Below are 144,179 nucleotides of genomic sequence, written 5' to 3' on the forward strand. Positions count from 1 at the left end.
AGGAACATGGTCTCCTCTTCTCCTCCTCAATAGCCTCTTAAAATACCCCTGAGAGTATTAACATACTAATGTACGTGTGAATTAGCTGCAGTGTGAATTTGGTATTTAAATGTGAATCAGGTGGAAAGAAAAACATCAAACAGAATTAGAGTTTTAATGGGAGTGGGGAGGTTACTCTTGGAGCACTCGGCCACTGTCACAGAAGAGGACGTTTGAACAAGGAGCTAGGGGGCTGCACGGGCATGGGTGGGCACGTACATTGAAGAAAGAGGGGAGGCCTGAGGGTCAGTGTGCTCTGCTCTAATAGACATCATGATGTGCCAGCAACCAATCAAACTAAATATTTTTTATTCCCTTCTATTCTTTTCTACTTAAACATTAATGAGGCAGAAGTTATTTATACATTTAACACTGTGACTATTTAGAAGTGAAGTAGGATCCGGATGTGTAAAACTGCTAATTTTGAATGAATTGCTAACTAGTACCTGAAGGAATACTCTTTGTGATTAAAGGGGTCAGCGAATGCACAGTGGCCACTTTGAAGGAGCCCCTGGTTAATAACACTTAATGAAGACAAACTCAGAATTGCATTGCAGAGTGATCTCGGATGTATTCAGAATCTTTAAAAACTAACGGCACCCAATAAACAACCAAAAACCCTTGAGGTTTCAAGGGTGTCTTTCCTTTCCATGTTTTTGTTTTTAAGAAAACTTTGTCTCTATGGAATGAAATTCAAGTAAGTATTTCTGAGAGTATATATATATTTTTTTTTTGGTAATTCGGATAATTTGTGGTTGCTATTCTTAATACAGTCTGTTGAGCTATAACCTGAGTTAAAATTATTTGGAATAATTTTCAATTCTATCTAATTGAGGGTAAATAATAAAAAAAATAGACCCAACTCTAATTAGGGAAGACGATATAACAATACACTAACCTTTGTGTCCCATTTGCCAAGCTCAAGAAATAACCTCAAAATTGAAATGTAGGACTGAAATAATAAATATAAGCACATCTTATCATTGCTAGTGTGAGGTTGTTACTAGAGTGCCATCTTCAGTGCAATGTACAAAGGAGGTTGTTTTTTCCTTTGTGAGAAAAAATTAAACATCAGAGAGTATTCTCTTTGGAATGCTGACACAAAATGAAAACACTAAAAATTAGAAGGAAACTTGTGTCTCTTCCAAAATGATGTTTCATATCTAACTGGGACTTGGGGTTATTGATTCGTTATTCTAATATCCAGTAGGTATGATCTATTAGCGATTAAGCTACTATGGATTGAGGATTTGAATGTTTGGGACAAAATACACATTTGATAGTCTTGGCTTGCTTGAAAAATGACTTTGGTGTATAAACCAGGGAATCCTAGGATCTTAGAGCTAGAAAAGTGTCCTCCAAGATCAGCTAGGCTAAGCTTGCATTCAAATACATTTTCTTGAATAACATCCATCCTCCTTGTCAAAACCATTCTCACTTTGGATACTTGTACGGATAAAGAACTCCGTATTTTGAAATCTAGCTCATTCCTCCAGTTATGGGCTGCTATAAAACCTTATGGAAAATGTCCTTATGCTACATTGGAACGTCTCCCTGAAGCCTCACCCACAGATCCTCATTCTCCTCCTTGGAACTTCCAAATAGAACAGTGTAATGGAAATAGCATTATCCTGTGAGTCAGGAGAAACAGGTTGTAGACCAGATTGGTCTTAATATGTTGCTTGGCTTTGGGCAAGTCACCTTTCCCTCTCTAGCCCTCGTTGCTCTTCCCAAAGAAAAGGAATTGGGATGAAATGATCTGATTTGCAAATTCAAGGAGCATGTATACTCCCGCCTTCCTGTGATGGTTCTTAAATGTTGGAGGTATTTACCAACAGGCTCTTGGCCTAACCCTGGTCTGATAACCTTTAAGATGGAATAAAGACCATTTAGTTCTATCATAAGGACACTATGATAGGTCAGCAAAACTGGCCTTCTTCAATATGTTTATAGTCAAATGAGCAGCTGAAATCAGATACACATTTGAGATTAAATAACCAAGTGAGCGCTCACACATTCTACACTGCAGTCGCATCTAAGCAACCAAGATGACTATGCAGAGAATGGAAATGCTGTTCCGGAACTGAGTCCTACTTCCCTCATAACGCACACATCGAAGCCTACAAAAAGCCAACATGTTCAAAGGAAGGTGATCTCCACCTTGATGTAATTTAAAAAAAAAAAAAGTCTGCATTTTGGTTCTCTTAAAAGCCCTCTTTTCCTAAGGACAGGCTGGTTCCCTTCTTAAGCCTGATGGTTTTATCCAGTTTCCAATGCGCATTTCTGTGCGACTGCTTAGTTACATATAGACACAAAATGCTTTGTGAATTTTCACGGTGAGAATTGATACAGCAGCATTTCAGCAGCTGTGCCAAATCTGAGCAAATGACTATTTTCTGAAATAGTGCAAGGAGAAAATAACAGCCATGTTTATGGCAACACATGGCAAACCTGCCCACATGTCAGCAATAATAAACTTCTTTAGTTATTGCAGGGACTCCAGAGGACAAGCTGATTTCTCGGAGTCCAGCTCAGGAGGTAAAGCACTGCACTCCAATTCCACTGCAAGGAGATCTGAAACACAAGAAATATCTTCCTAAAGTTGGCTCCCTCCGCCCCCCATAACTCACTCTTATCTTCCTATAATTATTTTTGTGTCAGCAGGACTTCCTTTTAAATCAATCACTTACTGTACTAAATTTTCTATATTTCTGGAAGTTATAGAAGGAAACGAGCAGATAGAAGTGTGATGATTCTTTCTATAAATAAACTGTGAGTTTCTAGGATGGAATTACTTTCCCCTTTGAAGGAGAGCTAGGCATAAGACAACTAGAAGCTGTCGTGGCCTGCAAGTTAACTGGTAAGTAAACACAAAGACAGCAATGTGGAAAATATATTCAATTGAAATGCCCTCAGGGGACGCCTGGGTGGCTCAGTGGTTGAGCATCTGCCCTTGGCTTGGGTCATGATCCCGGGGTCCTGGGATCCAGTCCCACATCAGGCTCCCTGCAGGGAGCCTGCTTCTCCCTCTGCCTGTGTCTCTGCTTCTCTCTCTCCTCTCTGTGTATTCTCATGAATAAATAAAATCTTAAAAAAGAAAGGAAATGCCCTCTAGACGTGGTAATACTACACTGGCAAATATATGCTTGGACATAGAATCCTAGATTATTTTATGTGTATTGCCACTAATGACCAAACAGCAGTTAAAAAAATATATATATATATATATTTCCCTGAGCTAGCCTGTGCCATAAATGATGTTGGCTGTTTATAGCAGCAGAAGAGAAGAATTTCCAGCAGGGAGGACTTGGCAAATGTGACACATCCTGCTATGGAACAAGGAGACCCATGGCAGAGACATGGCTTCCCGGGGGTTCTCGCAGGAAATGGCTTTTGAAATATGCACTTGGTAATTTGTATTGAAATACAATTGCTGAAAACAAACCAAAAGGCTCAGCAGCTTTTCACCATGGGATTAGGAACCCAAACGTTTGTATCGATTTCTGTTTCTCCTTATCAAAATTCATTATATGTACTACACATGTTTCACTGGCTATTCTTATGAAGCACAAATACTGCTTATTGTTTTTTACAGCAGAGCTCTACCAGGAGGCCCTGACAGTCAGTTCGAGATGTCAGTCATCCTGGGAAACAACTCCATGGAAGCTGAAAAGGTAACCAGTTGTTTTAACTGACCTGTGAGTTCCTTGAAAACATGTGCGTCAAGAGTGTTGTGTTGGTACATCCTGGATTTCATATATATTTGCAAGAAATAAAGCAGAGAGAGAGAATAAGGAGAAAGAAGTCTGTGATTTGACATATGTTGCCATGACTCTTGTTCAGTAATCAGATTCTGAGTTCTATCTGATAAACTTTTTTTTTTTTTCTCTGAAAAACTCTTGACTTAGGTACAGAGCTCTTTGGTCAGTAATTTGCAACCTACTTGTTCTTCTTCCATTTAACCTCCATGTTCTACTACCTTCTAATTAAATCCTTACCCTGGGGTTCTTTAGTTTGGATCTAGATGTCTCTACGTGGTTCTCTGAATGATATTTGTGAAAGGCAGCAGCAGCAGCATTGATTTGTACCTTGGTTGGCTGCCTGGGAGTTCCGTACCGCACTGTATCTTAAATATGCTTACAGATGGAAGGATGATAACGATGATAAAGTTAACAAGGAAAATCAAAACCAAAAATCAAGACAGTGGACATTACTGAAATCCAAGGAAGTCCCGGGAGGAAACTTGGCCAAATTTCCAGTTTTTATGAATACAGTGGTCAGGTTTCCATTCAAAGTGAACAAAAAAGTGAACATTGATCATTTGGGCCCCAATATCCACTTTGATTTGGAAAATCTAGGTAGGTAGTCAAGGCAGAGACATTTTATGTGTCTATATCACCTAAGTAATTCCCTTTGTGAATAATTCACAATTTGTGTGTACTCCTCTGTGTATGTGTATGTGTGTGCATGTGTATGTGTGTGGCGTGGCGGGGGGAGGGGAGGCAGGTAGGTAGACCTAGCCTATTTTTTTGTTGTTGTTGTTGGGTTTGGTTTTTCTTTTAGACCTGCCCTATTGTATAAGCTAACAAAATAATCGCATTGGCCAAGAAACAAATTATTTGCATTTCTTCTTGATGTTGAGCTTTACTGATTTCACACTAAAAAACACACTAGATGGCTACAAATATGACCTATAAGAAAAGACTTTTATTAGTGAAAACAGCATTAAAATTACTGAATATCAACTCCAGAATTTTACCACAATGGTTCAGTTTACATGAAACAATAATGAAAATATACATTGTAATTCGTAGTCAGGAGAAATGAGCTCATTATGATTTTCAAAGGCTTCCATGAGCAGTATCCATTGCACAACATGGCTTCCTCAGGTTGTTTACCAGCAACACAGGACATGATCTAGTATTTGTGAGGCGTCAACTAAGACAAATGTGTTGTTCAGAAACTTTAGAAGACTATTTTCTTCCCATAGCTAATTTGAAAGTGATATTTTGTATTTTTTTCATTACATACTCATATAATTTCTCTGAAGACCTTATTCATGAGCTTTTTAAGTTACACAAGTCACTTCTCATTTCTGATGTATTAACGGCATCACTAGGATTTCTGTTTAGCCAGTGTCTACAAAAGCAAATTAAGGTGGCGGGCCGAGTGATCCTTTCCTGGTTCTGGGTACTATAGTCAATGAGCCTGGTAATTATTGGGATTTAATGAAAAATCTGAATCTTTTTCTTCTCAATAGCAATTATTTGGCTCGAAGTATTTAAGCAGTTGTCTCACAGCCCCACTTCACTTTCCCTCTGCAGACATAGGAACAACAGGCTAAACAAAACCTTTAAAAAAATGTAAGAAGTCCTAGTCTATCATATAAGATAGACAACACAGTTTGCCTTCCCGGATTTCCCCTTCTAAAGTGCAATCTTATCAACCAGTGGAAACTAAGACAAAACAACAATCAAAATTGGATTAAGGGCAATTTTGTCCAAAATAAGTTATTCAAATTCATTTAGCCTCCTGTTTGCTTTTAATTTAACAAAGGACAGATAACCAGCAAATCTGAAATTGAGGGTTAACAATTATCAGGTGAACTTAGTATCTGTTGCCAGTTATTCCCGGTGAGTGAAGCCACAAACAGGATATTTTAGTTCAGCCCATCTGACCATAGTGACTAATTGAATGAGCACTGGAAATGAAGCCAAACTTTCATTTGATACCGCTTGTCTACATAACTGAGTGGCTGGGACCCAAAGTCCTATGCTCAGGACTCACAAAGAACTAAAACAAGTCATACAATCGCGGGATGTATATCCTGTGTCACGTAAAACACTTAGTCCAAAAGCACTTGTAGGTGCGATCTATACTGGTCACTTCTTCAGCATAGCTAGCTAGGTATAGCCTGAAGACCTCAACACTCCTCATTTATCTCCTCTGTTTTCCTCTCTCTTTACATCTCTTCCCATAAGGGAATGTGCAAAAGTATTTAAATAGATAGGTAAGATTGAATATTAATATAAGCTTATATGCAGTTATGTCAGATTCCAACTGATTAGTGGGACTGGGCTGCCAGTGGAAAGGGACACAGATTGCAAAGATGTCTGAAAAAAAAAAAAAGCATCTCGTAATATAGATTTAGCAATTAAGTTTAATACAAATAGTATTCTAAAGCTCTGAATCTTACCCTCAAATCTAGGTGAAAAGATCAATTTGGTTACTGCTTTATTTCTTCTGAAAGATAATGGAAAGATAAATATATTTAACAAACTGTGGCTTCGGAAATACCATTGTAGCAAACAATTTTATTAATACTTTCATAAAAATGGCATTTAATAAATTCTCTCTAATACCTTGATGTTATTAAAAGCAAACAAAAGTCATTAAAACAGTTTCTTTCTGTGATTTACATTAGCTTTTATAGCATTACTTGATTTTTATCTTATAAACTAACCTAAAATACTAATAATCAAATCAGGGTAAAAACAATACAATGAGTTTTCTTTACTTTATTTCAAAATAGTGATTATAAATACATTCTTAATATATTTTCTCCCCAGCTCTTTGGATGCGACAATAACAAAAAAAAACCAAAAAAAACAAAAAAACAAAAACAAAAACAAAAAACTCACTGTGCTCATTTCATACAATGTCAATGTACAAATCATGCAAACGATATTATAGATTAATATTACTGCCATACATTTCTAGATGTGTTCTGTTATTTCTGCAATACCTGCTGACGTTACTCATGAGGCCATGCCCTGTGTATATGCATCCTTATGGCTTAAAGAAACAAAATGCTTTAAAAAAAGCAACAAAAGAAAGCTGGTCTTAAATGATTTTCTAATTAATATATTTATTCAGTTTATTTTTCAGAATGGAAAACTAAATATAGAATATAAATTGCCTTACAGACTTGAATCACTGTATTTTAATAGCTGCTTTCTCATAAAATTACACAAAGATTTACTTTTAAAGAATTGAATCATCTTTATTGATTTCATAAAAAAATAATTTAAAACTTGATTTATAGTACACGGACATAATATATTATCTCAACCCCTCTACTAATTTCATATGATCTAATCTTCTTTCCAACCCTTCTAACAGAGTCCAAGCACATGATACAATGCCAAGAAGCCCATGATGTGTCAGACCACATTAGAAGTGAGCACTTCTTGGCTTTTCTAGATTTGAATCAAATTCTACTAAAGACGCTGTACTGACCTATAGATCATCCCTCAAGGGGTTAAACTAACATCAAGGTTATAGTTGAAGCCAACAAAATGTAGATACAGTGTCTTAACTGCTCTTGTACTCAACTCAAAACTTATGCCTAACTACATTATCATAAAATGTACAAGTAGAACTAATGAGAGACAGGTGCAAAACAGTATACACTGTATAATGTAGGCACAATGACTTCGGTTAAGGAAAATAGATCAGCCTTAACCAAGGATTTGTTACTGTCATTCACTTACAATTAAAACCTCCAAATAACCACACACATTTAAATTACTTTTTAAAAAAAGTTGAACATTTTATACCTTTCGGCAGAAGAGTTATGAGATAGCCAATATGCTACAGCAAGCTTTGAGATGATGGCAGGTACTCTTGCCATTGGCAACTGCAGAAACCATGAAACATCTTCAAAGCATCACCACACTGAATAAAAGGCGTCATCCCAATGACCTATTATCCCCAGATCATGGATAGAGCTTTCCGGTTCCTCCCATAAGCTTCTACTTAAGATTCCTCAATCCATACTTTATTGACAGGATAAACTAAAACACTCTCTTTGAAGCCTTTGCGTCTTTATCCTGTCACTATGCATTAGGAGCCCTTTAATCCATGGATGCATGCAAGCATGGTAATGGCATATTAAAAGTCCTTATGAAATTGTAGATGAAAACACGCTGTTGGGCACACATCTTCATGTCTTTTCTTTCAAGATCAGAAAGCAAGTATTTGTTTGTATTTTTTTTAATATTCATATAAAGTTTTCACAGACATTGTCATGAAAATTAAAATTACACATTAAAGTTTTAAGAGCACCAGCACATACATATGGAGACAATTTTTTTTCCGCTATTTAAAAAAAAATCTCCAAATTATCTATATGTATGCATATACACTCAAATACACACACACGGGCACACACACACATACACACACACACCCTCTAAGAATGCCAAGTTGGTTTTTTTTTTTTTTTTTTTTTTTTTTTATCCTGGAACAAACATATAAAGCCCTGAAATTAGTACGTAATAAAGGGACTACTGTTACAACGTCAACCATAATGTCATTTTGGAAGCTGCGCCAAAACATCTGCCACTTGAAGTTCATGAAGAATGTCTATGTTTACCTTCTTGGTCATCTGATTAATACAGTAATTATAAGAGATGGAGCACAAAGAAATACACATATGCAGGCAGGCCAAGAAGGTAATGTGTTTCAGGATGTCACTTTGCTAATTGGGAGCTCCTACAAATCTTCGAATGTCTCCCATTATCAAGTCCTTCCTCTGACCAATTTTGACTTAGAAGTTAACAGCACAAGCAAACACAGTGGCATATCGTTTGTAGTTGCAGACTGTGAACTCATCTGAGACCAATGAAAGCATTTTACAGTGTGGCTTTGAGAGCCGAGAGATTACCATGATGTTCACTGCTCTACTGGATTATCTGATAGTAGCTGGAATGACGACAGAACAGGATACTGATGCGTACGAGATATAACTATTAACCTTACTCATTAATTTCTTTTTTAAATATTTGTAGTGAAAACTATTGGAATTAAGCTCATAGAATCCTGAAAAGCAAGACAACTGATGGCAAATAACAACTGCCCCAGACACGATACTATAAAACTAAGGAACCTATTTTAAAATGCACAGTTGGTAACAAATCTGAAGATAATATGCTAACTTCTCAAGAATAGCACAGAACTGTTGTTGTTGTTGTTGTTTTTTTTTGTATTTTTGTGTTTTTGTGGTTTTTTTGTTTTGTTTTGTTTTTGAATCATACCTGATCACAATGTCCAGAATATTTCTGTACACAGAAGCTTCAGTTTCGGTTTGGTATATTTTTTTTCTGCCTAGATTTATACTCATTGATAAATTCCCTGTGATCAGGAAAACAAGTCAGGCATATTAAATACATCTTAAGGAGTACATATTTTCCTATTTAGTATACAAAGTACTTCATAAATATGAATTATGTTACAAAAATAGCTTTGGGTGCGCTCACACGGTAAGCACTTTGCTAATTTTGGACAACCTTTAAGGATTGTGGGTATTTCACGTAACTGAGAACAAACTCTAATGTTTAGTTTGAGCCTTGTTTAATTCTGATAAACATCATGTATTTCTTCAGATCACCACAAACGCTATGTAACTCACGTTGACTTTTTTCTTTTAGGTTTTATGTATAGACAGGTAATGCTTAAAGTGTTCAAATTTATTTTATAGTTATGTAATGCATGGTATATTTTAAACAAATATTTGCACAATTTAACATTATAAATCCAGCGGTTTCAAGATGCAGGCCATAAAGTTTACCGATTTACAAATACTATCGAATGTTCTCTCTTTGCATGCTTTTTTTTTTTTTTAGACTTTTCAGATAATCTTTACACAGAGTTGTTACAATGCCACAAATCAAAAGGATTTATTCCAGTTCCACCAGCTTAATCTACGTGCAAGATGAAGGACCCAGCTGAGGTACAAACATCGGTACCAGTTTTCTTGAGTTTGCTTTACAAAGCACAAAGAGACGAAGGTTTTGCATTGGGGTACAAAACAGATTTGCCTCTTGAGGTTAAATTCAGTGTATTCTGTATATAAAGCATCCCTTTGGCAATAGAGTTTGCAGTATCCCCACAGGACTCCACAGTATAGGTTTCATGTAGTAAAATCTATTAAGGAAATTCTCTTCTACTGGACACATCTCTGCAGCTACAGTTAATGAGACAGCCTCGGAAACACCTGCCTCTATGCCTATTGATAATATAGTATTTGGAAGTTAGAAGTCAACAAAAGGCACTTTCATCATTAAATAAATGTCCTCTGTATGAAGCGAGATTGCATGACCTAGATCTTGTTCAAAGCTGTCTGCTCCTCAAGGACCTGTAGGTAGTCAGGGGAACTCTGGAGTTTCGCCTTCAGTTCAAAATACTCGCTGCTCTTCCTCTGCTCCACGACGATTTTACTGTGGTTGCCGCCTATCAGGGACTTCTTGGTTTTTTTGTCTTGTTGTTTCTCTGGGTAGCGGATCTCAAAGCCACTGACGCCGATGCTGTTGTACTCCTTTTTGTTTTCCAGAAAATTCTGAATGAACACATTGGAATCCCTGCTCGGGAATAACTCATCCAGCTCATCAATTGTGCTCAGTCTCTTCCTACTATCCACGTGCAATAAATCTTTCTCCTTGTCGGCAACGTTTCTCATAATGACTTTCTGTCCCGGAGGATCTGAAAACATGAACCCGGTCTCTGACTCTTTGAGGCCACAGGTGTGGCTCTTGCTCATCTGTTCTATGGTTTGGGGGATGAAGGCTTCCGTGCTCAGTCCGTCTTTTTTATTGGTCTTGTGGTCATGCTTCCTCAGCTGCAGCTGCATGGAGCCACACTCAGGATTCCCCAGGCCCTCGTGCTTCACCGTGGGCTTCTTGTTCCGCCGCAGCACAAAAACAAGAAGACAAAAAGCAACGAACACAGTCAAAATGAGGACCACTAGGATACTTAGGATTAGAATAGACAGAGGCACCGGGCCACCGGGAGGACTTCGAATGGGACCCAGCGGGGTGGTGAATGTGATGGCAGGTGCAGGGCTCGTGAATGGCGCAGATGGCTTGTTCAAGAGTTTGGGACATAAGATCTCATTTTTGAGGGACTTCAGTTCGATGTTGGCAAACTGAACAGGTGTCTCGCATCTCAGTTCTTTCACGACAATCCCGTCATTCAACTTCTCCAGCCACAGCTTTAACGCCACCAAGTCACAGGTGCAGTCCCACGGGTTGCCCTCCAAGTCAATCTGTGTAAGCGACTGCAGCTGATCAAGGACCCCGCTGACGGGTAAGTACATGAACTTGTTGTTTCTCAGGTTCAGCCTAGCAAGGGGTGCTCCCACAAAAATGTACACGGGCAGGCTTTTTAGGAGATTGTTGTTTAAATACAGTAACTGCAAATTCGGCATCGAGTCGAAGGTGCCGGCTAAGATCTCCTTAATCAAATTGTATTCCAAATACAGATACTGCAGGTTATGAAGGCCCGAGAATATTTCAGGATAGAGTCTTTCGATCTGATTGCCATTGAGATACAGCCTGCGTAAATTAGTGAGATTGTGGAATACATCTCCCTTGATCGCTGTAATCTGATTGCTGCCTAAATGGAGCAAATCCAGTCCCTCAAACTCAGCGAAGTCTGAGACGTCCACGTCTTTGATGCTATTGCCGTTGACGTGCAACTTCTTGGCATTTAAAGGTTTCGGGACCAGTTCAGACATGGACTGTATGTTTTTCTCTTGGCAGTTGACGCTCAGTCCCAAATCCGAAGGATGTGTTTTGCAGAAGCAAGGTGCCGGGCAAGGTGTCAGAGGCGGCACCCTTGTCTGGTAAGAGACAATCTGACTGAGGTTGCGGTTGGAAAGGGACTTGCCTGCCACGATTCCAGAGATCTTGGAAGGATTGGTTGTTTTCGGTGGTTTGGTCACCAATCTGTGTAAGGATGTTTGGGTGGTGTGACCATTGGGAGTGGTGTAGCCATTCTCCAGCTGAGACGGAGGCAGGACTCGAACATCGAAATCACTGCCCGTGCCCATGGGGCATAATTCTTGCTTGTTGGTTTCTTTCAGAAGCCTCCCGTATAAGTCGCTGGGAGTTTCACAGATCGCCTCCCCTATGTAAATGTTATATGGCATGTTCTCCAGCCAAGCTTTTAAAGGCAACAAATCACAGCTACAGTTCCAAGGGTTATCTTCCAGTTGCAATTCAACTACACGGCCTATGTGTTCCAGAACTCCGATATAGGGGAGCTTCTGGATTCTGTTCCCTCGTATGTCCAGATGGGTCAAAGATGCGAATCGGAAAATATTATCAGGAAGGAATGAAATCAGATTGTCGTTAAGAATGAGAACTTTCAGTTTGTGGAGCTTATTGAAGGCTCCTCGTTCAATATACTTGATTAAATTGTAGTCAGCCTGGAGATACTCCAAGTTCTCTATGCCAAGGAAAGTGTCAGCTCGGAGAATCTTTAATTCATTGTTGTTCAAGTGCAACTGCTTTAATGCACTGAGCCCAAGAAAGGCTCCTCCCTCAATGTTCTGCAGTTTATTATTTCCCAGCTGCAGGGATACTGCGTGTGAAAAATTCAAGAATGTATTCGGATAGAGGATATTTAAAAAATTGTTTTGGAAATTGAGGTGATAAAAATTAGACCAGGGTGGTTTCAGCTGATTTGGTCTGTAGACTGACACCTTCTCACAGTTGACATAGAGCACATTCTCGACTGACACGCAGGAGCACACATTGCAAATCTCCACCGATACGTCAGAATCTGCGTTTGTCGAAGAAATCAGGGCTGACAAAATCAGAAAGAGCCAAAGAAACATCTTCTTGCAATCAGCAAACAACTTTATGCTTCTGAATAAAGAGAAATAATCTACAAAATAAAAAGAAAACATTTTTTCAATGGTCATTACTTGAAAGATGATGTGCGTTTACATCCTACCACAGTGAACACGTGGCTGTAATGATTAGCTTTGTATTATGCTGCAAGTATTCTCACTCAGTTGAAAAGCAATCACCAGATATGCCATAAGTTTTATTTCCGTACCTGGAGTCTATGCACATTTTACCTGGGCAAGAACACACAACAAATGACCGGAGAAAAAGCCCTGACTGTGCTTAAACCTCAACAATCTGAAAATACCTTCTCTACACGGACCATCAGACTCCACCCTTGCACACAGACCTCCTGCGACTCTAACGACTGACCCAGGCCATCACCTCTGCCTCTGTAGTTTGCACCACCAAAGGCACTTCAGTCTGTAGAAGTCTACTCTCTGGGCCTCAGCTTGACAAGAGGCCGAACCAAGGAGATATTAGAGCCCTGGGTTCGACGGAGGATGGCGATGGGAGGATTTGGTTGCTCTAGAAGGGACAGTCCAAAGATCAAGGCGGAGGGAGCCCTGGGAAGAGATGTGCCCCAGCTTCAGCCTGTAGGTAAGCACGCTGCCGTGACTCAGTTCACTCCTGTACGTGGCTGCCTTGCAGAAACACAGATGACCCAGTGAGGTTCTAGAAAAACGACTGAATAGGAAATGGCCAAATTTTAATTTCAAGTAAATAAACGGTATCTAGTTGCCTGACAGTCATCTCCCAAATGGGGGTGGGGGAGCCTTTTGTCTCTGGGTCCCTGAAAGCAGGAGAGAAACCTGCTTGCTCCTGCATTGCCTAGCTGACGTCCAGACAGCTTTCCTGACACCCCCGCCCCCCCCCCCAAAACTGGCTCCTCTGCCTTCCTGGCCCATTTGTATTCCTTTCCATGTCATTTTGAACCCAGGTCCGACAGACCCTTGGCTCGGATGCGCCTCTCCTTCACTTGGACCACAGACTAGCACTGCTGAGGAACAGGAGTTCACACGCTACAGTCCTGGAGGGGCTTTAGCTGCAGCACCAGATGCATTTAGTGCAGCAAACGTCTGTCCTAAAATCATCACTTCCCCAACGTCCCCTCCCAATATCACCACCCCAAGTCTCGGTCTCTAAACAAATCAGGAATCACTTAGTGGAGTTTAATGCTTTGCAAATTAACCCGTTGTAGCCACTTCCTTAAATACCGCATGCATATACCAACATATGCAGTGCTTCACGGAAAAGCCTAAAAGGAAACACAAGCACTGTGCGTTTTACTGATGCAATTTTAGGCATGTGAGCCTTTTTCCATCTTGAATGGGAAGCTGGCTGCAATTTCAATATGGTTACCACCAAATATTAATTAAATAAATAAATTACCCAGGAACACACGATGAGGGAATGATACAAAGAAGTGTCGCACAGAAACTCCTTTGTTTATTTTGCCCACGAGGAATCAGCTAGTGGTAAAAACCAAACATGCCTCAAGGTAGACAATCCATTTGCCACGACCCAGAAAGATTTGCATTTTAAGTAGTTTGGTTCAGAATACAGCCTGGCACTGCCGAGATGCTCCTTGCCTGCCATGCAGACACGCATTTCCCCTATTCACCGTGATAGTTTGATTGGCAGTGCAAAAAAGAAGTCATAAATTCTCAAGTATGACATCATCCAAGCCAACTTTCATTGTAAAATCAAGATTTCACATGATCGTCTTGCCTTCCTATAGATGTGGTTTTCTGCAGCTATTCTGGTTCAGTTGAGTCATTTCGTGTTACGACCCCCCAACCAAAAATCAACCGAACTAGAAACCAAACAAGCCAAAAAAAAAAAAAAAAAAAAAAAAAACCCAAAGAACCTGAATTCCGTACAAAAACAAGAACGAGGAGCATCAGCAGATCTGAAATTGCATAAGGAGCTGCCCTCCTCCTCGGAATTTCTACTTTAAATAGCACGGGGGGAAAAAAGCCACAAGGACGAGCTAGGAAGTTCCCAAATGCATCTCCCGTGCAACAGAGAAAGCCGCAGGCAGCCGGAGTGTGGGGCAGGGGACAGGGCGGGCGGATCGCCGAGGACGGGGGACCGAAAGGGCAGGCGACCGCGGAGGGTGCCGAGCCCAGGGAAGGGAGCGAGGAGGGCGCTCGGAAGAGGGGAAGGGGGCGCGGAATGGAAGCGAAAGAAACCTCCCATTCACAGGCTGCCACTAAAGCAGGCACATTTTCAAATGGGGGGGGGGGATTGGAAAAAGGTCAATAAGCAAAAAAAAAAAAAAAAAAAAACCCGACAAAGTAGGAGTTGGGAACCCCGCGGCGAGAGCGGCCCGTCTCCGCGTCTCGGTGCCTGCGCCCTGCAGGGGCCCGGTCCCCCGGCCGCCCCGAGCGCCCGCGCCCGTGCGGAAGGAGCGGGCCTGCGGGGACCGACGCCGCCGGGCGGGGGCGGGGGCTCGGGCTCGGCCGGGAGCCGCGGGCCTCGCCGCCCCCGGTGCGCTCCCTCGGGCCGGCGGCGCCGCGGCTGGAGGGGCTGCCGGCGGTGGCGCGTACCGCAACGTTTTGCCGCATCCCGGTGCCCGGGGCCGGCGCGCGGCCCCCTCCCGGGTCCCGGGCCCCAGCGGCGGCCTCGTGGGGCGCGCAGCGGAGGCGGGGACCGCTCGGGAGGTCGCGGGGGCCTTCAGCCGCGCTGCGCACGCATTTCTCCGCGCGCTCCCGTCCCACCCGGGGCAGCTACTGGAGTTCCCAGCGGCCTCCCCAGACCCGGGCGTGCGGTGCTGGAGGGTGAGGGACGGCCGGCTCGGGCCACGCGGCCGGGGACCCCGGGGCGTCACTGGCCCGCCTGTCACCGGCGGAGTGAGCCGGGGGCTCCGTGGCCGAGAGCGGCGGTCCCGGCGCCCCCTGCCCCCCACCCTGCCGATCCCCCCCCGCCGCCAGCCACAGGAGGGCTGCTCTCACCAAGCCCGGAATCGGCTCAGCATTGGGGCATCTTGCAAAGTCGCGCGGCCAGCACTTGCCCGGCTTCGCAGGGCTTTTGGAGTTGGCCACCGGCTTCTCCCGATTCCGTGTCGCCGGCTGCCTGGGATCTCCGAGCAGCTCGGGGGCCACTGCCCTGAGCCACGGATCCACGTCCGCCCGGGGTGCTTGCGAGGGGGGCGCAGAAGACAAAGCCAGCGCAGCGGCCCCGACAGCCCGAGCCGCCCTAGACCCGGACACTTGCCCCGGCGCCCCGGCCGCCGCCGGGGGAGGCACGGGATTAAGGACACCGGATCTTTGGGTCCTCGGGGACTTGCGAGCGCGCCGCGGGTCGGCAAGCGGCTGCTGGTGGGGTAGCCACTATGGTCGCTCTGGCCACTCCGCCGGCCCCAAACCAACACGACCCAAACTAAAAATAATAAGCTACCTGCCCCCCTCCGCGCGCACGCGCGCGCGCGCACACACACACACGCTCGCGCTGCCGAGCCGATCGGGGAAGAGGCAGCGAGTGTCAGCGCGGCTCGCGCGGCCCCGCTGGAAATTCACCCACCTCCGGAGCCCAGCAGCTGTCGCAGGGCCCGCCGCGCCGCGATCCGCTCTGCGGTTTCCGCGCTGGTGTCCCCGCGATCCGCCACCGCGCTGCTCCGCGCCGGCTCGCCCGTCAAACCCGCCGAGCAGCCCTCGCAGGCGAGCGGCGGGCAGCGGCGCGCGCGCACCCGGCCAGACACCGCGCGCGCACCCAGCCCCTCGCACACGGGCTGCACCTTTACATACACGCGCCAATCCCCGCCCCCGCCCCCCGCCCCGCACACACGCAGCCTCCCTCCCGAAACTCAGAACCCCCGACCCCCGCACATGCCGGGGGGCCCCCGTCCCCCATACACACGCCTCCACTGGATCCCTCCTCTACCCACGCGCCGAGAAAGCGCACTTTCCTCCCGGCATCCGCCCCCTCTTTATGCCTCAAAGCCCCCCCCCGGGGAGGAGCGACCCCTTTCCTCCAGCGCAGAGACCCCCGTCCCCACGCGCGAGCGCGCCAACCTCCATCCTCCCACCGCATACACGCACACTCGAGTCCTTTCTCCTCCCTCAGTCCCCAGGAACGGAGGCGCACACACACACGCGCGCACACACACACAGACACACACACACACACACACACACACGCACACACACGCCCGGGGCGTTCCTTTGAGGAGCAACCAAGAACCCCGGCAAAGCCAAAGGAACGTCGGAGGCGGGGGTGGGGGCCGAGGGAGGTAGATGGGGTCGTCGAGTCTACGCGGGATTGAATAATTCCAGGATCGAGGGGGGTGAGTCAACAACAATGACATCCAAAGGCTACACTCGCACTTGGGCTTCGTAGCTCGGGCACGGTACCTTGGGCTAGTTGTCACCCCGCAGATCAGAGGGCTCCGGGGATACTTCTTCGGCAGGCGGCGGGCGATCCTGGATGGAGGCTTCTTGGGACCGGTTGCCCGGGATCCGGCAGCGTCCTCGCTCCCCCTACCTGTCTGCGCGCCAGGGGCCGGGGGCTTTAAGGCAAAAGTGTGGAGCTTTAGCCCAGAGTGAGACTTACTGAGTGGGTTTAGGGGGAGACGGGTTAATTCTCCGCGCCTCGGAACTCCGCGTGCCTCCGGTGTAGAACGGGTTAAGCGGGAGCAGGACGCTTAGGGAGCTGGGGGTGGGGAGAGGGGATAGGGATAGAGGAAAGAGAGGTGTGGGACCCGGAGGGATGCCGCACTTGCGACCGAAAGAAGAAAAAAAAAACAACAACCCAGCTTTGGCTACTGAGCATGCCCAGTTCCCAGCTCGAGCCCTATAAGGGAGGCATTGTGTGCGTTCCACTTCTCCGGGCTTTGGTGGTGACCGGGAGGGGACTTTGGTTGGGGAGGGTGGTGGTGAATGAGAGGCTTTAGGGAAGGGGGACGAGGTCTGGAGCTCTGGGGTTGTGCGGGAAGAGACCCTTGGGATCCCTCGGGGACGCAGGGAAGGAGGCAACCGAGGGGACTACGAAAAGTCACTTCAGCAGCCCCCCCCCCGCCCTGTCGTGTCTATACCGAAGAGGCTTTAGCAATTGAATCTCAAATATCCAGAGGCTGCAAATCCAGCGTGTGGATTGTCTAGGCCCCTTTCTTCTACCCATTCGCTAGGGCTTCCACGAGCGACTAGGAATATCCCGGGGGAGACGCTAATGTTCCAACCAGTCTCCTGCAGACTGGGAATTTAGTTAACAAGCTTGGCACGAAAGCAGATGTACCTGTGGGGTTGGGGGACTTGGGCTATCCTGTACGTGTTGCAAAGAGCTGGCTTTCCTAAGGAGGAAAGGGCTAAAACGGTCGTTTACTCCCTGCCCCCCCCCCCCACCTTACTGTTTTTGTAGGTGCTTGGCTAAGAAAAACAACTCTCTCTCTTTACTTTGTGTCTGTGGGGATAAACTGGCTTTAGGTAAATAGAGCTAAGTTATAAATGGCAAGTCTTTTCCGAGCCCATTCTTTGCCACATTTCAGGTAATACTGCAGGGCCCGTTTCTTCAGGACCTATGTTCTCGCCTAATCCACTTACTCAAATTCCAGTCGCTCTAGCCACACTGGGGTATAGCCAGTACCCAGAAATGCTTTTACTTAAAAATGAAAAACTCTTTAAACTAAAACTAGCGATAGCTTTGAAACCAGAATTTGGCTGGCTGCCTGAACTCCTACAGTTAAACATTTACCATAATTGGTTGATGTTTAAAGGCCTCAAATCTAGGCAAAAAAAAAAAAAAAAATCTGATGAGCAAAGGATTTATCACATTATTTGTGGGTACTGTCCTGTCCTCTCTGTTATCTGTGATATCTGTTCATATATAAGTTCGAATTTTTTCATTTTTGTCATTGCATGGGGCTGCCTTCAGGTTATATTCATGCAAATGTTTGCTGGGCACAGCATGTATATAGAGATGCATGTACAATATGTAAATGAATATTTAAATAGATATGTGTGTAGAGGCATATTTTCTTATGACCTTGGTAAATATTGCATCTTTCATAAAGAATCCTTTCTCTACCCCCACTCCCCACTGCCCTTAGAAATTACGTCCTCCTCTTTTTTAAAAACCTAGAGGAAGACATTGAGTGGGCAGCAATGGTAAATTTTGCTCTATTCCATGTGAAATCCGTTACGAAATAGCGTCACTTAAGGAAACACTAAAGGATCCGTCCATAACAACATAGGCAACTTGTGCAGCTCCTCTTAGTAAGGTGAAATTTGTTTCCTCCATAGGTAACAGCTGCAGTATGTTGAAAAATCCCTCTACTGTTGTACATTTGAACAAAACAGATCCTGCTAATTAAGAACTCACATTTGCATTATATTGTATAATGCAATTTGAAAGTGGTAATGGATACCAAAACAAGTTGGCATTTATTCTAAATGCAAAGGATTCAGGAAGCTACACTATATTTTATCAGGATAGAGGAATTGTTTGTCCTTTACTATAAATGTTAACAAGATTCAATAGAATGAACAAAAAATTTTTTTACCTGAAAATATAATGCACATTCCAAGCACTGTGATAGCTGAAAAGGCCAGATTTGGACAGTAAATATCAGGTGATTTAAATGCCTGCCTTTATTCAACTCTAGAAACTGTTCTGAGAGTTGACTATATTTGACTGTAATAACTGTGAAATGTTCCTTTTCATATGGGTATAGACACAGAAGTCTGAAAACAAGTACAGCGAGGACACCAATAAACTACAATTAATAATAGTGCCGAAAACGTATCGGTGATTAATATCCAAGTCATTAAAATTAATGCTTTCAAATAAAATATTTTGCTGCTTAAAAATGATAAAGTGGCAACTCCTGAAAATAGCATAAAGTAACAGCTTCCGTGCCTTCTGCTTCTTTTGCTTTCAGATTTAAAAACCCAATCCTTTAGTCCTGCAGTGTCTTTTCTAGCTCCTAGAATGACACGTGATATCCATACAGAACAATAGTAAACTAAATTGCTAGCTTAAAAAAAGGGAAGTAAATATATAAATTAATAAAAGTGTTAAGGAAACGCCAGCACTATTTATGGCAATGGGGGAAACACAAAGTTGGTGTTCTTCCTAAAATATATGGATGCAAATATTGTGAGACAGATTTGCAACAGCCTCATTGTCTTTCTACAAATGTTCCATCATACTTAATCGTGCCTTTGCCAGGAGTACAACTGGGACTACAATGGGACTATATGCCGATTTGCTGTGTCTCCCTCTTTCAGGGCAAATAAACAGTAAACTTGTCCCTTGTCAATGGTCTCGCACCCATATTCCCCACTTACCCTACCTTGTCTTGCTGCTGGTTTTTATATTTTATTATTTCCTTAAGTAATCTCCACGCCTCACGTGGGGCTCAAACTCAGGAACCTGAGACCCAGATCAGGAGTCACATGCTCTGTCAACCGAGCGAGCCAGGCACACCCTGTTTTGTTGCTGTTTTAAATCAAATTGGCCTTAATTCTGGTATCCAGGTATCACATCCAGATCTTTCAGTGGATCCTAATTTCGAAACTGTATTTATACCCTGGCATTTCAAGAAGTTACAAATTTGGCATCTCTCGAAGTGGAATACAAGAAAGTTCGGAGGATGTTAACGTATCTTCTGGGAAGACACATTTTTAAGATCAAAGAAGTTTAGAAGACCCTTGCGTCCATAAAGCTAAGCGGTTTCGTAAACTTTGGGATTTCTCAGCAAATTCAATTCTATTAAAAATGAATTCTGACTTACAAGGGTAAAGTGGCACAGCATGTAACATCTCCCAAACTTATTTGACTGTGGAAGCCCTTTTTGTTTGTTTTCATCACATACACTTAGAGAAACCATGTAGTACTTGCTCAGTTTTGCCCATTTGGTGGAAACCGTAGAAGCTACCATCTATTGAGTGCCATATTGCCTCCAAACAGTATTTCCTTTAGTTCTCTGAGCAGTACTGCAAGGGAGAGATTCTTCTTCTTTAAAAACCAGGGTTCAGGGAAGTTAAGTGTTTTTGCTCAAGGTCACATGGCAGTAAGGGCCGGTCAAGATTGGACCCCATTAATCTGAGGCCTTCTCGACACTCCACACTTCCTTGTCCACAGAGGAACCAAGGCACTTTTAATTTGGAAAGCATCATAGATTTTCCCCTCAGAGATAGACATTTGGGACACAGATGTTGGTTTGCAAGTAATAAAGTATTAAGACTCAACACTAGATTCAACCAATAGAGGACATGGAAATCGGGTTCGATCGATTAGGTGTGACTGGGTTTCTTAAATCAGCTGATTTCCCCCTCTGCCAATAGTGGGCTTGTTCCACTCATCTTGCTCTTTCAACTTTCATACCTGAGTTGATTCTGAACCTGTGATGTCTCAACTGTCTTGCCTTTGCTACTGGCTAAATGGAGCCATGTAAAGCAGTAGTGTTCATCTCTAAACTTACTCTGCTATCCAGTAGAGCACTGAGTAAATGGGAAAGGTGAGATTAGTCGATTAATTGATTAGATTATACCAACCAATGTGACCTTCCATTTTCCCGGGGTACTTCTTCATATTATAGCTGGTAACCTGTTCCCCACCCCACCCCACCCCCAGAATCTAAGGTGTGAGCTATTAATGTATTGAAATCTGAGTACTCCAGGCATTGACTGATTTTTCACTAATTACTTCTGAAGGATTAATAAAGAGTATCTTGTTTCAAAGGATCTTTGTGATTTTGGCTCCTAATGAGTACTCGTTCGTATAGCTCACTCATATCGCCTATATTCTCTAGAATAACATTTTTTTTTCCTAAGCCGCAGATGCTGATATAATAGCGTGTGTTCTGTTTACCCATTTTCTTACTGAGTTTTCTTTAACTTGAAAAAATATCATCTTTCTCACTCACTGTCAAAGATTAGAGTCCGGAAACAAGCTCCACTGCTCTCAGACAACTCAAAGATAATAAAGATCGTGAAATAAAAAAATAAGAAGTTAATAGCCAAACAATCTACTGTGAGAATTACTCCCATGGGCTGTACAAGTTCCAAAACACCAACCAAAGCTTTGTCAGGAAGACAGAAAGTTGATGAGAATCCTTCCTTTTTTTTACCATGCCCAATTCTATCTAGGGAACCAGAGTACTATCCCCAGCCAGCAAAACATTTTTTTTTATTTTGCAAAAATATTGAGGGTCTCTTTGTCCAGTGCTTTTATAAGAATATTATTTTGCCTTAGAAATTTAAACTGGAAACTTTCCTTCAAAATTGATCTTGTTTCCAGCCCCTTCTCTTTTGCTTTAGAGATTCCCTTTGGACAATTCAAAACGTAGGTCAAAATCAGGGGCATAAAACAAGGCAGAAAAGGCATAATATGAAGATAGAAGCTATGGTGTGACTGTATCCCAATTACTATATCAAAAATAAAATTTATCTCTTTCTGAAGCTCAAAGGGTGAGTCAGAGGAAAGCAGAACATCTGTGTAAGCCAGTGTCATGTATCTGTGATTGACTACCTTCTTTTTCAGCTCAAAATCGGAGCTTCTATTTCTCTGATCTGACTCAAATTGAGTAATGTGTACCCACATAAGGTCTTCATGAGAAAACTGTCCCCAGTCTCGTGTCCAGGGATCACAGCATAGGAAAAAGGGTCATCACAGAGAATTCCCCCTGTATCGGTTGAATGCGCATAGCATTGTTGTTAATCATAGAATTTCAGGGTTGAAAAGGACCTTAAAATTCTTATGGCCTGGTTAACCATTCCCAAAGCTGAAATCTTCATCAGATGAACACTCAGTGTTTGAATATACTCAGTGATGGGGAGCCTACTGGTAGAAGTTCCAGTGAGTCACCTAGAAAATTAATTATGGAGTTTTTGCAATCTCTACTGATTTGTAAATGTGAAACAAACATAAAATTAGTTGTATGAGGATTTTAAAGAATACCCTAAATTTGGAACCAGATGGATTTGGGGTTAGTAGTTCTATGATATAGGGCAGTTAACTGTTCTCAGCATTCATTGCCTCCTCTGTAAAATGGGTGTGACAAACTCAATCTCCCTGAGTTTTATGAGGATTAGCTAAGATAATGTTTAGAAAATTCCTAGAATGGTGCCTTTCTGGCACAGAGAATTATTATTTCCTTGTATTCATAAGTAGAAGAAACTCCTAGATACACACACAAAAACAAAGAATGGTAATTGTATCACTTGTTAAGACTAGTGCATTTTCTGCTTGAGTCTCTATAAGGATGATGAGTAGAAGAGGATGATGGGATTATTTGCTTGTTTTGATTATTTTTAATTATTTCAAAAGATAGAAACCATTATGTCAAAATAAATACGTGGGTGTTTACGCTTCCTTGTATCTTTTAGTTACTTTTCTATTTTCATCAATTAGTTTTTTTAACCATTAATTCCATCAACAACCTCTGTAGAGCCGAGCATTACCAACACCATCATTATTTTTTTTTAAGAGTCTTGTTCCAGTCTAGCTTACAGTCCAGAATCTCATCTACTGTGCTCCAGAGCCACAAGAAATGGGAAATACCATTATTTCAGTGAAGTTCCTCACAATGGCCCTGGAGAGAATATTAAAAATATGTTTTCCGGAAGCCTGTTACTGAATATGTTTTGGGGAAAACAGAGAGGGAGACAGAAAAGAAGGGGAAAGGAACCACAGTATATATAGCTGTTATTTGTAGCATTGTTTGTACCATATGTGCAAAAAAAAAAAGTTCAAGTGACTTAGGGGCACTGATTTTATCATTTTCTCTATAGAAAACATGTATTTTTAGAAACGTAATGACCTAAAGAACTAGCATTCTTCTGTCCATAAGATTAGTTTGTCATGAGAGTGGCATGTGTTGTTTTTAGAGAAAAGAAAGTCAGATTTGACAAGATGTGATACAATTAATCTAAGATCACCACTGAAGGATAAATTATGTATGAATTAATTCAATCTCAATCATCTGATAACTATTCAGACAGATATGATGACTACAGGCATGAGTCTGAGCTACTGTTAATTGACTCTTAGAATACTCATTGTTGGAAATGTTGGACTCTAACTTATATTATCTGGATTCTGTTTGTCTTTTCCCATAGCAAAAATATTCTTTTTTTTATTTTTTATTTTTTAGCAAAAATATTCTAAGGTAAAAAAAAATTGTTCAAGGTATGACCTCTAACCAAAGTATTTTTCACAGAGTAAAAGTTGTTGGGCATTTTACTTCTTATAGCTGAAGCTATTCAATAAAATTTCATTTTTTATTATCTTTATGGATGAAAGAATATCCAGAAAACCAAAACTATAGGATCCAAGTACTCAGGGCAATGAGAAAAAAAATTACAAATGGACCATATAATGATGACTCCTCTCATTTCTCTGCCTGTGTTTCAAGAGATATGAGTTTCCTGAACCTTGAAGGGAGAAGAATCTCATTGATAGCCACTCTTACTTCTCCTTGAGAATCTGTCCTACGTGACAAGTGGCAGGGAATGCCTGTGTTGGGGCCGTGGTCTTGGGAGCCTGATCTTCCATTTTACCCCTCCATGTACACTTAAAGAGAGTTTCTGGTCAAAAGTGTAGGAAATGCCATTCTCCAGTTTAAAATTTGGTGAATGGTCAGTCTTGTGCTGGTCAGTTGATCAGTTATGTTGTGCAAAACCAAAGACCTGTGACATAGGTTGAATGTCTCTAAGCACTAACACTTCAACTTGAAATTAAATATATTGACAAAAGAAGCTTCTATTTTGTCAATAAGTGTTTGTAAAAAGTTGTAAGATGTTATAGAAGAGAAATTTCTAAAGGGGGGGTATGTCTTGCAATAAAAGAAGTTGAATTTGGTAAACATACTGGCAACTATAAGGACATAATTTCATATATTAATTCCATAGTAAGGAAGGACTAGTAAGAACTGGTGATTAAGTGGACTTTAGCCCAAAAGGTAAATATTTTTGGCTCTCTTTTCTGGCTCATTATTAAATATTATTATGTAAGATATCACCAATTCATTAGAAATTCTGCTTTTATCGTTTATTAAGACTAGTGGCAAGAACACATTGGCCTAGAGGGGAAGAATGGATGAAGGAGAAACTAGCATAGCCATGCATATGATCTATAAATTACACATAATTCAAATCATTACCCGCTTCAAGTAATTATTTTCTTTTTAACCACGCATTTTCCCTTCTTTCCCACTGATTGTAAAACAATTGCACTCAGAGCTTTTCTGGAAAAAGGCAAGCTTAATCCTCAGAGTTCCTAGAGAGCCACATTGCATCTTATGTCTCATAGACATAAATTCTCCAAAATTAAAAGAAACCAATACCACTCCCTCTTCCCATCCCCACCCCCAATTGTTGATTTGGTAGCTGCACATCGAAAGAGTCAAAATGTATACGGAAAATAAATTAGCATATTTCACTCTATCTGTTCTGGGAATAGAAAACTGCCTTTCCTTTCAGATTCCAAGAACTCTATGAATTCAAGAACATATGAAGTTGAGTCAAGATAGCCTGACTGCAAATAATCTGCTCAACCATAACATTCAGCTCATTTTAAATCTTTATTGAATACCTATTACACATCAAGGCCCTGAATCCCAAGGTGAAAGGCACTGCCTCTGTCCTCCAAGATCTCTTAGTTTAGTGATAAAGCAGATGAGACCATGTTGTAATAAATAATATTCTATAACGTATTGGATGGAGATGCCCTTGAACCACCAAATGCTCGTTTTTAAACTTTACCAAATTTCTCACTTTCATTAACACTGTAAAGTCCTAGAGTTGCATGCAGTAGCGATAGGCTTCCATGGCACATATTCAAGGAAATTAAGAAAATCAGAACATTGCCTTCCATCAAATGGCAAGGTCAACAACTTGTATGTCCTTCTGGAGATGACATAGTCCAAAACTTTGATATTCCTCCAGAATACAGACTCAGAATTTACGGTGTGCCAGACATATTTGGAGAGGACATTAACAGGAAATGTTCTATAAAGTAAGAAATTAAATCATTTAGGAGGGCCAGGAATTGAAACGACCAAGATAACCAAGGGAAACAAAATGAAAGGAGGCACCAAAACAGTTAAAAATCTTTTCATATTTGATGTCCAAACCGTGAAAGCTGCAAGAAGGGTGACATACAAAGGAAGAGAAGCTCATGTTGTTTGACTTCTCAAGTGGAACTGAGAGCAAAATATAATAACTATCTCCTCTACTTTGTGTGTGTGTGTGGTGTATATATATATATATATATATACATAAAATTTATACATTTAATTTTTTCTTTATATACATTATATATACTATATATAATATAACATAATAATATAATATAATATAATATAATATAATATAATATAATATAATATATATAATGAAACAACAGTAAACCCCAACCTCTTCTCAGGAAATAATGGCTTCTGGCACTAATATCCTAAATATAAGCATGTCTGGTTTTACATTATTACTTTTCTTTTTACTGATATATACAAATTGCCACTATATTTAAACGGATCATTTGAAAAATATTTCAAGAAAGAGAAGAATCTTACTGAAACTGTTTTCCCAAGACTGAAAAGTGGGTTCCTTTGTATTTTTTTTTTTTTTACTGTTTTAGTAGGTCAAGACAGACTGTAAATTTACTTCTTAGAGCCAGTTAGCCTTGGGACTCCTACTGCAGTCTGACAGTGATGCCTTCTAATTGTTGTTTATGGATATCAAGAGATTTTACACCTTTTTTTTTTTGTCTTTGGTTTTCTCTGATTCTCTTTTTCAATGTGGTATTTAATTTGTGTTTTTTTCTCAGTCCACCACCAATAAACAATTCTTGAGGGAATGTTGCGTTTGAATTCGAGGAGATTCCATCAGAACTTTCTTAGTCAGGAGTTGCCACTATTCTTATATCTGATGCTTTACTGCATAAATAACCCCTCGCCCCACCTCTACTTTCTCCCTCTTCCAAAAAGGAAGAAAGGTAGAAGGAATGCCAGAAAAGCAGCCATTGGCATCTTACACTGAAATCCTGTTTTGCTATTCAATCTACTTGAGGTTTAATTTCTTTCTTTACGAAATTATTTGGGGAGAGAAAAAATTTTCCCTGCTGTTGCCCTGCTATATTATTATTTGACTGATTTTCAGTTTATTAGTCATTCATCTGGATTGGTGCCTGTATATTTTCCCAAAGGTTTAATATGGAAAATTATTTCTTTGGCCATATTGAATCTTAGCTCAAAATTGTATCTTTTTCATATCTAAGAAGCCTCACAGATATTTTTTCTTTTTTTAAAAAAGGTTTTATTTATTTATTTGACAGAGAGAGAGAGAGAGCGCGCACAAGCAGGGGGAGCGGCAGGCAGAGGGAGAGGGAGAAGCAGGCTCCCCACTGAGCAGGGAGCCTTGATGCAGGGCTCCATCCCAGGACCCCGGGATCATGACCTGAGTCCAAGGCAAATGCTTAACCGACTGAGCCACCCGGGTGCCCCACAGATATTTTCTTATTAATGCTCACAATATTCTTATATAACAAAAGACACTACAATAACATGATTTATAATATAAGAAACAGAATAAAGCAAATCTGATTAAGGTGGCATTAGTTGATAAGAGCTAGGAAAGAACAAAAATTAAAAAAAAAATCCTGGGTCTGCTGGTTCTCAGACATGCTATGATGTTCTTCTGTGACTTTATAAGACAGATAGCTGCAATATTGTCATCATGGGTGATCAGAAGAAGGTTCTTGGGATGCTGATAGAAACTGGGACTGGAACCAGCTGCTGCTGCCTGGGGAAAGAGCAGTTGGGCGCTGCTGACAGGAGCGGCAAGCCATCAGGACCTACATCCCTTGTCGCTCCTCCGGACTTGCAGTCTCTCTCTAACAGAATTTACCCCAGTGGCAAAACTGAAGAGTGCACCAGCTAGCAAAGGAGCAAGGGAATGTGTGGAGTCCCAGGGCCAGGATCACAGAGCAGTGTATAGAAGTGTGTATTTGAACCCCCCCGCCCCACTCGTTGGTACTCAGTATTCCATATCCACCCTTGTACACATATTTACCTTCCATACCACACTCTGTGCTTTTTGTCCTTCCTCCAATGAAGATCCTTCGTCCTTTGCTCCAGTGTGAAGTTCCAAAATTCATGTTGTCCATCTCTAGCTGCTATTAAATACTCTTCTAATTCCGCCTAAACATGATGCAATCTAAAGACTAACCTGTAGTTAACTGCCGACAACCATCCTTATATAAAATCAGAAGGGGGCAAAGAGGATGGAGGAAAAACAAATTGTGTGTGCGAATATATATATATAATTATTACTATGCAATATATGTGTGTGTTGTTCTGCAAAGCTGCTACAGTACTTTTTTTTACAGTACTTTTTTTCTTTCATTACAGTACTTTTTTTCATTTCTTTCTTTCATTTTTTCTTTCATTACAGTACTTTTTTTTGCAGTACTTTTTTTCTTTCATTATTTACCTACATAAATAACGTAGGTACTTTTTTCTTTAATAATAAATTTATTTTTTATTGGTGTTCAACTTGCCAACATACAGAACAACACCCAGTGCTCATCCCGTCAAGTGCCCCCCTCAGTGCCCGTCACCCAGTCACCCCCACTCCCCGTCCCCCTCCCCTTCCACCACCCCTAGTTCATTTCCCAGAGTTAGGAGTCTTCATGTTCTGTCTCCCTCTCTGATATTTCCCACTCATTTTTTTCTCCTTTCCCCTTTATTCCCTTTCACTATTTTTTATATTCCCCAAATGAATGAGACCATATAATGTTTGTCCTTCTCCGATTGACTTACTTCACTCAGCATAATACCCTCCAGTTCCATCACGTAGGTACTTTCTATACCATCCCTTCCAGGGTTCCTTTGCCCTAAGTCAAGACTCAACTAGTTATTGTCCTTTCCCTGATGCGGTGTCCCAAACCTTCACTCTTGAAAGCTCTGAATTCTTAGTCTTGTCCTTCAACTCTTATTTAAAGCTTCTGCTTTCCATTAACCTCTTCTATTGGTCATAAAAATCTCAAGAGGCAGCATGGGCGTACAAAGAAGGTGGTTCCAAACACAAAGCCTTCTACTTCTGTTGTATAGCAGCAATCAAACTTATCCTTGGTAATCAGGTTTTATTCTCTGCAAGGGAAAAGGTACGGGTGTCAGGTGACTTTCACTGGCATATTGTTCAATAATATCAGTTAATTAAACTACAACTGTTTCTGATGTCAATCTTCCAGATCTCCTGGCCCATTATGGCCGCAGGAGGCAACAACATGGCCTGTATCCTGCAGAATGGTGCACTGGAAGGATCAGTAGCACACACTGTCAGGGCACCCTAGTGAAAAATGGGGATAATTCAGCAGATTGATTTTGGTTAGACTTTTTTGATAAAGATGTGATGTGACTGTACTGATTTCCAAGACTGCATTCACCTTTCATTTGTGACAGTCAGAAACTAAGACTAGTTGATTACAGGACAGCAGGGAGATTTGACAGTTAAATAATGGATCAGTTTAGGGAAACCACACAGGCTTTCCACAAGTCAAATATCTTTGGCCCAGGCGGGCTCTCCGAATGTTCCTCTTCTTTCCTTTATGGAGGCTTCACACCTTACTTTGTGTTTCTCTCATCCTTTTCATTTCTGCCATACACTGTAGTCCATGAGCGTCCTCTTCACTGTAAGACTAGCTGCAGAATAGGATTTAGCAGTTCCTCTATTTTTTGTCTCCTTGAATATTCTTCTTAATTAAAATGTTCTTCTGTTAATTACTATGAGAAAAAAGACTGAGGCAAACAGAAGTACCATTGTAGGGGGGCGCATGGGTGGCTCAGTCGGTTGTGCATCTGACTCTTGATTTCAGCTCAGGTCAGGATCTCAGGGTCATGAAAGGGAGTCCCCCCCCCCCCCCCCCCCCCCCGCCAACCCTGTTGGGCTTCCTGCTCAGCGAGGAGTCTGCTGGAGATCGTCTCTTTAGCTCCCCCATCACCGCCCCATCCCTCCCCATTCAAATAAATATTTAAAACAAACAAATGGGCACTGAGGGGGGCACTTGATGGGATGAGCACTGGGTGTTATTCTGTATGTTGGTAAATTGAACACCAATAAAAAATAAATTTATTTTAAAAAATAAAATAAAACAAACAAACAAAATGAGAAGCATCACTGCTTCAATTCATTTAGCAAATCATTTTTGAACACTTACTTTTTGCCAGGGTTTTAGCAGTGGAACTGGATGGCCCCTCATGGAGATTACAGCTTTAGGAAATCATATGATGATGGTTATATAGATCTCAGATTTCTTTAAGTTATTAGAGTGATTGTCCCTGCTCTATAATTTCTTACTGTTCTGCTAGATTAGGATACTATCTGTGTTTTCTAAAAAAAAAAAAAAAAAAAGAAAGAAAGAAAGAAAGAAAAAAAAGAAAAATCACTGCCACCTAGTTTGAAATGAAAAGATCATTTGAAATAAGAGTGGTTTCAGAAAACCCGCAACCTGTGGTCATTGGCAGTTAGGCTTAACTGCTTAGGCTCCAGCCCAAAGCAGTGGTTTCAGGCTTGCACCATCGTTCTACTTGGGGAGTTTGGTTATGGTTTGAGTCTGTGGAAATTTCTCTCGCTTCCAGGATCATTTTCATAATCTCTGAGTATGTCCCTCTCTGCCACCTGAAGTTTACTTTTATGATCTCCTTGCCTAAGGCAAGTGGCTTCCTGCCTGACTTCATTTCTTTCATCTCTCTGGGAAGTCTCCAAATCCAAGAAGTCTTACTCTCTTCCCTGTTTCTGACCTCTACACTGAATGAATAATTTTCCTAAAAAACATTAAGTAACCATATTTCAAGACTAGTTCTGTATTCAAGCAAACTGTGATCCCCCCCCCTTATTGTTCTAGGTTAATGGACCTTCTTCCACAAGCCTGATTTCTCTCTCTGCCTCTCATTCATTTTCATGGAACTTACTTTGTGTTAGGCTCTGCTTCAGGTGTTTTTTTTTTTCAGGTGGGTTTTATGTGTAATTTGACCCTATCCTTCTAACAGCCCTATGAAGGTGATTTTATTATCTCTCTTTTATAGAAGAAGGAACTGAGGTCCAGAGAGAGTAAAATCAGTTGCTCCAGGCCAGATGGAGGCGAGCCTGTGTGATTCTAGTGGCTGGTGTATTTTTTTTTTTTCAAGATCTTTCTCCTACCATCTTTTTTTTTTTCCCAAGAGAGGGAGGGAAGGAGGAATATATATCCAATATATCAGTTCTTTGCAAGATTTAACTGGGTTCAAGAGCAATGTGAGTCAATAGTATATGTGGTTACCGGAAATGCAAATAGGCTTCATTTATTAAAATGCAGTGCTTGTAATAAAGAAGGTGATCATTTTGTCGTGTTCTCTGTTGGACTTGCCATATGTGGAGCCATGTATTCCATTCTGAATTCCATCTTTCATGAGGAATATTCAAACTAGAAAGTATCCAGGAGGAAACCTTTAGGTTTGGCTGAGAAGCCACTGAAAGGACTGAGGGATGGTGTCCTACCTGTAAAACTGGAAGCTTAGGTGTTTTGAGTCATTTGGAGAGCATTCTTATAGAAAAGGGATTAACATTTCTGTACATTTCCAGAGGGGAGAACTATGCACAGTAAAGGCACGTGAGAAGAATGTATTTGAACTCACAGTCAGGTAGAGTCAGAATTGTCCACAAATGGAATGAATGGGCTGCTGCAGAAGATTGTTAGCTGCCTGTTTCTTGCAGGATTCAATCAGCTGGGAAATCGCTTTTGGGGAATGTTGGAGAAGAGAGCCCGTATTGAATTAGTCACATCCAATGAAATGCATCGATACATGATAAATACCTAGCATAGAGGCATGCAACAAACGTCCCTGTTTATGCCCACTCTTTCCAAAAGGCAGATTCCATCCTTTCCCAGTTCTCATCTTTAATCACTCACTGCCTGAACCTTTCTTTACTCTTTCGCTAAACCTGACCACTTCCTATTATCTCTTTTTTTTTTCCTGCATCTTTAGGTATTTGCCTCTGTTGCTCCCTTTGCCTAGAAGCCTTACCTAGTCCCATTCATGCCTTTGGAAGTCCTGAGAAAATACTTCAAGCTGGATCCCAAATGTCATCCTCTCAACAAAGCCTTTAATTGAGCTTTCCAACCCATCATGCTTCCTCAAACACAGTGTAAGTACTTCACTACCTTTTAGTACCTTCACTACCTTTTACCTCGTACCTAAATCCTTCTCCATCAAATTGTAGGCTTCTCATGGGACTGTTGTCTTAATCCATTTTGGTATTTGCCTCCTCTTATCCCCATTCAGCAGCATGTAGGTTATATATCCCAGTACCGGGCACAATCTGCTTGCTGAATATATGTCGGTTGAATGGAATGGAATAGAATTATAGGTCGTTGGGTTAAAATGTTGACTAAGACAATACGTGGACTTGACTCAGTGGTAACTGGTCAGAAGTCTTAAGACTGTAAGCGTCAGTTGGGGTGAGTAGCTAATAGATATGTGGGTACTTTTCTCTAGAAAACCTGTCTCTAGATACATCCAGAAAGGTCCAGTAAAAGAACCGGAAAATAAAGAAAAACAAATCGGAGCCAGTTTAGGTTTCCACACCTGAACTGTTCACACATATAAGCAAGGGCTTATTTCTCTTCACTTGGATTTTTTCTTGCCAGTGGCCAATGACCTGCAGGGAGTATTTTTCTCTTATTCCCTTTGCCACTTGGTGAATAATTACAGGTTCAAATTAAGGTATCTCACAAAGCAAGCTAAACCACTGTTTCCTAGATAACTTCTAATACTTAACAGCGGATTATGGTGATGACAGCATCAGAATTTTATTTATTTATTTATTTATTTATTTATTTATTTATTTATTTAAGATTTTATTTATTTATTCATGAGAGACACACAGAGAGAAAGACAGGCAGAGACACAGGCAGAGGGAGAAGCAGGCTCCATGCAGGGAGCCCTATGTGGGACTGGATTCCGGGTCTCCAAGATCACACCCTGGCCGGAAGGTGGCGCTAAACCGCTGAGCCACCTGGGCTGCCCAGCATCAGAATTTTAAATGATTTATGTTGCCCCTCAAAATAAATCCCATTGTAATTCCATGCAAATTATTGTAGAAGGTTTCTGGTGGTAAATTCAAAGTACTTGAATCATCTTTTCTTTAAATAATTTTTAATCAGCCAACATTATACAATCTTGCATGCAATTAAAAATGTCATAGATAGTGGTTGAGGAATCTTTATGTTTCAGCATTTTAAAAATCTATTTTTGGCTTAGAGTTTTCTGTTAAATCCCAGTGCTTTTGTTGCTTCATGTATTTCAAGCTTATGATAGGAATCAGGCAAGATCAGTTGGGAAGATTAGCAAGTGTTATAAGTAGTAGAGTTAAGGCCATGACTTATTACTGTATATTCATTTGTATTTACTTTCATTTAGGCATATAAAATTACAACCTAATTTAGCAAAGGTCCTTTTTTTTTGCAATAATCAATTCTATCACGAAGCACAAAATATTATTTTTTCATCTTTGCAACAGATCTTATTTCATTCTTTACTATCTGTTTCTATTTTCCCTTATCTAAGCTTTTTTTAAAAGATTTTATTTATTTATTTATTTATTTATTTATTTATTTATTCATGAGAGACAGAGAGAGAGAGAGAGAGAGAGAGTCAGAGACACAAGCAGAGGGAGAAGCAGGCTCCATGCAGGGAGACTGATGTGGGACTCGATCCCAGGTCTCCAGGATCAGGCTCTGGGCTGAAGGCCGTGCTACCGCTAAGCCACCCCAGCTGCCCTATCTACGCTTTTTTAACGTTAAATGTTTTTGGTTACCCTAGCCCATTAAATAACCCTAAATGTCCACAATTTCTGCAGAGTTTACCAAGATAGCTTAAAGAGGGCTAACCTTTTTTAAAATATATTTTGTATTGGAGTTCGATTTGCCTACATATAGTGTAACACCTAGTGCTCATCCCATCAAGTGCCCCCCCTCAGTGCCCGTCACCCAATCACCCCATCCCCTTGCCCACCTCCCCTTCCACTATCCCTTGTTTGTTTCCCAGAATTAGGAGTCAAGAGAGCTAACCTTTACTCTTCCAGCCCCAATGCAGTTTCCTAAAAGCTATTGGATGATGTTTTGTGATGATTTCACTCTGTACATCTTGGTTTGGTGGTTTGATTCCATTTTTCTGATTTTAGTTCTTTTTTTTTATTGTCTGATGAAAGTTGCTAAGTTCCAAGAAACCACCCACGTCATTCACTTTGTACAAGACCATACAAAATTAGACTCCCAATAATTTTTTAAAAAGATTTCATTTATTTATTCAAGGCGGGGAGGAGCAGAGGGAGAGGGACAAGCAGACTCCACATTGAGTGCAGAGCTCAACGATGGGCTAAAACTCACAACCCTGAAATCATGACCTGAGCTGAAACCAAGAGTTGGACACTTAAGCAACTGAGCCACCCAGGTGCCCTGGCTCCCAATAATTTTTAATGATGAAAAAGGCAAACAAGAACAATGCTTCTTTCAATTTAATATCTATTGGTGGATAGAAGAGGTTTGCTTCCTTGTGCTATAAGGGATTTGACTGAATTAGTATTTGTCCTTTTATGACTTGTTACTGTGTGTTTTCAGAAAAGAAAAGAGAAGAAAAATGTCTTCACAGATTTCTTGCTTTGTTTGTTCTATGGCTGACTTAACATTAGGAAGCTTGCCCTTTAGTCATATAACCGGATTCTGGACCAAAGACAGGCGGGTTGAAAAGCATGTTATCTTTGAGGAACTATGCTCAGATGTTAGCTAAAGCTATGCTCAAGGTGTATTCCACTATGTACACTAATGTCATGACCACTCATGCTCGTAGTGTCTGGTACAGGTGCACAGGTACATTCAGTGAATGCTACCAGACAGTTGTGCACTTCGAGAAGAGTGCACACCACGTAACTCTTAGACATAGTTAGATGGTTAAAATCAGCCCAGCGCCTCAATTTTGGTGTGTTGTCATAATCCACGCCAAGAAGGTAAACAAAGTTTATAAAAAGTTCCTTTTCACGTGTTCTGTTTGAAATCTGCTGGCACCTTCAATTTTGACTAACTATTTAAATACAGCTTCCTCTATCACAGCTGGTTGCCTGTGAATGAGAAATATTTAAATACACTGCTAAATTTTCTAAATGGAATTTTTAGAAATTCCACATTATGCATCTGCATATGCAATTTCAGCTAAATCATAATACAGCATGGTAGTAATATATTTCTTACTTTGGTAATTACTTTATTAGCTAATTAGTATTAAAACAGATTGCCAGAGCACCTAATATGATTTCCTAACTGCTGCTTAGTGTTAAAGAGTAGAACTGCTACCACTGGTAATTCACTGGGAGAGTTTTAAATGTTCTTGTCGTCGTAATAATAATTATAAATGAGATGAAGTTAGATTTCTATACTATTACAGTATGGTGGCGGTGGTATGGCCCTCACAACCTTCTTCTTCTTTTTATTCTTTTTTTTTGTATATTTTTTTATTGGAGTTCGATTTGCCAACATATAGCATAACACCCAGTGCTCATCCCGCCAAGTGCCCCCCTCAGTGCCCGTCACCCAGGCACCCCAACCCCCTGCCCACCTCTCTTTCTACCACCCCTTGTTCGTTTCCCAGAGTTAGGAGTCTCTCATGTTCTGTCTCCCTCTGTGATATTTCCCACACATTTTCTCTCCTTTCCCCTTTATTCCCTTTCACTAATTTTTATATTCCCCAAATGAATGAGACCATATAATGTTTGTCCTTCCCCAATTGACTTACTTCACTCAGCTTCATACCCTCCAGTTCCATCCACGTTGAAGCAAATGGTGGGTATTTGTCGTTTCTGATGGCTGAGGAATATTCCATTGTATACATAGACCACATCTTCTTTATCCATTCATCTTTCGATGGACACCGAGGCTCCTTCCACAGTTTGGCTATTGTGGACATTGCTGCTAGAAACATCGGGGTGCAGGTGTCCCGGCGTTTCACTGCATCTGTATCTTTGGGGTAAATCCCCAGCAGTGCAATTGCTGGGTCGTAGGGCAGGTCTATTTTTAACTCTTTGAGGAACCTCCACACAGTTTTCCAGAGTGGCTGCACCAGTTCACATTCCCACCAACAGTGCAAGAGGGTTCCCCTTTCTCCACATCCTCTCTAACGTTTGTTGTTTCCTGCTTTGTTAATCTGCACCATCCTCACTGGTGTGAGGTGGTATCTCATTGCCCTCACAACCTTCTTGAGAAAAATGAATGACTGCAATATTTAAGCACCTTTACAAATTACCTGGGATGAATTTGATGAGCCTAAGGCAGCTAGGAAATTCTCAAGTGAGATCAGTATGTCATATAGCATAAATTAAAAAGGCCATGTGTTTTATTTTACTTTTATTTCATTTTATTTAATTTTTTTTTTATCTTTGTATACCTCTTATTGCACCTACTACCAAGTAGTCAAATAAGGTTTGCTGAATGAGTGAATGGGTCTCTAGGAGTCCAAGATCTGTCCAGAGCAGGGGTACATAGATGCTAAGTGTTTACTCACCTTTTTCTGTATCCCCCTGGGGAACATGAACTTTTGCATACATTTCTACATAAGCCAGAGATCAAGTCAGCTGTATATCAAGCATGGACTGCGCCCTTAAAAAGGTGTATTTCTCAAGAGTGACAAAAAATATAACACGTGTTTAAAAAATGTAGAGTCCCTTGAATGACAGACTCATACATGTATATTCATGCTCTAAATTATATGTATGCATATACTTATAATAAAAATATTCATGTTGGAAATCTTCAGCATATAGCTTCAAGAAACAAATTCTGATAACATTCGCCATCAGCTATATACTGAATTTCTCCATCATCTTGCAGCTACGTGGATATCACAGTGTCCTTTTCCCTGAGAGCTATAATGTAACTCTTGGTATAGTGCATACAGATCTGGGTTTTAATTTTGGCCCTTCCTTTTATTTGCTGTGTGGCCTTGGACACATAACTACACATAGCCTCTTTGGGGTTCAATAGCTTTACATATGACGTAGGACAATAACACCATCCATACCACAGGCTTATGGTGATGGTTAAGTGAAGTCATATATGTAAATCACCTACCATATTATCGTTTTCCAGGGCATGCTTGTCTCCTTGTATCTGCTCACCACAAAATGTTTACACATGCAGCTGTGAGAGTCTCTTTTTCAAGCCCATAAATCTTGATCTCAGGAGCATTTTTTTTAATTTTCCAAAATCATCTTAAAATCTATTTATATGCTTAAAAACCTGATGCAATTCTGTTGTTTGGAATCTCTACTGTTTTTTAAAAATTAAATTAAAAATTTGTTAAAAAGTAAAAATTGTGTATATTTAAAGTATACAACGTCATGAATTGATATCCATGTACTCAGTGAAACGATTACTACAGCCAAGCTAATTAACATATCATCTCCTCACACCATTATTTTTTGTGTGATGAGAGCATCTGAAATCTATTTTCTTTATTTTTTTAATTATTTATTTATGATAGTCACAGAGAGAGAGAGAGAGGCAGAGACACAGGCAGAGGGAGAAGCAGGCTCCATGCACCGGGAGGCCGATGTGGGATTCGATTCCGGGTCTCCAGGATCGCGCCCTGGGCCAAAGGCAGGCGCCGAACCGCTGCGCCACCCAGGGATCCCTGAAATCTATTTTCTTTGTATATTTCCAGTATCCAACACAGGGTTGCTCCTATAGTCACCATGGTGCACATAAGATCTCCAGACTTATTCATCCCACATAACTGCAACTTTGTACCCTTTGGTCAGCATCTCCCTATTTTCCCCACCTCTCCACCCTTGGTAACCACCATACTACTCTCTGCTTCTATGTATTTGACTTTTTAAAAATAGAGAATATCTTTATTGTTGATCAGTATGCTATTTGCCAGCTCGTGATCTTATCACCTGACAGTAAGCATTACCTGACAATTTATTTACTTTTGTAAACACATCATCACAGTTACTTTGGGATGTGTATTTTACTATGCTGCTCAAACTTAACAGAAGAGCCAAGGGACAGTCAACTAAGGTAAGTTATCAGATAATAGGGATAAGATGTCATTTCCACTATTCATGGGTTGGTCTCATGAGCCACAACAAATGGAACTTCCAAACTCTCTTGATTACATTTGGAAGTCATTACATTGCTGCATTGGGTAGATGCATCCTCTCAGGTAACCTCGGGTCATTCATCAATGAACACAATAGAAGAATAAGACTTAGTCAGCCTTTGGATCCTGCTGTAGGCAGATGTAAGCAGACTTGACACAGTCTGAGAAAGGGTCCAAGGGTTACTCAGGAAGACCATACATTTAAAGATTGCATTGTATGGTACAGTGATTCTCTCAGATACTATATTTGGTAGAGGCCTATTCTGTGACACTTTCAGGGAGGGAGAGTGTCCAGTGCCTTAGGGCCAAAGCAGGGTGATGAAGCATAATCCTCATGAAGGAAGCTTCAGCAGATTAGTTATTGGTTAGTTAGTGAAAGATTAGGGATTGCCCAGGGACATAGAAGATAACACACAAGGCCAGCCCAAGGAGAAAGAAATGGCTAGCTAACCAGAATAAAAGGCACAGATAGAAAGTAAAATGAGACAGTGCTTCTAGGGTGTAAGCCATGATAGGGAAATCCCATGGCTACAAATGGGATGATTAAGTTGCCGGTATGGATGATCAGTGCTGGAGATCTTTTCAAAATGAGAGGTGAATCTGCTTTGATCAGATAGGAGTGGAAGTGAGAAATGTGAGTAAAGAAGTTTAATCATGGCATAACCCGCATCCTTTGACAAGATGAACCAGGAGGTTAAGAAAACACTGCTACACATCACAGCCTAAATTTTTATGTCATATTTGTTCTGGGTCCTTTGCAGGAATAGAAAAAAACAAATCCAAACATTCATATGTAATCTCAAGGGACCTTGAATTGTCAAACAATCTTGAAAGGGAAGAGCAAAGTTGGAGGTCTCACACTTCCTGATTTTAAAACGTATTACAAAGCTACAATAAGCGAAGTGGAGTGGTACTAACATAAACACACACAAGCAGATCAATGGAACAGAATAAAAAAACCTAAAAATAAACTAATGTGTATAAAGAAATTATCTTCAACAAGGGTACTAAGGCCGCACAAATGGGAAAAGAACAGTCTCTTCAACAAATGGTGTGAGGAACACTGGATATCCACATACCAAAGATTGAAGTTGGATCCTTACCTTATACCATATACAAAAATTAACTTAAAATGAATTAAAGAGCTAAACGTAAGACCTAAAACAGTAGCATTCCTAGAAGACATCAGAGGGGGAAATCTTCATGACATTGGTGTTGGTAATAGTTTCTTGGATATGATACCAAGAGCATAAGCAACAAAAGCAAAAATAGATAGATGGGGGTGGGGACCCCTGGGTGGCTCAGTCAGTTAAGTGGCCAACCCTTGACTTTGGCTCAGGTCATGATCTCAGGGTCCTGGGATCAAGCTCCACATTGGGCTCTGTGCTCAGCAGGGAGTCTGCTTGAGATTCTCTCTCACCCTCTTCCTCTGACCCTCCTCTCCCTCTTAAACAAATGAATCTTTAAAAAAAAAGATAAATAGGACTTCATCAGGCTTAAAAACCTCTGCACATTAAAGGAAATAACAGAGTGAAAAGGTAATGTATGGAATGAGAGAAAATAATGTTTCTGATAAGTGGTTAATATCCAGAATATATCAAGAACTGTCACAATTCAACAACAAAAACCAAGTAACCTGGTTTTAAAAATGGGCAAAGGACCCAAATAGACATTTCTCTAAAGAAAACATACAAATATGAAAATGTGGCCAACATCATAATCACTAGAAAAATGCAAATCAAAACTACAGTGCGATATTACCTCACACCCATTAGGATGGCCACCATGGAAGAAACAGAGACTAATAAGTGTTGGCAAGGATGTGGAGAAAGTGGAAACTTGTGCATTGTTGGTGGGAATGGGAAATGGTGCAGCCACAATGGGAAATATTATGAGGGTTCCTTAAAAAATTGAAAATAGAATTACCATGTGGTTCAGCAATCCAATCCCACATCTGGATACATATATACACAGAGTTGAAATCAAGATCTCAAATACAACCATTTCACTGCAGCATTATTCACAATATCCAAGAGGTAGAAGCCCTCTAAATGTCCATTTTCTGGTGAATGGATCAAGAAAATGGGATATAAACAAACAATGGAATATTATTCATCCTTTAAAAAGGAAGAAGATCCTGTCATATGCTACAACATGGATGAACCTCGAGGACATTTTGATGAGCGAAATAAACCAGTTGCCAAAACTCACATACTGTATAATTCCATTTATATGAGGTATCCAGAGAATTCAAAGCCATGGAAACAAAGTAGAATGGTTGGTTGTTAGGGGTTGGGGAAAGAAAAAATGAGGGATTGTCATTTGTCAGGTTCATTTTTTCCAAGCAATAACTACCATAGCCAACAAAATCGATCCTAAAACCTTAAAAAGAAGGGCTTGCATATGTGACTTATGTGAACCAGGTGGCTTAACACTTAAACGGTCACACAATCTTTGGCTGTGAGCTGGAGGCCAGACCTGATTGTCAATCCAAAGGGTTTTCCTCCAGAGTTTCCTCTCCTTCAACTCACCCTCTGCTTGCATGGCACCTGGCCACACAGAGACTACTCTAGTAAAAATTCTGGAATAAATGAATGCCTCCTCCATTACCTAATCACTTCCCTCCTTTGTTAGTTGCAAGAAAAGTAAACATTTTCCTCAGGCTTCTAGATATGTACCAGACCAAGCAATTCTGCATGTAAATAATGTGACCACTGCCTAATAAAATGCACATGACAAAATGGCACTAAAATATTTCAAAATACAAGACAATTCTGGAAAGAGGTAAAAAAAAAATATCTAAAACGGAGCGTCATCATTAAATGTCTCTTGATATAGCCTCCACTGAATGTGTAGTTTTGAACCCGTAGGATTTCCTACTGTGGTGTGCCTTGCCCCAAAATACATATTTGCTACTGATTTAGAAACACATTCAAAGTGATAATTTTGGAACCTTTAGCTTTCCACAAAGTGTTTTCAAAATCTATTATGTTATATATTTCTTTCAGCCACCAGGTGGCATGTGCTTTGCTGCTGAAATACACAATAAAAATGTATAATAAAAATGTGTCCTGAAGAGAGAAATTATATCAAGTCTTACATATCTAACAAAAAAAATAATGATAGTGGATTTTATCATGAATTCAATCAACAGTAACCTAAGTGCTAATAGATTTGACAGTTATGTGTACCTCACATAAAGACCTTAGGAGCTTTAGGGTCGACATTTATCCTAGCAAAGAGCTCACAAATAAAATTTATAGCTGGTTTAAAATAGTTGAGCATAATTGTTTAAAATTGTCCTTTCTTAAGGAATTAATTTCATTAGTGGCCTGGTCTTGTAAGATGGAGGTAAAACAAATCTTTTTTCTCAATTCTATTATAATTTGCAACCCTGCTTATCTGTGGTGAAACCACACACTAGTATCTAAGTATCAGACCCAATAAAAGTAAAGATATGCTTCACATTAAGAAAACCGCCAAACATTAAGAAAAAAACAGGAGGCAATTCGTTTTATTTTAAAAAGTCACTCTACAAAAGCATTCACAGCAACATTGCTTTACAGAGCGAATTTTTGATTTTAACTTTTCATCTGACATCCTGAAAAAGGGAAAGAGGCCAACCAGGTGCTTATGAAGTTGTACCAGCCCTTTGGGGCTGGAGGAGTCTTTGGGAATGTGGCAAGATAAAAATCAACCATTTTTTCCCCTCTCACTAGTTTACTTTTCTTTCCACCTCCGATCCCAAAGTAGCTAACCCTTTCTGTATTCACCATTCAGGAGAGCCGTCTGACAAGGCACAAAGCAGAGGAAATGGTTTTCTTAGTTTTGCTTTCCAAAAACTTATACTCCTAGGGAATGCATATGACTACTGACATAGGGGGAAAAAAAAGATACATGAGGGAAAAATAGCATTGTAGGAGCAAGGGAGCTGAGGAAACAGGTTTTTCTAAGAGGCTAAAATAGATCTTCATGGGTAGAGAGGACTGAGGCATTTGCAGCTCCCTGCAAAGAGTGTCAATGCTCCACTTCCCAGGTAGAGCCCTGGGGAGGTTCCAAACTCAAGAGGATGAATGGTTGTGTGGTGTGTGTAGACACACGGTGCCTTAGAGACAGCCTCACAGAGATTTGTCGGCCTCAGAGTAGCAGGGAGACAGCAGAAAGGGTCCTCGGTGCTGAGGGCAAATAGTCCTTTTCCATGGCCTGAACTATTTTCTACAAGGGGAAGCAGTTGTGCCAATCAACATGCGGAACTTATTATAATTGAGTCTGAGAAATGCCCAGGTAGAGATCAGCAACAAGATATTGCCAAAGCTTGGGAAGAAATAAGGAGAGCGACGTAACACCCCCAGAGAGAAGTGAGTCTCACCCAGATATGCTTCGATTGTCTGTAGCTGTCAGTACTTGGGAGTGCGTGTGTTCGGGTGTATGTGGGGTAATTTATGTAGTTTTGTGCTCCTGGACGTAACCAGTAGGGTCCCTTCAATCTAGATGTATAACTGTAACAATATTCAAGGGGTCATCGAACTTGAGGCTTCATGAGAATGACAAGAACGCTTGTGGAGACGTACCCACACTCTGGAATTAGAAATCTCATGTCTACCTAATTATTTATAATAAACTCTGCAGGGACTGGAGAGGGCTCTGATCTTGGTTTCCAATATGGTGAAGAGAAGAATTCTTGTCCTTTCTCAATCGATTCTTCTGTCCCATGAATCCTGGTTTATGTTGGAATACCCAGATCTTATTTGGGCTACCTAGTTACTAGTCTTGGAAGGTTCTTAATCTTTGCTTACCGGGATCCCTGGGTGGCTCAGCGGATTGGCGCCTGCCTTTGGCCCAGGGTGCGATCCTGGAGTCCCGGGATCGAATCCCACGTCGGGCTCCCGGCCCATTCTCATGGTAAATGGTAAATAGTTAATGGAGCCTGCTTCTCCCTCCTCCTGTGTCTCTGCACCTCTCTCTCTCTCTCTCTCTCTATGTCTATCATAAATAAATAAATAAATCTTTTAAAAAATTAACATTTGTCGAGTATGAACTACGTGTAAGAATGTCTTCTAGGCATTATACATGTGTAAATTATTTTAATACTCATCCCACACTATGTGTGGGTCTCTTACATGAAGGGCCTCCTTTAATTTCAACTGAAACTGAAAATAGATCCCTGCTTTTGCTGTCATGACATTTCATAGTCAACACCAGTAAAATCTCCCCAAGCAAGCATTAGTTGAGGACTTGACTGTGTACTCACTTCACACTCAATATCATAGGGATAATACTAGGATTAGCCATTCCTGGAGATGTCAGAGAAGGCCTCATAAATAAAGTCATACTTGATCTTTGACTTAAAAAGGTGAGTTGCAATTTGATGTAACGGGTGGAGATGAGAATAGCTCACCAGAGCGAGTGGTATATATAAAGGAATGTTCCTAGAACAAGAGCGTGTGGCTTATTTTAGGAATGGCAAATATCGGGTTCATCACGTATAGCAAAGCGGATGTTTTTGAAGAGGGATGCACTTGACATATGTCCACCCTGAGACTGATGAACCAAAGCAAATCATTTAGCCAGTGAGTGAGCCTAGCTGGCTGCCCAGCCTCTCCACCCCAACCCCCGTGGTTCCCTACTCATCGTAACTTATATAGTAGCTCTCAAAGAGTGGTAAAAATAAGGTTTCTCTATGGAAGAAAAAGGCTATAAAAGAGCCAAATGCTAGAGCTGGTGACGGAACTGTAGAATCTAGTAAAGTCATGTTCCTTAGTCCAAAAATAGAAATTGTGAGCAAAATAGTTAATGGTATGTGGATTTAATAGCGATTTGAACTTGTGACATAAATAGGTCCACTATATGCTCAATATGGGAACAAAAAAAAAGTGATTCAAAGAACCACTCATCATGCACTCCAGTAACAATTCAGTGAAATTTGAAGAAATGGTATTTAACTTACAGTTAGATGTTTTAGTTACTCTTTACTGCATGTTAAGAGGGAAATTATTTACAATAATAGATTGCAAAGTTGGAATACTGTAAGTCTCAGGCTTGATTTCTCAAAAATGTAAAGGGTCTGTTATAATCCAATTTTGTGTCCCACTGTGTCTCACAAAATATTAACTTCAAGTTGTTTTCCAAGGGTTTACATCATCCTCAGATGTATCCTTTATGGTAACTGCTTAATATTATGTTATATTAATTTAATTCTTTTTTTAATTATTAATTTAATTCTTACACCTAAATTCTTAATACTAAAATCTTTGGCTGAGCATTTAAGTTGTTTAGTTTTTTTTTTCCAGGAATAAATAAGGTGACCATAGACATTTTAATAAACTTACATAAGTTTGTTTTTTTTTTTTTGATTAGTCACTTAGAATAAATTTCCAGGTGTGGAATTGCTGGGCAAAAGTGTATATAAGTATTTTATGTCTCTTGATAGGTGTCACACATTCTCCACTGAAAGGGCTGCATTCACATGGTGCTAGCCATAAAAGAGCAGACTTCTCACAGCCTGGCCAGCACTGGGATTTATTATTACAATTATTTTCATTTCTTTATTATATAAAAATTGGGGTCTCATTTTGTTAGATTTTGCATTTCTTTAACTCCTTAACCAAGGTGGACTTATATTTCATGTATATTTACTATTTGTATTTCTTGCGAGAACGCTTCAGGTCAGCTGATAATTTATTGCCTGGGATTTTGGTGTCATTGCCTACCTTTCTTCATTCATATGGCTCTCATCTGGGTAGCTACCACAATTATCCATTACACTTTGCATTCACAGATGCAGTTTTAATGCATATCTATTCTCCACTGGCTACTTTTCCCATTAAGGAAGTCATTCTTGAAATTGAAAAGTATGTAGAAGGGTGGGGACAGGCAGCATGTAGACTTTTTAGAAATGCCATCATTAAGGAAGTTAATAAGTGATGAACAAGAATTGTCGACCTTTTATGATTCAAGAAAACAAAAGAATATTATGACAACAGTGTAAATAATTATGACATTACTATGCAACTGTGATGGGCTACTGTAGAGTTGAATATTCAGATTCCATTTCCATAAATATTCAAATATTCAATCACCTATTTGAAGCTTAGCTCAAATGAAGATTTCTTTGGACAATTTCAAAGCATGTTCTCTGGAAGTGGTTTTAGAGTCATGTAGGTTCAATTGAAAGCATGGATTTTGGCTGTAAATATTTCATGAACGGACTTTTCTAGGCTATTTTGGCAATTGTGGTTGGATGGGATCAGTTAAGATTTCAAAAGATGTTAATATTCCTAGGTTTTGTAGACTGACTTCAGGTTATTTTACAAAATGTGCAAGAATTGGGTTTCTTTTACACAGCGTATAGTATACTGCTACTACTAATAGTAATAATATGTTGGAGGCCTTGGGTCATGATCATGTTAGCTAAAAAAAACAGAATTACATAGAAAATGTGTGTTTTAATAATAAACAAGGTGCTTCAATATAATATTCAGTGTGATGAGCCATATTTGTGCTCTTCTAGACATTGCTCATGTATTAATTCTTTTAATGCTCATCATGACTCTACAAAGTAGTATAAGGGAGGGCAAATAATTTTCCTCTACCCTTCTGAGTTATTGGCTGAGATTCCCTATAATAAAAGATAGATCAACAGGGAAGAACAAACAGAAGTTTATTAGCATGTACACCTCAGGTATACAGAGCAGGTGCCCAGGACAACTAAGTAGCTCAGAGAGATGGCTTAATTAATTAATTAATTAATATCATCTTAATAGGGAAGAGGGAATATAGGCCTCTCGGGGGGGGGGGGGTAAATAATTTTTAGGAACATTGACTAGGCCCTGAGAAGAACAGATGGAAGGTATGATGGTTGGTGACAAAGTTTAACTGGGTATAGTGTTGACTTCTAGTCTCCTCTCCCATAATAACAGCCAATCCTCCCTGGTGGATGAAACTCCCAGGGAGAGGTTCTAGGACAGTTGAGTTCCTTCTGGAGGATCCTGTCCTCAGGCATGTAAGGGAAGGTCAGAGAAAGCATCTCCCTGCATTTGCTGTCCTCAAGTGCCTGTAGCCCAAAATAATCAGTATGTCAAAATGGCATATTTGGGGGTGGCGTATTCTGCTACCCTTCAGTAGGTACTCTTATAACTCTATTTTATAGGTGAAGAAACAGAGGCATAAAAGGTTATAAGAGATGTATTTGGATAGCGGAGACTCCTATTTTCCATTTTTTCTATATTTTCAAATTTTCTCTTATAAACATGCATTCCTTTTATACTGGTAAAAATAGAGTATGCTTTTAAAAGCTTTTGCATCTTTCGTGCTGACTGGGACACACGTTTAGCTTCACACCTGCTCGTATAGAAGACAAGTGTCAGCTTCAGCCATCCAGATGGACATTTGAGTAGTCACTATCTGTGTATGCAGTTTTACCCACAGGGCACAAAGACAGAACAGCCAACACCAGAAAAAGCTGTCTTTTTTCTTTATGAAATAATAAAGAATAAAAAAAAGATGTAAGACATGATTGATCTCACAAGAGGGGTGTGCAAACAAACAGCCTCCTGGTGAAACCAACAAGAAAATTGTGGTTAAATAGAGTATTCCTTGGAGAAGAAGAATACAATAGTTTGCCGCAAACTCCAGCTGAAAATATAGGATGTCACAAGGATTTTTTTAGACCTTATGATGATGTCAACTGCAGTGAAAATACACCCCCTTCCATTCTCAAACATGAAGGCTTTGAATTCAAAGCCTTTCTTACAACACAGTTAAATGTAGCAAAGGAAGGATGGTCACCTAAAAAGGCACCCAAATAACTTGATAAAAAGCAGCTAAATTCCATTCATCCTGACAAGAATTTATTGAGTGCATGACGCGTACTAGGGGCAGGGAGGGCTAGGTGCTAAGAATATAAAGATGAACAGGTACGCCTGGGTGGCTCAGTCGGGCAAGTGACTGATTCTTGGTTTAGGCTCAGGTGATAATCTCAGGGTTGTGGGGTCAAGCTCCCTGTCGGGCTCTGCACTCAGCGCAGAGTCTGCTTGAGATTCTCTCTCTCCCTCTCCTTCTGCCCCTCCCCCTGCTCATGTTCTCTCCCTTTTTCTCACTCTCCCTCTGTGAAATCATTAAACAAAAGTTAAGCAAAGCATGCTTCTTGGCTCATCACAGGTTTTCCCCTATTGGGTATGCAGGCATGAAAACGGTTCATTTTAGTATAATGGGTTAGTATAAGAGATGCTTTCCAAGAGATGCTGTATTTGTGACATGGAGGGAAGGTGGGATAAACATATACCCTCAATGTCCTGGAGTTGCTACAAGGTACAAGGATCTCCTTTATGTCCAGGCTTGTGGCCCGTCTGCAAACTCTGTAAAGGCAAGGGCCATGACTCTTTTGCCCTCCACTGTATAACCAGAACTTGAGTCAACTCCCTGGCTTTAAGTGAGAGCAAGGGCAACTTTGTTGTCCCCCTCCCCCATCCTGCTGCTGCTTCTAGAACAGGGGTCGTAAAATGATGGACCCAATCCTGCCATGTTTTTGTATGGCTCACAAGCTCAGAATGGTTTTGCCATTTTATTTTACTTATTTATTTTTTAAAAAGATTTTATATATTTGAGAGGAAGAGAGAGTGTGAGCAAGAGAGAGAGCACACGAGCAGGGGCAGAGAGAGAGGGAGAAGCTGACTCCCCTCTGAGCTGGGAACGTGATATGGGGCTCAATCCCAGGACCCTGAGATCATGACCTGAGCTGAAGGCAGACACCTGACCGACTGAGCAACCCCGGTGCCCCTGGTTTTGACATTTTAAACATAATTTTTTTTTAAAATTTTTATTTATTTATGATAGTCACACAGAGAGAGAGAGAGAGAGAGAGAGAGAGAGAGGCAGAGACACAGGCAGAGGGAGAAGCAGGCTCCATGCACCGGGAGCCCGACGTGGGATTCGATCCTGGGTCTCCAGGATCGCGCCCTGGGCCAAAGGCAGGCGCCAAACCGCTGCGCCACCCAGGGATCCCTGGTTTTGACATTTTAAATGGTTCTATCACACCCCTGTTTTACTTCTTAGCTTGGAAAACCTAACATACCTCGTACCTGGCCCTTTACAGAAAAAGTTTGCTCCCTGTCCTGGAACTTAGAGAGCTGAGCCAGTAGACAGTGAGTGAACAGCTTCATTCCACATTGCCTGTCTTTGCTACATAAAAGGAGTTGAATCTGTGGTATATTTAGGGGGATCTCTGCCAATTCTTTGAGGAATTAACAAGACCAAGGTTGCCCCAGATAGCCACAAGTCCCTTAGAGGTCACTGGCTCAACGTAAGTCCATGGCTAGGCCCTGAACTTTGTAACTGCAAGAAAGAGCACGAGCCACTTTTCCCCTGTCATCCTCCATACTGAGTACAGGGCCTGGCATATCAGAGACATTCAGTAAATTTTTGATGAATGGATAAATAAATGGATTAATGAATCACACAGGAGAAAATCACTTTATATCTCCATTTAGACTGAAGTTAACCATACAACCTTATTAATTTTCAAAGATAAAAAATATGATAGTTCTGCAGATTCGATCTAACTTGGTATCTCTAGTGGTGGCAAATCATAACCCACCCACCCCCTCTTTTTGGCCACATGTTCATCTCTATTGTTTCCATGGACACTTGACCTTTATTTCCTGCCTTTCTCATGCAACTTTCATAGAGAGTGCTTTAGTCTGCCCAGTTTATTTTATTTATTTTTTTTTAATTTTTTTTTTATTTATTTATGATAGGCACACAGTGAGAGAGAGAGAGAGAGGCAGAGACACAGGCAGAGGGAGAAGCAGGCTCCATGCACCGGGAGCCCGACGTGGGATTCGATCCCGGGTCTCCAGGATCGCGCCCTGGGCCAAAGGCAGGCGCCAAACCGCTGCGCCACCCAGGGATCCCAAGTCTGCCCAGTTTAATTCTGATTTTCCCAACTTGTCTTTGAGACCCAGACTTCCCAATTCAGCACCTATGATTTTCTTTCATTACATATATTACATATATATATTCATATATATATCATTACATATATATATCATTACATATATATATTCCAAGAAGGTATTTCTTAGAATATATCACCTGTATTTCTTTTTTTTAAAAAAAAGATTTTATTTATTTAGTCATGAGACACACACACACACACACACACACACACACACACACACAGAGACAGTGAGACAGAGAGAGGCAGAGACACAGGCAGAGGGAGAAGCAGGCTCCATGCAGGGAGCCCGACGTGGGACTCGATCCCGGGTCTCCAGGATCAAGCCCTGGACTGAAGGTGGCGCTAAACCGCTGAGCCACCCGGGATGCCCCTCACCTGTAATTCTAGGCCCTATTGAGATGTAATATATTGCAGGATCTGGATGTGATTTGAATGGATATTCTATTAGTTTTAAATTGACAAAAGGAAAAATATGCGCTCATTAAAAAATTCAAGCAATTCAAGTAGAGTAGCAGTTAAAGTGCCCTTTGACTGTCCTGGATTCCTAGCACCCCGAACATCCTCCCCATTCCCCTCCCTTCCTCATAGAGGAAACTTTTTAACTAACCAGGTATACCCTGTACATTTTTAAAGACATTTACAGGTACAAATACACACACAGAGGGTCTGTTGTCTTTTATTATGAGTAAATGACACAAAAAGTCATAGGGTATATTGATTTTCAGCATATTTTCCACCATGAACCTTTCTCCATATTAATATCTCATTTAATTATCCACGGAATTCAATAGTATTCATGTACTGTAATCTGTTTAATTAATTGGTCTTTAAGAGTGAATGATCATGTCATTTAGAGCACTGTAGTCATTCATGTGGATTTTTTCATTTCCCTCCCATTCCCTGGCCACTTGTTTTATCTTTGTCCATTTCCCCTTTTATCCCTTAAATCATATAGGAACTTCAGGTAAGAGACTTCCTAAAATAGCATCAATTTTCTTGGAGTCGAGTGCCTCATATATCTATAAAATGAAGGCTCATTTTCTCCCAAGAATATCTTTAAGATGTCTTAGGACTGCGTGTAATGTTTCGATGATTCCTCAAATCATTTTCTGGACCTGGACTATATTCTTGACAGTGTTTCTATTGGGGGACTATTGGTCTACCCTTTCTGTTTTCCTGAATTAAGTAAACAGTAAACAGGAGCAGAAGTAAATTCAAACACAGGACTGTTTTTAGGCTGTCCACATGATATAAACAGCCAGAAGGAAATGAAAAACATGTCAGTGCCCAGCTGAGAGTGGTGGCTCAGACAGCAGTATATTAAGTGCAGTAGTAGAGAGCGTAACTGAGTGCTGGCGGGTGTACAGAAGAGGAGGATGCCTTAAATTCTGCTCTGGGGAGGCAGGGAAAGCTTCAGGGAGAAGGTGATAACTTAGCTGAACCTTCATGAAGAGTTTTCTATGTGGGCAAGGGGCACCTGGGTGGCTCAGTCAGTTAAACATCTGCCTTCAGCTCAGGTCATGGTCCTGAGGTCCTGGGATCAAGCCCCATATTGGGCTCCCTGCTCAGTGGGGAGCCTGCTTCTCCCTCTGCCCCTCCCCCACACGCTGGCCCTCTGTCTCTCTCAAAAAATAAAATCTTAAAAAAAAAAGATTTAGAGGACAGTGGTTTGAAAGTGTGAAGTCATCGCAGACGCTGTCCAGTTTTTGTCTCCTTAGAGTGTTGGGGGTGGGAGTGGGGAGGTGGAGGCCCGTGAGGCCTTGGTTCTGACTGGCAGGGTTGTGGGTTAGGGCACTGGAGCCTTGTTTGGAGGCATGGGCTGCTGAGAGGACATCTAGAGCAGAGGCAGCATGCTTGGGGTTTGGGGGCCAGCTCCACCATCAAGGATGTAGACAGGCTGAGGTGGCACGGGAGTGGTTCCACGAGTGCAGCTGGCCAGATGAGGCTGAGGGGCTCGCAGGACTTCCACGAGGTGTTCAGCAAGCTTTTTATATGAAACCCATGGCCTCAGTGTGGGTGAGCTGGAAGCAGTTACAAGGACAGATGCAGGGCAGACAGTTGGAGAAGCAGACCATTTCAGGCCCCATTCTCTAGAAACACATATGAAACCATGCTTGAAACCATAAAACAGGTTTGTTTTTTTTTTTTTTTAAAGAACTCTATCTCCTTATGAATTAAAACTTTTTTCATTCTATATGCCATGAGAGCTATTGGAACACCAATGATAACTTCGATCAGGTGAATGTCTACAATGTACTGGGCACCATTTGAAGGGCACGACATGTTTTCCCGAAACCTCCTCATGGCCCTCGGAAGCAGACATTCTTACTTACTTACTTTCTTTTTTTAAATTATTTTTTATTTTTATTTTATTTTCTTTTTTAAGGTTTCATTTCTTCATTCATGAGACACACACACACACACACACACACACACACATACACACACACACACAGAGGCAGAGGGAAAAGCAGGCTCCATGGAGGGAGTCCGATGTGGGACTGGATCCTGGGCCTCCAGGATCACGCCCCAGGGTTAAGGCAGGCACCAAACCACTGAGCCATCCAGGGATCCCCATTTCTTTTTTTTTTTTTTAAGATTTTATTTATTTATTCACTAGAGACACACACAGAGAGAGGTAGAGACACAGGCAGAGGAAGAAGCAGGCCCCATGCAGGAGCTCAGAGTGGGACTCGATCCCAGGACCCCAGGATCAGGCCCTGGGCCAAAGGCAGGCGCTCAACTGCTGAGCCACCTGGGGATCCCAACATTCTTACTTTCATCCCCATTTTCCAGATGAAGACACTGAAGCAGAAAGGCATGGACTAATTTGTTCTAGGTGCTGCCCCTGGGATTTTGAATCCAGACACTTCTGCACCGTTTTTCCTCGTAAGCACCACGCAGACTGCTCACAGAGGGAAGGAACAGAAGATGTGATATCACAGTGGCCCTAAATCGCCTTCTACAGACAAGCTCACCACTTGTGAGCTTCCATATCTTTCCTCGGCAAGATGTCTTGAGATACCATTTTCATATCCACAGTAATTTGCAAGTCGACTTAAAGCTAAGATGAGCTGAGAAAGTTTGTCCACTGCCTTTACCCTCGGGAAACAAATATCTTTTAAAGTTCAATTGCCACATTAAACATTTACCATTTACCTTTCATACTTCCTCCTCTGAACAGAGATTTCCTTACCAGTCTTCTGCTCTGAATTCTGAGTTTATATGTGCGATTCATTGCATTCACAATCTCTGAGATATTCAAGAGCTCAGAAACCATGGCAAATTCTCGGAGGGGGAAAAACATTCAAGTTTATAAATTTGGGTATTAAGCAAATTAGACCCTATTATGACAAAGAGACCTTTGGTTTTCATGCATGATGTGATAGAAAAAAGATAACAGAAGAATGTCATTCAATGTTAATCTGCACATTTCATTTTTATCCTAATTGTGTGCAAATGAAAAGGGTCTCTGAACATTCAAAAGGGCTTTTCACTACTCATTAACCACATATAAATGCATGGGCAGTAGTTTGCCCCAGAAAATTGCCTTGAAGGTGACTTGAATGTATAGCTTCTGGTTAAAGGGCAGACCTTTCCTCCTGGCCTCATCAATTCTTTGGCTCTCAGTAGTTAGAATTGCTAATAATTGTGGAATTTATTACCAGCTCTGTTGGGGTTTGGGTCATAGTCTGTGCACCAGGGTCAAAGTAAAAAGAATACTGTCATGTGATACGATGCGTGATCTCACACCACATTTAAATGGTTACAGCCCTAGCTAGCTCTTCAGAGATCAGATTCTAGAGCTCAGATTCGTTCCCACACATGTACCTGTTGCCCTTGCTACACCAACTACCTGAAGGCCCTCCAATCTCTCAACTCTTTGGCCTCCATCCATTGTATAGCTTCTCTCATTCAGAAACCCTCCCTTCCGCTGAAAATCTACGTAATTTTTGAGATTTTTGGAGGTTTTAAAAATCTGTATTGATATTTAAAAATAAATTACAGGAGAATAAATTTAAAAATAAAAATAAATTACATGTATGACACATGAGAAGTGTATTCTCTTTGTAATAGATTTAAACAACATAGAGCCAAATGCGAAAAGAGCCTCTTTATCATTGCCACCCCTGTCTCATGCATAAATTGTTTTGAGACATTTTGTTCTTTTATTGTAATATATAGTGCACTTAGACAAATGCATAAATATTATATAGATGTGATCTTTTGCTTTTCTTTATGGTCTAATTTCCTATGTTTGCACTCTTAAATATATAATTTAGTTTTGCTGGGTTTTGCACTTTATTTAAATGGAGTAGTGTATAACGTGACTTACTTTTTTCACCCTCCATTTGGTTTGTGAGATGATTCATTAACTTTGATGTGTGGTAACAGTTTGTGTAGCGTTCTGTGCACATAGGGACAAGGAGGGGGGCGGGGAAGAGAGGGGAAAGGCAGCGGGAAGGGGCAGGGATACAATTAATTTTTGAATATTTATTTTCTCCCAACAATCTTGCAACACTCACATTAGTTCTGATAATTTATCTGTAGATTCATTAGGATTCTCTAAACACAAAAATGTAACAAGCTTGTTCCTTTTCCTACACTCCTCATCAAATCCTTCTTTTTGATCGCTTTCTCCACTGGCTAGAACACCCAATACGGTGTTGACTATAGGTGATAATACTGTGCATACATCCTTGTCTTAATCCTCGTCTCAGAGAGGAAACAGTTCAACTTTTCTAACAAGTATATGTTTACTTTGGTTGTTTGAAATCTCTTTGTCAAACTAAGGGAGATTTTCTTATATTTGTAATTTGCTGAGAAGTTTATTATTCTTTCTGAAATCATGAATGGCTTCTAAATTTTATCAAATGTTATTTCTTCATCTATTGAGAGGATTATAAATTCATTTTTCATCTGCTCATGTGTTGCTCTACTTATGTGAATTTCTAATGATAGAATAACCATGCATTTCTGCAATAAATGCAACTTAGATGTGATGTATTATCCTTTGGAGATATTGCTTTATTCACTTTGTTAATATTTTGCTTATGATTTTTGACATTATGTTAATGAGGGAAACGGACAAGATTTTTTTCTTCCTGTTCTCCTTATTAGGATTTGGTATCTATTATATGCTAGTCACATAAAAAAAAATAGTTGGGATGTGCTCCTCTTACTATGTTTCTATTTTCTAGAAGAGTTTGTGGAAGATTGGAATTCTTTCTTCCTTTACTATTTGGTAGATGGCAAATTCAGTATTTTTAATTATTTAAGAAATATTCTTTTCTGAGCCCATATTATATTTATACCTTTTGAGTTTTTTTTTCCTTTTATTTACTTTTCAAAAAGACATTGGCATAAAATTAATCAAAATATTCCTTTATCTATAGAATTTGTCCCCTTCTCATTCCTAACGTTATTACGGGCTTTTTTTTTTTTTTTTTGATGAATCTCACCAAAGATTTGTCAATTTTATTGTTCGTTTTCTAAAAACAAACTTTATTGTGTTGATCCTCTCCATAATAATTTTTAAATTTCACTTATTTTGGCTCTTAATTTTCTTCTTCTTCTTCTTCTTCTTCTTCTTCTTCTTCTTCTTCTTCTTCTTCTTCTTCTTTTTTCTTTTACTTTGAGCTTGTTTTACTGTTCTTTTTCTTACAAACTGGTTTCCAAAGTAGCTGTCCCAATGTTCCATTCCCACCAGCAATGCACAAGGGTTCCAATTTCTCCACATTCTCACCAATTCTTATTCTTATCTGTATTTTTTAAAAGACTTATTTATTTTAGAGAGAGAGCATGCGTGAGAGAGGGCAGGAGCAGAGTGAGAGAAGTAGATTCCCTGCTGAACATGGAGCCCAACTTGGGGCTCAGTCCCACAACTCTGAGATCATGACCTGAGCCAAAATCAAGAGTTAGACGCTTAATTGACTGAGCCACCCAGGCACCCCTGTATTTTTTCCCACAGCTATGCTAGTGGGTATGAAGTAGTATGATACTGTGGTTTTGGTTTGCACAAAATTTTATTCTTAAAATTTTATTTAAATTCAACTTGCCAACATATAGTATAACACCCAGTGCTCATTTCATCATGTGTGATTTACATTTTCCTGATGACAATTTACATTGAACATTTTTTTTTTTCATTGAAAATTTTTCATGTTCTTATTGGTCATTTATATATCATCTTTGGAGAAATATCTATTCAAATACTTTGGCCAGTTTTTAAAATTGGGCTATTTGGCTTTTTATTATTGCGTTATAAGAATTTTCTAATCATTTTAGATACTAGTCCCTAAGAAGACATGTGATTTGCCAAATTTCTCTCTCATTCTTTGGGTTGTCTTTTCGCTTTCTTATGGTGTCCTTTAAAGCACAAAATCTTATAATTTTGATGAAGTCCCATTTAAGTATTTGTTCTAGTTTACTTGTGTTTTAGTTGTCAAGAAACTCCTACCTAACTCAAGGTCACATATATTTATAACTACATTTTCTTCTAACAGTTTTATAGCTTTGGCTATTATTTTTAGATTTTTGATTCATTTTATGTTAACTTTGTATGGAGAGAGGTAGGGGTCCAAATTCACCTTTTGTTCCATTAAAGCCATTATGAAGGTCTGCCCATATTTAAAGGGAGGGAACACAGCCCCAGTCTCTCAATGGCAGTGCATCAACTTCACATTGGAAGAAGAGTATGCAGGAAGTGATAAATATTCAACGCTGCCATCTTTGTGGAATACAACATGTCCTAATTGGGGTCACTGAACAATCTGCGAGCTGATTCATGAATTGCAATTGTAATCAAAATTGAACATATGTTCATTTTTTTGAGGAGAGGGTCTATAGTTTTAATCAGATAACATAATGGTGTTTATTTGGTGAAAAGTCAAAAAACGTAAAATTTAAAAGCTTTAAAATTTAAGTGACTGATAATTCTATGTCATCTCTTGGAAGGGTGGGAATTCTATAATAAGGGATTTCAAATATTAATTTATAATAAAGGCCTTCAGGTGGATTTTTAGGACTCAACTAATGTGCAAATATAGCTGATAAAGCAAAACAGGTGGGGCCCTTATTCTCTCCACTCATAGCACCAAATAGGTGCATTAATAACCGTATATGGCATTCATACTTCATGGCTCGACTTTTATCTAATTCACACTTTAGCACATTCTACTCTTACTTCCCTAAACTGTCTATCATATATCAAATTCTGAGTTGTTATAAAACAGCCAAGAGAAGAGTACTGTACCATATATTTTGAGCTATCATATAGCAGCACTTCCAGCCAGACGTCAGTTCAATTTGAGCAGTTCTTAGTGAACATCAGGGCTTATTGTACCATTATTTGAATGTTTTGCATTTATTTTATTTTGTCCTTATTAGCTAATACAATGAGAGGGAAAGAGAAAGTAAAATATGCTGATGCATAGCTCTCATAAACTTAATGTAAGTGAGAGAAAAGAAATCATGGTAGCCTCTCAAAGCTATAAATCTTTAACCTCAATCAAACTTCAACCCAATAACTGTGTATCCAAATATGAAGAAAAAGAACCAAATTAGAATACATGAAATGATAAAGATGCATCGCAATCATGTTTTTTTGTGGAGTCTGGACTTAGTGGGATATAAACATGAAATGGATTTATTTTTTTCTCTAGTCACTGCCTTCAATCACACTCTATTGAATCTCTCCTTCCTGTCCTTTAATAAAGTCTTGGACAGATTCCATAAGTATCTGGTCACTTTTGGTTATTAAAACTCAGCACGGTTTACAGTTTCAATCTCAATCTCTAACTTGCAGTTCTCTTCCCTTCCCTTTTGAATAGATTTAAACTGGGACCCTGATAATTTAGGGGTGGCAAGACAGAGTCTGAAGAAGATACTTCTTCTCTCCTCCTTCTTCAAAGTCTAACAGTATGTTTAAGTGAACAGGAATTGGGGGGAAATGGACACATGAACAAATCTCTCCTTACTTTCTGGCTGTGATTATATTCCTTTTTTTTTTTTTTTGTTATTGCTGCTTCTCTGTAATCTCCTGGCCATCAAGGTTCTCTGCAAGAAAGGCATTGAATTGCTGGCTCCCTTGTGGGCCTGTTTAAGTTTTGCAAGAGCTCAGTGGATTTGTGATTGATTGATTGATTGATTGATTGATTTTTAGTAATCTTTACACCTAACATGGGACTCCAACTCATGACCCCAAGATCAAAAGTTGCATGCTCTTCCAGCTGAGTCAGCCAGGTGTCCCTGAATTTGTTTATTTACATAGTTCCCTAGTGTGGAAGATGAGGAAGTGGTTCTCAACTTGTGTGGTACAGTGCTTTCCTACCACCCAAGAAATCCTTAAAAATGTGTGAAGGCATTATTGGTTGTCAGGGTAACTGAGATAACATTTAGTGTCCAGGGACCAGTGATATTAAATGTAATACGCAAGGAGATTGGAGTCAAGAACAATGCATGCAATGAACAAACAGTCCTTGGAGAATAGTGGTACCTCAATGCCAATATCCTTCCCTCTTTAAGAAACACTGTTGAAATACTAAAATACTTTTTTATTCACTAGCAAGTAACCACTAACCTGACATCTCCCTTGCCTCACCCCCTGCCCCACCAGTGGTCCTCTGCAGTAGCCAACTCAGCCCCTAGCCCCATATCCTCCATGATCTAGTGAATATAGAGTTCATGTTTGGCACAACAGGGTCCCCCTGGGACCCTTATTCCCCACCAAGGCCAGAGTCCATTCTGGTTGAATGATGCCTGCACATGAGCCCAATCATCCTTGCAACAAGTATTCTTGACTCTGATTCCTTTGTTCTCTCTCCCTTTACCAGCCTTTGTAAACATTTTGGGAAGCTATGGAAAGGAAGCATTTTGAGATGATGGTTGGAGGTACCAGGACAAGACACACTACCACTTGACAAATTTAGTGAGCCCTTGCAGAGGTGTCTGGCCATGACTGTTGGCATGTATCTTAAGAAGACAGGGTAGTTAATGCCTCTCTGTTCTCAGCTCTAAGTTCCAGGTTGTCTTTCTGGGGTAATAAGAAAAGTCTCATTCAGCATCCTATAACATCATACTGAAAAATCTAGTTTCAATGTGAGAGGTAATTAGGAACTTTTAACATTTTTTAATTAGCTCCCTGGGAATAGTGCCCAGTTTTCACAATTCTACTTTAGTCTGTATTTCCTTCCCTCCCCCTCCCCCTGGGAATGCATTATGAACAAATACTGGTGACTAAATATAGAGAAAATAGGTCTGATAAGTTCAAAATCATGAAATGTTTGCTTATTAGACTCTGGGGGTCTTTGTTACTCTGTGGAATAGTGAGGTGGTACCAGACTTGAAGTCAATATATCAGTTTAAATTGTGCTTCTGCCACTAAAAGCCTGAATGAGATGGAAGTATCAAGGATGAACCTTAAGTTTTTGACTCTACAAATGTATGGGTGTGGTGTCATTTACTGAGATGGGGATGCCAGAGGGGCGGGTTAGAGGAAGAAGATCATGAGTTTAGTTTGGGGCATGCCGAATTGAATGGGAAATATCAGAAAAGGTGACAGAACATGAAAGACTCCTAACTCTGGGAAATGAAACTAGGGGTGGTGGAAGGGGAGGTGGGCGGGGGGTGGGGATGACTGGATGACGGGCACTGAGGTGGGCACTTGATGGGATGAGCACTGGGTGTTATTCGATATGTTGGCAAATTGAACACCAATAAAAAATAATTTATAAAAAAATAACTTTGAGAATCCCGTGTAGAGATATTCAGGAAACAAATGGAGACTTCCTGGAGTTCAGAAGAAATATCTGAACCAGAGTTACACCCGTGGACATTAGCTGTGTATGGATCATAATTGAAGCCATAGGAGTGGAATGAATGATCTAAGAAGAATGTAGAGTCAAAGATGGGAGGATTTGGGACTGGGAATGAGGAATTGCAGCATTTAGTGTTTAGGTAGAAGAAAATGAATCAGTGGAGAAGCAGCAAGGGATATCAGGAAGCTCCAGGAGATGACGAAGGTTAGTTCGCTTCTTATTTTTACATCTTTTTCTTTTACCACGTGTGTTGACGCATTACCTGACATCCTTATCTTTCTTATTGCCTAGACTTAATACCAATCAACGAGCTGGGCCTCTGTTTCAGATGGATATCGGTGCACTCATTGCTGTCCTTTTCATCTGCATTTTTCTTACTTGAAAACTCTGTATTCATTCCTCTGGAATGTCAGAAAGACACTTTCTGAAGCATGTGGTACAACTGGCTTGGTGAGAGGCAAAAAAGGATCCCAGCAAATGGTCGAAACTGCACCTTCTACCCTATACAACAGAAGGCATTGTTACTGTTATTTTCTTATTACTTAAATTCGTCAGTTGTTGGATACTTTCTCAGGAAGATGGTCTAAACTTTTTTTTTTTAATTGAAAAAATTTATTGGAGTTCAATTTGCTAACATATAGCATAACACCCAGCGCTCATCCCGCCAAGCGCCCCCCTCAGTTCCCATCACCCAGTCACCCCAACCCCCCGCCCACTTCCCCTTCCATTACCCTTGTTCATTTCCCAGAGTTAGGTGTCTCATGTTTTGTCTCCCTCACTGATATTTTCACTCATTTTCTCTCCTTTCCCTTTATTCCCGTTCACTAATTTTTATATTCAAGATGGTCTAACCTTGAGCACACTCTTGCATTCACTTTATAGGGATGGCAATTTGCTTTTTCTTTAATTTAATGAACTGTGGCAGTGTGTAAAGTAAAAGAATGTTAGCATTTATGATTAAAGGGGGAAAGTAGCAAGCACTATCATCATGTGTCCAGTTTGTTGTAGATCTGTGTGGCTGTGTGTGTGTGTGTATTCTCCCTTGATCCTCTTGAAGTAAAAATGTCATATTATTGCTGCAAATAACAGATTTCTTCCTCCAAGCCTTCCTCCTCCCCACACCACGCAGATATATGTTCACATGTGTGCACGCACATGCGCGCACACACACACACACACACACACACACACACGGTTTTACTTTTTGAAAAAAAAAAGTGTTTCCATATACTTATTTGGTTTGTTTGGAAAATTAAAATTCACAGAAAGGTAAAACTAGAATGCCTAATGATAATAGATTATCACTAAATTGCAAGTCACTAGTATTGTTTGTGATGAATTCTTTTAATTCTATTCTTTAGTAATATTCTATAATTCATAGCAGCCTTGTCTGGTTCCATACATGGAGTTTGATGGCCATAGAGCCAATTGAACAACTCGTTAACTTTTATTTCTTTTTTATTTTAAGTTCACCGTAACTTAATTTAGCCCTACAAAAACACATGCTGAAACACTCCCAGAGATTGGCTAGCTAAGTACCATGGAGGTTAGCATTGTAGAAGCAGTCAAACCCAGAGCAAAGAGCAAAATTGTCCTTCAGTTTAAGCCTAAATTTAGCATGTCAATAAGGGTGATAACCTAAAGCCAACAACTCTGAAAGATTGATCTGCTTCCCCAGAGGGCAAAAAATGTTCCCGTTCAGAGTATTAGGCAAGAGAATGACAGTCAAATTGTAAAATAAAAATAAAAACTTTGATGAATATTCTTGGCAATATGGTCTTTTACACAAGAACCTAGTCAGGGGGCAGCCCGGGTGGCTCAGCGGTTTAGCGCCGCCTTCAGCCCAGGGCGTGATCCTGGAGACCTGGAATCGAATCCCATGTCAGGCTCCCTGCATGGAGCCTGCTTCTCCCTCTGCTTGTGTCTCTGCCTCTCTGTGTGTCTGTCTCTCATGAATAAATAAATCAAATCTTAAAAAAGAGAACCTAGTCAGTTACCACTTAGGTGAAGATACCAATAATGGCCTTCTCAAATCTGATCAACTGCATTCTAGAACACATTCTAATTAATGCACGCCATTAATTCTTGTTTATGGGAGTGGGAGTGTGGGAGTGTGGAGGAAGGCACTAAGGAAGAAAACAATCCATTACTTTTATCAGGAATATTATATTCTAACTGCAAGAGGGTCGGGGAAGAAGAGTAGAGTTCTGTGTTTGCAAGCAAGCAAACCAACGACACAACAAAACAAAACTTCAGACAAATCTAAGCTCCATAAGGAAATTGTTGATGGTAGGTGACTCTAAATATCAAAGGAAAACAATTTACGCCTATACTTTCTTCTAAGAATTTTTTTAGTTTTACTTCCTTTACTTAGGTCTTTGATCCATTTTGAATTAATTTTTGTATAGGGTGTGAGGTAGGGGTCCAGCTTCATTCTTCTGCATATGGACATACAGTGGTCTCACCACCATATGTTGAAAAGATTACTCTTTCCCCAATGAATTATCTTGGCACCCTTGTCAAAAATCTTTAGAGACAGGAGGTAGATTAGTGGTTGTCAGATGCTGGGGAGAGGGAGTTTGGAGGAGTGGGGAGTGACTGCAAAAGGGTAGGGTGTCTCTGGGGGAATAGCAAAAGTGTTCTAAAATTAGTGGTGATGGTTTCACAGTTCTGTGAATATCTTAAAGAGCATTGAATAGTATGTCTTTAGTAGGTGAATTGTACAGTATAACAATAATCTCAATAAAGCTGTTAAGGATTTTACAAAATAGCAATCTGTTAAAAAAATCAAAAGAAGGAGGGGAGGTTGGTGGGGGAATGAGCTAAGTGGGTGATGGGCATTAGGGAGGGCATTTGTTGGGATGAGCACTGGGTATTATATGTAAGTGATGAATCACTAAATTCTATTCCTGAAACCAATACTATGCTATATGTTAACTAACTTGAATTTAAATTTAAAAAAATCAAAGGACCCAGCAATTGCACTGCTGGGGATTTACCCCAAAGATACAGATGCAATGAAACACACCTGCACCCGATGTTTCTAGCAGCAATGTCCACAATAGCCAAACTGTGGAAGGAGCCTCGATGTCCATCGAAAGATGAATGGATAAAGAAGATGTGGTCTGTGTATACAATGGAATATTCCTCAGCCATTAGAAACGACAAATACCCACCATTTGCTTCGAGGTGGATGGACCTGGAGGGTATTATGCTGAGTGAAATAAGTCAATTGGAGAAGGACAAACATTATATGGTCTCATTCATTTGGGGAATATAAAAACAGTGAAAGGGAATAAAGGGGAAAGGAGAAAAAATGAGTGGGAAATATCAGAGAGGGAGACAGAACATGGAAGACTCCTAACTCTGGGAAACGAACTAGGGGTGGTGGAAGGGGAGGTGGGCAGGGGTGAGGGTGACTGGGTGACGGGCACTGAGGTGGGCACTTGACGGGATGAGCACTGGGTGTTATTCTGTATGTTGGCAAATTGAACACCAATAAAAAATAAATTTATAAAAAAAATCCAAGGAAGACTTAATCAATCTGGAAGTATAGAACCAAGGCAGATCCAGGGATGAGGTAGCAAGAAGTAATGGGGCAATTTCTTAAGGATCTGGCTTTCAGAGTCAACAGTTTTATAGCATTAACAGTTTTTTTTTTTTTTTTGTATCATTCAATACAGAATTCAACTTTTTAGGAGAAAAAGTCAGATTGGTCTAGCATGAACTGCCATGCCCATCCAGTGGGAGTGGATTCAGTGGGTGAGTGAGTGCCCTGGTTGTCAGTACTAACCAGCCTGCCTGTAATAATAATAATAGTGAGGCCTAGCACACAGGCTCATTTAGTCTGTACCAGTCACTATGCTAAGTGCTTTACATTTACTGAGTTATTTAATCTTTAAAATCACCCTATTACATGACTATTAGCATTATACATCCATTATATAGAAATGGGAACAGAGGATCATCGAGGTTAAGGAAATTGCCCAAGGTCACAGCTAGTAAATGGAAGAACTGTGATTCCGACTCTGGCAATCTTGTTCTAAAGTCCATACTTTTAATCACTATGCTACAGAATCTCTCTCTAAAAATGGATTTTTCAGACACTCGTATATTTTCACATTCTATCTCTTATTCTGGGGTTAGTGTGTTTACCAAAGGAAGAATGTTAACAGAAGAGAGAAGCAACACTGAGCTGGCAAAGACAACCTAAGACCACCAGAGGAAAAAAAATAAATTAGCAATTATTAAGCCCATGCTACATGCCAGGCATTTTCACACATATCATCCATCCTATTATGTTATCAGTGTGCCCTACAAATCCATTCTTCACTCTTATCTACCTGGTACTCTAGGCATCCGCCCTGTATGGGCTACAACAACTTGAGTCCCTGGGCCTCTGTCTTCTGTTAGGTTCAGTGAATAAAAGAATAGAACAAGGGAGGAGTGAAAGGGCCGGTGATTTATTCCCTGGCTTTCCCCATATGGTCATCAAGAACTGGTGGTGTCCACCAACTAAAGCTTCCAGCTCCTCTCAGGGAGCCTTATCTTACCTGCAGTGACAGATATTTCCTTTGGTTCCTATAACTCCTCCTTCCCTTTGATCCTTCAGGCCCCAGAGTGATAATGGCTACCCACTATTGCTAGAAACCCCTGCTGGTTCCCCTTAACTCTGCCCACAGCTTGTAAATAGTCTGTTTATTGAATCTCTCCAATCACTCTTTTTGAGGGTGAATCATAGCAGGACTCTGAATGATACACAGCAATTCTGTAAGGTCAACAAAATTATGTTGGTTTTGTTGTTGAAGAACTGAATCTTGACCAGGATTCCAATCAGAAAGTGACAGAGGCAGAAATCGAACTACATTATTTTCTTAAAAACTTTCAAGTGCTGGCTCTTTCTTTTACTCGGAGCTGGTTACATAAGCTACAGCCTGTTAGCTATATCCACAGGAAAACTAGAAATCTGACTGAAGAGGGGATGTATTTCAGAATGGATTTAAACGAGCATGACTCATTTTGAAATTCAATCAAATCTCCCTTCAAATGTTCTATAGCTACAGTAAAGGGTTTCAGGTGGGGTGTGATGGTGAAGAATGTGAAATCTGAAGTCGCTGCCTGACTCTCCATCTGTTATCACTGTGTGACTTTGGGTAAGTTACTTGGATTCTTTTTGCCTCAATTTCCTCAATAATAAAATTAGATTAGTAATGGTGCCAACTTCATAGAATCATGGAATGAGCTAATATATGTAAAGTTCTTAGAACAGTGTATGACCCATGGTAAGAGGTCAATAAATGTACTTATTGTTATTGTTGACTTGAAGGTAGCCACTTCTGTTGCTTCAAAACTTATAGAGCTGATTCTCACAAAGAGAATCCTTCTACTTTCTAGAGATCAGAAACAAAATGAGCAGCTTCTCCTGTGTATTTCTTTTTTTTTGAACTTTACAAATTAATTAATTAATTTATTTTTTAGTATATAAACTTATTTTTTATTGGTGTTCAATTTGCCAACATATAGCATAACCCCCAGTGCTCATCCCATCAAGTGCCCCCCTCAGTACCCGTCACCCAGTCACCCCCACCCCCTGCCCACCTCCCCTTCCACCACCCTTAGTTCTTTTCCCAGAGTTAGGAGTCTCTCATGTTCTGTCTCCCTTTCTGATATTTCCCACTCATTTTTTTCTTTCCCCTTTATTCCCTTTCACTATTTTTTATATTCCTCAAATGAATGAGACCATATAATGTTTGTCCTTCTCCAATTGACTTACTTCACTCAGCATAATACCCTCCAGTTCCATCCGCATCGAAGCAAATGGTGGGTATTTGTTGTTTCTAATGGCTGAGGAATATTCCATTGTAGACATAGACCACAGCTTCTTTATCCATTCATCTTTCGATGGACATCGAGGCTCCTTCCACAGTTGGGCTATTGTGGACATTGCTACTAGAAACATCAGGGTGCAATGTGAAATGTTCCAGCATTTCACTGCATCTGTATCTTTGGGGTAAATCCCCAGCAGTACAGTTGCTGGGTCGTAGGGCAGGTCTATTTGTAACTCTTTGAGGAACCTCCACATGGTTTTCCAGAGTGGCTGCACCAGTTCACATTCCCACCAACAGTGCAAGAGGGTTCCCCTTTCTCCGCATCCTCTCCAACATTTGTTGTTTCCTGCCTTGTTAATTTTCCCCATTCTCACTGGTGTGAGGTGGTATCTCACTGTGCTTTTGATTTGTATTTCCCTGATGGCAAGTGATGCAGAGCATTTCCTCATGTGCTTGTTGGCCATGTCCATGTCTTCCTCTGTGAGATTTCTCTTCATGTCTTTTGCCCATTTCATGATTGGGTTGTTTGTTTCTTTGGTGTTGAGTTGAATAAGTTCTTTATAGATCTTGGAAACTAGCCCTTTATCTGATACGTCATTTGCAAATATCTTCTCCCATTCTGTAGGTTGTCTTTCAGTTTTGTTGACTGTATCCTTTGCTGTGCAAAAGCTTCTTATTTTGATGAAGTCCCAATAGTTCATTTTTGCTTTTGTTTCTTTTGCCTTCGTGGATGTATCTTGCAAGAAGTTACTGTGGCAAGTTCAAAAAGGGTGTTGCCTGTGTTCTCCTCTAGGACTTTGATGGAATCTTGTCTCACATTTAGATCTTTCATCCATTTTGAGTTTATCTTTGTGTATGGTGTAAGAGAATGGTCCAGGTTCATTCTTCTGCATGTGGCTGTCCAGTTTTCCCAGCACCATTTATTTATTTTTTAATTTTTTTTCCTCAGCACCATTTATTGAAGAGACTGTCTTTTTTCTAGTGGATAGTCTTTCCTCCTTTGTCGAATATTAGTTGACCATAAAGTGGAGGGTCCACTTCTGGGTTCTCTATTCTGTTCCATGGATCTATGTGTCTGTTTTTGTGCCAGTACCACACTGTCTTGATGACCACAGCTTTGTAGTACAACCTGAAATCTGGCATTGTGATGCCCCCAGCTATGGTTTTCTTTTTTAAAATTCCCCTGGCTATTCGGGGTCTTTTCTGATTCCACACAAATCTTAAAATAATTTGTTCTAGCTCTCTGAAGACAGTCCATGGTATTTTGATAGGGATTGCATTAAACGTGTAAATTGCCCTGGGTAACATTGACATTTTCACAATATTAATTCTTCTGATCCATGAGCATGGGATATTTTTCCATCTCTTTGTGTCTTCCTCAATTTCTTTTTATTTAACATGCTAGAAGGAAGGGTAACCCTTATGAGCATCTACTTATATCCCTTCTTTGACCTTTTAGGTTTCTTATTGCTAAATGGTCTCTTTTACTGTAATTGTTAGGTAGGTAGATATGGTTTCATGGTGAGGATAGCTTCACGTAACCTATACTTATTTGTATGATACAGAGCTTCTTTTTATTTTTAATTTTTTAAGTAGGCTCCATGCTAGGCATGAAGTCCAACATGGGGCCTGAACTCATGGTCCTGAGATCAAAACCTGAGCTGAAATCAAGAGCCAAAAGCTTAACCGACTGAGCCACCCAGGTTCCTGACAGAGCTTCTTTTTACACCATGTATTTGTCTTATTCTATTTTCTTACCTAGTCCCCCTCATGACCAGAAGCACTTTTTTTTTTTTTTTTTTTTTTTTTTTTTTTTTTTGCCAGGGGAACTGCTCAATGGCTACACTGGAATCAAGCTTTTCCTCTTGTTCCAATCAGCACCTTATTAAGCTGTCATTGGTTTCTGATGACAGAAATTGGAAAGAGTAATAGATTGGGAGTTATAAAATCTGGGTTCTAATTGAACTGTTTCAATATGTGACCCATGACTTTGGCCAAGTTGCCGACCCCCACTTAAGTATCTCATCTGTCAAAAAAAGATGTTGGGTCAGTTGATGGAAAAAGTCTTTTTCTCTCCTGAAATATCATGACATTACTGAGGGAATCACAGCAATTTTTTCAAGCGGCTGGCCCTGTCCTTGCCTCATGGGAGAGCTCAATGGCAAAGCAGAGCACAGGCTGAGGCAACAAATAAAAATGGAAGCCTAGTGCGACTTTACCACTTACTCTTTATGACTTGAAAAGTCATTTAAGATCGAAAAACCTCAATTTCCTCATTTTAAAGGTAAGATATACTTCAAAGCATTATTATAAGATGATTCATATCAATTTCCTACTAGATCATATGACAGTTCTACTGAAATTCAAGTAACTTACCATTTCATTTGAGGAGATTAAGAAAGATCTCATCAGGGAATTACTAGAGCATGGAACTTGTGATTATCCTTTTTTCAAACCACAAATCAGGAGATAGTATATGAGAAAAGACGTTTCTTCAGATTTGTGAGTTTATTTATGGGAAAATTCATTTGACTGCATTAAAATTAAATTCTATTGTGCATTTAAGGAATTCTCTTAATTAAAATAATTAGAAGTCAAATGACATGACATTGAGAGAGTCCTGGGAAATTTCTGGTGGTCATCCATGTAAACTCAATGTCATGCATGACATATACAAGTGTATGTACACGACAGGGATTCAGGGATGAATGAGATCAGAAACATTTGTCCTGTACTTCACTGTTACTGTGGCTCTAACTGACCATTCTGTCTTCTCTGCTAAAGGCTTCTAGAATGGTTCTATAGGAGTTAATGGCACTACTTGCAAAGCTGCTGTGAATCTTTGAACCACAGTACAGGATAGTCTTTCAGACTCCTTTCTGTCTGCTCTAAATCACATAAAACTTTATACCTTTACAACTCTTTAATTTCCCATTCTGACTCCCTTCTTATTTCCTTTAAAAAAAAATCCTTCGGTTTATTGAGGTATAGTTAACCTACAGTAAAATTCAGCTCATGTTAGTGTTTATAGTTAGATGGATCTTGACAAATGTCATGTAATCACCACAACTATGACAGAAATTCTATCCACCACTAGCCTCCCCAAATTCCCTCATGTCTCTTTGAAGTCAGTTTCCATCCTTTGGCCTGCTGGGCCCAGGCAAGCACCGATCTACTTTCTATCAACCATTGTTTTGTCTTTCCTAGATTTTCATATACATGCAATAGTACATGGTATAGTCTTTTGTGTTTGGCTTCTCTCACCTAGCATAATGCTTTCGAGATGCCTTCATGTTCTTATCTATAGTGTATTTTTTTATTTTTTTAAAAATTTTTTTCTATAGTGTATTATTGTAAAGTTGAGCATTTTCTCATTGTTTGAATATGCCGTATTTTGTTAAGCTTTTCCCCAGTTGATGGACATCTTGATTGCTTCCAGTTTTTTGTGATTATGAGTAAAGCTTCCATAAACAGTCATACAGAAGTTTTCCTGTCAATGTTGTTCACTTCCTTTATCTGGGAGTGGGATTGCTGGGTCATATGATAATAATATATGTCACTTTATCCGAAAAATGTCTAGCTGTTCTCCAAAGTAGCTGTATGATTTTGCGTTCCCACCAGCAATCTATGAGAGATCTGTTCACTTTGCATCTACAGCAGCATTTGGCATGTCAGGCCTTTTATTTATAGCCCTTCTGGTAGGTATGTAGTGATACCTAATTGTGGTTTGAACTTGCATTTCCTTAATGAGACAATAGTATTTATGCCCAGAAATGTGCATGCTGCTTCTGTCGGGCTGTTAGCGTGCGGGTGAGCCAATCTAGGCAGGAGGTGAGCTCACTTTAGGTTTTGCTGTTGCAATACATCTGCCCAGAGGAACTGACACATTTCTTCAGTGATGGGTTGCTTCCTTGTGAGGACAGAGGACTGGAAGTCTTTTCTCAGTGTTCCTGCCCCACCTTCAGCTGTTGGCAGGACTGATGTACCTATATAACAGAGGAGTCTCCTTGTTAGTCAGTGAGAGCCAGTGCTGGGGACTGGGGGCTCTCAATTCTCCAATTCCAGCCTCAGTCTTGGGCAGACACTGTGCACCTGAGCCTCAGAGGTAGGGATTTCACCACGTTCCTCCTCCTGTTGACAGTCGAGGTCTGTCATGTATCTGCTTGGTGGATTGAATGGAAGAGAGCTTTTGGCCACTCCTCTAGTGGTAGCTGGTCTTCTGGGTCCAAGAGTTTCCTAGTTTTCCTCCAAAGGCAGATGGGATTTGAGTCTCCCATTCCTCCAGAGGCAGTGTGACTTCGCTTGGGCCCTGAGAACAGGAGGGTTTCCTTTCCTTCCCCGGAGCAGATGGCTTGCATTTGGAATGAGAGAAGAGTCTAGGGAAGTAGGCAGAGTTTCTTGCCTGTCCCACAGTAGCAGCCCGTCACCACCTACCTGCCTGCAGTCCAACAGAGGGAGCTCTCTCTAGTGCACAGCCTGGGGTGGGGGGAGCCCTGGGAAAAGAGCTTGCAAGTAAGTGCACGCAGCCTCCTCGTTTGTCTGGGTCTTTCAAGCATTATAAATTAATCACTAGCCCAAATTAGACCTTTAAGAATTCATTAAAATTTCAGTTATTGTCTTCTTACCTGCTTTTTATTGGCTACTTCTTCCTGTCATGCTCTCCTAAAGATAAAAACGTTTCCAAGTCATCTCTCTTTTCAAAGGGGCTTGTCACTCTGAAATTTGGTTCAGCACGTTGCTTTGTGACCTCAGCAATCCGAGTGATTCAGGAATAGCTACAGGTTTGTAGATTATCTGCCTTTTTCTTATTTCTTGGATGGAAGCAACATTCCCATATAGCTTTCTGTGTCCTAAGTAGAAGCAGAATTTTTTCAACTCATACTTTTTTTTTTTTTTTTTTGGTCACTCAGTCTACACTATTTACCTTGGAACAGACCACACCACCTTGTAAGTCACTGCTATGGCAACTGTAATGCTGGGCAGGAGGCACTTTACACCAAGGTTAAGCCCTTGAAATACTTCCAGCTCCCTCCCATAACCCAACAAGCCAACTCTGGGAAGGAGGTGAGAAACCTGGAAGAGGTAGGGCTTAATCTGTACCTTGAGAAAAGGAGAGGCCTACCTGGAGGAGATGCGGTCCAAAGAGTGCTATGTGAGGGAAAATATGTGCTTTCTTTTTAGCTTCCGTTCCTCTTTATGTCTGAGGTGAGTCAGTTAACATTGATCCAACCATATGACAGCTTCTTTAGGGCACTTCCTTCTGATTGAGCTACTTTTCTCTCCAAAAGATCATGATCCTTCCTCATTCCATGGCTTGGCCTCCATCCAGGAGAATTGGCTGTGCAACAATTCCCATGAGATAACGTGCGTGTGTCCAAAAGTAAATGTTGCCAGAGAACTGCCCTTTGGCAAAGCCTCAGCTTATATAAATCATAGATTTGTAACCTGCCAAATGTTAGCCTGCTTTAGCAATGAGCTTGAGAAGATGGTGTTTCCCTACAATTTCCAGTCTGTGATTTCTACTTGTATAAGACCCTTTTCCACTTTAAATAATCCCTTCTCCTCCCAATTGACCTAATTGATGACTGATGATTCTGTACTTATAAAGTCCATTCCATTGTCTTCTCTTAATACATAGACATGCCCATAAGAACTGACTCTGAAGCCTTATCATCAAGTGATAATCTCTCAGGGCACCTGTGTGGTTCAGTCAGTTAAGTGTCTGCTTTCAGGTCAGGTCATGATCCCAGAGTCCTGGGATGGAGCCCCGCATCGGGCTCCCTGCTTAGCAGGGAGTGTGCTTCTCCCTCTGCTCATGATCTCTCTCTCTCTCAAATAAATAAAAGTCTTCAAATGATAATATCTCACTGTGGATGAGTATATTTTGACCCTTCCTGAAATTCAGATGAGAGAAGAGGGGTACAGAAGAGAACGTGTGCTTATTGGTATTCTAGTGACCTGGGGAATGGGCAGGTATTATGGGCCCAGAATAAGGAAAGGAGAACAGAAAGTAGAAGATAAGGTCATTGAAGATGGACTTCTTGAGGTTGATCATATGCCCAACCTAGCTGGCAGCGAGTTACTCTGAGGAAGAAATGTCCTAAGTAGAAAAATATCTTGTTCACAAGGGAAATAATGATCCAGTATATTACCTTTTTAAGGGTCAGAAAGCTCTTATTTACCCCACAACTCTAAAAATAACTCAAGGAAAGAAATGGATGTGGGACACGGATCATATAGATCCCATCTGCTTGCCGCTTCACAATTTCTCCATCTAAGAAGTGATAGCAATGGATTTGAGCATCTCTAAGGACCCTTCCATATGTATTTTCATGTTTTTAACCTGTGGCGATAATATTTCCTTTCGGTGATGTAAAAGTTGTTATTCTGAATAAATAAGATGAAACATATTTTAGGCTGTTTTCTGGGCTTTGTGTTAGTTAGAAAACCATGTATCAGAGGCATTGATGCGGCGTTTCGGTGCCTTTCCTTCATTGATTGTTGATCATATTCCAAGCAAAATTTATTTTAAAAACTTGAAGCAGTAGTCTTGGAAATGAAATGACAGTGATTTGTAATCCTTTATGAAAAAGATGGAGTTGATTTTCAGACCTGGTGTCTCATGCCTGTTTTGGCACAGGCTGCAAGGCACTGTGAAGAAAACCTCATAGCCTGGGTAAGGAAACACCTCCTATCTTTGCATCCGACCACCTTGCCAACAGTAAGAAATACACCGATGTGATACAGATGCAGTCCTGCACTTTTTTAAAATTTCCTTTTAAAAAGATTTTATTTATTTATTCATGAGAGACACAGCTAGAAAGAGAGGCAGAAACACAGGCAGAGGGAGAAGCAGGCTCCATGCAGGGAGCACGATGTGGGACTCGATCCCGGGACTCCGGGACCACACTCCGAGCCAAAGGAAGACGCTCAACCACTGAGCCACCCAGGCGTCCTTGGACTTTTTATAATAATTTAAAATTGTGAAGTCTTGGCAAACAGGTGACAATCTGGATACCAAAAACATACAAAGTATGTGGGGGGTAGGGTGGGCGGGGAGAGGGCTGGAGAGAGGAAGGAAGGGAGCGTGGAGGAGGAGAAGAAGAGAGAGACATAGCCTATTGGCTTTCTTTACTCACATGATCGATATCAGGACTTTATCTGATGCAAAATTTACTATAAAATCAATATAAAATCTTCCAATTCTGGAGAGCCATATATCAGAAGCTTTGCTAAGGGCATTACAGTCTTTACCCCACTTAAGTCTTCAAAACCACCAAATGAGTTAGTGACTATTCTACTCACATGTTAAGTTATTCAAAGTACACATAGGTAAGTGAATGAACCATGACTTGAAAATGGCTTGATCTGATTTCAAGGCACTAATCTAGATACCGCTGTGAAAGGATTTTGCACATCTAATGAAAGTCCTAAAGAAAATGACCAAAAAAAAAAAAAAAAAAAGAAAATGACCTTAAAGAATATAAAGATTATCTGGGTGAGCCTGGCCCAATCAGGTGAGCCCCTTAAAAGCAGCGAGTTTCTCTGGCTGGTAGCAGAAGTGCAGAGAGATTTGAAGCCTAAAGGAGATTCAACCCTAAAGGAGATTCAACGCGAGGAATCCTACTGCTCACAGTGGTGCTGTAAGAGGGCCTGTGGGAAGGCCTGAAGACAGGAACTGCAAGAAGCCTCTAGGGGATTAGAACGACCCCCCAGCAAACAACCAGGAAATGGGGCTTTGGGTCCAACAACTGTTAACAAACTGATGTAATCTAAACCACATCTGAGCAGAAGCTTTCAATGCAATTGTATGGTTCAGATACAGCTCAAGGTTCATGCTCTTTATCTTTGGCACAAAAATGGGAATGCCTGACATAGGGGCTGCTCATTTAGTCAGGATCCCAGAATCAGTACATGGAACTGAGTCAAGCAGGAGTAAGGAAAATGAAGCAGAGTCACAGCAGCCATAGCTGCCCTACAACCACCAACATGTAGCACAACTTAAAAATAGTGCTTTTCTTCGTAAGCTACTGAGGTTCGGGGGCTGTTATGCAGCAAAGCTGAGTGACATGCACAATATAGAGAGTTTTTTGTCTTGCTTTTTTTAATTTAGTATTTTGATAGTGTATTAGTTATCTACTGCCAAATGATGGCATCACCACAACCTTCATGGTTAACTTAAAACAGCACATAGTTAGCACACGCTTTCTGTGGATCAGGAATTTGGTCATAGCTTAACTGGAGCCTCTGTTTCACAGTCTCAGAAAGTTGCAGTCAAGATGTTGGCCGGTGTGTGGGTTCATCTGGGGCTCAACTGGGGAAGAATGTGTCTTCCAGCTCAAGTAGCTGTTGGTAGCATTTGCTTTCTTGCAGGCTGCTAGACTGAGGGTCAAGATTTCTCACTGGCTATTTGCTGGAAACAAATAGCCTTTCATTTCCTTGCCATGTGGCTCTCTCCATAGGAAATTTCAAAACATGCCAGCTTTCTTCTTCAAAACCAGAAAGGAGAAGGTGTCTCCAAGCAAGACTGGTGCCACAAACTAACATTATCAAAGAAGTGATATCCCATCACCTACACTGTTTTATTAGAGAGGTGAAAGTCATAGGTTCTCCCCATACTCAAGGGGAGGGGATTATACAAAGGTGTTGAAACCAGAGGAAAGGAGTCAAGGGGGGGCTACCTTAGAGCTTGTCCATCACAGACAGAACTTCTTATGCTACTAAATGTCCTTCAAAAACAGAATTTTAAATATTTGAACAATACTTTATAGAAATAGACAATAATTTAATTCATCATGGTGTAATAAATGTCCTTTCATGTCCAAATTGGCTTCTTTCATTAAATACTAAATTCTTATATATACACTGACTTATTTTATTTTTCTATTATTCCATTGTTGATTCTCACACCAATGCCACTGTTTTTTCATTACTCTACTTTTAGAATATGCTTTAAAATATATTAAAATTAGCCTCTAACTTAAGGGATGGGTGATATAGTTATATATTTTGCTTTCCACAATCAATATATCCATGGAATATCTTATCATATTGATCTTAATACATAGCTCTATCTGAAATAATTCAAGAAGACCCACTAAAATCGTTCTATGTAGGTTCTTTTTAGTTATCATCTCAAAGCATATTTAGAACAATTTAATTTTTAGGAACCATACTGGCATTTTATTAAATGGAATCACACATGAGCTCTCTGGAGACAGTCTACATAATTGAGGAAGAAGAGATAGTGGCGAGCAAAAGTTCTTTCAATATTTTGTCCACTGGTAAGCATCTTAACTCTATTTGAGTATTCATGAAATAAGTGAAGCAGAGATAAACATATGCAGAAATGGTAAGTATGAGCAAGCCAAGAAGCAGTTATGTAGTATGCACTAGTATGAAAATTGTTTATGTTCATTTTCATTACATATGCATAAGTATATACACCTACATTTAGTTTTAATGATATTATTTGGGTATCTTTAAAGTACATTAGAGTATATACATTTTGAAAATCTAGAAGCAAGAAAGGACAGAGAAGTCTTTTGTCTATTTCTAGATTTGCCCATCCGGTTTTCTTTATATCTACTAGCTAATGAGCAATATTCCACCCAGAGGCAAATGTACCATATAACTCAATCCTTCCCTTATGCTAACATATTCAAAAGGATATGCAAATTATGTAACAATAGTAGAGTCATCACAGTTCTCAAGAAAATAATTTCCATTTCCACCAGGAGGTTTACATAGATAAATGAGCATAATAAATAGAAGTAAGGTCCTTGATGCTTGACCAACTCCTGCCACTTCTAATGCCTTCTCAGTCCCATATTCACAAATTGGAGTGATAAATAGTTTCAAATAGTTTCTTATTATTTGGATGACTTACATTTCACTGTTTATCTAGGGAAAGGTAAATGTCCATACATTTCTACTTCATGCCCTCATTGAACTTTCCTGAACTCTTCTTGTGTACTCAGATTTTGAAACTGAAATCTATTTTTCACTTATGTACAAAAGCAGAATTTGCATAATCCATGTTCTCTCTACCCTGTGGAAATGTATATAAAGAGCCCAGGATGGTAATTAGAGAGGATTTCTGTTCCTTCCTTCTGCATAGGTACTGCAGCTGGCCTGGTCCTAGGAACCTGAATCAGCCCGAGAGGTAGGGCTCAGAGCACACCATTATGGGGACTTTCCAAACTGACAAGAGTTATGATTTTCTACTGCTTGGCAGCCAGACTGAAGAGTGCTCCTCCTCAAGGGATATGGTACATTTATTTTCAAATAGAGAGTCTGAATGGAGAAAGCATCCTGATAAAATAGAAAAACTAACACTTATTGAATAAGTGATGTGCCAGGCGCTATGTTAATCACTAAATGGTGTTTCATTTAATTATCACAGCACCACTATGAGGTAGGCACCATGATAATTAGAATGCCCATTCGATTTATTTTCCGTATTAGAACACTTTGGAGAATAAAATGACAGATATTAATAATTAAGCTCAGACAACAGGCATAACATGAAGCCTTTCTAGGAAAACTGTAAATATGGTCACTCTTTTATAACCCCTATGTTAAAATAAGGAAACTGAGGTTCAGAGGGATTAAGTAACATTCCCAATCTCCATGGCTAGGAGATGGCAGATCTAGGAGTCCAACATTCTTGAACTTACCATTTCATGGAGTAAGCAGTTAATTAAGAAGCAGTAATTCAGGAGACTTTTGCTACAAGATGACAGACTAATAACATTTCCACTCTATTTCCTTCAATAAAATCCTCCACAAAATAGTAAAAAGATTAAGAGAAGAGACCCTCCATCTTTAATAAAACCAAGAAGTGATCCTCAAACATATGTAGAATATCTGCCAGAACAGTAGTCCTCATAAATCCCTTTTGCAAAAACGTACTGAAGGCAAAAATCCAGTCAACCCAGACAGCAAAGCAGAATTAAGGACCGAAAGAAAAAAAAAAAAGAAGCCATGGTATGAGACATCATCAAGTATTGATTCCATTAATATTTGGAATTTAAAATGAAAAATGGTAGGAATTATAGAACAGAAGGCAAATGTTATGAACACTGACAATGTAAAAATTATAATAGAGCTGACAAAAATGTGGAGGTGTAAGGTAGGAGGAGAATGGGAAGAAGTTTAAGAATATCTTCCTTATCCTTGGAGAGAAACCAAGAGATATCATTTAACTTGATAAGTCAATGAGTAGGTGTTTAATCATATTATTTAAATTTAGAAAGTTAAAGAGAAGTATGAAAACAAAGACTATAAACCTTCAATATTACCAAAAGGAGAAAAAACACAAACCGAATTAAATCTAGAATTTTATAACCTTATAAATGGTATAAGCAATCCCTCCAGCATACCAAAACAGTAATAAAGTAAATAAAATGTAAAGAAAAATAGCCTGATGATGAACAAGGCAAAGCTAAGACTATCATGGTAACATACATTTCTAGATGTACTAGCCAACACAACTCCTCAAATGAAAGGAATGAAAAGCAGTGACAAAATTACCCACATTTGCTAATAATATGGTTATTCATCTGGGAAATCCAAGAAGATAAACTGAAACCCTATTAAGAACAATAAGAGAGGGATCCCTGGGTGGCGCAGCGGTTTAGCGCCTGCCTTTGGCCCAGGGCGCGATCCTGGAGATCCGGGATCGAATCCCTCGTCGGGCTCCCGGTGCATGGAGCCTGCTTCTCCCTCTGTCTATGTCTCTGCCTCTCTCTCTCTCTCTGTGTGTGTGACTATCATAAATAAATAAAAATTAAAAAAAAAGAAACAATAAGAGAATTTAGTGAGGTTCTGATTACAAAATCAATAAAATTAATCAATGGCTTTTCTGTATATAAAAGCTAATCAGGTACAAAATAAAATGGAGGAAAAGTCCCAATCATCTGTAGCTATATGATCTAAAACATCTAGGCATATTATTCAGCCTTAAGAAAGAAAGATCCTGGGACACCTGGGTGGCTTAGTGATTGAGCGTGTATGCCTTTGGCTCAGGTCGTGATCCCAGAGTCCCGGGATCGAGTCTCATATCTGGCTTCCAGCATGGAGCCTGTTTCTCCCTCTGCCTATGTCTCTGCCTCTCTCTCTCTCTCTCTGTGTCTCTCATGAATAAATAAATAAAATCTTTTTTTTTTTTTTAAAGAAAGTGATCCTAACATTTGCAGCAGCATAGATGAACCTGCAGGATATCGTGCTAAGTGAAATAAGCTACACAGAAAAAGGAAAAAACTGTATGATCTCACTTATACATGGAATCTCAAAAAGTCAGGTGCACAGAGGCAGAGAGTAGAATAGTGGTTACCAGGGATGGAGACGTGGGGGAAATTGGGGAGCTATTGATTAAAGGGTACAAAGTTGCAGTTGTGTAGGATGAATCAGTCTAGACATCTGATGTGCAGTATGGTGACTATAGTTAATAATACTGTATTAAATACTGGAAATTTGCTCAAAGAGTAGATTTCAGGTGCTCTCATACACAAAACATTTTAACTACATGTGGAGAGGATGTGTTAATTAGCTTGGCTGGAGTAATCATTTCACTGTGTATGTGTATATATATGTATGTATGTATGTATCAAGTCATCAGTGTTGTACAACTTAAATATATACATTTTTATTGAAAATAAAATTTAGGGGAGCCTGGGTAGCTCAGTTGGTTAACCGTGGTCTACCTTTGGCTCAGGTCATGACCCCATGCTCAGTGGAAAGCCTGCTTCTTCTCCCTCTCCTTCTGCTTGCTGCTCCCCCTGCTTGTGCTCTCTCTCTTTCAAATAAATAAATAAATAAATAAATAAATAAATAAATAAATAAGTAAAATCTTTTTTTAAAAAAGAAAATTTAAAAAAATCTAGCATAAATATAAGAAATGCACAGCATTCATATCAACTTGAAGCTATAAAAATTTACCGAGGCTCTGGGCACTTGACGGGATGAGCACTGGGTGCTATTCTGTATGTTGGCAAATTGAACACCAATAAGAAATAAATTTATTATTTAAAAAAATTAGCTTTAAACAAGTGGAAACATACATCAAATTGTTGGGCAGTGAGCTTCAATATTCAAAATTATTGATTCTGTTTAAATCAATCAATGTTATAGGTAAGTCTAATCAAAACTAGTATTATTTTAAATACAACTTAACAAAACTATTCTAAAGTTCATCTGGATAAGAAAATATGAGAACAGCAAGGAATCCTCTGAAAAAGAAGTGCAAAGAAAGGGAACTAGGATTACTATATATACGACAACATTGTATAAAGCAACAATAATCATAACTGATTATGGGGATGAACTGACTGATAGGTCCAAACACTTCTGGAATTTAGTATGTGGTAAAGTAATATCTTTAATAATGGGGAAAATAGATTACTCAATGTGTATACAATGAAATATTATTTCACCAGAAAAAAAAGAAAGAAACCTTGCCATCGGTGACAATGTGAATGAACCTAGAGGACATTATGCTAAAGTGAAATAAGCTAGACACAGAGAGACAAATATTGTATGATTTCACTTATATGTGGAATCTAAAAAGAAAAAAGAAGCTGAATTCATAGAAACAGAGAGGAGATTGGTAGTCATCGGGTGCTAGGCAGTGAGGGAATTGGGATGTTGGTCAAAGGGTACAAACTTTCAGTTATAAGAGGATGTAATGTACAGCATGGTGACGATAGTTAAAAATACTATATTGTATACTTAAAAGTGGTTAAGAGTAAATCTTAAATATTCACACCACCGCCACAACAAAATGTTATACCAGATGTAATTATATGAGTATATATGAGATGAAGGATGTGTTAGCTAACCGTATTGTGGCGATCATATCACAATATATATGTGCGTCGAATCATCACATTGTGCACCTTACACTCACGTAGTGTTAAATGTCAATTATAATTTCAGTATCTCGAAAAAATAAATGATATTGGGGCAACCGGCTAGCTGTGTTTGTACATAGTTGTAAATCTTATTTCCTACTTTCCTCTTTACTCTGAGGTGTATAGCAGATAGATCAAATATTTAAATGGGAAAAAGCAGAAATAGACCAGATGGAAACATGTGAAAATCTATGTGTACACTTGGAGAGAAGACCTTTCCAATATGAAAAAAAGTCCGTTAAGTGACAAAAGAAAAGGATGGTAATTTGATTATATAAATCTTAAAAATTTCTGCGTGACAAAGATATTACAACAGTCTAAAGAAAGATGATATATTTGAAAAGAGAGATTTCTTTTTATTTTATTTATTTATTTGTGAGAGATATTTATTTATTTATTTATTTATTTATTTATTTATTTATTTAAAAGAGAGAGAAAGAGAGAGAGAGAGAGAGAGAGAGTGAGCTGGACACAATGAGGGGAGGGGCAGAGGGAGAGGGACAAGTGGACTCACTTCTAAACACAGAGTTCGATCCCAGGACCCAGAGATCCCCACCTGCGCCAAACACTTAACTGACTGAGCCACCCAGGCAGCCTAGAAAGAAAGATTTCGAACATCCAGACCAGATAAGACACCTATTTTTTTTTAAATCATTGAAATAGCTCATATACATGGGTAAGTAAGAAAGAGAAAATCAACCTGATAATAATAGCCAAAAGGAGGGAGTGAACCAGTCATATAAAATGACTTTGACAAATGTTAAAAAAATGCATGTGGTCACTGATAATTTAAGCAATACAAGATAAAGTGACAAAATATTATTTTTAAACTATCAGATTGGATAAGATAAAAAGTAGTTTTGAGAGAATACAATCGGAAAGGGTGTGGGGAAGCAAGCACTCACACACTGCTAACAGAATTGCAAACTGGGGAAAACTATTTTGAAGACAAATTAGCATTATTAGAATTTTAAGTATATATAACTTTTGACTTAGTTATTTGTTTTATTTATTTATTTATTTATTTATTTATTTATTTATTATTGGAGTTCAATTTGCCAACATATAGCATAACACCCAGTGCTCATCACACCAAGTGCCCCCCTCAGTACCCATCACCCAGTCACCCCAACCCCCCACCCACTTCCCTTTCCACTACCCCTTGTTCATTTCCCAGAGTTAGGTGTCTCTCATGTTTTGTTACCCTCACTGATATTTTCACCCATTTTCTCTCCTTTCCCTTTTTTACCTTTCACTAATTTTTATATTCCCCAACTGAATGAGACCATATAATGTTTGTCCTTCTCCAACTGACTTACTTCACTCAGCATAATACCCTCCAGTTCCATCCACGTCGAAGCAAATGGTGGGTATTCGTCGTTTCTAATGGCTGAGGAATATTCCATTGTAGACATAGACCACATCTTCTTTATCCATTCATCTTTCAATGGACACCGAGGCTCCTTCCACAGTTTGGCTATTGTGGACGTTGCAGCTATAAAAATCAGGGTGCAAGTGTCCTGGTGTTTCACTGCATCTGTATCTTTGGGGTAAATCCCCAGCAGTGCAATTGCTGGGTCGTAGGGCAGATCTATTTTTAACTCTTTGAGGAACCTCCACACAGTTTCCCAGAGTGGCTGCACCAGTTCACATTCCCACCAACAGTGTTAGAGGGTTCCCCTTTCTCCACATCCTCTCCAACATTTGTGGTTTCCTGTCTTGTTAATTTTCCCCATTCTCACTAGTGTGAGGTGGTATCTCCTTGTGGTTTTGATTTGTATTTCCCTGATGGCCAGTGATGCAGAGCATTTTCTCATGTGCTTGTTGGCCATGTCCATGTCTTCCTCTGTGAGATTTCTGTTCATGTCTTTTGCCCATTTCATGATTGGATTGTTTGTTTCTTTGGTGTTGAGTTTAATAAGTTCTTTATAGATCTTGGAAACTAGCCCTTTATCTGATATGTCATTTGCAAATATCTTCTCCCATTCTGTAGGTTGTCTTTTAGTTTTGTTGACTGTATCCTTTGGTGTGCAAAAGCTTCTTATTTTGATGAAGTCCTAATAGTTCATTTTTGCTTTTGTTTCTCTTGCCTTCATGTATGTATCTTGCCAGAAGTTGCTGTGGCCAAGTTCAAAAAGGGTGTTGCCTGTGTTCTCCTTTAGGACTTTAATGGAATCTTGTCTCACATTTTGATTTGTTCTTTAAGAATTTACTATACAGATAAATTTGCACCCGTGATCAACTACATGTATAGAACCGTGTCTGTTGCAACATCCATGTTAGAGGGGAAAACGACAGAATGTACATCATGGCACATCTGCAAGATAATACTATTTATAATATTCAGGGAAATGTATAAGAAAGATGCCTAACATACACTGTGAAGTGCAAAAGAAAAGTTGCCAAAGAGCATTGTGGTATGATACCATTTTATATGTAAGTTCAGCTTTCTATCTGTATACATTATTTCTGGGCAAATTACACTAAATATTTAGCCATTTTTTCTGACACTAGGATTAGCATTTCTGGTGAGGGGAAGGAAGTGACTACTTATTTTATTTTATACATCATAAGGCAATTTGATTATTTTTCCATGACCATTTCTTTCTTTTTAAACAAAAGTAGCTTGTATTTTATTGAGTATCTATTGAAGGTACATTAGTTACAAGTCTTATTTGTAGACATTGACTGTTCTAACCAGAGCCTTCGTGAAGTAGAAATTCCAGCCATTCAAAGAATAGTTAGTGAGAACCTACTCTAGGCTACTGGCATATACTGAGGAAATATAAAATTTCTCATGGGAAAAAAGAAAACTAGAATTAGGTTTTTTCCTGAACATGTAGCTCTATGTCGATCATTTGGGTTACCCTTTGGCAATCCCATTGTTAAAATAAACACAAAAACAAACAGAGTCTAACCTTGAAAATTCCCTGAGCAGAGAAAACCAGTTTGCTCATACACACAAAACTTAATTTAGCTTATTTTTGTACGACTGAGTTGACCCGGGTCATTTCTTGCTTATGCCTCTGGAAGTCATAAGCAAAACTTAAAATGTTTCTCAAGGTTGATTGTGAGATAACCACTGACCAATTCCCTATCATTTAAGAAAATTCAAATATTATGACCAATCACTGTGAAGAAGAAACAGCCACTGCCTTCTTACTATATAAGCTGCTTTATAACAACACACACTTCAGCCTTTTTCCATGTTTTGGTTTGAGGGTTCTTGGTTGGCAAACTGTCTTTTTGGTGTGTGCACAATAAATTTTTACTAAGTCCTACTTCAGCGATTCATTCATTTTACTTCTGTTATTTATAAACTTTTGACAACACTTTATCTGAGCGTGCTAGGCATTCCTAACAAGAACATGATTCATGGCTACTTACAAAAGAGATACCTTAAGTACAAATAACCACGATTGAATCTGTAAAAAAATTAACTGTAAGATCCAGGAGAGGACATTAAGTATTTCAATTCTAGGACCTCACATGCAATGCGTATCCTTAATAAAATAATCATGTCCCTTGATCTATATTAGAACCTATAAAATATACTTCCATCACATCAGTGTATTGTAATGTGGAGTCACATAACACTGACTGGAGTGCCAACTGGGAGCAGATTATCTGAAATTCCTGGCTTTCTAGAATCTTCCGAATCGCTCTCCCTTTTCTTTCTTGATCTTCTTCTGATTTCATTCCATTGCTCCGTTAAAGTCAAAAGTCTCCAAGCCTTTCGTGGACTACTGACTGCTCCTACTATGCTTGATTCCTTTGCACCCCAGCTCACCCCAACGCACACCTTATACAAACATAGCCAGAGGGAGAAACCGCATAGCACACTGCAGTTAAGAGCACAAACTATGGAACCACGTTCTAGTTTCCTGACTTTGGGCAAGTTACTTAACCCATGTGTGGTTCATTTTCCCCACTTCATGGAGTTATTAGAAGAAGTAAATGAATTAAATTAAATTAAAAGAGTAATAGCTCATTTTTAAAGTGCTTAAAACCATTCCCCTGGCACATAGCAGGCATTATGTAAGAACTTGTTAAATCAATAGATGAGTGCTACAAGGCTCTGCATAGACATTACTACCACCAGGATACTTTCCTCAGTTTTCCTCCCACAAAACTGGGTTAAGTGCCCCTTCTCTTTGTTTACCTCCTTCCTGGGCCTTGACTTGTCATTGCACTTTATTTATTTATTTATTTATTTATTTATTTATTTATTTATTTGTTTGTTTATTTATTTATTTTTGAGAATCTGCATTTTTTTTTATTGGAGTTCAATTTGCCAACATATAGCATAACACCCAGTGCTCATCCCATCAAGTGCACGGCACTTTAAATGTAAACTGTTTTTAGGGCTCCCCTACTGAAGTGATGCATCATGAAGATATTCCTCAATTGGCCAATACAAGTTTTTTAAGGTAGGAATTTTGTCTTTTTTTGCTTTCTGCCAAATCCCCTGTGCCTACGACAGTACCCAGTACAGAAGCACTTGACCAGAAACAAAAACAAAAACAAACACAAAACAAAACAAACCCCCAAACTAAAAAAACATTGAAAGAAATTTCTAAGTGCTTCGACTGCTAGGGCTCTCACTCCTTTTATTTACCCACCTATTACAGTACTGCAAATAATAAATACCCAGTAATAATAAAACTCATGATAATAGTAATCACAACATGCTTGCCATGGACTGAGGGCTAACCATGTGGCAGGAAGTGGTAAGTGCTTTATATAACTACAGAACTGAAGTTAATCCTCATGAGAATTCAGTGATGGAGGGGCCAGTGTCATCCCTCATTACAAATGAAGATACCGAGGCTAAGCAAGACCGACCACCTTATATAAGCCACACAGCTAGTAAGTCACAGCTTGAAACCCCAGCATCCTGACTCCAGGGTCTGCACTTTAAATAAAATTGGCAAACTGTTGTTGAAGGCACTTGCTGTCCGAATGAAACGTGCAGTTATGTAGATGGAGATACATGGAAGCAGAGACTTCGTTCCTCTCAGGGACATCTATTAAAATTAAATGGTATAAAAAACAAGGTGGAGGGGCACCTGGGTGGCTCAGTGGGTTGAGCATCTGCCTTGGGCTCAGGTCATGATCCCGGGATCCTGGGAATAAGCCCTGAGTTGGGCTTCCTGCTCAATGGGGAGCCTGCTTCTCCCCCTCTCTCTCTGTCCCTCCCCCTTTCTTGTGCTCTCTCTCTCTCTCTCTCTCTCTCTCTCTCAGTTAAATAAATAAAATCTTAAAAAAAAAAACAACAAACAAGATGGAGAGTGCCAGAAACAGCTTCACCCTTTGTGTGGATCATCTCACATAATTCTCATACTAACCCATTGATGTAGGTGTTATCACCACCAAGCTACTGATGAACAAACCACTTGCGGGAAGGTTAAGTAACTTGGCCCATGTCAAATGTGAAGACTCAAATACACCCCGGTATGACTTCATACTAGTTTCTTGTGACTTGTAACACAGACATTTTTAAGGAGGTTAATTAAAAATGATAGTGTTGGTGATGGCAACTATATCATCATAGACATTATGATATTTGAGTACGAGAACTACAGCAACAGGATCCTCCAATTGTGTAACATATCAGTTTTTCAGCAAACAGAGATGAACCCTGGAGAACAGGAGAAGGCAAGTGAAGTCCAATGTTGTACCACTTCCTTTCCTTCTTATCATTTCAGAATGGTCCTGTTGAATGCATTATTATTCTTGCATTTTTGAGGTTTGGGGTTTTAAGAGATACAGATTCCTGAATGACTTGATGTTCTAGAATCTGTCCACAAATGCACATTCATTACTGAATTTCACTCTATAACATTGTCCTTCTTAAAGCAGCAAGAATTTTTGCTAACTTTTTAAAGCATCTCTCGCAAAACTGTATTTTAAACTACAGTTACATTGATAGATTTTAGCTGATTATTTTGTAGAGCACTTTCTGGACCAAAATTATGACAATTGAGACCACATGGTACACGGTCTATGACTTCATAACTGCATATGGTAGCTGAAAATTCTGCAGCACATTATTCATGTGCAATCAAATTTCATTATGTAATCCATCCTCTTCCTAATCTTCACAGTCTTGCTGTCCCTGAGAAGATTTTATTATAGCTTCCTCATTGCCTTGCAGGTGTATCACCTTCTAATTTACATGACTTACTGTAAATTTATATGCCCTAGTGTGTAATTTGCTTTACTTGTGGCTTGTTTTTGCCAGAGTCCACACAAGATTGCTTTTCTTTGGAGAGTAAGCCCTTCCTAGATATGCTTACCTGAGCAAAATGCCTAACAACGAAGAAGCTAAGCCAAGCGGTAACAAAACACAGAGATCTAGCCTTTTAATGTTTATCTTTTGTCAAGTTGTATTACATTGATTAATTTGTGAAGCTGAACTCTTTTAAAATCCTTAGAGTTTTCAGTGGTGGCACCCTTAGCCACACAGTCAGGAATTCCAATTTGATAGCTTCGTGGAACGTGTCATCATACTTATACTGAGACCAGATGTCTAGGGTCAAATCATGCCACTGTACTTGGTTCTTTGAGCTTTTGGTCAGAAAAGAATAATAGAAGTCTAACACTTAAATAAATGTCACGTTCAATGTGCCAGAAAACCTCCAAGATCAAATTGGATGGCAGATGTTGGCAGCAAGTCTTCCATCCACACTGTGGATGATCCACATCCACATTATACTGATGTGACTTGCAGGCAATGTTCAAAACAAGTCCATGTTGTTGGTCTCCGATAATGCTTTTCATGTGAATCCCTGTGCAAATACGGCCAGGATGGAACCTACTAGAACGGAAGGCCAACGATAGAGAAGGAGTCCTCTAAAGTGCAACAGCACAGCATCTGCCTTACTTTGGGGTAACCAAATACTCTAACTCTCCAGGACACTTTCCTTCTCTCTTGTGTCTAACTATGAGAGAGAGAGAGAGAGAGAGAGAGAGAGAGAGAAAGAGAGAGAAAGAGAGAGAGATTGATTTGCAAGTGATCTAAAGAAAATGGAAACTTTCATTCAAATCAATCACTACTTACTAATAAAAATGGTCCCATGGACAAAAGGACAGATAGTCAAAGATTTGTCCTTTTGGTAAAGACATGTAGACTACATTGGAAATTCGTTAAGTAGAAATTTCTGAGTATTTCAATAAAAGTAAATGTATGCACATATCTATAGAGATAAGGCCTAAGTATTCTGAAGATAAAAACTTGCAGTGCACAAAATCAATAAAGAACACATTATTTCCTCAAAATTACCTTTCTTCAGACATTGTAAAGCACTGTTAAGTAGACTCATTAGAGAGAGGGCCAGTCTGAACTGGCGAAATGCCTTCAGTATTTAGAATTCACTTTAATCTATATAAATTTTATTGCTCTAAACCAATTTCAATAATATCAGTAAAGCATAATCTAATAGAACGTTTAATGAGCTTTATTTTAATTAATAGATAAGGATAATTTGTAACCGACTCCTTGTTTGTATTCAGGTAGATTTTGCTCATGTCCTTGGAAGCATTTGTTTCTCTAAGCAGTTTACTATCCTTCAACATTTTTTATTAACATTTTGAATAGGTGTGTCAAACCTTTTCTGCATAGATAGCACAGAATAGGAGTGTCCATAATTCTTTAAGTCATCTTAAGATTCGATAATTAAAATTTGAGTGACTTTTTGAAAAATTCTTCAGGGGCTCCTGGGTGGCTGAGTTGCTTAAGTGTCTGACTCTTGGTTTCAGCTCAGGTTGTGATCTCGAGGTCGTGATATTGAGCCCTGTGTGGGCTCCCTGCTCAGCAAGAAGTCTGCTTCCCCTTTCTCCCTCCTTCTGCCCCTGCCCCTGCTCATGCTGTCATTCACTCTCTCTCAAATAAATAAGTCAATCTTAAAAAAGAGAAAAATTCTTCGTAGTGAATTGATTGTATGCGAGACAAAATTTCAGAAGTATTGGAAAAAAATTAAAAAGAACTAGAAATCTAGCAAAATTCTATTTTACTCTCTCCAGACAGTACCAAAATAACGGGTTGATTAGATCAAACTAAGATATTTTGTTAAAACAAAATAAGACAAACAGAAACTGCTCAGTTTGTTTAATAGAACTGACTACTCTTTTATATTTTTTCAAACCAGCTGATCCCATACCCTCAAAATGCCCCAAATTCATTTGGTTTTTTAAAATATATATTTATTTGAACCAACAGTTTTTTTTTTAAAGGAATAATGTGGTTCTCTTTAGAGAGGTGTTTTGGGTGCTGAGATTATTCATCAGTCCTCAAGAAACTATTGAGATCATTCCATGTTAAGGATAAAATTTTTGAGACTTTACCTCTGCTTGCAGGTTGCTAGCAACAAAACGATAATATTATATATACATATATATACACACGTAATGTAATACTATATGTATACTTACATAGATAATATATAAAAATACATATATACTATAATATATATAAATTAATATAAATATATGTATATAAAATGAAACTGTGTCTATATAGGTATTCAGATAGATAGATACATTCATTCCTCTATTCATACTTTCAACTAAACAAACATGATTTGAATACTTGCTGTGCCCGGTTCTAAAGTTTAAATATGCAGATCATTTTTTGCCATTTAGGATATGGTATAGGATATGCTACAATTAACCAAGTATGTTAGGATAGGAAATACTATATTGAGTAACAAACATGGAATATCAGCAATTTATGATATTAAAAATTTCTCATTCAAGCAAAGACCTATACAAGTCAGATGGCTGTCTTCCATCTTATGACTATGCCATTTGGAACATGTAATCCCCAAGGTTTCCAAGACATAGGAAAAGTGGGTTGAAATACTGTGCAGGAAGTTTTTAACAGGTTCAGTCACTTCTGTTGACATGGCACAGTTCAGAATTGTGTCATAAGCACCCTAGCGTTACTTCAAGGAAGCTAGCGAATGCTGTTTTCATTTGCACTCAGGAAGGGTTAACTATGATGAACACAGAACAATTTCTCTATCACACGATCTTATTTTAGGTTCTCCTGAATGTAGAGCTGAAGACGGAGATCCAAGTACAGGTAGTTTATTTGGGAGTTAATTCCAGGAGCAGGAATAAGGGACCAGAGAGAGGAAGTCACGGTAGGAGGAAAAACCAATATATCAATTGGGGCCACCACTGTGGGCAATAGGGGTTCAATTGTGTTGGGATCTCCTGAAAAGTGTACAGAATTCCTGTCAGATCTGTCTACATGACAGAGGCAGGATAACATATCCATTGGTTTTTGTGTTCCGTTGGTCAAGAATTATTCTTGGAGATAATAATCTCATATTTCTCTATGTGGAAAGAACATTCTCATCCTCTTACCACTGGGGAAGGCCCTTGAAAGAAAGCAGAAAGACAACATGGCAAGCTCTTGAGGTAGGATGCTGCCCCCATGAGATGACTCTGAGTTCACACGAGAGTGTCCACTGCTCCTTTGGGTGAAATCAGATGTGTTCTGAACATGTGACATGAAGAATCAGAGGCATCTGCAGCACACAAAAACTACTTTAGCAAAAATAAAGGAAATGAGCACCTTTTCTTCAAAGATGTCCTAGTTAGGAGCTACGGTCTGGAATCACCTGGATAATTGTTTTAATGCTGCATATGACTTTCCTATGAGAAGCAAATAGGGGTTGTATTTTTGGACTACAGAATCAACTGGAAAGTAAAAGGGGGGAGGTGAACATTTGCTCAAGCAATGTAATCACTGTAGACCACGTATCCAGATGACCCAGCCCAAGTTCCTTCTGCTTTTCTAGAAGTCTTCATCCCCAGATCCTATTAGATCATGATCTCAGTGCTCTACTTCTGTAGACATTATTGAAGTGTTCGGTTCTCATTCCTTTCTTTCTTTAGCTGACAGACTTAACAGAGAAATGTGTTTATTAGTTATTAGTTTATTAGTTATTAAAAATGATCTGTAGGAATTCTCCATAGTCCTTCTCTTGAGGCACCCTATATTTTCCTTCCACATTTTCAGATTTGAAGTTGACAGGAATAATTAATCACACAAAGAGGCAAGGTATTCAAATCCAGCAAACATAATGTATGGTTCTCTTTGTGGCCTCAATAAATGCATCCTTAGTGTACCTTTCAAAGTGCATATTCAGTGTGGTTCTGTGATAGTGCAGCCATATCCTCTTTTCTGTCTTCTTGTCATAGCTCCTGGTTAGTCCGTTCTAGTTTGTTTATGGTTGATACTTTCAAAGAAACATGATTTATTGACTCCAGTGAGCCTGCTGAATATTCACATTAGCCTTACTTTATATGTATTTCCATTTAAATGTCTATAAAATAAAAGCCATCTCTTCACCATTTTGCCTATAAATTTTCGAAACAAATTTATAAGCTAGTGGTATATTTCAAAAAACTCTCCTGAATTTTATGTAATCAGAAAACCTTCAACTTTTGCTCCTTTTCTGTTCTTTAGGCCCTGTGTCCTGATCACAGCACTTGTCATACTATAATTTTATGTTTTCTTGTCTGTTCCTTCATTGTACTTGGAGCTCTCTATCCTAACGGCCCTTAGTAGAATCTTTGTTCTCCTAAGTAATATTTGTTCAATGAGCAAATGGTTAAATAATGTGTGATTTAAATACCTGGATTGTGCTAATTTTTCTTATTTGGAATATTATGCTTCTCTTGGGATGTTACCCATGAATAAATGCATACTGAATCCCAAAAAGGACTGCAGAAGTATAAAGACGGTGAGCAAAGCATGCAAGTGATATCCACATGAGAAGACATGAATATAATCCAGCAAATTGTGGACCGAAATGGGACCTTATGGATGTTCATTTTATAGATGAGGGAATTGAGGAACGTATGAAAATGATTTCCCAGGGTCATCAAACTATTTAGTGCCAGAGCTAGGTTTTCAATCCAATCTACTATACAGTATGAAAGAGAGAAGCTAAGAAGAGTTATGAAAATAATTTAAAGGTTTAAGGATGTGGTTCAAAGATAAATGTTATTTTGACTAAGATTGATTGGGGATTGATCATACTCAAGGGTCCAATGGTGACCCCTATCTCACCAAAAACAATTACAGAAGGATGAAGGTATAGAATAGAATAAGTGAGCTGGGGAAGAGGGAGAGAGGAAAGGTGGACCAATCACTGTATTTCTGAGATTCACAATTTAACATTTCCTAAAATAAGAGTATATTTTGTAATTGAAAGGATCTATGTAGGTCTTAAATGTGGCCAGTTACCTTTCGACTGAATTATGTTACTCCCTCCTTGGCCCCTCCCACCCAACAAAAAGGTGATCCATCTAGGAAGAGAAGCAAAATTAAGAACTTTACATGTGTTTGTGCTGAGCTGAAGTCATTCTGTAGCATTGCTTAAGTACTTTTTTTTTTCCAAAAGAGCTCTTTTTATTAAATACTTCTCCATCCTATTATTTCCAGCTAGTGGAAATCCATCACAAGTATTTAAATCTCAAAGATGAGCTAGATTCTAAATCTGCACCTCATGTTTCTCAGCTGAGTCTCTTCTTCAAATTATATATGCATTTTCTGTATCTGTATTCCGATTCATTTTTCACACTTTCACAGTCTGGGATGGGAACCATACATTTGGTAGTTCTTGACCTATTTTTAAATTTTGTCAATTTTTTTCAACTTTTGCCTTTGCCCGGGAGGAACAACCACTTTAGATTGAACCGCATTACAATTATTTTTGTAAACTGAATCCAAATTGGGTCGCAGTGCTATTTTTGTCTCTAATCAACTTAAAAGTATTTTTTCCCCACTATTTCTGCTTTATGGGTTTCTTTCTAGATATGTTTGCTCTTATTCTGAGGACCTTGCTAGCTGTAATTCTGGGATATAGATAACTGTACGGTGTCATGATCAACAACTATTTCCAGCTTGTTCTTGAATAAAATCTTTGAAAACACTTGCTCTCATGTTTCCAGCCCTCTGTGGCCTCAAACTATCATGCTGAAATGACTCCCAACCATTAGAGTTTACCAATTTTAAGTGATTTTACTTTCCACCATCCAAGTCACTAGTGTTTCATAAGATTGAAAGGATCATCCAATTCAATGTCCTTATATCATGACCAACAAAACTGATGCCCCCCCAAAATTAAAATTTTTTTCCAAAGCCATATAGCTTGATAGTAGCCTAGCCTAAATTGGAACTCAAGGCTCTTTACTTTTGCCACAAGGCTTTTTCCACTCTATCATAGTATACTTATTTTTATGACTAGTGTCTAATTCATGTCTTATTGTAAGTTCCAAAATATTTGTAATATTCTGGTAATTTTAACCTTTGACTTAAGTTTTTGTGAAAATAAAGATAACAGTATCCATTCTTATCCTGATCATCCCAAATTATCTCTATTGTCAATAAAAGATGTCTTCATTTCCTTGTATGGTAGGAAGCACATTGACATAGCATTTTAATTTGAATTAATGGTAGCATTTAGAAAGGAAGGCCAGATCAAATACTATAATTGATCTTCATTATAATTCCAGTAAAGGCCAGCAGCTATATAGTTATAGCCATGTTGTGTTATGAATGTTTTGAAAAAGTAATTAAATGAGTGGCTCTGGACAAGACATTAGAACCATAGAACCAAGGTGATAAAGTCAATGATGCAGATCCGAAAAAACAAAACACAACACAACAAACCCACTAAAACAAAAAACAAAGCGTGAAAAACACAACCCACAGTCAAAATACTTCCTATATTTAAATATTGTTGCCCATGATTTTAAGTCTTAATATCATTATTTTTAGAAATAGGGTACTCCTAGGGACTCCAAATGCTGGCATGAATTTTTTAAAATGTTTTATGAATTAGGACAAAGATTACACGTTGTTATAATGACATTTGGAGGCATTCAATAACACAATAGCATAAGAAATCTATGGCTATAGACCAGAGAAACCTCATTGTCAAAGAAAATGTGTAACCAAATACAAAAGTGAGAATGGTTATGTACTTGAGGGGTGTTAAAGAAAACACCCTCTGTTTCTGTTACAAGTGTTTATGTTCTAAGAGAATGATACAGTCTAAAGTAAAGCAAAGTATTAACTCATAGCTCCTGTGTAGTTAATTCTTTTAATTTTTTTAATAATAAATTTATTTTTTATTGGTGTTCAATTTGCCAACATACAGAATAACACCCAGTGCTCACCCCGTCAAGTGCCCCCCTCAATGCCCGTCACCCATTCACCCCCCTCCTCCTCCCCTTCCACCACCCCTAGTTCGTTTCCCAGAGTTAGGAGTCTTCATGTATCTAATTCTTTTTAAATCTACATGTAATACTTGAGAGGTGGATGCAAAGGCAAAGTCAACTGAGATAAGTAAAAATTCTGTTCAGAAAAGCAATGGTAGGGGCACCTGAGTGGCCCAGTCAGGTATGTGTCTGACTCTTGATTTTGGTCATGTTCTCAGGGTTGTGAGATGGTGCCCTATGTTGGGCTCTGTGCCGGATGTGAAGCGTGCTTAAGATACTCTCTCTCTCTCCCTTTGCTCCTCCATCCTTCTGCCCACATCCATCTCCCTACATCTCTTAGAAAAAAGAAAAAAGAAAAAAATCAATAATATATTTTGTGACACACTAAGTTGTGATTCTGCCAATAATTCCAAATTTGCAACTGGCTTTAAAATCATTAAGGAGTGGTTCTATCATGTGGCAATAAGCAAAGATTTTCCCAGAAGAAGAGTCACAGGAAGCCCATACCTCTGATTTTTGTTATTTCAATTTAAGAACAGTTGTACACATTCAAAAAGAAGAATTGGAAAAATTATCAGAAAAATCAATGATTAGAGCACCTGTCCTTCAATTATGTGGGTGGGTCATCACAGAAAATACTCCAAGGGGAAGGGAAGCTAAATTACTGAGATAATTTCTTCCATTTCCCTACTCATTTTTCATGTGTAAGCTTAATACCTTGCGTTCTATATTAAAAACCTTTTTTGGCCATTTGTTGATGTTACTGATGAATTCTGACTTCTCTTCATGGTCATTACTCAAATCTGAGAGCATATATTTTAAAGTCAAAGGAAGACAAACTTGTAAACTAAAACAAAATGTTTCCAAGAGGGGACTGAGGGTTAAAAACTACAATCAATAGACTGGAATTATCTGGTGATCTTGTAAAAAAAAAAAATAGATTCCCTGGGCTCACCATAGACCCTCCTGTTATGGAGTACAGGGATATGTATTTGTAACTGGCTTCCCAAGTGATTCTGATGCATCTAGGCTGGCCGGTACCAGTGATTTTGGGGAACCACTAAACTGTGCAATAGCAAACATTTAGCTGCTAAGGTTCTCTAGGACTTCTCTAATATTTTTCATAGTCTGAAATCATGCTTTTTAAAATCCGAATTCTTTTCTGAGTCTATTTATAAGCCATGGAAAGTAGTAGGGAGAGAACCATTCCCATTAAAATTCCTGATTAGAGCAGTCCCCATCTGGTATTTTCATAGCAGCACAACAAGAGAAGTGGGTACTTTAAGATCTGTGCAAACTTTTACCTGGTTCTATACCTGAAACTAATATTGCACTACATGTTAACTAGCTGGAATTTAAATAAAAAACTTGGGAGGAAAAAAACCCTTCTATCTGGTAGAAGGCCTATTGACCTGAAACTTTTATTTGGAGGATGTTTCAGAAATAGCTGATTGGGTACAGACTCACTGCTTTTTGTTGGAACTAAATAAATGTATTGTCCCATTTGTCATAAACACTACCACTCACCAAAAAACACGCTAATATTTATGGAATTTATGCACAACTAATCTGATGCAGTTCTTAAGACGACAAAGTTAACAAAATCAACATAGTTACTTCACATAGAATCATCAGTTACCCAGATTTTTAGGCAATTATTACTGAAGAAAACTACAGATCTTCAAGCCAGTCATGAAGATGTGATGGGGGGAAAGTATTATCAAGTAATCAGGTGGTATATTTGCACCATTTGCCACTTTACCAAAGTAGACATAAACTGTTTGCAGCACTGTGATGGTACCACATCTCTAGGGGAAAAGAAGTATGATTTGTATCATTTAGCCATGTTTTGTGGCATTTTCAACTACCATAGCTAATTTCAAACCACCAAACTGATGTCACTATCTGAAGAGTTGAGAAGCGTTGTACATAGTTGCCTCTCACAAGCTGGCATGATCTGGTTCCAGCACACCACTGGCTGTGTGTTTTATGGTTATAGCTACCAACTGGTAAGCAAGGCACAGTTCCATCTTACCTCCTCATTCTATCACAGCCAGGATCACTGCTAGGAAGTGGGGGAAAAACAGAGAAGAGGAAAAGATTCCTGCTCTCAAAGAGCTCTCAGCCTTTATGGAGAAAATGGATAAGGAGAAAGACAGTTGTTCTGTCCTAAGTACTTTAAAGGGAATGACCACCAAAGAGGGTCATGCAATATGGGGATTCGGAGAAGGCTTCCCTGAGGTGGTGGTATCTAAGCCGAATCTCCTAGGGTAAATCTATGGGTCACACTTTGATAAACCTCACATGGGGTATTTTGCTGGGAGCAGAAGAATGGCTGAGTTTAGAGAGGTAATCAGGGACCACGTTCTAGAGGAACTTGAATAGCATGGTTAGGAGCTTATACATTTCACCTGTTGTTAATGGAGGACCATCAGAGCGTTGGAAATTACTGGATCCAGGGCAAAGAATGCTTTAGATGAGACGGGGTTGGGCTGGGGGTAGAGACAGATATTGGGCAAAACTCAAGGAGCTTATACATTCCTCATGTAGAGAGGCCTGTAAGCATAGGATTTACTTTGATACAGGCAATAAGGCTTTAATAAAGTTATGAGCTTGGTTGTGGATTGGTTTCTAGTTTCCTGTCAGGTATATACAACTAGTTTGTAAGTTTCATGAATAGAATATGGAAGTTTAGAATGTTACCAATTACACAGCTGTCTCTGTATTTTATTGAATGATTCCATTTCCACCTGGAGTTTGATTTTATGTAGCTATACCCCCATATGATACTTAAAACAAATAATAATAAAAGGAAAAGCACTTCCTTTGTTTAGTCATTTTTCAATTATAAATACATGCAAAATCAACATGAACATGTAAATGTATTATCAAACTTATTACATCGCTTATTAGTATACAGAAATGTTGGATATCTCGAATTTCATCTAACATTTACCAGTTATTTATACATTAATGTCTCTTTCTTTGCAAAAGAGCAAAGGTTTTGAATACAGATCTCTCTCGACTTACAATGTCTCAATAAATCGATTGTAAGTCAAAAATATTAAGTCAATAATGGATTTAATGCACCTAACCTACTGAACATCATAGCTTAGACTCGCCTACCTTAAATGTGTGCAGAACACTTACATGATCCTATCTATGGTTGGGCAAAATTATCTAACATAAAGCCTATTCGGTAACAAAGTGTTGACTGTCTCATGTAATTGATTGAATACTGTGCTGAAAATGAAAAACAGAAGGATTGTGTGGGTTCAGAAGGTTTTGAGTGTCTCTGTTGTTGACCCTTGTGATGGCATGGCTGATTGAAAGTTGCAGCTTGCTGCCACTGCTCAGCTTCACAAGACAGGATCAGACTGCATGTTGCTAGTCAAAGTTGAACCATTGTGAGTTGGGCACCATCTGCACTCAGAAAATTTCTAATTATGAAAGAGTAGTTGTGTTGTTTTAATAATACTGGGAAATCAATTGCAGTGGTTTATAATAACACGTGTATACTACAGAGAAAATGACCTTTGATTTGACTGTGCTCTAGGATTTGTGACATTGTGTTCTATTCTCAAATCAGCTTCCGATAACGAAGCCCTATATTATCAACACAGGTTATTTCTCAACTCTAAAATTCAGTAAAACAGCATTTTCTTTAGAAAGGATGTGAAGTATTGGATTTATTTATCACAGCATAGTATGTGCCCACTTCAGTATTAAATATACTAAAAATAATTCACCCAATTTACTAGCATTAACAAATAAGCTAAGCAAGTATATAAAAGCACTGCTGCATGAAAAACAGAGAATGGAGACATATTTGTTTAACTGTTTCTTAAGTAGGGAGACATGCCTAGTTCTATGTGATAGGACTGAAATTTTCTTGATGTTTTAGCCTGTGCCCCATATTGCACAAGCAATGTTTTAAATATTCTTCAACCTCAAACATTTGGTTAAAAGAAGATAAGGTAGTTAATATGCATGGGTGAATGTATGCTCTGTCTGTGGTTGGAAGCCTTTATTTAAAATAAAAAAGTGGGGGATCCCTGGGTGGTTTGGCGCCTGCCTTTGGCCCAGGGCGCGTTCCTGGAGACCCGGGATCGAATCCCACATCGGGCTCCCGGTGCATGGAGCCTGCTTCTCCCTCTGCCTGTGTCTCTGCCTCTCTCTCTCTCTCTGTCTCTCTCTCACTATCATAAATAAATAATAAAAATAAAATAAAATAAAAAAGTGAGGCACTTTGCTGACTCAATCGGTACAGCATGCGACTCTTGACTTCAGGGTTGTGAGTTCGAGCTGATGTTGGGTGTAGAAGTTCCTTAAAAAATAAACCCTCTTAAAAACGTGTAATCTGCATTATGTTATAGTAAGAATGTTAAAAATCTCAGTGATTTAACACAAGAAGGCCTCATATTTGCTCATTCTACATATCCCATACAAACAGGCAGTGAGATGGCGTATGGTAGGTTCACAGATCAATGGATGGTCTACCTTGTGATGCGGCTATTTCAACTGGGGACTTCTGGAGCACCAACGTCAAGGAAAGAGAAAGCATGAAGACTTTCTCCTAATCTTTTTTATTTTTTTTTATTTAAAAAAATTTTTTATTGTTGTTCAACTTGCCAACATATAGAATAACACCCAGTGCTCATCCCATCAAGTGCCCCCCTCAGTGCCCGTCAACCAGTCACCCCCACCCCCCGCCCACCTCCCTTTCTACCACCCCTTGTTCGTTTCCCAGAGTTAGGAGTCTCTCATGTTCTGTTTTGGAAGGAAGTGATACAATCATTTCCACTCATATTTCATTGGTTAGCCTTAAGCACATGCTCCCACGTAGCGAGGGAGAGTGGGAATGCAGTTGTCTACGTTCAGAAAGGAGAGGGGAACTGGATGTTTGTGAATGCTGGAATACTGACCATAAAGAATAAAGCTAATTGTTAAATATATAGAATCAGAGCAGGACAAATCCAGGCATGCCATTAGAATTTGTTTTTTAGATTCTATGTGCTTTAGCTCCAAGAGCCATGGCTTATATGATTTTGTATCTTTAGTGGATATGACAATGCCTGACACATAGGCATTCAAAAAATTTTTGTTTGAATGACGATTTTCCCGGAATCCATAGGAGAGTGAGAGTTTGAGTTGTTGGAATTGGAAGTGATATCTGCACCCAAACTGCAAAATTACTAGATTTATTAGATAAAAAGATATAACCAGTTGATAATAAGTCAACTGATATACATCAGTTTGGTGTAAAGTTAATCCACAAGTTCAACATGATCACCTGTTTTTTTTTTTTTTACCTCCTTGTTTAACTGTTTCTTAAGTAGGGAGACATGCCTAGTTAAAATAATTCTAAAAGCTGGCTGAACTGAAGTAGCCAATCAAGGAAAGCTGTCAACATCCCACATATGCCTACTATAAATTCCACTGCACATGCCGCTATGGTGGTTAACCTCAATCTGTGCTGTTCTGGTATCCACAGAAACATAACCTGAAAGCTAGAAAACATCTTAGAACGTATTTGGTCTTGGGATGTTAACTAATAGAGCACTACTCCTCAGTCCTCTGCCTGTGGCAGATATTTTGCTATATATTTATTTGGGCTTGTGAGTTGAGGGCCATGCAAATAGTTTTCTATACAGACCATGGGCTCACACAATAAGGTATTGTGCTATCAACTTTATATGATTTGTCTAATGCATTTCTTACGATATTAAGGCATGTACTATTATTCTCATTTTACATGTGAGGGAACACAACCTTAGAGAAGTTAAGTATCATGTTAATGGATACACAGCTAGTAAGGGGGTCCAGGAAATTTTGATTCCAAATCCAGTACTCTTAACTACTGCTCTTAGCCATTATGAAATAATGCAGTCAAAAAAAAAAAAAAAAAAAGGGCAGCCCCAGTGGTTCAGTGGTTTAGCACTACCTTCGGCCGGGGATAGGATCCTAGAGACCCGGGATCAAGTCCCATGTTGGGCTCCCTGCGTGGAGCCTGCTTCTCCCTCTGCCTGTGTCTCTGGCTCTCTCTCTCTCTCTCTATGTCTCTCATGCATAAATAAATAAAATCTTAAAAAAAGAAATAATGCAGTGACAACAGAGTGCAGTGACAATATTGAACCTGGACACTTAGAATCTTTCTGAACACCGTGACCCAAGCAAACACTTCCAATCAGTGTTGATTGGAAGGTATTGACAGTGACCGAAACTTATTTTCAACTGTCTTAAATCACACGAGAAAACTGAGGTCCAGAGGGAAGAGGCTGTCCAAGGCTACCCTTGGGGAGATAGGGTCAGAACTAGGAGTAGGAAAACTCTGCAATCCAGACTTGGAATCCCAGGCTCGTACATGGGGATGTCTACTGATATCTCTGCTCCAGCAAGGGTGGCAGCTCAGAAATCGGGGACACTCCATTCTCTTTTATTTTTATTTTTATTTTAATTAATTAATCAATTTATTTATTTATTTACTGGAGTTCAATATAGCATAATACCCAGTGCTCATCCCATCAAGTGCCCCCCTCAGTGTCTGTCACCCAGTCACCCCCACCCCCTGCCCACCTCCCTTTCTACCACCCCTTGTTCGTTTCCCAGAGTTAGGAGTCTCTCATGTTCTGTCTCCCTTGGACACTCCATTCTCATTTGACAATGGACCCACAAGAGGGCCCAGTTTCAGGGTGCGTAGTACTTGAGTACTTCTAGAAGGCCCAGTGAGTGAACACTTCTTCAATGTTTTCTCATAAAGCATTTAGTCAGACAAATTAGGTGTGCCAAGGGTAATGCAGAGTTTTAAGGAAGACAAGAATTTCAGTGACAGCTTTAGTTTGATTACTCCCAAGTAGGCTAAATCATGTCTGGTGCCTCTGGTCACCCGTGAGGCCAACTCACAAACCAGGAAATCCAGAAAGTCACAGAAAGGAAAATGCTACAGAAGAGGAAGAGAGGATAAGAAATAGGAAATGGAAAAGAGATAAAATGATAAAATATTTGTTACACTGATTAGTAGAGAGGGGCTTAGCAAAAATTCTCATGGCTATTCCTGTGAAGTTCAAGTTCAGTCATTTGGGTCCTCAACTTTAACACACAGACAAAATATCTCACTTCAGCACGAAGGCTGTAGCTTCTTCAGTGCTTGTTGGTTTAAGATCTTTTTCCTCCCTTAATTCCTCATTTTGTATGGTCTGGATTTCACCCTTTCCCACTGAGCCAGTTGCCTAGGTCACTGTTTTGGGGGCCTTGAAGCATACCAAGGACCCTCAAAGGCAGGCTGCGTGCCTGCTGTTTATCTCAGTCCAAAGCTGTAGTGAATCTCCTCGTCTGATGAGTTTAGGGGCTAACTCAGAGATGAGAGCTAGCTTTGGATGAGAGGTTTCGGGTTTGTAGAAGCACTTGAACCTTTTCAAGAAAACTCTTTCAATTTCTAAAACATGAAGGGTTACAACAAATCAGGGCTCTGGATGTCTTCACAGCAACTTTTCTTACAATTCATTTTCTGTTCATGCATTGCATGCACTGTGCTCTTCACATTGCTAAGAAAGCAACAAGAAAGGAACCTCATTTTACTGCATCTCATTGTGTTAGCAGAACAGAAATGTTGAATGAAAGACGGAAATTAGTGAGGGAAATTCTACATTAACCTTAAGAGCATCTGACAGTACATCATATTCAGTGTAATTTAAACACCCGAATAGAGCAGGCAGTTTAATTAAAGGAAAACTATGAGCTACAAACTTCAGACAATGATTCTAAAGGGTGCTTAACAATATCTGCACTTAACTCATTTCGATTATTTCCAAGGCCCCGGTACCATTATTCTGAGTATCTAACATCACTAAGTTAAGAGAGTTGTAAATGTCAGCCTTGGAAAATGACAATCCAATGTGCTAGTCTAGAAACTAATATTCATGATCATTGTTGATAAAGTGTACTGCTCTTATGTCAGGGGTGTCAGGCAGGTGTGTGTGTGTGTGTGTGTGTGTGTGTGTGTGTGTGTGTATGTTAATGGAAGCACAACCTGATACTTTGGTGTTGCCAAGAGAAATCTTGCTGGAGAAGCATAACTTCAGTGAATTCACTACCAGTCCCATGTCTGACCTTCAGCCTTAGTGTCAGAGATTCTTCTTTACATTGGCATTGGGCTGGGGGGGGGGGGGCGACGATTGCCTTTGTATATGCGTTACTGTTGCTTCTCATAGGAGCAACTGCATTCCCGCTTTCCCTTGAAGCTAGGTGGGATCATGTGAGTAAGTCTAGCTAATGAAATATAAGTGGAAGTGATTATGTCACTTCCCCTCCAAGGCAGTGAAGATATCCAATCTGCAGCCTAAGGGCCTGGGAGGTAGAGCCACTTGAAGATGACTTCGTTTAACTCTATGGACCAATTTTACTGTCTCATAGACGCACACTCTGAGAACAGTCCTATTTTGTTCACTCACACTGTGAGTGAGTTTATCAAACTCTCTGATAAGTTGTGTGAAAATCACTTTTTCAGAGACACCTGGGTGGCTCAGCCGTTGAGCATCTGCCTTCAGCTCAGGGCATGATCTCAGGGTCCTGGGATCGAGTCCCACATCAGGCTCCCCTCAGGGAGTCTGCTTCTCCCTCTGGCTACATCTCTGCCTCTCTCTCTCTCTCTGTGTCTCTCATGAATAGATAAGTTAAAAAAAGAAAATCACTTTTTCAGCTACTATTAATGGAGAGATGAGGAGGCTTAGACTGAGGTATGTGTGGAGAGCTTAACATGAATTGTAGTCACATATATTCTGGAGAAAGGAAGAAAAACATAGAAAATACCTTCTAAATTAAACCTAGTGATTAGGTCTGAACTTCAAGAATAGCAGGAATGGAATCCTATTACCCTGATTTCTGAGGCTGATCCTTCAAGATTAATGTCTGTTGATGACTGGACCCTTTTGGTACACCTACATTCTTGAAAGGGCACTTTTTCTTGTTTTCTAATGCTGAAACTCTGTGACAGTGCCTACTCACCCTGGTCACACTGTTATTTTATACACCAGTTTCAGTGACTGGATCCATTATTTATATCCCTGCTTATGTATTTCCAATTTGTTTCCTTTCCCACTAGTCTCAGAGGGCTTAGGGTTAGGAATTAGGGTTCTGCTTTGTCCCCACTCAATCCCTCCAGGAATTCAGTTGCTGCAACTTAGGCCCATGGTTCAGACTGGTTGCCTAGTGCCAGACCTCCCTAATGCTGATGATTTGTCTTCACTAGACCCCTGCTTATAGTTGATGGCTAGACCATCTTGGTGCACCCGCATTCCTTAGAAGGAAGGGCATGCATTTGACCTCTAGACAGAATTAACAACAGTAACCCTGGGGGCTCCTGGTGACACTTATAAATTTCATGGATAAAAACAAAATCTTATAAGCTTCTACAGAAAAATAATAGGTAACTTAAAGAAGGAAGTGACTCAGATCATTATAAGATAATCCAATCTGCAACAGTGAAGGCTATGTGAGTAGAATTTTATTTACATATTCATAAGAATAAAGGACTTTGATTTTACAATTTGATCCTCATACATTTTTCGTATGTGAGAAAGGAAAAAGGGCATTTTTGATATGTGAGAGCTTGGAAAACAAAACACAACTTTAAGGAACCACTCCAGCTTACTGAAAGATGAATCAGAAAAAAACTAAAGTTGGGAGAAGATTAAATATACAAGGAGCAATAGTGACAATAAAACATAGATAAAATTGAGTAATTGTTGCTAATGTACATGTGAATTATCATGAAAATGTTAAGAGCAGTTTCTGGACAGAGAAAATAAATTAGCTCTGTAAAATAGAGTAACTTAGAGCCCACATTTCAAATAAATGACACCAAAGATAAGAAGTGGGGGAAGAATAAAAATATTCAAAGGTTCTCAACTCAGTGCATTGTGGATATGTAGTCATCTTCAGTTTTTGTACATTAATACATCAATATTCTCTTCAAGTAGGTGTTTTACAACATTTAGGGTATAGAGGAATTATGCAGTGCCTCTTTGAAATTAGTAGCAGAGGGAAAAGAATGCAAAAGGAAAAAATGAAGCACTTAGAAAAAGATAAAAAAGTATACTAATTAAATAGAAAATTAAACAATAAGGTTTTAGAAATAAGACCAGACATATTGGTAATTATAATAAATGTGAATGAGTGGAATTTACCTGCTTAAAATAAAAGTTGTGATTAAATGTACTGCTCACAAAGAAAATACCGAAATTAAATTATATAGAAAGATTAAAAATAAAGACATAATTAAACACATATTAGGAAAATACAAATCAGAAAGTAGGACAAGCAATATTAATATCAGAAGCAATAAAATTTTAAGCCAATAGTATTGTGCTCAGAACAATATATCAGCAAAATCCATAAGGTAAATGCTTTAAGAATCAAGAATTTGATGAAAAACACAATTGCATTGAAAGACATTAACACAGGATAAGTAGGACAAAATCAATAATGATATAAAAGAATCAGATAGGTGTAAATGAGGTTGATTTAATAAGAAGAGAGCAGTTTTTCTAACAACAAAGAATGTATATTTTCCCCACATGCCTAGGGGACTTCTATTTTTTAAATTAAAACTTCTTAAAGAATTGAAGTATGTAGTTAACACACTTATAGGATTTTTTAAAAGATGAATCATGTTGTTGAACTAAGAGAACATTTTAATAGATTCCAAAAAGTCTAAATTTTATAGGCCTTGTTTTCAGACCATAATGCAATTATGACTGTTAAATCAAGAGCAAACAAGAAAAACCTGTGTGTGCATGAGTATACGCACACATGTGCGTGTGTGTATCTGTGTGCGCATGTGCAGATGGGTCATTGTGTGTAATAGTAGTAGTGATAGAAGCAGTAGTAGGGTTAAAGAAAAATTGGTCCAGTTTGAAGCAAAAGGAGACTGCAGAGGGCTTTAAAGGAGATGTCTCCAAACAAATCAGTCAGACAAAGGACAAATACCATATGATTTCACTCATTTGTCGAATTTAAGAAACAAAACAGAGGAACATAGGGGAAGGGGATAAAAAGAGAGGGAAACAAACCATAAGAGACTCTTAATGATAGAGAACAAACTGAGGGTTGATAGAGGGAGGTGGGTGGGGGGTGGGCTAGATGGGTGATGGGTATTAAGGAGGGCACATGTTGGAATGAGCACGGGGTGTTATATGTGAATGATGAATCACTAAATTCCATACCTGAGACCAATATTATACTATATGTTAACCAAATGGAGTTTTTTTTTTAATTTTTAATTTTTATTTTTCCAAATAGAGTTTACATAAAAACTTGAAACAACAAACAAAAGAGATATTTTCAAGGAAAAAAAAAGACAACTATGTGAAACAAACTGTAAGAATGAAAAAACAGAAAGTATTATAGAATAATGGAAGAACTTTATTCTTTTGGCAACAAAAACAAAAGGATAGTTAAAGGCCCTGGGAAACAACAGAAACAAAATCCTGTACAAGAAAGTCATACTCACAAATGTAAAGCAAATGAAAATGGAGAAATGTTTTCAGTACAGTGTAAAAAAGGAGAATCCATTTGACTTACATGGGAAAACCTTGTCTTTATATTTTATTTGTTTATTTATTTATTTATTTGGATTTATTTATTTATTTATAAAGATTTTTATCAATATCTTTAGAGGGAGAGAAAGAGTGTGTGTGTATGAGTGTGAGTGGGAGTAGGGACGGGGCAGAGGGAGAAAGAGAGAGGATCTCAAGTAGACTCCCTGCTGAGCATGGAGCCTGATACAGGGCTCAATCTCACAACCCTGAGATCATGACTTGAGCAGAAACCAAGAGTTGGAGGCTTAACTGACTGAGCCACACAGATGCCCCATTTTTAAAAATTTTTATGTATTTTCAAACTTACAGAAAAAGTGGCATAAATACTGAAATTTTATATACTATCTTCAGACTGACCAACTGTTTCTCTTATATTTCCTCTGTTCTTCTGCTTATTTTGGGCTTATTTTGATCTTCCTTAACATGACAGTTGATATCATTGAATTGAAACCTTTCCTAATATAGACGTTTGGAGTTCTAAATTTCACGGTATGTAATGCTTAGCAGCATCCCACATATATTGTGTTTTCATTCAATTTAAAATGTTTTCTGATTTTTTTGATCTCTTCTTTGACCCATGGCTTATTTAGAAGTATGTTATTTTTCAAATATTGTGGATTTTCCAGATATTTTTCTGTTATTGATTCAGAATTAAATTATAGCCAGAATACATACTTTTCATGGTTTGAATGCTCTTAAATGTATTGGTATTTGTTTTATAGCCCCAAGCATGGTCTGCCTTGATAAATGTTTCATTATTTTTTAAAAGAATGTATATTTTTCTATTGTTGAATAGATATTCTAAATTGTTAATTAGGTCAGGTCAATTGAGAATTGTTCAAGTATTCTGTTTCTTTCATAATTTTCTGTTTACTCATTGTATCAATTGAAAGAGGGTTCTTAAAATCTCCAATTCTAATTGTGGATTTGTTTGTTATTCCTTTCAGTTCTATCAAGTTTTGCTCCATGCATTTGGAAACTCTGTACTCTTGATGAATTAATTGACCATTTTATTTCTCCTTCAATTATGAAGGATAATTTTGCTTGAGTACAGATTTCTAGGTTGTGTTTCCCCCCCAACACTTTATTTTTCATTTTATTATTTTTTAAAGATTTTATTTATTTATTTGACAGAGAGAGCATGAGCACAAACAGGGGAGTGGCAGGCAGAGGCAGAGGGAGAGGGAAGAGCAGGCTTCCTGCTGAGCAAGGGTGGCTGTGCAGAGCTTGATATGGGACTTGATGTGGGGCTTGATCCCAGGACCCTGAGATCATGACCTGAGCTAAAGGCAAAGGCTTAACCCACTGAGCCACCCAAGCGGTGGGGCACCTCCAACTTCACTCTCTTGTTGCTTGCATAGTCTATGAAGAGAAGTTGGATATAATTCTTATCTTTGTTTTGCTCTAGGTAAATTGTTTTTGCTCCCCTTCCATGGCTTCTTTAAAGATTTTGTCTTTGGTTTTCTATAATTTGAATATGAATACCTAGGTGAGATTCTTAACAAATTTATTCTGCTTATTGTTCTCTAAGAGTCCTGGATCTGTGGTTTGGTGTCTTTAATTAACTTTGGACAATTCTCAGTCCTCTTCATCTTTGTGTATCTACTACTTTTTTCCCCCCGATAGTTATGTGGTGGTGAGGTGTAGGGGAGGGGAAGGGTTCTATTTCTATGATTAATTCTCAATCTTTTAGTGAGCCAATGCTCTGGATTATGAACTTCCCACGAATTTCTTGAATTTCCGCCCCCCTTAGGTGGGGCAGGTTGACGAGAATGAATTGGAGTTTGTTATTTCCCTTCCCCTAGGTGATACAGTTCTGATAATACCCCAGAAGGTCAGGCTCTGGTTAACTAATTTTCTCTGAGGGCAAAACTTTACACAAATAACATAATGCTCTAGTATACTTCAAAATGATTTTTTTCCCTTCCCCCTGCCAGAAGCACAAGGGGATTTTTTTTCTGATATTTATTGTGGGGACCTGGTCTAGCTCCTAGAGGTAAATCTCAGTATCATGGTGGTCCCCACACAGGTGGTGCTGGTGGCAGGACCAAAACCAAAAGGGGTCGTAGCGGAATTCACAAGGGGATGAATGGAGCTGTGTCTGAGTCTTTTAGCTGGACCACAGTTGGTATGCCACCAGAGCATGGACAAGCCTTGTCAAAATGGCCTTGCTTTAGGGGCTCCTGGGTGGCTCAGTCGGTTAGGCATCTGCCTTGGGCTCAGTTCATGATCCCAGGGTCCTGGGACCCAGCCCCAGGTTGGGCTCCCTACTCAGAGAGGAGCCTGCTTCTCCCTCTGCCCCTCCCCCTGCTTGTGCTCTCTCTCTCTATAAAATAAATAAAATCTTAAAAAAAATGGCCTTGCTTTGGTTTTTGCTCCACCAGGGTTTCACAAGCTCCTACTTGAATCCCAACAGTCTTACTTTTTTTTTTTTATAATTTTTATTTATTTATGATAGTCACAGAGAGAGAGAGAGAGAGAGAGAGAGAGAGAGAGAGGCAGAGACACAGGCAGAGGGAGAAGCAGGCTCCATGCACCGGAAGCCCGATGTGGGATTCGATCCCGGGTCTCCAGGATCGCGCCCTGGGCCAAAGGCAGGCGCCAAACCGCTGCACCACCCAGGGATCCCCCCAACAGTCTTACAAAGGTAAATGTTTTTGTTTGTGGATGGCTGTCAAACTATTGTTGTTGTGGGAGGATTTAGATGGGGGACCTCCTATTTTGCCATCCTGCTTTCAAATATGTTTTAAAGAGATTTAAAAATAGGGGGAAAAGAGTTGTTTACCCCCAAAGTTAGTGTTTTCAGTGCTTTGAATTAGGTTGTTTGGATCCATATTTTCATCTGGTAGGATTTTCCTCCTCTTTACAGAATACCTTCCAAATTTTTTGGTAGTGACAGTCGGATGGTGATGAATTGTTTCAGTGTTTTTTTCCCCCTGAAATAGTCTTTATTTTGTTTTCAGTTTTGAAAAAAAAATTTTGTACTGGGTATAGAATTCTAGGTTGAGAGGATTTTGTGCTTTTAATACTCTAAAGATCTCACTCCAATGTTTCTGTTTTGGACTGATTCCAAGAGGTCTGCTACCATTTCTGACTTTTATTTTGTTATACCTAATACATTTTTTCTTATTTATTTTAAAAGATTTTACCTTGATCTCTGATTCTCAGCTGTTTGATTATGATGTCTGTCTGTTTTCTTCATGATCTTGCTTGGGCTTTGAGCTTCTTGGATCTCAGGGATTATAATTTTCATCAAATCTGGGAATATTTTGGGCTTAATTTTTCAAATCCTGTTATTATTTTATTCTAGAACTTTAAATTCATATATGCTAGGTTACTTTTTGTTGTCATAGATCTCTTACAATGTGGAGTTTTTTTTTCCATTTCCTTTTCCCTATGTATTTTGTTTTGAAAATTTTCTATTGCCACTTATCTAGTTCATTAATTTTTTATTTTTCAGTGTTTTCACTGAAGTCCCTGTCAGCATTGTGCAAACTCCAAATTCTCCTTCGACTCTGAAACTCCCAGAAGCTCTTTTCATGAAGCCAGGGTAGGGTAAGTGAGCTCTATCATTATTTTTTTTCAATCTCTGGCTGTCAATAGATAATACTAAAGATGATAAATCATGAAATAATGATACAATATATCTGCTTCTCCTGCTCCTAGAAAAGTATCTGACACATATTAGGTGGTTAATACATTTAATACATTAATAGATGAAAATAGGATTGGAGGTGTGAAGGGTCAGTTAAAGTGGATGCTTTTCTTCACAAGGTCTTCTTTATTATTTGCCTTTTAAAATGTGACCATATTCATATATTTATTTTAAACGTTATATAGAAAAAGTTAAATTGTTTAACTCTCAGTTTAACTATAAACAAACGATATCCGCATAACTCATATCTGCCGGAAAATTTAATTTGAATATAATACTTTGCTCTTCAGAATTTGCTCTTCAGAAATAAGCATTCTTTCTATTCATTAAACAACATGGTTGATTACTTTAGATTATCCACATTCTATTGCTGCATTAGGCAAAATTAGCAGAAAGCAAAGTACCTGAAACCCATTCTCTAAATCAGAATTCTTCAATGTACGGTCCATGGAACATTGGTTGCCTTGTATGTATTAAATATTCCATAAGTGGTTTAGTGGTTTTTTAAAAAAGATTTTATTTATTTGAGAGAGAGAGAAAGAGAGAGAGACAGAGCAGGGTGAGAGACAGAGAGAGCACAAGCAGGGGAAGGAGAAAAGGGAGGAGGAGAAGCAGACTCTCCACTGAGCAGGGAGCCTGACATGGGGCTTTATCCCAGGACCCTTGGATCATCACATGAGCTGAAGGCAGATGCTTAACCAGCTGAGCCACTCAGGCACCCCTGGTTTAGCAGTTTTAAAAGAATAATAAATGAAGTAAAAATTTTAAAGTAAGATGAATTTCACAGAAATTCTCTTTCAAATTTCATTATTATATTTTTAAAGATTTCACATGTATAAGACTGCATTGATCATTTAATATTAACGGCCCTTCCTTTAATAGTCACAGTTCATCTCAGTTAACATACTTGAATGTCATTAAGAAAACATTTTTGCAATCTGTAACATGCACACAATAAAAAGAACAAACATTAAACACACTTGAACAATTCAGTGAAATTTTACTAAGTAAACACACCCACATAACTAGCACCCATATATAGATATACATTACCACCAGCATCCCTTAAACTTCATGGGTGCCCCTTCCAACTCATCATCCCTAAAAAGGTAATTGTTTTCTCATATGTGTCGGCATAGATTTTTGTTTTAGCCTTTATGTAAGTAGAAATACACTGCCACGTCACTTTAATAGTATTTTTAATGTCTGCAGTATATGCCTTTTTCATTGTAATTAATCCATTAAGATATATCCCCAATTCACAAAAAAATGGATCAGTGGCTGCAAACAGTGTACTAAAGTGTAAATGTAGCAATGAAAGAAATGGTAATATAAATAGTACGATCCAGAATAGCATCATAAACATACCTAGAAAATAGGACTCCAGTGAGAACAGGGAACATGTATCTGTGAGTTTAAGTAGGAAAAAAAGAAATCTGTGAAAGTGCTGGTTTCACTAAAGCATGCAGAAAGAAAAACTGGAATTAAGAATAATGAAAAGGAATATTTGAAAATTTAGATTTTATTGAACCAGTGGTAAAATTTCCCCTAGTTATATTCAGTGTTACAAATTTTGCTAAGTGACAGCCTAAAGCCATCAACAATTTTATATTGTTTTCCAACAAGACATAATGATGTCACTGGTAAACCAATCTTTTCCCAACCAAATCTGACATATATGTATCCAGAAGGGTATGGATAAATATGCTACTTAAACTAGAGGAAACACAAAGAATACATGGGTATCTTTCAATATCATACTCATTATGGCAAAAGAGGTGCAATGAGATGTAAGTAACACTCTGCAGAAAGTTGTTAAAATCAGTTACAGGTATCTCTCATGAAAGCATAACTGGTATGGGAATTGTGTTCCTGCTATAACTTACTAGAGAAGTAGGAATAAATAGTATATATGAAATCACTGTTTGCAAACAGTAGGTAAGAGCCAGCACAGGAGTTTGAGCCCAGAGAGAAAGGAAGCTGACAAATTGAATCCTACTTTTTCCATGAGTTTCTATCTGGATGCAATTTCTAGTCTACTACACAGGAATGGGAAACCCAAGAAATACTTAGAAGCCTTGCTCAGTTGAGGAGACAGATATAATTGCTCAAGGAAACTGAGGGGGCTAGAACCGTGGGAGATACCAGAGAACAAAGAGCTATGCAAGAAAGATGGCTAGAAAGGTATTTGAATGAATATTAATCTTAGCATGTTTAGAGTGAAACTCTTTGAGGAGCCAAGCAAAAACCAATTTTCAGGGAGATGACAAACTGAACAAATTTCAGAGCTTACAAAGCTCCCCAAGACATTTTAGTTCCTACCACCTATAGTGAAGAGACTTCCTTGCAAAACTAGACTATGTAGTAGAGAACCAAGAATGGTCAACCTTAGTAGCAGGGATAATCTAGGCCTAGAAAAAAAGTCTATTTTTTTCTTCTAGAGCTATTCCAGCAATTCTTAAGTATAAGACTCAAAGGGATCATGCTTATCTACAAGCAGGTTAACTGCTTTCCAAAACAGAATTCAACACTGCTTAAAAGAAGAAAGAAAACCCCTAAATAACTAAAAATGAAATATTACAATGGCTAGCAATCAATGACAAATTATTAGATATGGGACAAAACAAAAAAATGTGAATCATAACTTAGAGAAAAAATAGAGACAATAGTAGCTGGCCCAAAATTGGCAAAGAAGACGAAATTAACTGACAAGAAGTATAAGATAGCTTATTTAAATTTGCTCAAAGACTTAAAGGAAAGCATGAACAAAACTAAGAAAGGATTAAAAAGCTATTTTTAAAACTCCGAGTAGTACTTCTGTAGCTGGAAACCATAATATCTGAAAATGTTTAATATCTGAAATGCAGATTGGGTACTTCAGAAGAAAATTTTAGTGAAATAGAAGTTACAGTAATAAATACAGCCAAAATAAAGTACAGATAAATAAAAACACTGAACACAAAAAATGAACACTGCCCTCACTGACTTGTAGAAAAGTGTCCAACAATCAAACATGTGTAACTGCAGTTTCCCAAAGGGAAAAAATGTTTGAATATATGTTGGCTAATATTTTCAAGATTTAATGATAATCTAAAGATGCAAGAAATGCAAAAGCCAAACGAGATAAAGAAAACCATACCAATGTACATCCTAATTAAAGGAGGGATCGCATGAAAAAATATTAAAAGAACTCAGAGGGAAGAAAGATATCAATTAAAAAGCATGAGAATGGGTATAGTGGACTCATCAGAATCTATGCAAGCCACAGACATCGGAGTGGCATTTTTAAAGTACTAAAAGAAAAAAAAATATCTAGCAACCAATACTTATATCCAGCAAAAATGTCTTCCAAATGAATGCAGAATATAGATTTTTCAGACAACCAGTAGGTGAGAGAACTTATCTCCAGCAGACTTGCAGTACAGGGATTGATAAAAAAACTTTCTTCAGACAGGAGGGAAACAACACCGGATGGAAAATTCGATCTCTTTCTAAAGAGCCGAATAGTACTCGTAATGGTAAATATGTGGGTAAAATAAAATGTTTTCCTATTTTTATTTATTTTTATTTTATTTTATTTCATTTCATTTCATTTCATTTCATTTCATTTTTTTGTTTTCCTACTTTTAAATGTTTATTTTATAGCTGACTTTAAAACAAAAAATGCTATTGTATTCTTGGATTTTTAACATGCATAAGTAGAAGGTATGAGAGCAACAGCACAAAGAATGAAGTGGGGAAATAGAAAAATATTACTTTAAGTTCTTACATTCTATGGGAAACTGTGTAAGGTTATTTGAAGGGAGAACGTGATAATTTACAGAAAAACAAACCTTGGGGCGCCTGTGTGGCTCAGTGGGCTAAGCATCTGCCTTTGACTCAAGTCAGGATCCCGGGGTCCTGGGATCGAGCCCCACATTAGGCTCCCTGCTCCGCGAGGAGTCTGCTTCTCCCTCTCCCTCTGTCCCTTACCACCTTCGACTCCACGTGCTCTCTCATGCCCTCTGTCTCAAGTAAATAAATAAAATCATTTTTAAAAATCAAATCTTTAGGAACCAACTTTAAAAAGTAAATCAAGAAGGTACAGCTTATAAGCTAATAAACCCTGCAAAGTTAATAATAAGAGTTATATCTAGTGAAAAAGCAGAAGGCTGGTTGGGCAAAATATGATAGAGAACATAGGAGATCACATGATATCAGTGACACCCAAAGTGGAAGAGTAAATATCTATCAAACATGAAGATATTTTTCTTTAAAATTTGCTTTACTGATGTGTAAGGTATGAACCAGTCCCCTGTATATGTGTCACGTGTACATCTGGAAGAAATGCTAGATCACATTTTGTTTTGTTTATTGCTCAAAGCCCATACAATGGAAGAAGGAAAATTTTTGTAACTCGTGGTTATTTTGTAACTCGTGATTAAGACTAGAGAAGCTGCATTAGGAGCCCACCTGAAGGAGGACCAGCTCTGTGTGCAGAAAGTCGCAGTTTATTTCGAAAATAAAGAACTGGCACCTGAATGTCATTCTACAAATTGCTGTAATCACAGAAAAAAATAGTTATACCTCCTGAAGTGAAGTTAGTGAAAGTTGTGAAAGTGATGAAACTATGGATATTGAAAGCATGTTTTCTGCATGCTGTGTATAGAAATGGCAAAAGAAAAAGAACATACAGTTAAGAATGATTAGCCTTGAGGAAAAATAAGCACATATGAATTTTTTAAGGGAAAGATGAAATAAAATCTTGTCTTCACAGCAGACACAGTATTTTGAACAGCCTAAGCCTATGATTTCACGGACAAAGCATCATTATGTATAATACCGTGGAGAACCTATGAAAATATCTTAAGTGCAAACGGTTTCCAAAAGGATTGGCAAGAATTTGACTGTTCCCTCAAATCTAAAGATCTTCCTAAACGCATTGGAGAAAGAAACTAATGACATATCATTAGGCATAGTTAAAACTCATACTTAAATGCTTTACTAGAACATGTAGAATATTTTTGAGAGCCAAATGAAACTGGAGACTAGAATTGGAACCTATTCTCTGACAAGTTGAAATATCCAATGTTCCAGCTGTTGAGTGCAATGTGCTTGTCAACTTTGAATCTGATGGCGCACTGGTAATAGTTTTTATTGAGACATGTCTCCCTAATTTCGGGGTCCTCATTTTGTCTTAATATCCCGATTAATCTGAAAGGGCCATGAAATGCTTGCTGCAGTCACCAATATCCTAAAACTGTGAGTTAAGATTTTATAATTTTAAATAAATAAAGAGTAAGAAAAGAAACTGACCATCTAGCTCAGTCAATGTATGAGTCAGATAGATGTAGATTTCTGGTGAAAAAGTCACATTTGTAGACTATAGACTAAAATAGTGTCATTGTATAAAATAGGAATATATATGGTCAGAATTAATTTAAATGTCATTATGCATGGCGTGCATAAAAGGGACACAAGGGAGGCAAGAATGCTTGAATAGAGACAAGGTTGGAGATTTTTCAGTAGTTCACGAGAAATATGACAATTGTGTGGGTAAGAAAGTTGCAGTGGAGATTTAGTTTAATGCATGGATACAAGGGTTGGTGCTAAATCTATGGGACATGATAAAGATAAAGTGAGGAGAGGAATCAAAAAAAGGCCCATGTTTTTGGCTTCTGTAGAACATTTTATCTTTTATTGTGAGTAAGAGCACAGGAAAAAAGAACAAGTTTTAGGTGACAGAAAGAACATTCTCTTTTATCATGTTGAGTCTAAGGACTGTGAGAACTCAATAGGAAGATGTCAAATAGGAAGTCATTTATATGAATCTGGTATACAGAAGAGAGATTTTGATTGGACATTAACATTTTGAAGTCATCAGACTACGTATGGTAATTAAAGCCATAAATTTGATGACATCATCCAGGAAGCATGTCAGTGAAGAATGTATAGGGCAGATCTATGAGGAACTATACATTCCGGGGGAAGACAGAGGAAGGATATCAGGAGAGTATGTCAGAGAAGTCGAAGGAAGAGAATCTTTCAAGATGGAAAGGTGGGGAATCAAATCATAAAAGTGTGACTGAGAAATGCAGTGGCATGAGGACTAAAAGTATCTGTTGCATTTCTTGAAATAGAGTTCATTTAGCAACCTCATTTTGAGCAGAATCATTGTAGTGACCAGAGTGGAATTCAGACTGGATTTTGGTTGAAGAGTGAATGAAACACTCTTTAAAGGTGTATTGAAACAGTGAGTACAGACGACTCTTTAGAGAAGTTTGTACATAAGGATGACTCGGGCAGTGAAGTCAAGGGGATAAATTTTAAAAAATAAAGACAGGTGAAAAATAAGAGTATGTAATTGTTGGGGCACCTGGTGGCTCAGTAGGTTAAGCATCCAACTCTTGATCTTGGCTCAGGTCATGATCTCGGGGGCCTGGGTTTGAGCCCCACGTTGGGCTCTGCACTTAGCAGGGAGTCTGCTTGAGGATTCTTTCTCTCCTCTCCCTCTTCTCTCTCTTTCTTTCTCTCTCTCTCAAACAAGTAAATAAATCTCTAAAAAAATATGTAATTGTTGATGGGAACAGTTCAGTAGAGAAGGAAAGGTTGAAATACATGAACAATGAAAAGGTGGGAGAGTGTGAATCCCAAGCACAGTGTGAGTGATACAGTTTAGATGAGGTGAAGCACACCTCAATTCCAGCTGGAAGGAATGAAGAAAAAAGTGGGCAGGTTTGTAGAAGGTGAATCCAACCACTAGGAAATATATGGGATAGGTTTGTGGTATTGAAAGTTTCAGGAATCACAGAAGAATACTTCCATGTTAATAAGGCAAGTCAATGAAAAATGAACAGACTACCTGAATAGGAACTTCACAAAAAAGAATATCCAGGTGGTAAGTATATGAAAATATGTTCAACATATTCATCAAGCTATGCATTAAGATTTACGCACTTTACTGTTTGTATTTTATGTTTCTATAAAAATGTTAAGAGAACTCTCAAGACCTTGTCCCTATGTGTCCCTGGAATTCCACTAGAAAGTAAGATCCACGAACCTAGGGACCTTGCCAGTCTTATCAACAAAATGAATGAATGAATGAATGTAAAGAGAACTTGAAGGCTGGATCAAGGGAGAGGAAGCCCAGGATGTGATGCTGAGAGGGTTTGTTAGGATACGTAGTCTCGAAACATGTAAACTACAGAGTATAGCAGAATTCTTGGAGGTGACTGGATATCCCAAGAACTTTTGATGAATTCTTCGGGGAGTGGGGCCTAAGAATCTGAGGTTTTAACAAGGGTCCCAAATAACTCTAATGTAGATATTCCCAGGTTCACACATTGAGAATTATTTTTTTTCCAAGTGTTTATATTGTGGAAAGAATCAAAAGGAATCATAGAGGAATCCTTGCATCCCAAAAAGGAAGGCCAAGCTTTGTAATAGGGTTGGCCGCTCCTTTCTCTACAGACCTACAGTATCGACCTACAGCATGAACCTTGAGATCAACACTGGTAGTGGAGAGATAGGGAGGCTGTAGTGAACATCGGCAGAAGGGCAAGCGTGAGTGTCTGGGGCCACCACACAAAAGTATGGGCTATAGGAGGTGGTGAGTTAGAAAAGACGAGTTGACTAGATTGGAACAGGTGTGACAGGGGAAGGTCTGGCTGATGCCACTGAATCGCTGAGTTCTCGAAGCATGCTTTAATACTACTTCAATTCTGTTTAAACCTTTTTTTTTTTTTTTTACATTTTTTGCACTTCTCATTTTTAACTTTGTGTTACTCTTGTTTGTTTACATGGCCAACGTGGCCTCTGAACCGCGAAATTCTTCATGGCAGAGGCTATGTCATGTTTTTCTCAGTAGTCTACGTACCTGGTATGGTTTTTCTTTATTTTTTTTTTAAATTTTTTTTAATTTATTTATGATAGTCACACACAGAGAGAGAGAGAAGCAGAGACACAGGCAGAGGGAGAAGCAGGCTCCATGCACCGGGAGCCCGATGTGGGATTCGATCCTGGGTCTCCAGGATCGCGCCCTGGGCCAAAGGCAGGCGCCAAACCGCTGCGCCACCCAGGGATCCCTGGTTTTTCTTTAATGAACAGATGTCTGAATTTCACTGAGGCCAGAATTCAAGGGGAAGTGGAATACTGAACATTAAGTTTCAGGGAACAGTGTATACACACCAGCCCGCATGTGAACATAGGAATGATGAAACAAGAGGACGTTGGCGAAGCTGGGTAACCGAAGATTTCATGATCAGGCATGCTGACACATGTCACGTCAACGAAAGTCATCTTTGCCTATGTCGATAAGATCCTTTACAAAGACGTGGAAGTATGATAGAGGCCACATTTTGGTTTGTTATACTTTGGCATTGAGCATAATAACCATCTCAGGGCAAAATGCTTATTTCCTATGAGTGATTAATTAGGCATTACACAACTGTGTGTTGTCAGCATCAAGTGTTTTCTGTCATCAGATTTCAAAAGAACTTTTTATCTTGTTTCTGCATGGGAATAAGGAAATTCAATAACCATGAATATTTCAAAGTGCTTATAATTAAAACTTCATGTGCTTGGCACAAAAACATGTTTCAAAGATTGAGCCAATTGTTTGCTGATTCTGCTGTCAGTCTGCACCCGTGCATGCTAACAGCTGGCTAGTAAACACTGCATGGCATTGCTTCTCAGCCACTGTGGAAGGAATGGAATCTCTCTCTCTCTCTCTCTCTTTTTTCGGATAGTACCATTAATATTCAAAACAGAGTCAAATGCTCATGTGGTGTTTTCTGTTAAGCTTTCCATCTGAGGCAAAATAAGCTTGCCCAAAGGTGAAGATAGACCAACTTTTACCACGTTGAGCCCCTGAAATAGAATATAGCCTGCTAGTGCTGAAGAGGAATATGGTGGTCTTATTCCTTTCCAGCTGAACCTAAGGGAAGGCCAACCTGAGCAGAGTCCTTAGAGATGGGCTCGGTGTCCTTGTGCAAGTTTGAGTCGGATGGTGGTGGGCAATTAGTGGTATGTGCACCCAAAGTAATAAGTGCCAGGGGTTGTGTACTCAACAGTGTCAAAGTCAAGGTAAACAGGCCCGAACTGTCTCCAATATGAGGGTCCTGCATTGACAGCAAATTGAAGCCTAGATCCTAAACAGGGCAGAGAGAAGAATAAGAAAAGCCCTGAGGAAGTGGTACAGATGCAGATAGATCTGGGATGTGACCCAGGTGGAACACAGGCATCCATGATGGCTCTTTGTGCCATTGTGAAAGTCATGTTTGAATCGTTTAAAGGAGACAACTGGGACAGACCAGGATCACCCACCTTTTGCCATGCAATGCAAAGAAAGACTAGATTCAGAGGCAATTATCAAAGTGCCTTGTTAGAAGCTTGCATCCCTACTTACAGAACCCCGCTTGATTGCTCAAAATGTTGACCACAGAGAGTAGGAAAGCTACTGAGCTTCATTTATTTTATAATCAAAATGTTCAAGAAACACAGACCTGAGCTATTACCATTGTCATTAAGCAGATGGGAAAACTGATGCTTGGGAGGAAGTGGGAGCAATGGGACCCTTTCCATGTCTCCCCGTTCCTTGTAAGTCGGAGACTTTGGCTCAGTTTACTGTTTTCTCTGAGTCGGCCCCTGTGATCTCATTCATTACCTCCTTACTGTCAAGTGACCGATTTAAAAGTATTTCTTTTCTATCTCTGCTCTCGGTTGATTACAAAGCTCCATTTCTGGAGAGCAGCTTTCATTAAATCATTCCTAATAACAGTGAGCCAAGGTTCATTCAATTTACAGTGTGATACGCAGTTCCTTTATTGTTTCTTCTACAATTTATGATTATTTTCTTTGGGGAGCGCAGGTTAAGAGTAAAGTGCAATAGTCTATGCCATCGTCTCTAATTCTCAATATAGTAAGATCTAGGTATATGCTGATTTGGTAGCAGATCAATTTTCATAATTATGCTAAATATTCTTTTGCTTTTGCAAAACCAGTGTCAAGCCTTGACTTTCCAGGCCCTACCCAGCTAGAGGTACCATTTCATCAAGCTACAGGCTTTGTGCCACTAGGTCATGGGCCAATATTGCAATATGAGGCCAGACTGGCACACCTAGTCACATCAGTGAGTGGAGTCTGGTACTGGTCTTGCTATTCTGGGCACCTAAATATCTACCTCACCATAAACACTGGGCATCTAGCTCCATTCCTTTATAGCTAGTTTAGTCCCTCTTTGGAGCCATGCCCCCAGCCCCTTCTCCACTTGGATGCAGCCCTAGTTCTCTACTTAGTCCTTGCCAACCCCTCATCCAGTAATGGGGCCCTGTCTTCTCTTCCCAGGTTCTAGTTTGGATCCTATGGCAAACAAGACACACTACTCAGCCCTAAGAATTCCCTTCTATTTGAATGCAGACTATCTACTGGGGGATCATGTTCTTGTGCTCCACCCACTATGTCATAAGCACTGTCAATATCATAATTGGCTCACACTACTCCTGAGTTTACCATATTCACTGAATACTGCATTCCTCAGAGCCCAGCGTTAAAGTTGGATGAACCCCCTTAACCCTAGCACAGATCATCTGTAACAGCTTCTTCTCCTTTCAAGCTAGCATGTCAGCAGTTGGAAGATGTATTGGGGATTGTATCAGACTTTCATAGGAAAAGCTCAAGGATTTCAGAGAAGAAAATTGAATTATAGAATCCTGTGGGCACCAACAGGACAAAGATAGAGTTTTTATCTAGGTAACCAGCAAGGACAAATTCAAAGTCATCCTCTAACTTTCCCAGCTTCAGCCCCAGCCCCATTTAGTTGCTTCCCTAATACTTCTGACCCATAAGTTTAGCCCCACCTACTATATGAGTCTGTAGTAGAACTAGCCTGGTGTCAAGCTTTACAAATTGGTAGACTGAGTGTTGTCATCTTGTACCTCACATGCCTGGATGTGTCTTGGGTACGTAAGTACTCACTTCTTCACAGCCATTCCCCCATTCTTCCTTTATGCTCAGCCCATATCACAGTGTTCCTTATTTTTTTTATTAATTTGTACACTGAATCCACAGAAACCTGTGCAGAACCCTAATATACTCCCTTAAAAGCCTGATGTTCTACTAATTTCATGTAAGCCAACTTCCCTGAAGAGTTGGATCTAGTTTCCTTTATGCCTAAATTCTCAACCAGATGGGCCCTCCCACCCCCAGAATGCATGCTGGTGTGATTCAGCATCATTACACCTCAGAATGCCTACTGCCATGTCCTACCCATCGTATTAGGCTCTATTGACTATCAACACTGATCACTCCCAACTGAGTTAATCATGTCCCCCTGAATATTGTGGTTTGGATGCTATAACCATATACATAGCCAGCTCTGGAGCCAGATGCATGCTGTTAGCTCTGTTCTGGCCCTATGTTTCATACCCATGATTTTTTATACTTAATCTTCTTGTCAAGATAGAATAGTCTCTGGTTGTAGCGGAGACACTATCCATGCTATGGAAATCTCTATTCCATATAATCATTAAAGCATTGTGAAAAATTAGGAATTTGCCAGCAAATATATTTTGATTCTGCTTGAACAGGGTTTTAATTTTCTTGTTTTCTCTTCCTTTTTTGAATGTCATTCAATAAGGCTTATCGCTCCTTTCACTATAGGCGTCACCTCTCTATATTGTCTTATAACTGGCCTGCTTCGCTCATTTAGCATACTTGTTTAGACCCTGAATGCATTTAGGCTTGTGACAAAACATAGCTAAAGTAAATTTGAGGAAGAGTAAAAGCCTAAAATAAGCATTTGAAAAACAAGCAATTGCAAAGGAAAGAGAATCAAACTTTAGCATTCATAAATTTTTCAAGTATCCATGATTGCAAATTGGCTTCATGTAATGAAACATGCTGGCAAGAACATGTTCAACATTACATGAATTAGCAAACCATGCACATGAATTGTAAGAATCTGTAATAGAAGAAAAGCCTCCCTGATAAAATGCAAGAAAATAATAAGAGACCTTTTTTGAGGGAGTAAAATGATCTATTCAGAATGTGGCAGATAATTCTGTTCAGGAAATAGAATTTAAAATATTATCTCAACCTGAAGAATTTCATTTCTGTTAAGAGGAACTGATAGTAAAAAGAGGGGTTTGAAGAACTTGGTGGTCATATGTCATATTGCTTTTATTCTATAGAAAATTTAAGTTACATGTCTCAACTGTGGTAAAAAAAAGTGGGTGCAATCTATTATACATATATATAGTATTGTTAAAGTAAAAAAATATATATATAAAGTATATATATATATTTATTATTTGTTTATTTAAACTGTAGGTTTCTTTAGATTGTTCTCCATGTCACCCGGCATCCTCTTCCATGCACCTTGTGCTCCATCCCTCAGAGTTTTCAACATTTTCTTTGGGTGTTAGAAAGAGTCTATTCCCTTTGCCTGTAATGTGTTTTCTGCTCTTATATACTCAGGGCATTCCTAACCAGAATGCCACCTCATCTGCAAATCTTTCCATGACATCTCTAGTAAGAGTCAGTAGCTCCCCTCTTTTTGCCCTTATGCTATTTCTTCATTTCTATAGTTCCTCCTATGGAACAGGCATCATGCTAAGAGCTGTTGATCCCAAGATGAACTGAGTAGACATTTAGGAAAGAATTCATCATGTAGTGAGGAAAATAGATGGTATTAACTATGACTGAATATAATGGAATAAATCGTCACTAAAGGAATGTGTAGACTCTGGTAGTATCGAGGACAAACAAAGAAGTCAACCTGGCAAGACTATGGAAACTTCTCTGAGGTGGGCGTCTCTGTGATTGCATGCATTACATTGCAGTATAGATGTTTACGTGTGTGTATATGTGAGTATGTGCAAGAATACAGAACACTACAATCTATCAACATTGTACTGAAACTGGCACACAGCGTAGTCATTGGGTCCCCTATGATGTTGCTGAGGGAAACTTGGAAGATTCTAGAAAAGGTGCTTCTACTGATTGACTACAAGGGGTTAACATCTTGGTTTTATCTCTTAATAGATGTATGATATTCAGCAAAAAACCATAACTTCACCAAGCTTCATTGTCAACATTTGTGAATAACAGGAAAATGACAGTTCCTGTCTCATTGAGGTGCTGTGAAAGTTAAGTGGTTTAATATACGAAGACCTCATAGCACATTGCCAGGTTTATGGTGGTACTCAAAAACCTTAGCTATTATTATTGTTGTTTTTGTTGATAATGTTGCTATAGCTATTATGTATATAACAGCTACTTAGATTTTTATATGATACTCTTCAAAATTTGGACTATGTTTTACCTAGACTCCTTTCTGAGCTCAACCAGGATATGGGAAGTATTCTAGGCTTGATGGGTTTTAGCCCATTGGACAGGAATCTGGCCAAAGTATCATAGTACCAGAATTAAACAATACTGTGTAGATTAATTGATCAAGCCTTTTAGATTCAATAAAGCAGGGTTACCTGAAACCAGTGTTTGAAGGATTTAGCATAATTCCAAGTTTGAATATTAATCAAGATGCAAAATGTGAGCCCTGCATCAGCATGACTAAACTGTCTGCTTCAAACTTAACCTAAAAGAGTCATAAAGATGTGTAGATGGAGAGCAAAAAATAAAAGGCAGGTGGCAAATAAAGATAGAAAGGAAGGCCAGAGGTGAGGAGATGGAGGAATGAGGTGAGACAGAAGGAGGGGTAGAAGAAATGCAAAAGAAGAAAGAGAAAAAAACTCTAAAAGGAAGAAAATGAAAAGTAATTGGTATGACAAAATGTGATCTAACCCAGTTGCCCTAAAAGCCACATATTTTAGGTGGGGATGATATTCAAAATACTTAATAAGGGATCCCTGGGTGGCGCAGCAGTTTGGCGCCTGCCTTTGGCCCAGGGCGCGATCCTGGAGACCCGGGATCGAATCCCACGTCAGGCTCCCGGTGCATGGAGCCTGCTTCTCCCTCTGCCTGTGTCTCTGCCTCTCTCTCTCTCTCTCTGTGACTATCATAAATAAATAAAAATTAAAAAAATACTTAATAAGCAGGAAGGTGTAGAAACTGACTAGTCAGAATGAGTATGCTGTATTTCCCAGTATATCTCTACCAGTTGACCAGGAATTTTGATCACAGGCCACATTTTAACTCAAGATACATTCTTGCTTGAAAAGCCACGGGGGGAATAATGCTCACCTTCCTGGAGAGGTAATTTTACCCATTTAAGAAAGTTGGTGGGGACATTACTTTTAAAGAAAAACATGGCATATTATTGATCTGAATGCCAAATTCACAAATATCTCTAGGAATAAAACTTGAGACTTCAAAAGGATAGTGAGGTTCCTGGCCACTGAAGGCGGTATCTTTAGTTCTCCTGGAGAATGTGTTCACTCTTCCTAACTTAAAGGGAGTTTGAAAAATATTTCTTAGGTGTCTGGAGAAGGAATTTATTAACCCCACAGTGCTTGGATCTAACAAGAAAGAGTAGAAGCTTCCTCTTCCCATTTGTGCCTGTATAATTAGCTGTATCCCACACTTGATTAGAACATTTACATAAATCCTGGGAAAGGGAGGACTTGGAATGCCAGGGAGAAGTGCCTGCCTGGAAAGTATGTAATGAAAAAGGAGAATATGTTGGGATCTGTTGTAGGTTGGATTCTCCAGTTGGCTGGCACATAGAGAGATGCACATGTAGAATGTTTATTAAGAAGTGTCTCTGGGATCAACACTGGTGGAAGGGAAGGTAGAGCAAGAAGCAGGATTGGATAGAGGAAGAAGTTGGTCGGTGATAGAGTTTTAAAGGCCTCAAGCAATACTATAAGGTGCTTTTTTCTTGCAATAAATTTCAATTAATGGATAATAACCTAGGCCAGTACACTTCAAAATTTTCTGACTGTGCTCCACACTAAGAAATAAATTTTACATTGTACTTGGTAAACATACATAGGTGCACATACACACATATATATTTACATAGAAATAAGGTTTCATGTGACCTTCTTACCCTCATAAGAGGTGATGCACTCTGATATTTTCCATTCCATTTTATTCTATTTCATTCTGTTTTCATTTTTACCCTCTTCATTAAAAAATGCTGGTTTCGATCAACTACAATATTTTTATCACTCCCTGTGGATTGCAGTCTATGGTCTGAAAACCACTGTTCTAGACTTTGATATACTGATCTCCTCTTGCTGGGCATTTGGATTATTTCCAGAATTTGTTTTCTCTTTCTTTTTCTTTTTGTTATCACAGATCATTCTGTACCACTTGGCTCAAGTATTTAGTATTTTGCTTCAGTTGAATCATTCTCAAGAATTGAATTACTGGGTCAAGGATTTGAAAAAAAAAAGTATAGTTGTCTATATTTGCACTTTAATAGAGAATAATTTCTTCTAACAGAAGGCTGAAGACCTAATCGTAGAAGGTAAGGCATTTCAGACATGTTTAGGAGACAGATGGTATAAACAACATAGGGAGGTCTTTATTGACATATAGCCGTTAGACACTAAGAACTAGGTAGGACAGTATTGTAGGGAAAAGATCAGAATCAAGACTTGCATATCCATCCCAGCATCGTCATTTGCTTGTTTTATGCCAATTCTGGTATCCTCAGTGATCACTACCTCTCTGGGCTATTGTGAGGAGTAAATGAAATATAAGGTGTTTTGAAGCTAGGAAGGCCCTTTAGAGTTGTCTGAGCTTGGGCAAGGGGACTAGGTTTTTATACGACTTCAGTGAGTATTCACTGGGTATTGGCTACTTCAGGGAGAGGGTGTGACTTTGGCCAAGGTGGATCTCTGCAGCGGAGGCAATTTCCGTTGAGAGCTAACAATTGAGGGTGACGCTACAGCCAGTACTCCCAGCAGCTGGAGGAATAGGTCTTTCAGTTCTGAAAGAGGGAGATCTGAGTGGAGCATTTGTGAACCATGGGTTCACTGAGTGAACCATTCGTTGTAGGACAATTCTCCCTATGCTGGAGCATTCCTCAGCTGGGATTTGCAGCAATCTACTCCCTAAAGGTTAAGTGAGGTGGGCCTTGAATTGCTTTCAGAGCTCTCAGGTTTCTGATGCTTCATTGTGAAGGAGTCAAGGTCAGAAGTTTAAATCTCATGTTCCTTTTTCTAGGATTTCGAATTTGCATTCATCTAAGAAATACATATTAAATATCTAAAATGTTCAAGCATTTCTCTAGACACTGGGGATTATAGAAGTAAACAAGGCAGACATGGTTCTCACCTTCTAGGAACCTACAGAGCATAGAGGGATCAAATTTTCTTATTAAATAGCTAATCCCAGTAATTTGGTAAATATTAGTTATTCTTATCCTTGAGGGCTAAACAGGCTGAAACAAGAGAGTTATAAATGGGACACTGCTTAAGTATTTTGGGAGGATTTGAGAGACTACAGTTTAATATGTCATTGATTCAGCACAAAAACTGAATGGATAATTGGTAGGGAGGGCCAGCTGACTTGTTCCTCAATACATTATTAGTTATATGAGGTTGGATAAGTTACTTGGCCTCTACATGATTCAGCTCCCTCAACTGTGTGCGGCACAAGTAGGTAGTTTTGCAATGTTTACATTAAAAGTCAAATTTGATACTTGAAGGAAATTCAGAACTATACATTTCTACTTTCAATTTCTTTGTAAACAGCATCCCTCTGCTACCTTGCCCCCCGTGTCTTCAATATATACATGATACCCACATTATGGTGTGACTTTTTAAAAAAGATTTTATTTATTTATTCATGAGAGACCCAGAGAGAGAGAGGCAGAGACATAGGCAGAGGGAGAAGCAGGCTCCTTGCGGGGAGCCCGATGTGGGACTCGATCCCAGGACTCTGGGGTCACGCCCTGAGCTATGGCAGAGGCTCAACTGCTGAGCCACCCAGGCGTCCCTATGGTGGGACTTCTTGTCCCAGATTTGGATGGCTTTTGTCAGGAGCTCCAAGACTTACCTAAATTAGTATCTGTATTAGCAGGCATGTAAGACAAGCAGGTGAAATCGAGTATTAGCCTAGTTGGGGTGGGAATGCCCAATCAACTCAGTTCAAAGTTAAACTGAAGCTTAGTAGCCTCTGGGCATAAAGTTTAAAATTGAATAATTAAAATTCAATCATTTTCCTGTCAGTTATATTAAGAAAGGCAGAACATAACTGAAAGAAATCATAATCAAGCTGTGTATATACACAGGCTATTGGATCATCATTTAAGGCTTAATTAACCAGTCAGTTCTTGTTTTTCTACATACAGTGGTTGTTCTCAGTTACTGGATTGGCTATGGCAGTCAAAACCAATAGTCAAATCACAATCCAGAAATTGCTATTTTCCACTGTGCAGTGGACTGGCTATTTTGAAGACAAAGCCTCAGAGGCATTTAATATAAATGAAAAGAGTGGAAAATGATAGTTACTGCCATTTTCTGAGCGCTTGCCATGTGCCAGGTTCTTGATGTGCATCCTATTTAGTGCTCAGATCAATCCCGAGGCAGGCCTTATTTGTATCTAATTTTGATAGATGAGGAACGTGAGGTACAGAGAGGGGCAATCATTTCCCCGAGGTCGCCACAACTGCAAAGAAGTAGACTCGGAATTGAAACCCAGGTCTGCCTGACGCATACGTGTGCCAAGCTCCCTCTCCCTGGAAGCCAGTTCTGTGTCACTTGTTACATACCTTAACTCCACAGAGTCTGTTACTAGCTTATCATGTAGTCACTTGTAGTTGTTGGTGCGCTTTACCTCTGAATATGTTTGTCGGTTGATGAGCACCCGTGGTGCATTAAAACCATGAGGACCACCGTCACCCCCATCACTAATATTTATTGGGTGCCATCTGTCAGTCCTGGTTCTAACTTGTATACATAAATTATTTAATCCTCACCACCACACAACCCTCCAAAGGAAGCACTACAAGTAAGCCCATGGTACAGATGGAATAACTGGGGCACAGAGAAGCTAAAGAATAGTTGCTTTATTTTTTTTTTTAAGATTTATTTATTTGAGAGAGAGAGTTCACCCGTGAGCTTGCAGACGCACAAGTAGGGGAAGGGATGGAGGGGAGAGTGATAGAGAGAACCCTCAAGCAGACTCCCCGATGGGCAGGGAGCCCGATGTGGGGCTCGATCCCAGGACCCTGAGATCAAGACCTGAGCTGAAATCAGCTCAACTGACCAAGCCATTCAGGTGCCCCAAGAGTAGCTGCTCTAAGTTAGGGGTTGGAAAACCCACTACTGGTCTTTTCTTTTTTTCTTTCTTTCTTTTTTTTTTTTTTGTACCATGTGAGAGCAAAGAATGGTTTTGACATGTTTAAAGGGTTGGATAAAGTAAAGCAAAGTATGTGACAAAAACCAAAAAAAACAAAAAACAAAAAAACAAAAACTATGTCCCCCACAGAGCCTAAAATATTTGCTTTTCTTTGGAGAAAAAGTCTTCCAATCCTTCGTATAGAGTCCAAGTCATGGAGATAGTAAGTAATGAAGTTATGAATTCCAGCCATCCAAGCATGGTTCCTATTAGATTGTTTCACCTAGAGCTTAATAATAATAGCAACAACAACAAAAACAACAGCAACAACAGTGATATCAGTAGCTTTCAGTGTCTCCTTTGTGTCAGACACATAAGGATAGTCTTCCCATAATACAAGGTTTCATTTACTCCTCAGAGCACCCTATGAAGGTGCTTCCCAGTCATTGTCCCACTAAGCTTCCATTTCCTTCCTTTCTTTCTTTCTTTCTTTCTTTCTTTCTTTCTTTCTTTCTTTCCTTTCCTTTCCTTTCCTTTCCTTTCCTTTCCTTTCCTTTCCTTTCCTTTCCTTTCCTTTTCTTTCTTTTCTTTTCTTTTCTTTTCTTTTCTTTTCTTTCCTTCTTTCTTTCCAAAAAGTACTCATAGTTTGTTCCGACACCTAGCCCCCAACCCCCCATGTAACATGGTAGGAGACAACCAACCCCAGTCTGCTCAACTCCCAGGGAAGTCCCGGTTCCCATGTCAATAGGCATCAGAAGTGGACATATGATCTAATTCTGGCCAATGAAACCTGAGGGACTTCTTCTTTTGTGAGAGTTTCTCTCGTGAAAAGGGGATACTAGGAGAAATGGTCTCTCTTCTTCTTTTTTTTAATAATTAATTTATTTTTTATTGGTGTTCAATTTGCCAACATACAGAATAACACCCAGTGCTCATCCCATCAAGTGCCCCCCTCAGTGCCCGTCACCCAGTCACCCCACCCCCCACCCCCCACCCCTAGTTCGTTTCCCAGAGTTAGGAGTCTTTATGTTCTGTCTCCCTTCCTGATATTTCCCACACATTTCTTCATCTGATACTGACTTGTCTGCATGTGATGCCTCGATATGCTGCAGACACACTGCTCTGACCCTGAGGGAAGTAAAGGCAATAGAGGAAAGAGGATGGAGAGGATGCAAAGAAGTCGAGCCAAACCCTGACTGACACACCTTGCCTGGAGGCTGCCCTACTCCACGACTTCTTGTGATGAGAAGTAATGCATTTCCTTATGATTAAGCGAGTTTCAGAGTCACGGTTTTCTGACACAAGTGTTGTCTGCTGTTAATATTGTCCCTATTTCAGAGTTGGTGAAATTGAGCCCAGCTGGTCCTGGCAAAGCAGCGACTGGAATGCAGGCCTTTTCTATTATAAAAGCCTGTGACTTTTTCCCCATCACAATAGTATTCTGACTTGATAAGAGGAAGAATAAGTTTGACATACAAAATGACACATTTTATACCACCAAGTAACAGGAAAATTTACGAGATAGGCAACGGCGCCTGCCCAGTTGTCTTTGAGACATTATGATACTTTTCCTCTGCCAAGCACGTATAATACAAAACACTTAAGGCACATCATGTACACACACATCGGTGAAGAAGCTGCCAGACTGCATGTATGCCACGGATACATATAAATAATTTGAAAAGATATAAAGGGCAATCTGTCCTCATTCTGTAACAGAACTGCCGTTAATGTACAGTGGCTTACGTGGCTGGGTTGGCTCAATACAGTTAGGCCTGTCCTTGCAACTTGGCGCTACCTGCCTCACGTTCTGAAGTTGAATGTCATTTTATTCAATTACACCATTAAAATGATGCTATCCTATATAGGAGGATGCCGGCATCCCTAAGAGTCTCAGATTTTGTGTCTTTGGCAGGATTACCTGACACAATGCTGAAATGGTAATTGGGAGCTCCTGCCCTATAAAGACTCAGAGCATCTGCAATGCTTACGATTTATGATTGCAACCAATGAAATGCAAAATCACATGCAGAAATCTATCCTTAAGGATATATAACTGGCGTTAAGTATATCCTATCCAATCGTAACTAAATTCTCACTGCAATTACAATTTACAAGTTCTTTTCATATACACATATGTGCACACATGTACTTTGTGGTTTGTGTACGTATACATACATATGTACATATATATTTATATGTATGGATAAATATATGCATATACTTTCCTCTGTCTTCATAAACAGTTTATGTTTGAAAACCTGAAGATCAAGTATATGACATTCAAAGATGGAATTCCAATATTTATTCATTATTTCAGTCGAGATATTTAGAAAGTACAGATTTGCTGGATGTTAAGAAATATTTTTGACATTGAGTTGAGTTTTCTATACCGTTCCAGTTTGTGAATTTCCATTTGTAGGAGTTTTTAATGTCTTTAAAATTTAATTTGTTCCAAATTACAGTTTTTAAAATTTTAACATTGGAAAAAATTACCCTGCAATTTCTTTCAAGACTATAAATTTATATGAATGATTTTCCACCCCAAATCAGTCCTAGATTTTTCTTGATTTCCGTTGCATCATTTAAAATTTTCTTTGATTTGAAAAGTTTCATTCCTGGGTTGTGATGACACGAACTATTAACCAAAGACATGATGCTTGCTTCCCAGAAGCATGAAAAACAGCTTTCGGCACACCATGATGCAGATGAATGGAGAGGAGTGGGAGAAATCTGTGAATGTTTACCACGATTTAATGATCTCTTGAAAACTATCCCTTCTTCCTGCCTCAACCAGCAGCCAGTATGTTCAGAAAGCGAGAAAGTGTGGAAGCACACACAGTGCTCTATAAAAGACAATATTTAAAATGAGCCCAGGCTCTTCCATGGCTGTTACCCCCCACCCCCCACCCCCCAGCCAGTTTAATACTAAGCCAATGCTGTTTGCCATGATTCCTGAAATAGACACAGATTGCTTATTGGAAAGATATCTATTGAAAGAATATTAAAAAAATTTGAAAGGCGAGACTTTGGTTTTAGATACCATTCTTCTCATATTATCCTGAAAGTATCAAGACACAAGAGCACTAAACTACCTCTAGGAATAGAATCAAAGGCACAGATGCGTGGATTATTTTTTAGTTCTAAAAATTTGCCAGGAGAATTTTCTATTAATTCATAGGACCTTCTGAGGGCTAGCAAGGCAAGAGGAGAAATTTGTTAACTAGTAAGCATGCTAGGCTAATGATTTTAATTTCTGGTTTCCTATTATTGCCCACAGGTATATGTAAGCATAATGAACTACCTTCAGTTAGTTGAGCACACATTAGAGTCTCACTTGGGTGCCCCTGCTATGAGCCCCCACGGCACCTTGTACTTCCCTCTTAGAAAGCTTGCCCAGCTACATAGTACATACTACTCCATGATCTTGCTCAGTGCTGTGCTCCCGGCATGGCTGGCACAAGGGAGACATCCAATGAATTGACATCAAAGCAAACAGGTCTCCACTCATTCCACAGTGTGTCATGAAGTTTTTCAAAAACAAATTAGCAAGTAGGATGGAGGCTTTTGAAATTGAATAAATAAAGAGGTGTCATTACAACAATGGAGAGCTTTTTTAAAGATTATATTGATTTATCTGAGAGAGAGAGCATGAGCAAAGGGAGGGAGAGGGACAAGCAGACTTCCTGCTGAGCAGGGATTTCGATGTGGGGCTCGATCCCAGGACCCTGAGATCATGACCTGAGCCAAAGGCAGATGCTTCACTGACTGAGCCGCTCAGGTGCCCTCCAAGGAGGAGATCTTATAAACCACTTCAAGAAGCCAAGCCCCTCAGAATTAGGGTTTCAGTTTTTAAATTTTCTTAGCACTTATTCATTCATTACTTCAGGTAACTCACACCCTGGCAGGAAAGACAGACGTTGAAGAAGTAATTGCAATATAGCCCGATGAATGTAATGACAGGAGAATTTGGAGTCACTGACCACTGTGAAAGTACAGAGCAGGGGGATTTTATCCAGACCTAAGAGGTCAGGAGGGTTTCTCTGAAAAAGTTAAGCAAATCACAAGTATAACGCGTTTCTTAACCATGTTCAGCAACATGTTTTACACACATGAGGCCCTTGAAGCTATTTATCAAGGAAATATATAATCATGGCAGTATAATTGTTGGCCTAAGCATTGGATACTATTTAAGAAGTTATAAATCTAAACAAGTATCCCCACCCATGCACACATAGACACATAGAGTATTCACTAATTACATACGCCTATTTATCTCTGGCATCCCTAGCTACCTGAAACTGCTTCTGCAAACAGCTTTGTTGTTGGTCCTCAACTTTTGATTTTAAGTTAGCTGTTCCCCTTCCCAGAAAGGGATTTTTTGCATGTCTGGGCACATGTGTGCAGGTATGTACACAAGTGTGCATGTCTGTCATTCGTGCCCATTTTCACTAAGTGCGCGAATGCATGTTTTTCACACCCATCCTTCTGGGAATAGGTTTCAAGTGGCGTATGCTTGCAGCATCACATTTCAGTTCATTTCGATGCAAAACTGACATCCTGGGGTATAGAAAAGAAAACGGATACTTCTGAATTGCTTAGGAAATTCACTGAAGATGATTTTTGAAATTGTTCTTGAGGCAGGAAAAAACCCAGAATTTCATTTAAATCTATCACCACACCTTATGCAGGACTTCAGGAGGGGTCGCTCTTTTGGAGCGCTGTTCTTTTGGAGCTAAAAGAGGCTTACAAATATTGTCCAAAGGCACTTTATCTGATAGAGAACTGAAGCCAGTGAACTAGAACACGTTATCTAAGTGGATGAACAAGCACAGAAGCTCTTGTTAAGGAATAGGAATAAATAAATTGAGCCATGTGGCACATTTAAGAACCAGATAAATTTGGGGCCCCTGGGTGACTCAGTCGGTTAAGCATCTGACTAGTGATTTTGGCTCCTATCATGATCTCAGGATCGTGAGATCGAGCTCTGAGTCAGGCTCTACACTGAGTGTGGAGTCTGCTTGAGGTTCTCTCTCTCTGTCTTCCTCTGCCCTCCACCATGCTCTCTCTCTAAAATAAATACAATCTTAAAAAAAGAACTAGATAAGTGCCTAATACTCTAAAAAAGTCTTAACCTCAAATACATGGGGGTTAAAAAACCCCATATCTTAAAAATATTTCTTTTTTAAAAAGATTTAATTTATTTATTCATGAGAGATACACACACACATATACAGAGAGAGAGAGAGAGAGAGAGAGAGAGAGAGAGGAGGCAGAGACACAGGCAGAGGGAGAAGCAGGCTCCATCCAGGCAGCCTGACGTGGGACTCGATCCTGGGTCTCCAGGACCACACCCTGGGTTGAAGGCAGCGCTAAACCACTAAGCCACCTGGGCTGCCCAAATTATTTCTAAAAAACATGGATATTTTTTAAAAAACTTCACCTGACTCCCAGCTCTAAACTCCCTGATGCTTGCTATGCATTTCCTTTTCCTAAAGGAAAGACATTTTAATTCTATTCTTTACTAGTAGAGTTAATGTCTTTTTCTTTCACGAGATTGTAAGGTCCAGTAGTGTAGAAATTATGGCTGTCTGGTTTACTGTTATATTCTCAACACCTAGCACAGTGCCTGGTAAATAGTAGGCACTCAATAAATTTTCCATGAATGAATAGATTCATGAGCCTATTACTGGAACCACTGATTTCATGAACAAATAAGAGAGTGATTTGTGGCAAATTTCTGGGACTTCAAGTCCTCACTACCTAAGAGAACCTGTTGTATTTAACAACCATTCGTGGAGGAATGGGATTTCTTTTTGGGGTATCCAGACTTAAGAGGTCAGGAGGGTTTCTGTGAAAAAGTTAAGCAAATCGTAAGTATAACGCATTTCTTAACCATGTTCAGCAACATGTTTTACACACATGAGACCCTTGAAGCTATTTATCAAGGAAATATATAATCATGTCCTAAAGATGTCCTAAATGAGAAGATGTCCTAAAGTGAGATAGTATTAAGCTATACTTTCGTGGTCATGTACAACTTTGTGAATATACTTAAAACCACTAGAGCGTGCACTTTCAAGTTGTGAATCTTCTGGTAAGTGAACTCTATCACAATGAATTTTTTTTATTTTTTAAATCCACTGAAGGAGCCTGACCATGGTGAACATCCACCCACTTCCGTGATGTGGGAGTGGTCTGACTTTGCAATTCCATAGTCCCCTAGAAGACAGTTACAGGTTTTCAATATTTACACTAAAAATTAAAATGAAGTCAATGTTACTGAAAGCAAGGGAATCTGCTACAAGTGGTATGACGCCATAGCTCTAAGGTTTACATCACCCAGCGTAGGCCTTGCCAAATCTCTGCTGCTGCGTGATACTGCTCAGAATATTAAGGTGACCATTTTTAAGCTCCCATGATATAGAGGACACATGAAGCAAAGGATATCCCAAAGGATTCAAGTGTCAGTTCACAGGCTACCTCTCCTCCAACCCGAGGAGACAATCCCCGTCCTCAAGAGGATTTACTACTGTGACTTTTCCTTTTGCCTAATCTACTTTTCTCACTGCCATTCAGGCTGATTGCTGAAACGTTTTTAAGGTGAAGGCCTTTCAAAAGAGAGAAGCTCAACCACAGGCTTTGCCTGGCTATGGGAAGGCCCAGTCCTGATGTTAAACCCTGACTGTTTACAGTAGTGTCTTAGTACAAGCCAATAGCTTCAAAGCCACATGTCAGGGACTGGGGAGAAGGGCCCAGAACACAGGGTAGTAGCCATGAAAAAAAGTTCCACCTGTCTTTTGGAAAGAACAGGCATTTTGGCACCAATAAGCAACTGAACCTCAAGATCATAGCAAAAAAACCTCACTGGGCTTATGAGCCTCTAGACAGCAGGGACCTGTCTTTGATTTCTCTATGTGACATTTAAATATCACCTACTACACGTGTGTAAATGTTATTAGTGCCGCCCTTTCGCTCTCGAAAGTATCCTTGTTTAGATGAGAATTTATATGGTCACCTTAACTAAGAACCATGCCTGATATATGGTAACACATAAGTGAGGGCTGTTAATATTATTATTAATATTACTGTGCTCGCTTTGGCAGCACATATATTATTATTATTATTAATATTACTCCTATTCCAAGGGATACCTCATTCTCTGATTGTTAGCTTTGAACAACTTTGAGTTATTATCACTTTTCAATCAACACTACAAGGCGTATTATCTCCGGTGCTCACATTAACCATTTAGCTTTTTTTTTTATTCCGTGTAACTATACAAGGAGACAACACAGTAATGGTTAAAATTTAAACAACAGAACCAAAAAGAATAGGGCCATAGCATAATTTTCTCAAGACTCTGTGCTTAGACTACTTCCTCTCTCTCTAGAGCCTCTTAAACAATTTGTAAGTTATTTCCTTCCTTTGTAGCACATGGTAATCCTAATTTGTAATGTCACTTTAGTCCCATTCTTGGGGATTTAACGTATTAATTTACAAGAAGTCTCTTAGAGAAATAAAACACATGGAGTTTATTATCACAGTTTTGTTTTTACCGGCTTAAGACCAAAAACTCCTAAGTAAGCAGGAAAAAAGAATAATAATGCTGATTCTCTCCAGTAGTAGGTAGCCCTGAAAATCTCTAAGGCTCAAATCAGACTGTGCTACGTCTCTTTTTCCAAACAAATGTCTGTTAATATCTTTCAGAACAAAGCCTGCAATTCACAGCAGGGGCAACACGGTCCTCCTTACTCTGACCCAAGCCTACCCTTCAGCTTCTTCCCATGCACCCCCCATTTCCTTGTGCACGTCAACTTCCTATCACTCAAGGGGACAGTCCTCAGTGTTCTCCCGTGCTTCTGGCTTGCCTTCTGTATACCATTTCCCCTGCCAGGATTGAACTATTCTTTTTTTTTTTTGGATTGAACTATTCTTGATGAAGACCAATCCAAAATACCAGCTTCTCTATGAGTCCATTCAAAACTCTTGCCTATCCCCCGTCCTTTTGTTTTAGCATTATGAACTTCAAGTCAGGTGGGTAGTTGGAAGGAAGAATGATATCACGGGAGCTGGGAGTTATGGGTTCCCATGATGCCCTCACATTCCCAGTGCAGGGTTGGCCACAATGTTTGCTCAAGGGCAGGGGTCAAATTCCTGTTCACATTTCCATTCTCTTTCTCCCCTCACTACCATAGGGCTTCCGCCAGAGTAGCTGTTTCATACATATTTGCTCAATGAGGCAATAACAGATATTCACTGTGACAACTACTGTCCTTATTATTTATGGCTAACTCCTCCACTGATATTTTTATAATAGTTGTAATATATAATCAGTATAAGAAGTCAGAAAATACAGAAAAATATAAAAACAAAAATCATAAAATAGCACCTCCCAGAGATAAAAAAAATAGTTCATATTTGAGTATTTTTTTCTTCCTTATGCTTGGTCGGTCTAGCTAAAGGTTGATCAATTTTGTTTAACTTCTCTAAGTAGTAACTTGTGCTTTTGTTGATTTTCTCTACTCTTTTATTCTCTATTTAATTTTCTTTACAGGACTCTTCAGGTATACCTGTTAGGTTATTTTTTTAAATATTTCTTTTTAAAATGTAAGTGTTTATGCCTATAAATTTCCCTCTAAGCACTGTTTTAGCTATATCCAATAAGTTTTTTTTTAAAAAAGATTTTATTTATTTCTTTGACACAGAGAGAGAGAGCAAGAGAGCACAAGAAGAGGTAGTGGCAGAGGGAGAGGGAGAAGCAGACTCCTCGCTGAGCAGGGAGATGATGTGGGGTTCCATCCCAGGACCCCAGGATCATGACCCGAGCCAAAGGCAGATGTTTAGCTGACTGAGCCACCCAGGTGCCCCAATATCAAATAAGTCTTATGTTGTATCTTCATTTACTTTCATCTCTAAGTATTTACTAATTTAATTTCCCTTGTGATATCTTTTTCGATCATTAATAATTTAGTAGTATACTATTTAACTTTCATATATAATAATCACCCAAATTCTTTTTTAATTTTTAATTTTACTCCATAGTGATCAGAGAATATACTATGCACAATTTCAAGCTTTTTGAATGTATTGGTAGAGCTTTCTATAGATGTCTAGTTGGTTGTAACATTATTCAAGTTTCTTATCTACTTATTCATCTTCTGCTTAGTTGTTTCATCCGTTGTTGACAGTGGGGAATTGAAATTTTGGGAATCCCTGGGTGGCTCAGAGGTTTAGCACCACCTTCAGCCCAGGGCGTGATCCTGGAGACCCGGGATCGAGTCCCATGTCGGACTCCCTGCTTGGAGCCTGCTTCTCCCTCTGCCTGTGTGTCTGCCTCTCTCTCTCTCTGTGTGCGTCCCATGAATGAATGAATAAAATCTTAAAAAAAAGAAATTTTTATTATTGTTGAATTGTCCACCTCTTCCCTCAATTTTGTAAGTTTTTACTTTTTAAATTTTGGGCATGTATGTTTATAAATCGTTACATATTTCTAAATAGTTAACCCTTTCAGGATTATAAAATACCCACTTTACCTAACTCTGGGGTGGTGGAAGGAGAAGTAGGCAGGGGGTGGGGGTGACTGGGTGACGGGCACTGAGGGGGGCACTGGATGGGATGAGCACTGGGTGTTATTCTATATGTTGGCAAATTGAACACCAATAAAAAAATAAATTAATAAAATATCCACTTTACCTCTAGTAACTTTAAGAAATTTGTTTTGTCAGTAATTGGTAGATAGTCCTGCTCTCTTAAGATTGTGTGGTATATATTCCCAAATTTTTCTTTTAGAAATTTGTATCTTGTGGCACCTGGGTGGCTCAGTTAGTTAGGTGTCTGACTCTTGATTTTGGCTCAGGTCATGATCTCAGGCTCATGAGATTGGGCCCTGCACGGGGCTCCCTGCTCAGTGGGGACTCTGCTTGGAATTCTCTCTCTGTCCCTCTCCCCACTTGTGTATGTACTCTCTCTCTCTCAAATAAATAAATCTTTTTTAATATAAATTTATTTTTTATTGGTGTTCAATTTGCCAACATATAGAATAACACCCAGTGCTCATCCCATCAAGTGCCCCCCTCAGTGCCCATCACTCAGTCACCCCCACCCCCCGCCCACCTCCCCTTCCACCACCCCTAGTTCGTTTCCCAGAGTCAAATAAATAAATCTTAATAAAAATTATATCTTTGAATCTTAGGTGCATCTCCTATATACAGTATATGGTTGCATCACTTTTATCCATTTTGATAATCTCTGAATTTTAATTTGAAGGATCCATCCATTCATATTTAATATTTTATTGGTAACTTTGCATTTATATCTGTCATTTTGCTTTTTATTTTCTATATGCCTCATGTCTTTTTGTTTCTCTTTTCCTCATTTATTGTTTTTTATGCATTATGTGAATATTTTCTAGGACATCTTTATTTATTAATGGTATTTACATGATATGTATTTTTTTCCAACAAATTTCTTTAGAGCTTAACTTCTCTGATCAGAATCAACTTCAGACTTATGATAACTAAATTCCAGGGTGATATAGAAAAGTTATTACTCCTAAATAGCTCTGTTCCCTTCTGCCCCTACTTGGTGCTGTTATCTACATACACATTACATCTGTATATGCTAAATCTCAACAATACATTTTTGTAATTATAATGTTATATAATTTTGTGTCTTAAAGGGACCAAGAGAAGAAAAAAGATCTAGCATTTATTTACATTGGTTCTCTTCTTATTTACATTCCTGATTCTCTTAATTTCTACCTGTGGATTCATTATCATCTCTTGTCATTTCCTTACACTACTGAACATTTATTCCCACCAACTGCCTGCATATCATTATTGTCAAATACAGTACATTCTTATATGCTGTAGACCCATTAGTATCATTAAATTTGTAATATTTTTATTCAATTGTATGATTCCCTACATAATTACTTTTAGTAGTATTCTTTCTTGTGTGTGAATTTAAATTTTCATCTGGGTTCATTTGCTTTCAGCCTAAAGAACTTATGTTTTATAAGCAGGGTCTGCTAGCCAAAACTCTTATAGGTTTTGTTTATCTGGGAAAATTCTCTCTCTCTCTCTCTCTCTCTCTCTCTCTCTGCTTTCATTTGTAGTTTTTCTGGCTATAAGATTCTTGGTTGTTGTTTTTTTTCCCAGCACTTTGAGAATGACACTCCTCTGCTTCCTGTTCTCCATAACTTCTTGTGAGAAGTCAAATATGATTCTTATTGGGGTTCCCTTGCACATAATGAGTCATGTTTTCTTCACCCTTTCAAGATTTTCTCTTTGTCTCGACTTTAACATTTTGACAATGATGTATTAGGATATAGATTTCTCCTTTTATCCTACTTATAGTGTGCTAAGCTTTTTATTTTTTTATTTTTATTTTTTTAAAGAATTATTTATTTATGATAGACATAGAGTGAGAGAGAGAGAGAGAGAGAGGCAGAGTGTGTCACAGGTAGAGGGAGAAGCAGGCCCCATGCCCAGAGCCCGACGTGGGACTCGATCCCGGGACTCCAGGATGGCTCCCTGAGCCAAAGGCAGGCGCTAAACCGCTGAGCCATCCAGGGATCCCCTGTGTTAAGCTTTTTAGGTTTGTTTTTCTTCAAATCTGGGGACATTTTCAGGTGTTATTCCTTCTTTATTCTCCTGGTACTCCATTACATGTACATTGGTGTACCTATGCTGTCCCACGTTTCTCTGATGTACTGTTCATTTTCATCCACCCCTTTCTTTTTCAGTTTTTAGACGTCGTCTCTGTTAACAGATCTTTGAGTTCACTGATTCTTTCTCATACCAGCTACTCTAGTACAATTTTCATTTTGGTTACTGTGCTTTTCAACGCTTGAATTTCTATTTGGTTCTTTGCCTGTTTTGTGTCTCTTTATTGGTATTCTCTATCTGATGAGACATTATCATCACACCTTTATTTCATTCTTTAGATATGGTTTTCTTTATTTTTTTAAAAAAACGTACTTATAATAGATGCTTTGAAATAATTGTCTGCTTAGTTCAAAATCTGTGTCCAATGAGAGGTAGCTCCTTCTGTTTGCCTTTTTCCCCACTGAATATGACTCACATTTCCATATTGTTTCACAATTTTTCTTTAAATAGTGGACATTTTATACATTTAGCAAGTCTGGATTTTGGTTTTGTTTTTTTCTTCTAACAGTTGTTGATGTTTTATTCGTTTTCCTTTTTAAGTGGCTTTCCTGGACTTAATCTGTGGTATCTCCTTCCCTTGCACTCTGTGGTCACTGGTATTTATGCTCTGTTTTTATTTTACTTCATTGAAAAATTCTTTCTTTTTTTGAGACTTTATTTATTTGTTCATGAGAGACACACAAAGAGAGGGAGAGACATAAGCAGAGAGAGAAGCAGGCTCCATGCAGGGAGCCCTATGTGGGACTCGATCCCGGGACTCCAGGATCATGCCCTGGGCCGAACGCAGGTGCTCAACCACTGAGCCATCCAGGCGTCCCTTGAAAAATGATTTCATTTCATCTTGTTTAATTTGAATTTTATCTTCCTGACTTCCTTTAGGTAACTCTTATTTGTACACGGCTTAGTTGTTTGGCAACGCTTGATCAGAGTTTTTATCAAACACCTTGAGTCAGTAAGTCCTCCATCCTTTGCCAGTAGATTTGTGTGTGGCTTGAGAGATTTATTTTAAAGTTCAGGAAGTTTTCAAGTTTCTAGCTTTTATTTTCCTCAGGGCTCTCTTAGTTTTCTTGTGTACATTTGCATAGTCTCTCAGTCAACTAGGAATATGTAGAGACTTTGTGTCCTCAAGTCTTCCTTATACAAGCATACAGTTTCTCAGCTGGCCTGAGTTATTTAAATAACCGGTTTTTTTTTTTTCAGTCTCTCCTGTGTATTTGGATGAGTCAACCAAGTATGTGTGGACTGCTTATTGAGCTTGTCCATGATTTGCTTGTTTCCAGGATTTCTCTGTTAATTTTCTAGCCTGCCTTCCAATCTGAGGCCCACCCCAACAGGGACTACAGCCTCTGGTTAGCAAAGCTACAGATCTTCCCTATTTGTCCCTGAGTATGTGTTTTCCATCCTGTGCTATAAATCAAGTAGGCCCTCAGTACCAATAAAGTTGCTATTGCAGTTTCACAGCCAGCCCCATACTGGTATCACTACTGTTCTGACTGAGCTCATGGGGGATGGGGACAACCTCGGGCCAGAACACCATAGACTCCTACAGTTCTTAATTGAATTGCAGTGAATTTTTGTGAATAAACTCTTCTCAATATGTTGTTTGCATTAGGTCAATTTGCATAACCCTTAAAAGGTTGTTATCAATCATTTGTCCAAACTTTTAGTTGTTTTGGGGATAGGATTTTTCAACTTGTTTACTGCTCCATAGTAAAAAGCACCCTCACCCATATGATTATATTTCTTACATAATTAATAATTGTATGGTAGTTCTTTGTGTTACGGCATCATTATTTATTTAACTATCCACTGTTGGCAATTTAGGTTCCATTTTTTTTTTTTTTTGCCTTTGAAATGCCATGAATATTTTTGCATGTGAATCTCTCTTTCCTTAAGACATTTCTATAATTGGAGTTATTGAGTCAAAAATATAAGCTTTTAAAGGTTAGAAATACATCTTGCCAAAATCTTTCAAGACCATAACAATTTATGCCTTCCCCAGCACTGTAGGAGAGTGTTTGTCATTCTATACCCTCATCCATTTTGGGAATTAATATTAAAAATATATGCACTAGATAATTGAAAAGATTCAGCATTTTTTGAGTTGCTTTTCCAAATATCTTTATTGGGCTCAATTCTCTGTAATTCTTTATTTAGAATTAATGGATTCTTTCTCTTTTCCCTGGCTGCTTCATTTGTTACCTTTTCTTGTGGTAGAACAGCATATCATTTCACGTCATCACATACAACATCAACCCCCTTTATCTTTCTAATGGAGCCATTTTTAGAAACAGCATTCTCATTATCAGTTCTTCATGACTGTAAATTGATTCATCCAATTCTTAAGTTTTACATTTTAATTAGGTCACGGGAATATCTTTTGACTTTCAAGGGGTACAAACTCAGAGTTCCTTTGCAAAGTAGTAATCCAACTTTTATAAAATTTAAGGAGAAAAGCAATGGACAATAAATTGCATTTTAAACAATTTGCTTTTATTAGAATACTTTCTTAATAGTGACTATACACATTTGACTTTCTCCACTGTAGATATAAATTGTGTGAACTCATTGATTATATTTTTGAGGTTATGATTCTGAACATTTTCTTCTAAAGCCCTTTTCCAATAGAGATTTATCATTGTTCATTTTTCTTTAGCTAGGATGGAGTCCAGAAAGATAACCAGTCCAGATTATATTACAGCACCTTGTCTATTTTTGTAACAATGTCCCTGATAGTGTTCACTCAGAAATATCTAGTGCTATTTATTAAAAATCTCTAAGAAATTGGTCTTTCTTTTGGAACTAATCTTTCTCCCTGATGTTATGTCCCAGTAAAATCCATTCACCTCACAATAGCCAGAATAAACTTTTAAAAATTCAAAACCCATGATTCTCCTTCTTAAGATAATTTAGTATGTGTAGATTAAGGGCCACGAATTTCACATCCTGGTATGTATATCCCTATTCAATGGCTTTGTTACTCCTTTTATTAAGAGGTAAAATGTATTTACCTACACTCTTGAATCTGGAATAGCTTTCTGCCTTGCTTTGTGCCCAAGAATGTGGTAAGAATGATGTGATACAAGTTCAGGAGCCATGACTTACAGCTACTATTTTCTTTTTTTTTTTTTAACCCATAAGCATTTTTGTTCTAGTCAGGAAATCAGGGTTGAGGGCAACATTCGCATATATTGCTCACTGATACATTCTTCTTAACAGAAGTGAAGCTATTTTAAGAAATATGAAAAGTTTTTCAAGACATCTGTTTTCAGGGACAGATCACAGTAACAAATACTTTGCAGAGCTGGTTCGTTCTAAAGTCTATCCCAGGAACAGGGGCAGCCAACTTTCATGAGGTACCAAGACATGTTTCAGCAAAAATATTTTCACTTTCCTAAAGTTATATGCTTTCAAGTCCAAATATATTATAAATATCTGATCCTTTTCTGTCAGCAAAAAAGGGAACACTTTTTTTTTTAACTCCAACATTGGTAGTATTTGTGCAGAATGAAGGTAGAATTTTAGTTGTTTTTTTTGTAACTCTGAATACAGGTGAAATCAGACCATCCGAAACTGTCCTGCAATTCACATCTTTCAAAGGTCTTTTCCTCCATTCACATGAATTCATCAGAGTCATTGCTGTCCTGATTTGAAGACATGTTCTCAACTTTCATCAATGATGAATAGCTCCTTAGTTCGTCCATTTCCCGCTTCTTCTTCATCTCTTCCTTTTCTCTCCTTTTAATTTCCTGAATCTGGGCTTTTTTCTCATCCCTCTCTTCCCAGTCCCTGCATTCCTTCTCTGCTGCTAGGTCAGGGAACCTCTCCATTTTGGTCTTTTCCAACCGGTTCAGGATCTCATTCACTTTCTTCTCCACAGTCACAATTTTCACATCCTTCTGCCTGTGAAAGCCTATCTGTCCCACATCCATGTCAGCTGTTTTCTTCAGGTTAGGCCACGGTGTATATACCACATTAACATTGTTCATCTTGCAGCCTTGAATGCTATTCACCTTCACAAGGTGGGCACAGTCCATCAGGACTTCCTTTGGAATGTCTTCTATCTTCTCCCTCTTATGTAATCCAAGGTATACATGAGCTGAAGAGAGTTTGTCCACATGAAACCAAATATCTTCAGGCCAGCCATGCTTTATTAGATCTTCATTTTCATATTTATCCTTTCCCATGTAAATAGTGTAAGCTGATGAGTTGACGCTGCTGCTGGTGAAGTAGAACACCATGATCCCGGCAGCGGTGCAGCAGCTCCAGGGCGGAACAGCAGCACTCAATTCGCCAGTTCAGGAGACCCTTACAGCTACTATTTTCAAACTCTTGGAATGCTGCTGAGTGTGTCATGTAAAGAAGCTGGTCTAGCTTATTGAATGATAACAAATCATGCTGTGTAACAGAGCCTTCATAGCCAAAAGCCCTCAGAAGCTTCAAGGTGTGTAAAGTGAAACCACATCTTGGAACTTGTAGCCCATCAGATCAAACAGCCCAATGCTTCTACATGAATTAATTATGGAAATAACCGGCAAAGGACCTGACCAGTTAACCTACGGAATCATGAGGAATAATACATTATTACAGTTTTAAGACATTAAGTTTTGGAGCAGTTTATTTTTTAGCAATAGCTAACTGATATAAGTGCTTGCTCATTCCATTTTGCGTTCTACTCTAATTTGTTACCTTTGTCTATAAAACCCTTCATTATCTAGCATTTCTGCCTCCAGAATAACTCTTTTTAAAATACCATCCTTCCTATCCTTATCACCGTTGCAAAATCCTGAAACCTACAATTGCCTTGACAGCTCCCCCTTCATCAACATCCTTATTAGCAAGCATGTTCTGTTGCCTCCAATCTTATCAATGGCCAGAGATCAAAACATGAGCCATGCTCTCACAAATAAAAATGGGCACAAGAGCTAGACCTCAAATCATCCCCAATAGCAAATACTTCCTGATGGTTCATCAGCATAGGTAATTTAAAGGTTGCAAAAAAAATTATGTTGATGAAACTACTTAATTTTATGAAGGTATGAGTAAACATGGATTTTTATAACATTTATGGAGGGCAATTCAGTAATACCTATTGAAGTTTAATGTATGTATATCTTTCAGAAATAATAAGATAACTTCAGGATCTCATCCTAAGGAAATAAATGAAAAAAAGGAACAAAGATATATGTACACCAGGACTTTTGTATTAACAAGGCATTTGAAATCATCTAAATGTCTATCAACAGATATTTATTAGATAAATTATTAACATCAATACAGTGGGAAATGGGGTAGTCATTAAAAACCTTGACATGGAAAAATTCCCATAATAGGTTGTTAAGAATATAGCAGTAGAGTATGAAATGATTGTTATTATGATTTTTTTATACATATAGTATGTATAGCAATCTGCCATCACTAGATGAAATTACATTTCAGAAGAAAATTACAGTAGAGTAGGTCTGGTAGTAGAGAAAGAGCTACTTATCATGGGCATTTTAGGGGAGTTGAAGGGGCCTTGGATCAGACAGTGAAGATATCAAAAATATTTCTGTTCATTGGTGGGAGGTGAGCTGATTCATTTCATAATGGCAGACTGGAGACCTGTGAGGGATCCCTTGTGGAGGACCATGAGCCATTGACTATAGGTGCAGTGATATTTAATAGCTGGTTTTAAGTGTTTCTCTGCTTTGGATTTCAACTCAGTGAAGATTGCCAATTTTGACACCATGATAAGAGTTGGGCTTTAGAGAAATGCAGGAAAAGGCACATGATCATGCCAATGAGAAAGACTTTGGGAAAGCCAGTTAAGAAGGGATAGGAGGTGAAATGCAGAGTATGGAGCAAAAGTTCATAGCAAGGCAGCTGACTGATCTGATGTGCAGGAAAGATGAGTCATTCACACTCTGTCAGGCCCAAAAATATTGGGTGAGGAGAAGCTTTAAAATATATTGGACTGGGATCCCTGGGTGGCTCAGCTGTTAAGCGTCTGCCTTCAGCTCAGGGCATGATCCTGGAGTCCTGGGATTGAGTCCTGCATTGGGCTCCCTGCATGGAGCCTGCTTCTCCCTCTGCCTGTGTCTCTGCCTCTCTCTCTCTCTCTCTGTGTCTCTCATGAATAAATACAACCTTAAAAAAATAAAATAAAATATATTGGACTTGCTTAACTCAAGCAAAATGGAGCTTACACTTTCCTTAGGTAATAAAGTATAAATCTTGAAGACTGGAAAATTTGGAGACAACACTAAAAACAACAAGAAAGAAAGAAAGAAAGAAAGAAAGAAAGAAAGAAAGAAAAGAAAGAAAGAAAGAAAGAAAAGATGATTTCTTCTCAATGTCTAAAATCATAAAAAAAATGACTTTTTAAAAAACTTTTTGTTATTATGGGCAGGTAGATCAGATAACACATTGGACGGGAAATAGACCGTTCTCACCGAATGTATACTCTGAAATAGGAGTTGTAATTTATTTGAGCTTTCTAAGAAAGATGTTAGTAGCCCACATTGATGACACATGTCCCCTCAAAAGCATTACTCAGCAGTATGGAGGGGAAATAAAAAATAATTTTGTATCTATTTACCTGGAAAGGCAGGAGTCCTCTTCTCCATTTACAACATCAAAGAATTGTAGAAAAATGCATTATAAATAACACTGTCATTGGGAATTTTGTATTAAGAGTCCAAGCAGTTTGGTGTCTCCCTATGAGTTTTTGTCTAATCCTCCTATCCATCCTCAACATTGCCTATCATGCAGTCTCTCAGCAGATGCAGATGTAAAATCAGCTGCTCACCAGCTAACTGGCAGCATCATAAGTAAGAAGAGGGCTTGGGACTTACGTACAGAGAACAGCAGGAACACCTTCTATGGGGTTTCTAAGCATGGACTCTTGGCTTGGCAGACAGCCATAGATTGAGAAGATAAAGAGAAGTGAGTAAGAAAAAAGGCATTAAATATTGTACCATGTTAAAATATTAATAAAAAGATGGAAGACAAATTTCATACACATCCATGTATGTGTATATAAAGAAAACTGATCTAGGAATGAGAAGTAATATTAAGTAACACCTTCTATTTATGAAGCACTATGCTTGGTAAGTGATGGATAGCATTTTGTTTCAATTTCTCAACAAACCTGAGAGGTTAGATTCAGTCATCCTTTTTTACACACATAAAAGAAATTAAAGCTGAGGCAAAAGAAACATCGTACTCAAGGCTCCATACTTCATTAAATTCTTTGAGGCGGTATTTATAATCAAATATCTCTAATTCCATTATTTTTCATTCTGCTACAAAATGTTGCTTTGGTAGTTCAAGGCCAAAGGGAGGCAAAAACAAGATTTAAATAGACTTACAGCCAAGACCACAATGTGAGCATATGTATTTGTCACCTTGCATCTAGATTCCCACTGAAATGACCAAAGAAGCATAAAAATATGAGGAAATCTAATTTATGAAGGAAGTATGTTGGT

The 144,179-nt window shown here is 39.1% G+C and overlaps 1 protein-coding gene, 1 long non-coding RNA gene and 1 pseudogene across 4 annotated transcripts; 1 reads left to right on the top strand and 2 right to left on the bottom strand.

Moving 5' to 3' along the window:
- Nucleotides 1-9,491: 9,491 nt before the first annotated feature.
- Nucleotides 9,492-17,455, bottom strand: SLITRK4 (SLIT and NTRK like family member 4). 3 transcript variants are annotated; one of them, XM_026009054.2, is made up of 2 exons: nucleotides 17,027-17,455; nucleotides 9,492-12,708 (listed from the first exon to the last, which is right to left on the bottom strand). In XM_026009054.2, the coding sequence occupies exon 2, from the start codon at nucleotides 12,656-12,658 to the stop codon at nucleotides 10,142-10,144; it is 2,517 nt and encodes an 838-aa protein (XP_025864839.2). In that variant the 5' UTR covers nucleotides 12,659-12,708; nucleotides 17,027-17,455; the 3' UTR covers nucleotides 9,492-10,141. The 3 variants fall into 3 exon arrangements, with proteins under 3 accessions (XP_025864839.2, XP_072600765.1, XP_025864840.2); XM_072744664.1 differs by lacking the exon at nucleotides 17,027-17,455 and adding an exon at nucleotides 16,197-16,724; XM_026009055.2 differs by lacking the exon at nucleotides 17,027-17,455 and adding an exon at nucleotides 15,629-16,117.
- On the top strand, nucleotides 16,369-106,710 carry LOC112927653 (uncharacterized). The gene is made up of 3 exons (XR_003236590.2): nucleotides 16,369-16,959; nucleotides 31,636-31,795; nucleotides 106,616-106,710. It is a non-coding gene; the product is annotated as an uncharacterized lncRNA (long non-coding RNA).
- A 33,190-nt stretch (nucleotides 106,711-139,900) lies between these two features.
- On the bottom strand, nucleotides 139,901-140,959 carry LOC112927688 (coiled-coil domain-containing protein 25 pseudogene; annotated as a pseudogene).
- Between the last annotated feature and the right edge of the window lie 3,220 nt (nucleotides 140,960-144,179).

Source organism: Vulpes vulpes, chromosome X (assembly GCF_048418805.1).
Source record: "Vulpes vulpes isolate BD-2025 chromosome X, VulVul3, whole genome shotgun sequence".
Taxonomy (NCBI): Eukaryota; Metazoa; Chordata; class Mammalia; order Carnivora; family Canidae; genus Vulpes; species Vulpes vulpes.

Bases quoted from the DNA above. Each gene is read 5' to 3' on its own strand.
- SLITRK4 (XM_026009054.2), bottom strand. From the start codon at position 12,658: ATGTTTCTTTGGCTCTTTCTGATTTTGTCAGCCCTGATTTCTTCGACA.